The 144,179-nt window shown below is 45.8% G+C and overlaps 1 protein-coding gene and 1 non-coding gene across 2 annotated transcripts; both read left to right on the forward strand.

The window, feature by feature from the left end:
- The first annotated feature begins 6,506 nt into the window (after positions 1-6,506).
- LOC124605290 (vegetative cell wall protein gp1-like) lies at positions 6,507-113,692 on the forward strand. The gene is made up of 4 exons (XM_047136870.1): positions 6,507-6,514; positions 7,140-7,386; positions 72,777-73,172; positions 112,910-113,692. Exons 1-4 carry the CDS (start codon positions 6,507-6,509, stop codon positions 113,690-113,692), a joined length of 1,434 nt encoding a protein of 477 aa, XP_046992826.1.
- Positions 113,693-121,411: 7,719 nt separating this feature from the next.
- Trnas-aga lies at positions 121,412-121,486 on the forward strand. Its single transcript has one exon. It is a non-coding gene; the product is annotated as a tRNA-Ser (tRNA).
- Positions 121,487-144,179: the final 22,693 nt, after the last annotated feature.

A 144,179-nucleotide genomic window follows, 5' to 3' on the forward strand; every position in this document is an offset into this window, starting at 1 on the left:
AATGGGAAGATAAGTCAAGCGGCTCTTAACACAATTAAAAATGAGCTATCGGCCTGGGCCATAGCTCATGCAAGACTGGGAGGCCGCGTAATGGAGCTTACAAAGGAGAATGAAAGGTTAAGAAAACAACCCAGCAAGACTTGGGCGGCTGTGGCTGCACAGGCGCCAACAAAACAGAATTCAACAAAGGAGACTATAGAAAAGGTTGCCAAACGGTCAGACACAGCAGTCTTCTTGAGGACTCTGCCTGGCCAAGACACCAGCGTTAAGAGACTACAAGCGCTGCTAACAACAACAATAGACCCGGTGAAGGACAAAATTAAAATCAAAATGGTCAAACCCAGTAGAAACTCTGTCATAGTGGAAGTTGCTAGTGAGGAGGATAAAGAGAAACTTTTGAATAATCAAAATTTAAATGCAGTCGTTAAGTGTGAGCCACCTAGAAAAAGAAACCCTTTAGTAATATTATACGATGTACCTACGGTTATGACCAATGAGGAGCTACATGAGACAGTCAGATCACAAAATTTCGATGACATCAATGAGCAAGAATTTAAAAACTCCTTTAAGCTGAAATTTAAAACGGGACCTCGAGATCGCGATGTGGTACACCACGTGGCCGAGGTCTCTCCGCAATTATGGAAACGAATTAGAGCAATGGGCAGACTATATGTAGGCTTTCATGCCATTAACACCAGGGACTATATCGTGGTACCTCGATGCCATAACTGCGGCGACCTGGACCACATTCCGAGGCACTGCACCAGGGGGTCGGCTTGCTCCAGGTGCGGTGAGAAGGGCCACAACCGCAAGGAATGTAAAACAACGGGGGTCTGCATTCCGTGTAAAAATCGTGGGAAGAAATCCTGCGGTGCCACGGGACGGAACTGCCCCACTTACCGGATGCTTGAACAACGCCTGATCTCGAGAATTGACTATGGCTGAGCAGAGCGCAGCTAACAGGATGCTCAAACACAAGTCCCCGAGTAAAAGAAGGAGGGATGCTGTGAGGGCTAATAAATTTAAGGAATTTCTAAGGTCGCTTTCGGGCACCACAAACATCATGACAGTTGAGAGGGAAATTCAAACAGATCCCTTTATGGTGGATAGATGCATACAAACTGATTCTCCGGATAGAAACACAGCTCCCCCTTCCCCGAACCGGGGGAAAAGGCCGAACAACAACCTTCAACGGCAGAAGCTTCCTGTAGTGGTGGCGGCCTCCCTGGCCCCTACACACGAAGCTGTACAAACCAGACAACCACTCCAAGAAAGTACAGTTACTAGCACCAGTACCAACCCAACTGAGGCAGATACCCCAGTAATCAGACTACCGCCTGTAGATCCGATTAGGGTATATCCCAACATAGAATTTACAATGCAACTGGCAAGACTGGAGCAGCCGGCTATCCTGACCACTGCCTTACGACATGTGGTCCGGGTAGGACACGAGGACGGAAGAAAAGTCACCTTCTCAGTAATGGAGGCTGTTGACAGAATACAATTAAAGTCAGTGAACCTTCCCACCGACTTCGGGGCCCTGCGAGACTTACTTAAGAAAGTGTTTGACAGACGTGGGGAGAAATTCGACTTAAATGACATTTACACTCAAGCAGTCCTAGCTCACGGTCGAATCGCTTTTGATTGGAGCAAGACTTGGCCTGACGATAGAATGCACACTTACTTCCCATAATGACAAAATTAACTGTTGGACAGTTGAATACGCATAACAGCAGACTTGTGATGCAGGAGCTCCGAAGAGAGGTGGAGGAGAAGAGGCTTGACGTACTCTGCTTGCAGGAGCCGTACTCTCAAGCTGGAAAACTCTCATTCGCAGCCGCTACATGGCAGATAGCTAGCAGTGGGGAAGCTCCCAAAGCGGCAATTGTCATAACCAACCAGTCTCTAAGAGTAACAACACTTGCACAGTTTTCTACCACTCACTGCAACGTCGTGGAGGTACAGGCCCCCATGGGAATTATAACCTTTATAAACATGTACTTCCAATACGGGGACAACATTGAGCAACATCTGGATCACCTGACCAGAGTAGCCACGGCGTTGCGAGGTCGCAAACTGGTCATAACAGCAGATATAAATGCAAAATCCCCCCTGTGGTACAGTGGCACAAGAGATGAAAATGGTGAAAAAGTAGAGGAAATGATTATGGCTCTACAACTTGTGGTTGCAAATAGACCTGGCAACCCCCCCCACTTACGCAGCGGGAGGGGGGCGCGGTACTAATATAGATGTGACGCTAGTTACGCCAAATTCTGCCAACATCATTCAGAATTGGGAAGTCAAGGAGAACGCGACAACAAGCGACCATAATCTTATAATGTTCAGTTTAGGAAATGGAGGTTGTCACTGGGCTACAGGGTGGGAGTTGCAACTGAATTTCAAGAGAGCTGACTGGGAGAGACTAGCGAGAGAGTGCGACATTCCTCCATTGCCAGAAGGTGATGCACAACAGGACCTGGACATAGACAAGCGGGCCGAAGAACTGGTAGGTGCAGTGACCAGAGCGGTCAAGGCAGCTGTTCCAACCAGGAGGAGAGCCATGGCGGCCTCCCCGTCACCATGGTCAGCTGAACTTCAGGAAATGCGGCAGTCTGTCAGAAGGCTGAGGAGGCACTACCAGCGCAGTGTCGTGTGGTGGGAAAAACAACGATGGTTACAACTATACCGGGAGGCTAAAGATAGATTCCAGAAAGAACTAAAAGAAGTCAGACTACGTAGTTGGGAAAGATTTGTGCTAGACCAGCTGGCCCTGGATCCATGGGGAATACCCTACAAACCAGTGAGGGAAAAGATCCGGTCCCCAATGATGTTATCAACAGTCAGGTGCGGGGATGGGCTGACAGAGTCCTGGCAGGAGACTGCCGAGGTTCTTCTCCGGTCCCTGCTGCCTGACGACGATGAGGCCAGCGACACGGAGGGACAGTCCCAGTTACGAAATCAAGATCTGGATAGAGTTGCTAACAACAGGGCAGTCTACCCCTTCTCTGAAGAGGAAGTGGCTGGCCACATTAAAGCGTTGAAAACAGGTAAAGCCCCCGGCCCAGACGGCATTGTGGCGGAGGTGGTGCAGTTCCTGGCACCCCAACTGGTGGCACCGCTAACCCAGTTATACAACGAATGTCTAAGACAGGAAAAGTTCCCGAAAATCTGGAAAGAGGCAAACGTTGTTATAATCAAAAAGGGACCTAACAAGGACCAAGCGGATGTTAAGTCTTGTAGGCCAATTTGCCTACTGAACATCCTCGGGAAATTATTCGAAAAATTGCTAGCTGACAGACTGACTGCACACCGAGTGCTGTGTGGGATGAGTGGCAGGCAGTTCGGCTTCAGGCCGGGGCGATCGGCAACTGATGCGATCGCTCTAGCGGCTGAAGTCTGCGACTCTACCCCACACAAGTACGTTGTTGGCATCATGGTTGACATCAGTGGCGCCTTTGACAACCTGTGGTGGCCTTCGCTCTTCTCCTGCTTGCGGGAGAAGGAGTGTCCAGGGTCGCTATATGGTTGCCTGAGGAGCTATTGTGAAGGGCGGGAGGTCTGGCTATCATCCCCTAGCGGCAGAGTAGGAAAATCAATAACTAAGGGATGTCCCCAGGGCTCCGTACTAGGTCCCCTGTTCTGGGACATCCATATGGAACCGCTTTTAGACAGTTTGGAACAGAGTGAAGAAGTGCTAGAGGTGATAGCCTACGCGGATGACCTCCTCTTGCTGGTCGGCGGCCGAAGCCGCGAGGACATTGAACCAAAAATAGACAGAGCGATGACCAAATTACAACTGTGGTGCACAAATACTAAGATGACGATTTCACCGACCAAATCGACGTACTTATTACTGAAGGGACAGCTGGCGAGGAACCCTACAGTTAGAATCGGAGGCTCACCAGTAATAAGACGACAAGAGACTCGCTACCTGGGCGTCATCATCGATGAAAGGTGGAACTTTGGAAAGCACATTGAGTCCGTATCCCAAAAAGCATTGCAATTATTAAACAATCTTACCTCAATAGGTCATAAACGATTTCATCTACCACCACATCTAATCAAGTTGTATCACAATAGTATATTAACATCAGTAGTGGGTTACGGATCGGGAGTCTGGGCACATAGGCTCACAAGGGTGGTGCCTGCCATGGCAGTGAGAAGAGTACAAAGAAACATGCTTCTAAGATCCATAGGGGCGTATAGAACTTCTCCAGGAAGTGCACTCTTAGTAATAATGGGGCTCTGTCCTTTAGACATCAAAATTCGAGAACAAGCAGCTTGGTACTGGGTCAAGAAGGGGAACAACGCGAAAACAGAGAACATCATGGGAATACTGGTAATAGATAGGAGAGAAATACGTAGGAGGGGCGAGGACCTATGGCAACGGTCTTGGGAAACAGAAGAAACTGGCAGAAGAACATTTGGGTTCTTGCCAGATGTAAAACAAAGGCTAGGGATGAAGTACTTTGAGCCAACGCGGGGTCTAATACACTTTCTCACTGGTCATGGGCCCTACCCGACATACTTGTGTCGGTTTGGGAAAAAGGCTACACCCGAGTGTGACTGTGGAGCTTCGGAGGGCACTCCCGACCATGTGGTTTACGAGTGCCCCCTTTTCGATGATGTAGCAATGACACTAAGACAACAACTTCCACACAATAACACATACGACCTATTACGACACGAAGAAACTTTCGACACTTTAAACAAATTGGCAGACGAGGTGTCACGAAAGGTATTGACGGCATACCTTGCTGACTTTCATGATTAAGGCATACACCAAATGTGTCCCATTACGAGATACAAAAGGGTCGTTTACGATTAGAGACACTTACCGAATGTGACCAATTACCCTCATCCTATACCGCCTGTACGTGGACTGCTCGACTTCTTAGTTGCATTCCGCCACGTGCAGGACTAGGGGGATCAGGGTACACCAATAAAGACCAAAGCACCGGAATTGACGTAGGTTTAGTAGTAGTTGTAGCTCTAGATATAGATATTAAGCTAGGAACCTGCAGCGACAAACGGTCTTGGCCAGCCCAGTGTCAGGGGCACGCTCATCGGGATTAGCTCGATGAGCAGGGCCTAAAGCAGTAGGTTTATATCTATGCTGACACACCTGTAACGCTGCAGGCAGTTAGGAATTAACTAGTAGGAAGATATTAATAATTAGTATGTAGAATTTAGCTGTAGTCTGCTCATTATTCTCTAGTATTCTGTCTGTAGCTCACAATAATTAACATAGCATAATATAATAATAAGAATAAATAGCTGCTGAAACACCTAATATATGTAGATTAGTTATGACCCACTAATCACTAAGGTAGTGGGTTCGTTTGTATAAATATTATTAATGTTGAATAAAGAATTTAAAAAAAATAGATAAAAAAAAAGTTCTAGGGGACTGATGACCTTAGAAGTTAAGTCCCATAGTGCTCAGAGCCGTTTGAACCTTTTTTTTTTTTTTTTTTTTTTTTTTTTTTTTTTTTTTTTTTTTTTTTTTTTTTTGACAGTAAAGGTTAGTACAGATTCTGAGAAGCTGTCGAAGTCAATTGATTGTAAGAGGATACAAGATGAATAAGACAAAATTTCTAGCTAGTGTGATGGAAGGCAGCTGACTCTAAATGAGGAAAAATGTGAGTTAATGCGGGTGAAAGGAAAGTGAACATGCAGTGTTCGGATACAGCATTAGTAGTGTACTGCTTGACCCAATCACATTGTTTAAATATTCAGGAGTAAAGTTACAAAGCGACATGAAATGGAATGTGTTGTGGATTGGCCAGAGCGCCAACCCACAATGAGAGGAGACCGAAAGGCACGCGTTTAAGCTCACGTAGTCCGACGTGAGGTCTGGAACAGGGAAAGTAATTATACTATCAAGAAAGGTACGTAGCTTCTGGAATACTTAACTTTAATCTATAATTGGTGAACATCGCTCTTGACGGTACATGTATTACAATCAATAGTCGCTGGTAATGGCGCCTGGCTAGGTCGTAGCAAATGACGTAGCTGAAGGCTATGCTAACTATCGTCTCGGCAAATGAGAGCGTGATTTGTCAGTGAACCATCGCTAGCAAAGTCGGCTGTACAACTGGGGCGAGTGCTAGGAAGTCTCTCTAGACCTGCCGTATGGCGGAGCTCGGTCTGCAATCACTGATAGTGGCGACACGCGGGTCCGACGTATACTAGCGGACCGCGGCCGATTTAAAGGCTACCACCTAGCAAGTGTGGTGTCTGGCGGTGACACCACAGAATGATTATTTGAGGAGCGTGATAGGGAAGATGAATGAAGAACTTCGGTTAATTGGGAGAATTTTGGGAAGTGTGATTCATTTGTAAAGGAAACCGCATATAGGGCACTAGTGATTCGTATTTTTGAATACTGCTAGAGTGTTTTGGATACGTACCAGGTCACATTAAAGGAATACATCGAAACAATTAGGAGGCACGCTGCTAGATTTGTTATCGATAGGTACGAAAAACACCCAAGTATTACGGAGATGCTTCGGTAAATCAAATGGGAATTAATCATAACATGTAAGCTTTCACGGCCGGCGTCTGCATTAATTAAAGCTTCCGGGCTGAATTACCGTGGTCCATATATAAAACTTCATCTCCTTCCTGACGTTTCGTTGCCTAGTGCGGGCAACATCTTCCGAGGTGAGTCGGCGACTGGCTGCTGGGTGCTGGAGGTCCCGCTTGTATAGAGCGCTTAGATAGCACCACCACTCATCACGTGCTTTCGACTTAAAGCTATCTCTGGCTAGTGCCATCACTCTCGATTACAGGTAATCGATTGTCACTTCGTTGGTGCAAAGTCGACCACCATATCTTGTCTAGTTTTAATCCTTCTTCTTTTTTATTAAAATTATTATCGTGCTTGTAGATCTCTATAGCCTCTCTATTCATGCGGGTATAATAATGTAAGGTACTAGCTATCACGTTTGTCTCACGAAATTTTATTTCTTGAACACCGTCTTTGAAAACGTGTTCCGCTACGGCTCATTTGTCAGTTTGTCCCAATCTACAGTTCCTTTTGGGGTCCGTTAGGCGGGTATTAGGACGCAGCGACCCCATCGTTCGCCTGCTGCCTGCCGGCAGCCTGATGCGGACGGCTTTGTTGCCCCACCCAGGTGGCGCACCGCCACGGCATCTGCGCTGCAGCAAACGCAGCCGCTGCCGACCGCCAACACGTTTGCGGGCGCCAGCGTAGACGCGCCGGGGGACGGGGACGCACCTCTGGCGCCGCCCCAGAAGAACCCGCCGCCCCCGCCGCCCATCGTCGTCCAATGGGACGGCGTCTATAAGCATTTCCAGCAGAAACTTGAGAGGGTGGCAACGTCCACTACTGTCAAGGCTGTCGGCCGTGACCTGCACAAGGTGAGAGTGACGTCCAATGAAGAGTACCGCCCGGTGATGGACACCCCCTGGAAGGATGGCCTCCCGTACTACACGCGCCCTTCCGAGCCACTCAAACTTCTGAAGGTGGTTTTCCGCCACCTTCCTCTCAAGTTTGGCGCGGACGACCTCCGAGAGGATCTCGAGGACCACGGTTTAGCATCAGGTGCAGGCCCGATGAAGTCCCCTAGAACTCGCCGAGACATGCCGCTGTACCAGGTTATGCTCGTTGACAACCTGGAAAACCGGAAGTTTTTCCAGGTGCAGCGGGTCGGCCTTGTCGAGGTCGCTGTGGAATCGCTCGGGGCAAGGGCAAGAGGGCCCAGTGCTTCTCGTGCCAGAGGCTGGACCACGTCTCCCGCTACTGCTCCGTGCTGCCCCGCTGCGTAAAGTGCGCGGGACGGCACGAGAGCAAATCCTGTGGGCTCTCCCGAGCAGAAAAATCGACGTGCTGCAACTGCGGCGGGCCGCACGTTACAGTTACAGGGGCTGTTCGGCCTTCAAACGGGGCCGAAACCAGCACCGGGGCGTGGCTGCTCCTTCTCGTAAAGTGCACCCGTCCACCAGCTTTGCTGCCACCACCGAGGGGGGACCGTCTGCCTCCTCCACCCAGCGACTGCAGCAGGCCGCTGGTGACCGGCAGCAGCCGACTGCGCCGTCCACGGCTCCGCCCGCTCGGGTGGCAACCCCGGCAACCACGCCTGAGGCGCGGGATGCCGCCCCACGCAGGCGTCGCCGTCGCGGGGGCCGGGCCACCCCTGCCGGCAGCAGCCGGCAACTCGTGCTGCGCCGCCACTGGAACTGGATGCCGATGTTCCACGGCAGTCGCCTTCTACGAAGCGGTCGCAACGAGCCGCCCCCGTAGCGGAGACCGCCCCAGCGGCCCCCGCCGCCCCCTCGGCTCCCGACGCAGCTGAGCTCCGATCGCTTTTGCGGTCGTCGAGCCAGCTGCTCAAGCAACTCCCGGTGCTCGTCACCGCGGTCACGACGTTGCTGCTTCTCCCCGCCAAGGATAACCGTCACATCCACGACTTCACCGTTTGCGCCTTCAACGCGAACAGCTCGGTACCCCAGCAAGGGGAATTCAGGGCGTTCTTGAGCGACGAAGCAATTGACATTTGCCTCGTCTGCGAGACATTCCTGAATCCGACAGGCTGACCCACCGTGGCGGGACGGCCATCTACGTCGAGGCGTTCCTCAAACATGACGAAGTCCAGCTGCCGCCCCTTACCGTAGTGGAGGCCACTGGGGTGGCTGTCACCACTGCGGCGGGGGTTATCACCTTCGTTGCGGCCTATACGCCGCCGAGGGGACTGCTCCAGGAGGCTGACTTCGACGCCCTGCTGGCGTTCCGCGGCAAGATCTTCATTGCGGTCGACTTGAAAGCCAAGCACACGCATTGGAACTGCCGCATCACCAACGCCAGCGGCCACCGCCTCCTTTGCGCCACACAACGGCATGACGCGATAGTACTGGGGCCCTACGACCTCACCGTCCTCTCCCATCGCGGCCAGCCTGACGTGCTCCACGTCGCCGTACTGAAAGGTGTCGGGCATATCACGTCTGCCACTGTTAGATGCGCCATGTCGTCCAACCACCTTCCGGTGGTCTTCGACATGGACGTGATCGGTGCCTCTATGCCGACCGACCGCCGCAACTTCCGCGGCATAGATGGGGCCAGATGTCGAGATCTTGGATCGCCTCGAAGGCGCGCCCGACCCGGACGTACAAGGAGCCGACGCAGCGTTGGCCTTCTTCACCCGCCACACTCTCGGCGCAGCAGAGGCGGCCATTGACAGTCGGCCGGGACGGCCGTGAGAAATGTCGCGCCATCTCCCGCCGCACATCTTGGAGGCGGTCACACACACAAATCGCCTCTTTCGGGACTGGCAGCTGACGCGGTTGCCCGAGACGAAGCGCCGCCTCAACACGGCGCGGCGCGAGATTCAGGCTGCCATAGATGATCAACGGAATCGTGACTGCCCTTGTGGCCTTCCTAACGGCGACAGGTGGCAGTGTTTGGCGGACGGCCAGGTGCTTCCTTCGCCGTCACCAGCGATTCCCCCCCCCCCCGCCCCCCCAACCCACCACCCCTTTTCGTGGGTGCAAAAGTTGTCAGCGAGACGGATTTGAAAGCCAGCATCCTCGCGGACACGTTCGTGGAAAATTTCCACCCCGCCGATGACGTGTTCGATGCCGACCACGTCCGCCCAGTGCAGGACCGCCTCCCGGTTTTCCTCACTGCGTGTGAGAAGGACGACACGATAGAGGAAATCAAGGTTGCAGAAGCCTATCTGCAGCTCCGTCGCCTCAACCCCAAGAAGGCGGGTGGCACGGATGGTGTCACCAACTGCCTACATCTACATCTACATACATACTCCGCAATCCACCATATGGTGCGTGGCGGAGGGTACCTCGTACCACAACTAGCATCTTCTCTCCCTGCTCCACTCCCAAACAGAACGAGGGAAAAATGACTGCCTATATGCCTCTGTACGAGCCCTAATCTCTCTTATCCTATATTTGTGGTCTTTCCGCGAAATGTAAGTTGGCGGCAGTAAAATTGTACTGCAGTCAGCCTCAAATGCTGGTTCTCTAAATTTTCTGAGCAGCGATTCACGAAAAGAATGCCTCCTTTCCTCTAGAGACTCGCACCCGAGTTCCTCAAGCATTTCCGTAACACTCGCGTGATGATCAAACCTACCAGTAACAAGTCTAGCAGCCCGTCTCTGAATTGCTTCTATGTTCTCCCTCAATCCGACCTGATAGGGATCCCAAACGCTGGAGCAATACTCAACAATAGGTCGATTAGTGTTTTATAAGCGATCTCCTTTACAGATGAACCACATCTTCCCAAAATTCTACCAATGAACCGAAGGCGACTATCCGCCTTCCCCACGACTGCCATTACATGCTTGTCCCACTTCATATCGATCCGCAATGTTACGCCCAAATATTTAATGGAGGTGACTGTGTCAAGCGCTACACTACTAATGTAGTATTCAAACATTACGGGATTCTTTTTCATATTCATCTGCATTAATTTACATTTATCTATATTTAAAGTTAGCTGCCATTCTTTACACCAATCACAAATCCTGTCCAAGTCATCTTGTATCCTCCTACAGTCACTCAACGACGATACCTTCCTGTATACCACAGCATCATCAGCAAACAGCCGCACATTGCTATCCACCCTACCCAAAAGACCATTTATGTAAATAGAAAACAACAGCGGACCTACTACACTTCTCTGGGGCACTCCAGATGATACCCTCACCTCCGATGAACATTTACCATCGAGGACAACGTACTGGGTTCTATCGTATTACTTAAGAAGTCTTCGAGCCACTCACGTACTTGAGAACCCATATGCTCGTACCTTAGTTAGGAGTCTGCAGTGGGGCACCGAGTCAAACGCTTTCGGGAAGTCAAGGAATATGGCATCTGTCTGATACCCTTCATCCATGGTTCGCAAGATGTCATGTGAAAAAAGGGCGAGTTGCGTTTCCCAGGAGCGATGCTTTCTAAAGCCGTGCTGATGCATGGACAGTAACTTCTCTATCTCAAGGAAATTCATTATATTCGAACTGAAAATATGTTCGGGAATCCTGCAACAACCCGATGTTAACGATATTGCTCTGTAATTTTGAGGATCCGTCCTTCTACCCTTCTTATATACAGGCGTCACCTGCGCTTTTTTCCAGTCGCTCGGGACTTTACATTGGGCAAGAGATTCGCGATAAATGCAAGCTAAGTAAGGAGCCAATGCAGTAGAGTACTCTGCGTAAAACCGAATTGGAATCCCATCAGGACCTGGCGATTTACTTATTTACAACCCATTCAGCTGCTTCACAACCCCAGGGATGTCTATCACTATGTCCTCCATACGGAAATCTGTACGAGACTCAAACGGCAGTATGTTTGTACGATCCTCCTGCGTGAAAGATTTCTCAAACGCTAAATTTAAAATTTCAGCTTTCGTTTTGCTGTCTTCCGTTGTCAGGCCAGACTGATCAGTGAGTGACTGGATGGAAGCCTTCGACTCGCTTACCGATTTTACATAAGACCAGAATTTCCTTGGGTTTTCAGCAAGAAATTTTGTTAAGGTATGACGGTGGTAGTGGTTGAATGCTTCAGGCATCGCTCTTTTTACAGCAGCACGAATCTCTACTAACTTTTGCCTGTCCTCATTCTCCCGATCTTTCTTGTACCGCGAGTGCAACTGTCTTTGCTTCCTGAGCATTCTCCGAATTGCGCTGTTAAGCCACGGTGGGTCTTTTCCGTCCGTAATCCACTTTTTCGGCACATACTTGTCCAATGCGTGATTTACAATGTATTTAAAATTTGCCCATAATTCTTCCACGTCCATCGTACAGCAAGTAAATGAAGCCGATTCATTTACTAAGTGGGATGCTAACAACTGCTTATTTGCTCTTTGTAGTAAGAATACTCTCCTAGCCTTCTTGACTGAAATTTTAACTTTCGTAGCCATGGTCGTAATGACAACATCATGATCACTAATCCCTGTCTCAACACTGACACCGTCGATGAGGTCTGGTCTGTTCGTGTCTACCAGATCTAAAATACACTCCTGGAAATGGAAAAAAGAACACATTGACACCGGTGTGTCAGACCCACCATACTTGCTCCGGACACTGCGAGAGGGCTGTACAAGCAATGATCACACGCTCGGCACAGCGGACACACCAGGAACCGAGGTGTTGGCCGTCGAATGGCGCTAGCTGCGCAGCATTTGTGCACCGCCGCCGTCAGTGTCAGCCAGTTTGCCGTGGCATACGGAGCTCCATCGCAGTCTTTAACACTGGTAGCATGCCGCGACAGCGTGGACGTGAACCGTATGTGCAGTTGACGGACTTTGAGCGAGGGCGTATAGTGGGCATGCGGGAAGCCGGGTGGACGTACCGCCGAATTGCTCAACACGTGGGACGTGAGGTCTCCACAGTACATCGATGTTGTCGCCAGTGGTCGGCGGAAGGTGCACGTGCCCGTGACCTGGGACCGGACCGCAGCGACGCACGGATGCACGCGAAGACCGTAGGATCCTACGCAGTGCCGTAGGGGACCGCACCGCCACTTCCCAGCAAATTAGGGACACTGTTGCTCCTGGGGTATCGGCGAGGACCATTCGCAACCGTCTCCATGAAGCTGGGCTACGGTCCCGCACACCGTTAGGCCGTCTTCCGCTCACGCCCCAACATCGTGCTGCCCGCCTCCAGTGGTGTCGCGACAGGCATGAATGGAGGGACGAATGGAGACGTGTCGTCTTCAGCGATGAGAGTCGCTTCTGCCTTGGTGCCAATGATGGTCGTATGCGTGTTTGGCACCGTGCAGGTGAGCGCCACAATCAGGACTGCATACGACCGAGGCACACAGGGCCAACACCCGGCATCATGGTGTGGGGAGCGATCTCCTACACTGGCCGTACACCACTGGTGATCGTCGAGGGGACACTGAATAGTGCACGGTACATCCAAACCGTCATCGAACCCATCGTTCTACCATTCCTAGACCGGCAAGGGAACTTGCTGTTCCAACAGGACAATGCACGTCCGCATGTATCCCGTGCCACCCAACGTGCTCTAGAAGGTGTACGTCAACTACCCTGGCCAGCAAGATCTCCGGATCTGTCCCCCATTGAGCATGTTTGGGACTGGATGAAGCGTCGTCTCACGCGGTCTGCACGTCCAGCACGAACGCTGGTCCAACTGAGGCGCCAGGTGGAAATGGCATGGCAAGCCGTTCCACAGGACTACATCCAGCATCTCTACGATCGTCTCCATGGGAGAATAGCAGCCTGCATTGGTGCGAAAGGTGGATATACACTGTACTAGTGCCGACATTGTGCATGCTCTGTTGCCTGTGTCTATGTGCCTGTGGTTCTGTCAGTGTGATCATGTGATGTATCTGACCCCAGAATGTGTCAATAAAGTTTCCCCTTCCTGGGACAATGAATTCACGGTGTTCTTATTTCAATTTCCAGGAGTGTATTTCCATTACGCGTTGGCTTTCGATTTAGCTGTTCAAGAAAGTTTTCGGATAATGTGTTCAAAAGTAATTCACACCACAGCTTGTCTGTACCACCTGTAATGAATCCATAGAAATCCCAGTCTATACTGGGTAGGTTGAAGTCGCCTCCGACTAATATAGCATGATCCTGGTACTTCCATTATACAGAGTGTAGACTGCCTTTGAATTATTGTAGAACTGTCACGGTGGAACCTGGTGGCCGGTAATAACACCCAACAATTAACTTTATTTCTCCTAGCCCTGTTAAACATGTGCAGATAACTTCACAATCACACTCTACTTCGACCTCAGTAGACACAATATTTTTGTCAACTGCAATGAAGACACCACCTTCCACTGTGTCTAATCTGTCTTTCCGATACACGTTCCAACCCTCACTAAATATTTCAGAACTTCCTATCTCAGGGTTCAGCCAGGTCTCAGTCCCGAGAATAGTTTGCCCGCCACACGCTTCCTGGAGGGCAGTAAATTCAGAAACTTTATTCCGAACGCACTGAAAATTTACTGCTAATATCTTGATAGCTGAAGTGTCTTTACACTGAGCGCGTCCTGATTTCCCTGCCTGCACGTCGACTGGTGAGTGTTCATCAGGACACCTCGCAGTACTCCCTATCCTAAAAAAAACCCATGTGCACGCCACAAGTACTCTGCTACCCGAGTAGCCGCTTATGTGTAGTGCACCCCTGACCTATCTAGGGGCGTCCTACAATTCCCCACCCAATAGCGCAGGTCTAGAAATCTGCTGCCACGACCGTCACAGAGTCGGCGAAGCCTCTGGTTGAGACCCTCCACTCGGCTCCAAACTAAAGGACCCTGACCCACGCTGGGAACGATGCTACAAATAGAGAGCTCTGCTTGTGCTTGTACCCCGCGTGCGAGGCCAGCGGTCTTCACCAAATCCGCCAGCCGCCTGTACAAACTGAGGATCGCCTCAGAACCCAAGCGACAGGCATCATTGGTGCCGACGTGAGCAACTACTTGCGGACGACTGCAACCCGTATGCTCGATTGCCGCAGGCAAGGCCGCCTCCACACCTTAAATGAGGCCCCCCGGCAGACAAACTGAGTGCACGTTGGAATTCTTTCCACCCCTGTACGCTATTTCGCTAAGGGGCTCCATCACTCGCCTAACGTTGGAGCTCCCAAAAACCTGCAAGCCTTTGCCCCCGTATGGCTGCTCGGGCCCTGCTGAAGGAGCGGCCACTTGCGCACTGACAGGATGAACGGGCGAGGTCAGCCGGCCAGGGTCCACATTGCCCCCCCCCCCCCCCCCCCCCCCTCGAGCGACGCGAACGCGTTGCAGTCCGCCACTCACCCTGAGGTGAGGGCGGCAACAACACACCGGGTACACTAGAAGGTCTCTCGGCGGCTGAGTCAGCGGACGCAGCAAGCGACACCTGGGGTGTATCAAGCGACGCGCCAAACCCTCCACCGTCGCTGCACCTCGAGACAGCAGCCTGAAGGCGGCTGACCGTGGCCAACAGCACGCTCAGGTGCTCGCGAACCACGGCCAGTTCCTCCTGCACTCGCACACAGCCTGCACACACCCTATACATCCTACTGCTAATATCTAACGGCTACGCGACTTTATACTCTACGGCTATCAATAAGCAATATTACTCCTCTCAAATACGAGAATACGCAACAGGCTGCTCCGTGAGGAAGCAGGCACCCCTTTCCTGCGGGATCGCTTCCGGCAAGTCGCCAGGGTATTCTACAACAACGCAGAACACTGTGACAGCCGTCTAATTCGTGGGCTGGGCCAACAGGTCCACTACAGGCCGACAACACGCTGGCCCGACCTACTGCGGGAGTAGTCCTCTCCCGCAGTCTCGATGAAGATACAAAGAGCGTCTCTATAGCTAGCGACGCTCACTAAGGACAGTTCGTCAAGGTAGGTCCCACTGCCAACACCACAGGTCAGCGCAGGAACATCAGCTCCGCTGCTTACACTGCCTCTACACCTGACATATGTCGCCAGTGTTTCACAGCGAGCGAGCGAGCCTAGCTGCCAGATTCCGACTCACCACGGTAGATGTTGACCGCAGTAGGCAACGAAACGTGAGGAAGGAGAAGAAGTTTTATATATGGACCACGGCAATTCAGCCCAGAAGTTTTCATTAATCAAATGGGAATTCCTGGGGCAAGGCGACTTTTTTCTCAAGGGACACTCTGAATAAGCTTAGAGGACCGGCATTTGAAGCTGACTGCCTCCCACGTATATTTCGCGTAAGGACTATGAGGATAAGGTCAGAGAGAGCAGGGCTCGTGCGGATGCGTACAGTGAGCAGCCAGGACGTTTCGACCTCTGCCCACCGCTACGTACGACGCCGGCTGGTGTCGGTGCGGGCACGTGACGCGATAACAAAAGTATGTAAACGGAGCAGACACGGACGCGAGACCACCCTAGCCAAGATATGGGATGGAAATGGGATATCCGCTGAGTAAGCGACTTTGACAAACGGCAATTTATTATTACAAAGAGCCTGTGAACGTGTATCTCGAAAACGGCGAAGCTGATTGACTGCTCACTTGCGACCGTCGTGAGCGTCTACGGAATAGAGATAGGACAGCGAAACTACAACTAGGTGCTAAATGGTTGGACGTCCGCGACTCTTCAAAGAACGTGGGGTTCGGTGGGTTGTCTGTTCTGTAAAGTAGGATAGATGGTGATGCGTGGCATCTGCGCTGCAAGAGCGCAGTGCTGATGCACGCACAGGTGTTCGAAGCACACCGTTCATCGTATCCTTATCAAAATGGATATCCGCTGCAGACCACCCCTACGTGTTCACATGTTGACTCAACGGGGTCGTCGATTGCGCTTGCAGTGAGCACGGGGCCATCGGGATTCGATCTCCGATCAACAGAAACATGTCGGCTCTTAGAATGAATCACATTTTTGCTACACTAGGTCAATGGTTGTCTCCACAAACGCCGCAATCGTAATGAAGGGCGGCTCGAAATGTACAACGCGTCACGGACGCAGGCCGAGGGGAGCAGTATTAAGCTATTGGAGACATTCTCCTGGTCTTGCGTAGGACCTGTGGTAGTAACCGAAGACACGCTGCCAGCTGCGAGAGACTGCAGCCCTTCATGCTTGATGTCTTCCCCGACGGCGATGTCAGCTTTCAACAGTATGACTGCCCGTGACTCGGAGCGAGAACCGTGCTACGGTGGTTTGAGCAGCATTGTAGTGAACTCACGTTGATGTCTCTGCGAGTAGATTCGCCTGATATAAATCCTATGGAACCCGTATGGGTCACTATCCGGCGCCATCACCGAGTACATAAATCAGCCACCTGATATTTACGTGAATAACATGACCTGTGTGTAGACACGTAATGCGACGTACTTGCACAAAACTACCAACAAACTATCGGCTCCCTGATACGCAGAATCGGTTATGTATTTCGTTCCGAGACAGACAGAAAAGCTGTTAAGCAGGTGGTCATAACGTTTTGCCTCGTCATTGTGTAGATAATCGATTTTGCCTAGCTCCATTTGCGAGTAGAACAGGAAGGGAAATAATTAGTAGAAGTACAGAGTACCCTCCGATACTGACCGTACGGTGGGTTGCGGAATACTATGCAGATGCAGATGTAGATGTACATTTCTTTGGCCCGAATCATGTTACCTGCTAATATGTTTCACACAAAACGAGTAAGTTTTTCAGACGCAATCTTTGAGAAATGGTAAGCTGCTCTGCGGTCTCGCATTTCTTCCTGACTTCAATACCACCGAAATAAACGACAAATTTCACAGTTGTATTTGTTATGGTATGGCAATGCCATAGAATTTGTTTAATGGCATCACATTCACCATCCACTGTCCTATTTACTATGATTTCCACGATTGTAATTTCCACCTTCGGTCATTTTATAGTGGTTAAAGGCACTGACAACACAGCAATAATCAACGTTAATGAAATGAACGTAGGCTTAAATCCATTTTATCAATTTTATTTACAGTTGCTGTATTTCCAGCACATTTAACCACTTTAAAAAGAACGAAGGTCGAAATTACAATCGTGGTAATTGTAACAAATAATATCGTCATGGCGAAAACAATGAAATTAAATAAAAGGAGAGGGAGAAATTATTTCGTAACTCTTAAGACAATCTTCTCCCTACTATTGCATAGAATAACCTACACGACTAGGGAAGAGTTGCCTAAATTTTATCACTTTTGAGATTTTGTTTACTATAGTCTAAACAGCAACTTATAAAGATATTTAAACAATGCCATACTCAACTGTGGGACGTTGTTCTCGGTATCTGATTTAAGGAACTAAAAATCTTGGAAAACTAAACACACTACATATAATTTTCTAAACATCTGCAAATGATACAACTTAAGAATGTGGTATCGTAATATGTGTAAGTGTGTGCATAAACTTAACATCCTTATAAACTATATCCCAGACCTGAAAGGTACCTATTAGTCTAAGTTTAAGGAAATGTTCCATGTTTTAGTTCTTACAACACTATTAGCTGCCATCAGACAAAACCTCTTCCCTCCTTTCTCCATCCCCGTCCACTTCGCAGAAGTCAACATTTTTTTACTTCATGCATCTGGTCACTTCTCCCATTCGCTCTTTCTAAAAAACTCACTGCACTATTCCTGTATTTTAGGAATGATTTTCTGTGGGGGTTTCCGCACAGAGTCTCGAAAATACTTCCTTTTCACAGGTCAAGCTGTAGCTCCATCCTTATTCTCCTTTGCTTGGATGGACACCTTCAGCCCCCTTTTTGTCTGCCATTGCTTGTTCTGCACTGAAATTCCGGGGCAAACCGACTCTTTGTGCAAAGTCTAACGCAAGTTTTCATACGTCCGAAAAGCGTGAATCGAACATTATCTCTTGAAATGTAAGAACGTATAATTGCAATTCGTTTTCAGTTTCGCTGGCAAACATTACAGTATTCCCGTTAGCATTTTTATTTTCATTTTCAGCATGCCTCTCCATAGTTAGCTTAGGAACATTTTATATTCCTTCACATACATTCAATCTGTGATTGCCAGTTAAATATACTGTTACAACTAAATGCAATTCTTCTATGCCTCACTTGCCATAGCGCCTATGTGTTTCCGTAATACAATAATACACAATGATTGTTCGATTAATAACTTAGCATAAAGAACGCATGATAAGATTCAACACGTCATTTCTAAACATTATGTTGCATTAATAATGCTGAACACATTTTTAAAGCTCATTACACGAAAAAGTTCCATAAATTCTACCAGTGGAGTATAGGACGCTTCTAGCGGTAGATTATAAGCAACGTCGCTATTTTCCTTTTGTCAATTTCCTACTAACGAACCACAACGATTACAGAGTCATCAATGTCTCTAAATTAAAACTGTTTCATGTACGTTAACCAAAAATAAAACATTATGTTCCCATTATCTTTAACGTTAATTCTCTTCGACACGTGCACAAGAGAACGGTTACAGTCTATGAAAACCACAACAAAATGAACACTGCCGTCAGACGACATGTTCCTGCACACACAGCCAATAATATGGCACCAAGAAGCACGTATTTCACTGCGACATCACAAAATGTCGGACAGTGCTAGAGGTAGTATTCTGTAGTAGTGGTATGCATTGGGACCTCGCCCTATAAAGGCACCTCTCTCCTACATATGTCAATTGTAGACGACAAATTGCAGATTAGCACTTAATTTATTTTTTCCTTTTATTAGAATTTTTTACTTCAGATTTGTGGAGAAAACTGTCACGATATGTGCAAAACATTTCAGACATTTCTCTGCATTACACATGCTAGCGTAACAAATTCCATAGTGATATTTTTGTCGATAGATAGCTCTATGTATCTGAATAGGAAGCAAAATCACGAGCATATGTGTCCTCAATTAAATATCAAACTGCATTCCACCAGAGGTACATACTTAGCAACAGATGGTGGCGCAACAAGACATTCCTTAGGACATCAGTGGGATGGAATCAATACCACACCAGCGAGAAAAGCAAAAGGTATACAAGAGCTTCAGTTGACTTTCACAGTTGCAGTAAGAAACAAAATACTTAGGTACGTCAAAAAATGAGAGAATGGTAACATGTAGGACTGCAGCTCAGCACGACTGAAACATAAAATAAAATGGACTGCAATGTCGCAACATAGTATCAAAAAATAATATAGTACTAAAGATATACCAAGCAATTGGATATTAATCGATACGAGAATGATAGTACTCTACGCTCGCTGAAAAAGTGCAAGGTAATAGACATTATGTTACATCAAACTAAAGTCCAAAATGCGATTATGCTAGAAGCTTATTTACTAGTTTTTAGCTGCAACAGGTTACATGCCAGTGGCAATCTTCTTAAAAGTTATTTATTTCGTCCACTGGTTGTTTGTTTATATTCATTTTATTTTTGCTTTGTACACCACGATGTTTCCTCCTTGTAGCAATTTTCAGTATAATATTGGACGCGTTAAACATATATATTTTGCGATACAGCCATATAATTTCATGAACTGTCCGTAATTGGTCGGGCTTTAGAGCTGTTGCCATGACAATCGGTTTAGGACGGACAGCAGCACACAGCCAAGCCTTTTACTAGTGTGGCTCTGAACTGTATGCACCATGACAAACGAATTGTTTGGCACGAGGTGCCGATGTACACAGTTTAGCGCTCCCTAGGCTGTATACTGCTGTTAGTAGATATTTACAGCTTTGAAGCTCTGTCAACTATGTGTTATTCAAGAAATTATATGGCTGTAACCAAAAATTTATCTCAAGGAGATATTCAATATTTCAAACCTTGTCACATTTCCAAATCGTTTGCGCCTTTACTACTGAGCACTTAATGACATTACAATATGAAATCCGCCTCTTGTAGGCCACTAACTGAACACACGGCAATAATAATAATAACAGTAACAATAATGATAATAATAATTTTGCACATCAAGACTGTAAGAAAGAAAAAGGTTGTTAGATGTAGGAGTTGATATCTGAATGTTACTTCTTAGATCTACAACTTTGCTTGCGCTGTTTTTTCTCGAAGGTCGAGACTTTATTGTGAAAAACTTACAAAAAATCTACGATTCAAAGTATTGGCCACCGCGGATCGCTACTTTCTCACATCTTCCAGGTACATACGAGCCGCTTGGCAGAAGAACTGGGCGTCTTTAGAGGAGATCCATGAATCGATCTAATTTTGCACTTGGTAATAGGGCCGGAAGTGCTCGTCAGCCAGGTCTTGTGCCACTGTTCGAGAAACATGCTAGTCAGAGTTAGCAATGTCTGGCGATGAAGGTGAATGGGCAGGACTTCCCACTTCAACCTTTCCAGGTATGTATCGACGGGTTTTGCGACAGAAGATCGACAAAAGTTATGCTGAAAAATCACGGTTTCGTTTCTGTCGCTGTATTGTAGCCATTTGTCTTCCAGTGTTCGGCTCAAAGGCGTCAAGTGCTTTCGATAATTGTCCCCTGTCAGTCACCTAGAAAATATTCTCTCTTCCACCGCCATGTCGGGATCGACGTCAGACATTCTTAAAGCGCTGAAATCATTCTGTGCAAGTTCTCTCACTAACAGATACCTCAACATATATCTTGCCCAGTATTTAATGAAACTCAGCCGCAGATTCCTTTATGTTAATTCAGAAAATTCCATCTTTCTGCAAACGACGAGAAGTGAGCTCGTAATGTGACATATTCAATGGAGAATAATTTTATAATGCAATCACAAATTGACAAATATTTTGGCGGAGTTATGTTTACAAATGCTTAAGATTGCTTTATGACAGTTACGTCTTATCACCTGCACTAATGATTGTCGCCACTGCCATCTACTGCAAACGGCGAAAGCAAAGCTGTAGACCTAATGCAATTGTTTATGAACGACGAAGAGGGCCATAAGACATGAGTTTGAAACGGCACATACAAGAAACAGACACAAAAGTACTCACAGCTATACAGTTAGACTAGACCAATCTTATGCGCCGTGTTTGACCGATCTGTCTCAAATGTTCAGACGTGTGTGTGATCATCTTACACACTACTTAAACTAATTTATGCTAAGAACATCACACACACGCATGCCCGAGGGAAGGCTCGCACCTCCGGCAGGAGTGGCCGCGCAGCCCGTGGCAGGACGCCTCAAACCGCGCAGCCACTCCGTGCGACACCGATCTGTTTCAGTTACATGTCTTTATTCCAGGGATCGCTGAGTATTTCATTTTATGCCTGACTGATACGTTAACCACCAAACGACAAAAAAGTCACAATACAGGCAGGCGGAGATAATCTAACAGAATTTTAGTCAAGTTCGTTTGATAACAAAACACAATGGTGACGGAAAAGTAATTGATGGGGAACTGTTTCCAACTGTCAAGACAGGAAAGCACACCAAGTGACCAGGAATGTTAGCCATATGTCACAGAAACGAATCTTCATTCTTTTGTGCAACTAAATAATTATTTTGTCATTTTTTGCTTTCTGTACAGGTTTATACACCGCACTGAGCTTTTATTTTCACGTCTAAGAAAGTGCGTATTAGCCTTCAATAATTCGCACGTTGTAGCGTAAAAAGAACGATACACAGTTTACATAATTTATAACACAGAAGTAGTATGTCCTTTACCTCCATCAGTACGCATCCGGTGTCCAAAAGTTGACAAAAATACTACGATGTATAACAGCGAAGCTTCTGCTAAATGCGGCGAGACCACCTCGCTTTACCAGGTCAGAAGAACGTTGCCCAGCAACGGACGAGAGCTGCGTAACAATGACAGCAGCTGGCGTAGAAGACTGAAGTTTGGGACACAGACAACTAGTTGTGGGCTGTGAGTATTAACGAGGCACCGATTCAAGAATTATTGATTGCAGTAACATTTAGAGGGCCACTTTAAACTGCACGGGAAGATTTATTTATTCATTAGTTTCGGACGGAGTTTTCATCATTAAATCACCCAGGTCTTACGTTACAACCAGACGAGCATCTTAGTTACTGGCCACAAAACATATAAACGGGGCAATACACAACGTAGCGTCCATACATGAACGTCGGTGCGCACTTCCTGCAAACAGAGGACATTCCTTTGCGCCGGAGTTCCATTGCGAGGGAGGGAAAGAGCGGCGGACGACCACTGGGGCTGGAGGCGTTATGTGGCTTTGTTTCGCAAGCATCGCCGTGCGGAACTTACGATTAGTAACGTCTCCATTCTGAATGGCATATTACGTTCAGAAATACCGTCCTTGACTCTTGCTCATATCTGCACTGTAGGATACAACTAGGGGTGATACGGAGGTATTCGTACATCAATATGACCATGTTCGGTTAAAATATTGTCTGTTTTATAAGTGATGTACCCTGGTTTGTTCATTTTATCAATAAATGCAACTAGGGCCCCAATACATTCCTCTTTAAAGAAATTCCCTTTTCTGTTAACCAAGACGTCATTTCACTCCTCGTGGACTTTGATGTTGTAGCACGAGGCAGATGCTTACTGCGATAAAGGACGTTATATCTAACAAGGACATTATGAGGAAGTAGATTAGGTATCAGTTTCTCCCTGAACCACTTTTCATACGTTGGGGAATCTATGTCGCTGTGATAAGCCCTTGTTGCCTGGCCTGATTTTAACGTCCTGTACACATTCAGTACAAAACCGTCCCGCCCGCCAACATGAATGATGACAATTCTACTTCCTTTCGAAACACGTCTTAAAAGACCGTGTAGTGGATTGTCCCTCCCTCTTTACGATTATGTGTGACAGGTGTGAGCAATTGTCTCATCCATCTGAACAGTCAGCTTTGTATTCCACAACGGCCTGGTTCGTCTTCAGACAAGTCTCCGCTGGTCACCGAGACTCTTCACTGAAGACAATTCTTCACCAATCAATGCCATTTCAGGCAGAAGAAGTGTCTGGAGACGCCCATCACAGCAGTGGAATACCAACCTGAGTGTCGCTCGCCATTTGGTCCGACAAGCAGGAGTGATTGTCTCGAGTGTCATTTCTTTTCTAAGAGGACTGCTTTGCTTCTAATTCATGGCACCCTTACAGCATAGCCGTTGGTTGACGATACTCTACACCCCGTTTTGTTGCCCTTCATGGTAAGCCACCCTGGCCTTACATTTCAGCAAGATAACGCCCGCTGAACACTGTGAGAGTTTCTACTGCTTGCCTTCGTGCTTGTCAAATCCTGTCTTGGCCAACAAGGCCTCAGGGTCGCTCCCCAATTGAGAACGTCTGGAGCGATCGGGGCAGGACACTCTAGCCATCTGGTGATTCTTCTTACCCAGTGCGCCACTTCTACAGAATCTGGCACAATATCCACCAGGATGACATCCAACTACTCTGTCAGTCAGTGCCATGTAGAATAACTGCTTGCGTAAGGACCACAGGTGGACCAACGGGTTACTGCTCAATTTGTGATGCTCTACGTCCTGAATAAATCATTCAGTTTTTCTGAAATGGTGAACGTTTATTAGTCTGTACATGTGCAGCACATCTACTACTGTATTTACGTCACATTCAGATAATTCCTTCATAGTCATGTTTTTTTGGTTTTTTTCTGTTTTTCTTGTTTTTTTAAGCTTGTATATTTAAAACAAGAAACTAACTGGTTAGTAAATGCTCTTTTTAAGACATTTTACGTTGTCCAATACCTTTCAGCGGCTAGCTTTCATCTTCAAAGTGTGATTCTGTGTGTGCATAATATCGCATTTCATTCTAAAACAATTTCATTCACAGATTTTTTTATACGTAGGAACGGGTAAAATTCATAAGTTGTCGAAACGGCAGGGTGGAAGTTCCAACTATTCATAGTTAAAATGTTTCTTTTACCACTGACAAAGCATTTCCTCGTCCAGGTGCGCTATCGTGAGGGAGGTAGATTTTTTTCCAGTCCCGTCTCTTCTTCCGCAAAGCATGTGACAACTAAGGTTACTGCTTTTATTCAGGGTAGGGTGAGGTGGGGGTAAAGCGAGCAATGGTAGGTAGAGGATGGAAATGGTCACATTCGAAGCATTTGTTCGGAAAAATGCTTCATACAAAGACGTGACATAAACATGTTGTATATTTAATGAAAATAATCTTACCTCGGATTCATCTCTCAACACTGGTTTGACATGTGCCTTGTGGTCGGCAGGTGCTCCCAACACACTGTGAGCTCAGTCACAAACACTGGATTACAGGTTACTGGGCTATCCAAGCTCTGCTTATAGCAAGTAGCCAGTTGGGCTACGACAGTAACAACTTCATCATCCGTTTCTGTTTCCTCAAACATTATTTTCTCTGTTGACTTTCAGTAGTTCTACTCCCTCCTCATGATTTGCCATAATTGTTGTATGACTAGCTACTTGCTCCTTGACCTGACTCGCAAGAGTCTGTCTTGGAGCAGTTTCTAGCCTATCATGTAACTCAGATTGTTCCCTTCTACCATTGATTCTATCTTTCTGGTATTTCACTTCTTGTCTACTAGTCTATGACAGTTATAATTGCCTAAGATTGTCGTCCTCAAGTGCTATTAATCTGTTTGGATAAAACACTTCCTTTTATTCCTATGCAGTCTGTTGTAACATGGGAATGTCATCCCCTGTGGAGTGCAAAAATTTTGCAAACAAAGTTCTAATGAGAGGTAACTTCGGGACTGAAGTAACATAAAGTACATTGCGCTGAATCCAACCCAATGTCTCACAACAACATAGCATCAGTTTCACTGCCAGTGCGCACTAAAGCGCAGCGTAATAATTCAGAAAGGCGTTAGTATTAAACACAAGCAGTAGACAATTAATATTTGAAATCTGAAACAATTCAGATTTGCGGCTTTAAGTTCCTCATGCGGCAACATTTACAAGGTGCAGTATACACTTTATAGAAGCAAATGAATCCAGTAAAGTCATCAGATCTATGGATTGCAAAGTATTTAGTATTCATAAGAAATATGAAAATGATTATACACTCCACTCTGTCAAAATTACAGTTAACATAATCGTGAGGGGAGGGTGGTGGGAAGGCGAGAGGTTTCAAGGATGGGGATTGGTCCACTATTCTAACTACGACTTGTCATCACCGCAAAGTACAACGATGAAATTGTCAATCAAAGTTACTCATAGTATTCCATTCTAATTACACTGCCTATTACAACAGTCCACAGAAACGCAGAACAAGTTTCATTACAGATACTTAAGGCCACCAACCAGGAAAAACATATCTACAGTCAATAATCGTCCAAAGTTTTAGACTAAGATTCCGTACAATTACAAACATTTAATACACATTCCGTAGCTCGTGGTCTCGCGGTAGTGTCCTCGTTTCCCGAGCACGGGGTCCCGGGTTCGATTCCCGGCGGGGTCAGGGATTTTTCCTGCCTCGAGATGACTGGGTGATGTTGTGTCGTCTTCATCATCATCATTCATCCCAACACGGACGGAGGAAGGCTATGGCAAACCACCACCACTAGGACCTTGCCTAGTAAAGCGGTGCGGGTCTCCCCCATCGTCCCGTACGCTCTGTAAAGAAGCATTGGACTTCCTTTCCATTTCAATAGTTCATATAATTAGCAGAAGAAAAGATTTTTCACGCAGAACTTCAATATAGGTATCCGCACAGCAAACACCAACATTAAATGCAGTGTGCAGTTCCAAAAATTATTGTTCAGAAATGCTTTTTTAATGTATAAGTAAGTTAGTTCTGATTCCACAAGATCGAAATATCACACTCCTAATAACATTCAAAAGCATCTAAAATGCCATTAACCTGACGAAGGATTTCTCTACGGGAACTAGTGACCTAGCAACTCACAAATGACCACTCAATAGAACTACAAGTTCCTTTTACAGGGAAGCACACGAACATTTGCATCTCCCAATGAAACACAAATAGAAAGCATAAAAATATCCCAGTACCCACTTATCACTTCAGTACCATCCACAAACCTGTTTCATGAAATTAACCCAACGTGTTGATATGTCATCCCTGATAGATAGTAATTTATGTACTGATATACTGGTACGTATGGTACCACAAAAGAACAGAAAGACAGTAATAAGCGGCGTAATTGCACTTCGCCAAATTTGAATGTAACATTCCGATTAGAGTTTACTCAACAGACTCGACTAACAGCGGAGAACAGAAGTGCATACGCATGTTTATCAATTAATGTGTCAGTATTTAATGGGCAATAGAGAAAAAAGTCAGTAACATCAGAAGTTGTGTAAGGATAAAATCAAAAAACCACGAATTCAACAGTTATTCAATGTTGATTGAAAAAAAATTAGTTCCAATTTGGTCACCATGTGCAGATCTGGCACTGGGAATATGAGAATGACGTACAGAAATGATTACATATATAATGGCCTAGTGAACCCAACAATGTTTCACAACTGCTAAATGAAAGGACGGTCATAAGTTTGTTTTGCTACATTTTAGGGCGCAAAAACAACTAAGGTCATATGCGACCATGTCAGATCCTTAGAACACAAATACGAAAAAGGAGTTAAAAACGATTACACGTTAAGCCCATTCGATTGGAGATAAGAGCGTTAAGAAGAAGGACTTACTCTTGGAGAAAGTTCCATAAAATACGCAATACAATAGAGGTTCCGAACTAAAGATTCAATGTCCTTCGCCATACTGCTACGACGGATAGAAAGTAATAAACAGGCGCCAGCTCGCGCGTCGCTCGGTTGAACGGCCGGTAATTCAGACGGCATACAGACATCAGAACGTAAGTGTTTAAAAAAGGGGGCATTTGGTCAGGAAATGGCGAATTGACAAAGGCTGATGACAACAAGCACAAAGCATTGGGGGGGTCACCACTTAACCAATGGCGATGGCTAAAACGACAGAGTTCAATACGGAATCTGGCTAAAATGATCTCCTCACGGCGAGAGGGCCGAGAGAACATCGGACAAGCCCGTTGGGATATTTTTTGTTCCTCGGAGCTTGCTACCATGAAGGTGGTGATGCCAAAGTGACACCAACTGCTGACAGATGGCAACACGGATATCATCGGAAGGAATGGAACAGCTAGCGGCGCGGGGTAGGGGGACTGCAGGCTTGGCAGCAGCGTCAGCAGCCTTATTTTCCGTCAGACCGACGCCCCAGGTTCAAATGCTTCAAATGGCTCTGAGCGCTATGGGACTTAACATCTATGGTCATCAGTCCCCTAGAACTTAGAACTACTTAAACCTAATTAACCTAGGGACATCACACAACACCCAGTCACCACGAGGCAGAGTAAATCCCTGTCCCCGCCGGGAATCGAACCCGGGAACACGGGCGCGGGAAGCGAGAACGTTACCGCACGACCACGAGCTGCGGACGACGCACCAGGAACCCACATAAACATCACGGTGGTTCCCTCAAGAGGGAGCAAGTGGAAGCTTTCTTCGGCCCGTTGCACTAAAGGGTGGACTGTGGACAGCACGCAGAAGCTCTGAAGGGTACAAGGAGTCAGAGCAGATGAGACAACTAAAAAGTCTGTGTCGCCTGATGTACTGTGTGGCCTGATACAGGGTGAAGAGTGCTTCTGTAAATAGTGAGTAGTGTTCCGAAAATCGTCGGTGCCAATGACAAAGGGACGCCCGACACCATGGTCGGTACGAGAGCCATCAGTGTATACAAATGTACTATCTGTATGTTGTGTACAACTGTTGAGAAACTTACAGTGATACATCGAATCTGGAGCTGTTTTCTCATGAAGTGAATTAAGCCATGGAGAACACGGGCTGTCGTACGAAGGCAATGTGGTGAAGGGCTCACTCCAATCGGGAAAGTGGCAAGTAGTGTGATGTTAAGGTGCTTGAGAAATAGCCGAGAGCGAACTCCAGGAGGTAGCAGAGAGGAGGGACGTGCTACATACTGGCAGTCAAAGCAGTCATCGAAGGAGGAGGCACAGGATGGGTGGCCACGCACGGCACACAAACGGCATGCGCATCTGCAGAGGAGAAGTCAATGGCGGTAGGAGAGAGGTAGTTTAGCAGCTTCAGCATAGAGACTCTCAACCAAGGTAGTGTAAAAGGCCAAACGGATTCCACGATTGTGGAGTGTAATCAGACGGTGTAAGATGGAAAGACGTGCAGATGCATAGACGAAACACCTATAGTATAGTTTCTAACGGACAATGGATCGATGCAAATGGAGATTTGTGGTCCGATACGCTCCCTAGGAAGTACCGCTTACGACGTGTAGACAACTGCAGAGCGGGTGCAGCGGGCGGTCGGATCAGATACATGAGAGGGCCAAGAACGTTTTCTATCCCGAATGAGTCACAGGAATTTCGTAATTTCAGTGAACGTAAGGGCAATGGGCCCAAGGTGAAAACACCCTGGAAGAAACCCAATGAGCCGCCAGAAATTCATACAAACTGTTTTGTCAGTAGAAAAGCGAAAACCGTAGTCGATACTCCACGAGTAAAGACATCGCTAAAGACGACGCTCAATACGACAGGTCCGTGGAGAAATGCAACAGATAGCAAAATCGTCGACGGAAAAGGAGAAAGAGATGTCCATTGGGAGACAATTCAAAACAGCTTTAATGGCTACAGCAAAGGGGACGACGCTCAGGACGGAGCCTTGAAGCACCCAATTTTCCTGCATGGAGATGTCCAACAAGGCAGAATCCACCCAGACCTTGAAAATTCCGTCTTTTGAAAATTCCTGACGGAGACAGGACAGGCAACGTCGGAAGTCCCAAGTGTATAGAGCACGGAGGATACCAGTCGTCCGGCAGGTCTCGTAGGCTTTCTCCAAATCAAAAAACACAGCCACAGTCTGGTGTTTCAGCAGAGAAACGTTACTGAAATAGATGAACAGAGTGATGAGATTGTCGAATGCTGAACGACTCTCTCGGAACCCGCACTGGGCAGTGGTTAATAAATTGCGAGATACGAGAAACCATACCAGCTGGGCGTGAATCATACGTTCCACCACGTTGCAAAGACACCTGGTGAGGGAAACGGGGCGGTAAGTAGGAGGAAGGCGTTCGTCCTTACCGGGCTTAGGTGTGGGTATGTCAGTGGCCTCACGCCAGTGTCTGGGAAACGTGCAATCTGCTCAGATGCGATCTTATGTGTGAAGGAGAAAGTGCTTGCCCACAAGAGAAAGGTGCTGCAACGTCTGAATGAGAACATCGTCCAGTCCTGATGCAGAAGATTGCGATGGTTTAGCTTCTTCGTAGTAAAGGCAGCACTGTAGTGTTCACAATTCTGAGAGTAAAAGCGTATGGTGGCGTAAGGTTAAGAGGAAGTGGAACTGCCAAAAGATCTAGTAAATGAAATACAGCTAGCTTTTTTGCTGTCCCGAAGAACAGAATGACGCTCCGCACGTAACTATTTATAAAGGATGCAGTTCCTCATTGTAGGATGAGGATCAGAAAAGCAGAGAGCACGTCTCTGCTCGCAGACGGCGTCGTGACACTCCTCTGTCCACCAAGGGACCGGGACACGGTGAGGTAAAGATAAAGTGCAAGGAATAGAGCTTTCTGTGGCGGTAAGGATAACGTTTGTAAGGTATTGTACCTGTTCATGAGAACCGGGGAAATACCGTTCGGCGAAGATCGCCAGGGAGGAGTAATGCATCCATTTAGCCCTAGAAAGCTGCCAGTTGGGTTTACACATTGGTGGGGAAGGAGAAGTAAATGGGCAACACACGGGAAATGAGCGCTCGAGTACATGTCAGAGAGAACAGACCACTCGAGACGAGAGGCAAGCTGGTGCTGCAGAACGAGAGGTTCAAATGGGAATAAGTGTACGCGGAGTCTGAAGGAGCGTGGGTGCTTTAGTTTTAAGGCAGATGAGGTCGAGTTAACTGAGAAGGCCAGCCAAGAGGACTGCCCTCGGACAGGTTCTGGAAGAGCCCCAGAGAAGCTGGTGTGCACTGAAGTCACTGAGCAGCACAAGGGGTGAGGGAGCTGACCAATAAGCTGGAGGAAGTCTTCCCCAGTGACACCTGATACCGGTATTACCTCGGCGTATCACAAAACGCCCAAAGGGCTAAGTGGAAGGACTGAACCTTAGGGCAGGGGAGCATTCACCTTTTATTGATCACAGTATTTATTGAAGTCAATCAACAGAAATAACAACTGTCACAAACTATAAGTGGGAGAACATTTGTACATGAAGCCCCACAGCAGGCTATAAATACCAAAGAAAGTATAACAACTTTTCAAATGAGAAAAATAATACCCTTTTATAAAAAATAGAGTACACTGAACCCCTAAGGGGCTACCGTAAGTTCACTTACGGACAGTTTAAAACCTTTCCCAAATATATTCGTTTTTAAAAGAAAGGGTAAATATATTTTGTATTAACAGAGTAGTGAAGAAATAACATTTATAATAATAAATTCCAAGTGCTAGATCATTTATAATGAAGCCTATCAGCTGGATTTAGTTACCAATGAATGTATAACAATTTTTCAAATGAAGAAGGTTCAAAATGGTTCAAATGGCTCTGAGCACTATGGGACTCAACTGCTGAGGTCATTAGTCCCCTAGAACTTAGAACTAGTTAAACCGAACTAACCTAAGGACATTACAAACATCCATGCCCGAGGCAGGATTCGAACCTGCGACCGTAGCGGTCTTGCGGTTCCAAACTGCAGCGCCTTTAACCGCACGGCCACTTCGGCCGGCATGAGTAAAGTAATACCCTTTTTGTAGAAAACACTGCAGGCCAAAAAGGCTATCGTAAGTTCACTTGTAGACATACAGACATTTTTTTAAAGCCTTCCCGAAATATATTCGTTTAAAAGAAACACGGGCCCCCAACAAGACAGGAAATAATATACATCAGACACTTCTCTTACAAATAGTTCCCAGCTCACGGCATCGACCAAGTGCGGATATGAACGTCCGTCGGAGTGTCTAACGCGGCCCACACCTGGTTGTGCCGCTCGGGCCCGATTTATCGGACCGACGGAGGGCACGGAGCACAGTGGGTGCGTCCGACTTCACTTCCCGAGTGCCCCTTCCCCAAACGGTTAACTCAGAGAGATCTCGTTGTGTGCACCTTGGAGGTGTAGCCCAGACCCACCACCTAGGCACAGATGTAGAACAAATTGTCAACAATTATAGTGCAAGCAATCGCGTGTGCTGGTGCACCAACAACTCGCTACAACCAAATGTCTGAAACAGTGCTATGTTAATAAAACCAAAATCAATCACTTAAAACAACTTTAAATAAAAAGGCACGGTAGCAGTATCGCAACAATGAAAACAAATTGCGACTGCTAAATGTAGCTTACAAGCAACAATTAAGAAAGGCTCATGATTGAGATATTTTAAGTCACCGTTTGAGCTCACTTCTACACGTGATGCTCCCAAATAAACACCAAATGATATTCTATCCTTACGGTAATCGAGCCCTTGGTTGGTGCCGAAAATCAAACCTCCGCACAAGTATCTCACGGAGTTAGCGTACTTTGGTACATCATACAGTTCAAGACCTACAACACTCTCTGGAACAAACTAAACACTCAGTTTTAAAACATTATACACAATAAGCTCGTAGTGATAGATGGTAAATCATTGAATGGAACAGAAGTGATATCTGGCGTTCCGCAAGGTAGTGTGATACGCGCTCTGCTATTCCTGATTTATATAAATGATCTAGGTGATAATCTGAGCAGCCCCCTTAGATTGCTTGCAGGTGACGCTGCAATTTACCGTCTTGTAAAATCATCAGACGATCAGTTCCAATTACAAAATGATCTAGAGAGAATTTCTGTATGGTGCGAGAAGTGACAATTGGCACTATACAAAGAAAAATGCGAGGTCATCGACTTGGGTACTAAAAGAAATCCGATAAACTTTGGGTATACGATAAATCGAACAAATCTAAGGACTATCAGTTCGACTAAATACCTAGGAATTACAATTACGAACACCTTAAATAGGAAATTACCACATAGATAATATTGTGGGGAAGGCAAAACAAAGACTGCGCTTTGTTGCAGAACACTTAGAAGATGCGACAAACCCACTAAAGAGACAGTCTACATTACTCTTGTCCGTCCGCTGCTACAATATTGCTGCGCGGTATGGGATCATTACCAGGTGGGATCGACGGAGGACATGGAAAAAGTGCAAAGAAGGGCAGCTCTTTTTGTGTTATTGCGCGATAGGGGTGAAAGTGTCAGTGATATGATACGTGAGCTGGAGTGGCAGTCAGTGAAACAAAGGCGGTTTTCTTTGCGGCGAGATCTATTTACGAAATTTCATCACCAACTTTCTCTTCCGAATGCGAAAATATTTTGTTGAGACCCACCTACTTAGAGCGAAATGATCATTATAATAGAATAAGAGAAATCAGATCTCCAATGAAAAGATTTAGTTGTTCCATTTTCCCACGCGCCATTCGAGACTGGAATGGTAGAGAAGTAGTATGAAAATGGTTCCATCAACCCTCTGCCGGGCACTTATGTGTGAATTGCAGAGTAACCATGTAGATGTTGATATAGATGTAGGATCCCCACGGCTTCGGTGGTAAGGCAGAATGCCGACGTTGCTAGACACCAAGTAACAACAGTTCGACCAGAATGGTGCAACAAATTGCGTAGAGTCCGACCACAACATGGATTACCAACAGATTTTCATAACTGAGAACTTGCAATATGGAAGGCAGAAAGTGCATGGCCAGTGAAAGACTTAAATAGAATGGTGTCACCTTATCACGCTAGCCAAATAATCGTCAGAGAAGTAGGTCGCCAGTGCAGTCTTCCAATAGAATGTAATCAGTTAACGGCCACCAACTGCTTGGCTGTGCAGACCACCTCAAGACACAAGCGTTACAACTGTCACCTGTACAATGCCTTTTCGAAACACCTCTTCACCGACCGGGTTACCTCCCTTCCTCGGGCAATCGCACCGTCTTCTACCCACCTTCAAACAACCTCTCTCGCTCGCCCGTCGATCCTCTCACCGCAGAGCCACATCGCAACCGACACACAAGCGCCGAAAAGTTAACATCTCGAAACGGATATCGATAGCTGCAAAATCGGCCTGGATCAACACCTAATGATCGAGGGATATAGACATTACAAAGAGAAAAGTTGAAATGAGAAAGGAAAATGTGGACTGCAACAGCAGTTGAGACGGTTTGACTATAAATGTAATCCTGGATAAGCAATGCTGCTCATCCAGGATGAGACAGAATGCCGTCCTCGGGAGAAGGTGTAAGCCAGCTGGAAAGGAATGCGAGAGGTCAAAACAGTCGGGAGGACGCAATTTCGTTTTCCGGAGGCAGAAAAGAAGTGGACGCCGTGATTTCAAGAGCAGCCGTAATTTCTACTTGTTGGATCTAATGCTGTGAACATTCCATTGTGGAAGAGTCACGACAGGGAAAGCGGAGAAGGGAAAAAAGTGAACGGTTGTCTCCCCTGCAGTCGCCGAGTGCCAGCCTTCCAAGACTCACTGCTACGGGGTTCAGAGCCTGGAGGATCCTGTTCCATGAGATCTACGAAGACATCAGCATCCTAACTGGGTTGTCCTGTGGATTCCAGGGCGGGTAAACGGTAGGCGGTGCGCACCATCGACACCGTTGTAGAGGATCGTTGATTCGGCAAAAGAGACCATTTACCTCTGCATCATTTCTGGGAGCCTTTGCGGTTGGCGGAGGAAGACTCGCATGTTTGTTGGCCAGAGGGATGGAAAAAGTGTTCATGGGAGGTTTCCTTCTGTTCTTTCCAGCTTCCCGGTGTGTAGCAGTTGATTTCGCCCCAAAGGTGGAGATACAGTTACTTCTTGCACAGCTGCAGGAGATGGGGATGCTACCGTGACACTGGGCGTATTACAACTCTGGGCAGAATTTGAGGTCTCAAGCCTGCGTCGCTGTGTCTTTCGTGGAGCGAGATGTAGCAAGAACAGTAGTGTAAGTGCCAGATTGTAAAACGCAGGGCTTTCTAGTAACCAACAGCTTGGGAGAGACAATATAAGGACTTTTTCTTTACCCAGATCTCCCAGACGGTCCCCTCGTCGAGACACACGGGACATCCTTGGGATAATGCTGCGTGGTTGCCATTGCAGTTGATATAGTGGGAAGAAGGAGGTGGGCCATCGCCCTCATGAGCATCCCTAACACTAGTAACATATTTGATTCTGTTTCGACAGGACCTTCGAGTGTGGTTGTAAGGTTGACACTGGTAGTACTGCATCGAATTTGGAATGTACAGCTGGACTTTGATGACTTTATAGGCTGCTCTGATCACTGATGGAGCACTATGCTATCGAACGTGAGAAAAAGAGTGCATTTTGCCACTAAGGTTGCATCAACCTTTTACATTATCCGATGGACTTCATTCACGACGGTCAGATCGTCGAGCAACCATGTGTAAATAACGACACACGAAAAATTCAGCTTTCGATGGGCCTCAACATTAACAGGTTAGTCATGGAGGAGCGAAGCTGCCTGCAGTTGTTGGGCTTGAGTATCCCAATTAGTCTTCCTAAGCAAATTGCCATTACATAAAGGAGAGCAGGATTTCACAGGGCCGGTAACGGCATCAGCACCTCTCTGAAGGGATTAACTGTAGAAAAGGACTGACCTTCTTCGGTATATGAGACCACAAGGACGCGACGTGCAGCTGAGAGAGTCTGGGAATGTTTATCTTCATTCCATCTGCATTTAGTAGATGTAGACTGAGATGGTGACTGAATCATTGTGAGAAAATCCCCCGTGATTGCCAGCATCTCAAACGCAGTGGCGTGCTCCTTCCAACTTGGGCCCCCCTCAGAGGGCTGGCATACCCACTTTAGGTGATCGTTCACACCTCATGTCACACCTCCCCAGCTCCTGACAGAGTGGCCAGCTGGAAATTTGGGAAAGTAATAGCTCAGGCAATCAGTCACCTCTCCCTGTGGCTGTCCTGTGCCAGGGAGTGCATGCGGACCCTACCTGTCTACCCACGGCTGGGAATTACGTGTTACCCAGTCAGCTGTTATGTGGCGGATGCATGGGCTAGCTTTCAGGAGCACCCAGGGATGGAGGAGAATCAAATAAAGAGAAACCTCGAGCTTTGAAGCGGATGAATAATAGGAGATTGAGTACGAAGTGGAAAGAAAGAAAAAAAAATATTGTGGGGCCTCTTCTGATGTCAGGCTACTGAAAATTCAGAACACATTCCCAAAAATATCCCAGACGGGTCCTCCAAAGCAGCGCAAAAAGGATAGCAGGAGGAAAGACATGCAGCACAGAAGGCAAAAGATGCTGCAAAGGCTGAGGCCCCATGGTAGCCAAGCACGAACTGACCAAAGAGTGTTGTCTCCTGTGGGCGGGGAGGGGGGGGGGGGGCGGTCATAGGGACAGTTAGGTATACAAGGCTGTGGAGTGGGATGGTTAGCGCAGCAACGGCAATATCATTCACAGTTTGCTCGATAATTTATTTTTACGAGTTTAACCAGTGAGTGTGTGGACCAATGCAGCAAATATCTTCCTGCATGAAATACAACAAAGAAGTACTGATTACACAGTAAACAGTTTGTAGTTACTACACGTCAAAATACACCAAAATTTTGATGTTCATAAGAATATAAACGAATTTTAGACTTAAAAAAATATGCGCCTAACGCTAACTAAACGACCTGTAAATAACAATTTATCTTTTCAAAACAATTTGAATAATATTTGCAATTTCTGAAAAATACGCGCCTGGCACTTACTACACTATGATAATAACCCTCCCATTGTTGTTGTTGTTGTTGTTGTGGTCTTCAGTCCTGAGACTGGTTTGATGCAGCTCTCCATGCTACTCTATCCTGTGCAATCTTCTTCATCTCCCAGTACCTAGTGCAGCCTACAGCCTTCTGAATCTGCTTAGTGTATTCTTAGCACTTGGAATTAAGGAGCATGCACCACTGTGCAAACGCCCCAAGGCGCTCAACAAATGATTCATTACACACCAAGAGATCAGTGCGAAGTACAGTCCGAATTTAACTGTTCGCAGCCATCTGAATAAAGCCATATGTGTATGAGAGAGTAAGACACATACAGTAAACGTTTTACTGTTTCACAGTTCCTACCTCCAACTGCCAGCAGACCGACATGAGATGGCTCGGCCTTTTCTAACACCGGCACCTCAGTGCATCAGTCGCTAAGGGAGCAGCACCAGATCCGTGACCGGCCATGGCAGCGGAGATCTGCCCTAAACTGCCGCCTGTTAACTACCCACATCACACAGGCCCCCAGATGAACTGAACTACGGCACACTAAAACTCTAAATGAACATATTGTTGCATACAAGGATGAAAAATTACAAAGGGGGAACAAATCAATTCCACCTAAGGGAAGTGAAAGTAACGTTCCTACATTAGTCTATACAAACACTGCCTGTTCACATAAGCAACAGCTTTTAATTGAAGCTGCAAAAAACTGGGGACTCAACCAAAAGTCAGGCAATGAATATTATTACTGGAACATCAGTAACAGCCACCAAACTCATGGCAGAATATTAGGCTAATTAGAGCAAAGCGATCTTTCTAACAGTCACAAATATATAACACTTTCGTTAGCACACTGCTTCAGAACATTAGCTGTCTTAAGTGGAGCCTAATTACGCCTCAACAAATGCTGGAACTCTTGTCCATAAGTTTCACTATAGATTTAAAGCACCGCAGGACGTTGTCCTTTACATGTAAACATGCCATTATCATTCAGAAACTGGAATTGGTCACATGGGTCACCGAGAGGTGCTGGATGAAAATCAGCAGCTGAAGGTCTTCGCTCCTCCCAGTAGTGAGACCGCCGTCCAAACACCACACAGGCAGGCAACCTCACCGACCAGGGCACAACACAGTCCCTCTCCTTGACTCCACACACGCCACTCGCGGCACCATCTCTAAGTTCGCAACTGCTGCTGCGCTCCATAGCGCAGCTCCGCTTCCTCATTCTGTGGACTCACTCGATGCCGACATACCACTCGCGTCATCTGTGGGACTTGCTTCATACCATCAGCCACACAATTTGCTATGCAAGGATCGGGAGCCAGCCCACTATATATCGAATCAAGCGCCACAGCTCATTATTCCCCACCAAAATCTCCACAACTCCCGTCCACTAATTTATGTCAAACGAGGAACAGAGAATTTAGGTCCATCCCTTGACCTTGGAGATATGTACTCTAGAAAACTTCCCAGTATCAATGTTACGTACCATTTGGGTGACTGCCTTAAGAACCTGGATTACCTCACAAGGTGCTGCAAAGCACAGTGCCAATTTATGAGAAATTGGGGCCATATCTTCTCGCCCGGCAGAAAGGTTGTAGATGAAACCTTATCACCAACAGGCACTTTTTACTCATTTTGCCCCTGACTGTAACGGCGCACCTGCCTCTAGTGTGTGATACTAATATTTCGTCACACTTGTTTCCAGCTCTCTTAAATTAGCTCACGTGTCCATTTCTGAGGGAGCAGGGCATTAACTGACCACAGATTGGACAAGGGAAGTTGAGACCATGAGCAAACATCAAGGAAGTGGAGTGGTTTTAAGGACTTCATGGTAGATGTAATTAACAGCCAAATTAAACCATGGTACATAAGGAACCCACTTGTGGAATGAATGAGAATGGGAAATAATAATGGCTGCCTGCAGATTGTAGTTCACTCCATCAACAAATCATGGTTTCGGACAGTATGATATAGTCGTCGAATGAGATCGTGCGTTGTCAAAGCAGAATCTGTAACCAGTTGTAGAAAAGAAGACAGGAGCATTGCACGGTAATGGTACAGGGAGTGACATTTATGAAAAACATCGATGACAAGTGAAGAACAGTTCGCCCAACAGTCACCCTACTTCTTGGTACAAACCAGGCAAATCTGAGCAGGCATCAACACATGAACCGAATGTACCGGTTGCTGTCACTATTACATGGGAGAAGCGGACGTAATCAACAAAGAGCGTATTCATGAGAAAGTGATCACTTGACGATTTCAAAAATCCCCTGCAAGTATTGGGACTGGTGTTGATAATTCTTCCGGGTTATATGGCCATGGTCCATGGTATTCTTCTGTTCCTAACGTTTCGTCCAATACCACGTTGGACATCCTCAGAGGTATGGCTGGTCCTGCTGAGTCCTGCCGACTGACGAGTCGGGCGTCGGAAAGCGGCCCAAATACCGAGGAAAGTGGGCGTGGTCTATCTTGCACATAGTAGCAGAGAGAAAACTAGTCAAGGATAAAATATAACTATCGATTATAGTCTGTCATAGGTAAAAATCACTTATCGATTCTGTAACGCCACTGTCCATATCTCGCTTAATTTCAAGGCCTCTCCTTTTCTATTAAAATTGTCTTCATGTTTATAAATTTCAATAGCCTCCCTATACAGTCGTGGATAATAGTTCGTGGTAACACTTAAAACTGTAATTTCAGAAAACTTAACTACATGGTCACCTGACTGAAGTGCACGTTCCGCAACGGCCGATTTATCTGTTTTTCCCAGTCGGCAAAGACTTTTATGCTCCTTTACCCTCGTATTCACACTTCTTTTCGTAGTACCAATGTAGACCTTGCCACAAGTACACGGAATTTCATCCACACCGCTAGATGATAATGGTGGCCTTCTATCTTTAACAGAACGAAGTACTTGTCCTCTTTTGCTGGTAGGTTTGAATACCGGTTTCACTTTACGTTTCAGCAAAATTTTGCCGAATTGATCTGTAACCTTACTAATGAAAGGTAAAGACACCGTATTCTTCCATTGCTGTGTACCATGCTTGTCCTTTGGCCTGCTGTAAATAGATCTTAAAACTCTATTTATTTTTTTGTTTGAGTACCCATTCTTTTCGAAGGCCTGTTTCAGATGATTCAGTTCCGTATCCAGATGTTCCGGCGTACAAATCCGTTTTTCCCTGTCCACTAAACTTTTGATTACACCTCTTTTTTGTTGTGGGTGATGATTGAAGTTCTTATGTAAGTATCTATCAGTATGTGTGCTGTTCCGAAACACTTTATGTTTTAGACTGCCATCGGTCTGTCTCATGGCTAACACATCGAGAAACGAAATAGCCTGGTCTTTTTCCACTTCAACGGTAAACTGAATTTTAGGGTTTATGCTATTAAGATAATGAAAAAATTCGTCTAAGGCTTTTCCACCGTGTGTCCAAACCACGAATGTGTCGTCTACATAACGATACCAACAACATGGTTTCTTATTTGCTTTATTCAAAGCTAATTGTTCAAATTTCTCCATGTAAAAATTGGCAATCGCAGGGCTCAATGGGTTACCCATGGCAACACCATCCACTTGCTCATAAAACTCCTCATCCCACTGTAACTGGCTAGATGTGAGACAGTGTCTAAACAGAGCGGTCAAATCTTCAGGGAAAACTTCCGTTATGTAAACCATAATTTCATATACCGGAATCACAGTAAACAGAGATACAATATCAAAGCTGACCAGAATGTCTTCAGGAGCCAAGGCTAGAGCTTCAATTTCCCAATAAAATGACGTGAATCCCTCACATAAGAATCAGTCTTACCAACGTATGGTTGTAGAAGAGTACCTAGATACCTAGATATTTGATAAGTAGGGGAATCGATCGCACTAACAATGGGTCTCAGAGGGAGATGTATTTTGTGAACTTTAGGTAAACCATAAAGTCTGGGACTCATAGCTTCACTCCTTAGCAAAACGTTTTTATCCTTGTGTGCAATGGAAGCAGAAGACTTTATCAACGTATTAGTTTTCCTCAAAATAACAGCCGCCGGGGCTCTTCTAAGTTTACTGTAATGTCCCGCCACTAATGGATCCAAAATCTTACATCTGTAGTCCTCTTTGTTCATCACCACAGTGGCATTGCCTTTATCAGATGGAAGAACAACTATCCCTTCATCCGCATTTAAATCCCTGAGGGCCTTTCGCTCCTCCTTAGTTAAATTGCTCTCCAATGGCTTAATATGGAATATGACCCTTGTGATTTCAAAACGAATTGCATTACCAGTTGCCTTAGGGAGGGTTCGAATCCCTGCTTCCACATTCACAATAATGCTTCCACTGGTGCATGCGTAGGAGTGATCGCACTCAGCAGGACCAACCATACCTCTGAGGATGTACAACGTAGTACTGGACGAAACGTTAGGAATAGAAGAATTCCATGGACCACGGCCATATAACCCGGAAGAATTATCAACAACAGTACCATCTGGTCGTGAAAGCCTTCATTGTATATTGGAACTGGGTTTAGCAATTTTACATTCATGGCACTGTCCCACCAAATGCTATATATCTTGATACAAGCAAGGTCAACTAAGAAATTCCCTAACCCGGCCAAGGATCCAACAGATTGCTAAATGCCCTCCAATCACAGACTTATGAAAGCCATGGAAAATTGCGGCAACCAAGTCTGCCGTAACACAAATCTTGGTCTGCTTATCCCGCTTGCTCTAATAACAGAATATTCCCTTTGCACATTATATTCGGCTGTGATTTGCCGCTTAATAAATTTTGTTCAGTCTTAGACAGAGCAGGGTCTTGGTATTGATGGTGCTCCAAATTACAAAATAGCTTATGGACCATGGTTAGTACCTCAGCAATCAAGCTGCTTCCCTTATTCCCTGTTCCTTATTGTGGTGACCGCACCTCTGCTCGAACATTCGACTCAGTGCTTCTGCCATAGCGTTGTCAGTTCCCCTAATATGCCTGATGGTAAAGCGAAACGCAGAAATGCCCACGGCCCGCTGGACAATTCGTCCCGTGTTCCTGGGCCGGCGAGTACCCAACTTAAGGCTTGGTTGTCCGTTTCAAGACAAAGTTCCCGGTGATCGACGTCGAACAAACTTTTCGAGGGGGAACACTACCACCAGGGCCTCACACTCGTAAACATAATATTGAAGTCCTACTGGCGAAAGGGACTTTGAAGCGCACGCAATTGGTCTACGTTCTCCCTGATTTCCGGGAAGAGAGCCGCAGCGATACCCAATTTTGAACCGTCGGTCTGCACGACAAAACAGATATGCGTAGTCAGAAATGGCTAGCGCTGGACGGTTAATCAGGGAGACAGCTGTGACACCCTGCACTCAAATGTCTGATTCTTCTTATGCACCGGGTTCAAGGGGGGCCGCTATCTGGGCAAAATTAGGGATGAACTTTCGTCGATAGAAGTTCGCTGTCATAATGGACCGGGTGACACCCTTTTTGGTCTTAGGTAGGGGAAATATCTGTAAGTACGTGCTCCTTTCTTGATCTTCTCGGATCCGGCCAGTAGAAACCAAATGATCAGGGGAAGGAAACTCCTGCTCAGCTAAATTAGTTCTCGAAGGCTCTACAGTAAGACAAGTGGCAAGAAAGTGGCTCAAAACCTCCTCCAGGTATTGTAAATGTCGTTGGAAGGTAGTACTATAAATTGCATGTCACGTAAGTAATAACAACCTGATTTAAATTTTACAAAAATGGTTCAAATGGCTCTGAGCACTACGGGACTTAACTTCTGAGGTCATCAGTCCCCTATAACTTAGAACTACTTAAACCTAACTAACCTAAGGACATCAGACACATCCATGCCCGAGGCAGGATTCGAACCTGCGACCGTACCGGTCGCGCGGTTCCAGACTGTAGCGCCTAGAACCGCTCGGCCACTCCGGCCGGCATTTAAATTTTACATCCCCCAATATTATGTCCGAAGTCTGGAGAGAACAGCAGCCCCAATCCATAAGCCAAATGGTACACGGCTAAATTCGAACATAATACAATCCGGACGAAACGCTGTCAGTTGTCTAGAATTTTCAGTCAGTGGGATCTCGTGGTAAGCCTGATTAAGATCGAGAATAGAAAAAAAAACGAGAACCAGAAAACCAGGTGAAACAGTGGTGCAAGTCGGACAGCGGCACAGATTCAAAGACCAACTTCTTATTTAATAGCCTATAATCAACCACAGGTTGACACCGGAATCCCTGACCTCAGGATCACAAACATGACCTACCTTACACTTACATCATGCACAGTAACGCTGTTTTTCCCTGTGACCGGAATACACTGGCTCAATTCGTTGCTCTTTTTGGGGTAAAATTTAAAAGAAAACGTCCTGCCCTCATAATTCATGATAAAACTACTACGCTGAATCCAGTCGCAACACAGGACCATTAACGCAAAAATGCTTGACAATTTCGAATTGGACGGGCCAAGAAAAAAATGGTTCAAATGGCTCTGAGCACTATGGGACTCAACTGCTGAGGTCATTAGTCCCCTAGAACTTAGAACTAGTTAAACCTAACTAACCTAAGGACATCACAAACATCCATGCCCGAGGCAGGATTCGAACCTGCGACCGTAGCGGTCTTGCGGTTCCAGACTGCAGCGCCTTTAACCGCACGGCCACTTCGGCCGGCGGGCCAAGAAAACTCATAGCTACCAGTCAGAGGCAACACCTGCCCATTGGCAGTACGACCTCTCTGCAAGGCCGGCTTTAGGCTAGGAAACTCACAACTGCTGCGACTGAAAATATACAAGTAATAATCAAGCAGTTAAAGGATACTTTCTGAATCAATTACAGCACACACGAATTCATGGTTTACTGCACCACAAACGAGGGGCAAAAGTGAATTTACAGAACGTCGAATGCGGCTGCAGCATTAAATAGGAGATTTAGAATTCAACGCACCCGCACGCATTCGGTGTCAGCTGGTCAGACGCTGGATACGTGACGCAAGACACCGGCTCACCATAAGTCCAGGATCACCGCATCGGAAACACCACTTGGCCTTAACCAACGTGGCATCTCGACTACTCTCCGCGCCCTGTCCAACTCTCGGTTGTTGTGAAACGCACCTCGCACCTTCCGATTAGTATCGGCGAAACGAATCGAATCAATCTGAAACACTAATCTGTGTAATTCGGCAAAAGTCACGGGCTTATTACAAAATATCAAGCGCGATCGGTCTTCGAGCATAGCCCCTTGCAGAATACAGCAGTTTCGATCGCTTCCTCATCACTCAATCTCCAAAGCCATAACGGCGTTACGAACCCCTTCTATATATTCCTGAAAGGTGTAAGTGTGTGTTTTGTCATCTAATGGACGCCCAACAGCGAGGTTATCAGCGCCCTGACATTTATTGAAACAAACGAATGTGGATAAGAACTAAAACTGTCGTACAAACATGCCCTCGAAATGACCAGACAATCTCCCTATCGGACAGGCAATCTCACATGCTCTAAAACCAGTGAGGAGGGAAGATCAAGAAAGATATAGAAAGTAAAACAGAGTGAAAACAAAACACAGAAGAGCTAAAATAACAACACAGGGAAATGTAACCGGCTGACCGCTTACAAAAATCTTGGGTGAGCCAGCCACCTTGTTGATATATTAAAAACATCTCCGCAAATTCCTGAAGGGGGAGGTAGTATATGTTGGTCAATTCATTTTTCGTATGTGGAGACATTTATGCCTAACAATATTCTTCCTCAAATCCTGCACGGTTCCTTGTTGCTGTAACACTTCCACAAGGATAGAACTTGACCGCCCTTTCGCCAGAGGATATTATGATTGCAGAAAAACTGACGACTGACTACACGTTGCTGCACCCCCACATTTTGTTTTCAAGCAAGACGCCAATAAGGCAAGGTTTATTAGTTTCATTACAGAACCACCTCAAAATGAGTGCGTGCAGCAGCTTGCTAGTTGAAATAAACTTACTGTTTACATCCTAATCACAGCCAGCCACACGGTTCAAGATCGCAAACTGCCGTTAGTATACCGTCTGTAATCAACAAGGCTAGCTGTTGTCTTCTTTAGCTCATAAACGACGCCGTTTGCAATTTCTAACGCAATTGTTTTTACATGGTGACAACGACCTAGGCCTAGTCATAGCGCTACATTTCTTCATCATACATTAGTTTACGAAAGAGTATACACAAGGGTAAAATATTACACCGGCATAAAGCCTTGTAAGAAAATTTGCGTATGGAGCTCATTATACGAATGTAGAAAAAGTATATGACGGAATAACACCTGGAAGATTCTTGTACGACATACTATTGCACAGTGTAGTACGAGCAATAAACGGCAGTGCATTGATTATTTAGTCGCTGGAAGGCTAGCAAACGACAGTGGCCTTTATTCAGATGACTTTTTTCTATCACTGTAGTTTAATTCTTCACACATTCATAATGCACTTTTGTTTGTGCTTCCTTAACTACGCACAAAGCCACCTGCCCGCAGTCTCTCTGTGGCAATTTCTGCGATCTCAGCGGCCGAGTAGCGTATATTAAGAACTTACAACAGGAACTACAAACTCTCGGTAGAAAGATTAGTGCTTGCTGGGCCATATGATGTACAAAGACAAACGATGTCTGTGCGACATGAGATTTGGAACGGAAGAAATGAACGTATGTGTTTCTGCGCCTCTAAAAACTTGGGCGAGCGAAATGTAATTTTTTTTTTTTTTTAAGTTTTTGCATGCCACATATACGCAGTGTGGACCAGCACAACCAGTGTGGTAATGAAATAAGCCAATGGGCAGTACTGTTGACATTTTGCCAAAACACTCCGTACACATGAGGTTTGCGACAACAGTGACGGGTGAGGCACATAGAACCGCTAACACAGCGACAAAGTGTGGCTCGGCGTGAAGTAGCCAGCTCGGCTGTGCTTCATTCCCCAACATCTCTCCTGCCATTTACCAAGGAATCGGAGAAAAGTATTAAAACAAGACATCCTGTAAACAGAAAGTTAAAAACATACTCCCCTGCCCTCTCCCCTCCCAATCCACTGTATCTCCAACCGTTCACAGCATAGTACTCCTTACCTCAGTCACAATACTAAAATTCCAAGATGACGGAAACAGAACAATTCTCTCATCTTTCCAACCAGTGGGAGAGTAATATTTAAATGTCCGCCTGCTTCGCTGGGTGGAAACGTGCTTGCCTCACCCCCCCCCCCCCCCCCCCCCATCCTTCGTGCAAGCGGACCCTGGTCCGATTCCCGGCCGGATTGGAGATTTATCAGCGCTCGTGGACTGGCTTCATCCTCATCACCGGCGGGCAAGACACCCAGTGTGGCTTCTGCTGAAGTAAGACTTGCACTTGGCGGCCGAACTTCCCCAGAGGGGGCCTCTCGGCCAACGGTGCCATACGCTCATTCCCATTTTTTGTAATATTTAAATGACGTGTCAGAAATGCAGTAAAACATGCAGCCTACACTTGAAGGTCAAAAATATTCGTTATGTTTTTGAAAGTCAAATATATGCATTATTTCCAATATAAAAAGGCATTCAAGTTACATAACTTACTTAGAGAGCGAATGTATCCTCTATAATTTACCTCTATTTCTTCGGACCAGTCATAGACAAGTAACAAAATTCCAATATGGTGGAAATAGATGAGTTTTGTTCATCATGCCGCACATAACCTCCAGTGAATGCTAAAAGGTAAACATAAAACATATAATGGTAAATGGTAAATGTGGTACCATAAACACTAAACATTAAATACTACCATAAGTGATAAACGCTAAAGAGTAAATGCTGAAAACTAATCGTAAACAGTAAATGCTTGACTTTAAACACTGAACAGGTAACACTAAAAGCTAAATGGTAGACACTAAATGGTAAGTGCTATATGGCAGACAGTAAATGCTGAATAACTAACGGTAAACACCAAATAGTTAACGCTAAATGGTGAAAGCTAAATGATGAACGCTAAGCGCTATTGCTGTATGCAGTTATAATTACAGATCTCTACAAATTTACAACAGATGAAAATGGTATTTTTAGTTATTTCTGTGAAACACAGCGTTGACTGTATACATTAGAATACCTCCGTAATAATGTGAAAAGTGATTCTAGGATCAAAATTATGCATCATTTATGTACAGACGTATTTGTATATCTAAACCTCTAATCTCCAAAATACTTTACACCCTTGTATTGCCTCTTATCCAAAGTAATAATTTCTTCTCTTCCTCTCTCTCTCTCTCTCTCTCTCTCCCTCTCTCTCTCTCTCTCTCACACACACACACGAAAATACGCATACAGACACGGGCGCAATCTGTTTCATAATTACTTCATTATTTTATAATATATTAGTGAGGAATAAACAATAAATTGGAAAATTAACAATTTTACTATATAAAACTTGATCAGATAATTACTGCAATTACTGTGGAGACATACCAATCTTATGGACATTCTATATCGTTTTCCACATCTTTCTCAACACTGTCTGTTGTAAACAGTAGTTTCTTTTTTTTTCAATTTGAGATCATATTTAAAACAACCCCATTAGACAACCATGATTTCACTGCTGAATCTGCCTTAATAAAATTGAAACACAGCTGAACAGCATTTTACGGGCAAACTGTGCACATCACGAATAACGTATCTTAATGTAGCTATCAAACAGTTATTTATACTGGAACAGAAAGTGGTCTGCCAATCGTAACTACCGTATACTTCTAAAACAACGTAGTGTTCGGGATCGGTAAAGCACTGTCCCTGAAGTTATTGCCTTACGTGCTCACTGACTTCTCTAAGAGCTTTTAGCCTACCAATGACTTTATATCTGAGAAGTTGTTGCGAATATAGCAAGGAGTCACATAAATCTTGTTTTTAGAGATTTGATATTAACATCTTGCATTGTATGATACTTTGTGAAGGGAAACTGTCATTTTTTTCACAAAAAAATACCGAAGAACAGTTTCAAAATCGACTGTATCTGTGTTATTCCCTTTTACATGACATACTATGCACGCTTTACCACCGTTGAGGAAGTGTTGTTTAGCGGGACTGATGGTCGAAATTCTTCATGGGAGATATACCTTGCGGCCCTCAGATGAACCAGCACCATCTCTCTTGGTGTTCTGTCCTGAATGTCGGGTGCCACCACCCTTACTCCCCTGCTGACAGTGTTACTATGTGAACTACACTCCTCGGACTCTTAAAGCTCTCCTGTTTCGTAAAGGTTCCACACATGAGCAATATTCTAGAATTGGTTTTGATAGGAAGTGCAGATGTTGTACTGGGTCAAATACTTTTCGGAAATCAGGAAATATTGCATCTGTCAGACTGCTTTGGTCAAAACTCTGACTATATCACATGATTAATGTGTGAGCTGGGTCTCCCATGTTCGATGTATACAGAAACCATGCTGGCTGGCATGAAGTAGGTCATTTTGTCATTTTGTTCGAGATATCTCATTATATTTTGGCTCAGGATATGTTCTACATGCTACGAAAATTAAAGTGGGGTAATTCTTCTGGGTTTTTCCTTTGTTGAGGAATATATGAACTGGAGTTACACATTTTACCTGTTGCTTCGGTAGCCTAAATTTCAGTTCCTGTCACACTCACGTGTGACTGTACACAAAAGTTGGTGTACAAGAGTTCGTTTCCAATCTTTATGTTCTAAGTAGTTTTCGAAGTAGGGATTGCATAACATTTCCAAGGAAGAATTGTCATGATCGTTTCTACCAAAATTGTAATTTTACAATTGGGTTGTTGCATGACCAAAATCTCTATCAAAAATTACCGTATGATTGGGGAACTTACGTGCAAACAAATGAGGTTTCCTCTGAACTTTTCGCTTACAATAGGACGTGAATCTGCTGGTCGATCGAATGATACAATTGCCATTTTGCCTAATAAAGAATTGTGCGATCAGGACTTCTCTACATTTCAAAGTTGTGCCAAATCTGAATGGTCGCCTCCCTCTACTGTAGAAGTATTTCTACACAAAGTAATGTATAATGAACTCGGCAACACCTGTCTTTCTCTGTTTTTTTTTTTTTTTTTTTTTTTTTGTGTAAGGCCTTGGTCCTCTCTATCCACTCGGGTCCCGCCAGTAGAAACCAAATACCAAGAAGAGAAATCGTCTGCAGTGGCAAGAATTCGGCTCAAAAACTCCTCCAGGTGTTGTAAATCTTGTTGGAAGGTAATACCGTAAACTACAACGTCACCTAAGACTTAAATTTTACATCTCTGGAAACGTTGTCCAAAAGTCTAGAGAGAACAGCAGCCCAAGTTGATAAGCTAATTAGTACGCGGATAAATTCGAATAAATTCCAATCCATACAAAACGCTGTCACCTGTCTACAGTTTTGGCTAAGGTGGTCTGGTGGTAAGCCTGATTAAGATCGAGAATAGAAGAAAAACGTGTATCAGAGAACCAGGTGAAACAGTGATGCAAGTTGGATAGTGGCATAGATTCACGAACAAACTTCTTATTTAATAGTCTACTCAACCACCAGTCGATAACCGCTTTCTTCAACCATTGTAACTAGAAAGATAAGAGAGGGATAAGTTGATGTAGGAGACCTAATAACCCCGTCACGGAGCATCCGCTCCACCAGCTGACGCAATATTTTCATTTCGGGTGGTGTCAATCTATATGGGGGTTGACGCACTGAAAATCGTCAGCATGGCAGATCCTATATTGTGTCGTGTTGTTAACACCTGATTTGTCAGTTACGGCATCCGGGAACTCGGCCAGAAGGAGCAGCATCGCCTCAGCCTCACAATCACCAAAATGACCTGCCTTAAATTTACAATCCTGCACAGTAACGGCGTTGGTTCCTTTGACAGGAAAACACTGGTACAACTTGAAGTTTTAGTTGGGGTAAAATTTAAAAGAAACTTCCTTTCTACATAATAGAAGACAGAACCAATACGCTGAATTCAGTCGCCGCACAAAAGATCCTTAACCCTCAGCTCACAAGGTGTGGTCTCTCAATGGCGTGAAAATTTTCGAACTCTCTCTGTAAGTTCAGCTGTGATGGAATGCTTCTATACTGTTCCCAACCCTCCATAGATTGCCAACTTTACAATGTTTTACAGACGGTTGCGTCATTGCGTTCTTTAATTGTTTTTACACATGTTACTGACAGGTGTTAGGGTCTCCTAGATCTCGCCTCGTGAACTAAGTGCTTGTTTTCTTCAGTACAGTGTATTACAAAATTTGGTCGCAGGAACGTGACACTTGTAATTTCCTCGAATCTGATGAAATTGTTACTCGGTCGATAGAGAAATGTGTCATTGATACAGGTCAAGAAAAAGACGAAAAAGATGATTGTACAATAGCCACTGATCACAATTCTGCTGTGGAACAAGAGCATTATTCAGAGGAAGAACCTCAGGAAAACTATGGCGGGGATTTGTTTCTCCAATAAAATACTTAGTGTGTCAGTTAAAATCAAATGCAGTTCCGTAGAACCCAGCATTTAATATCCATCGTTGAGACTGCAAGAAGGAGGCGTAGGTTATCTTTGAACAGAAAGATTCCCAACATATAGTAATAAAATGGTATTTACTAAATATGAAGAAGTACTCGACTTAAATGATGCTTTTTCTTGTGAAATGTCCAGCACAATCATACGTTTGAAATTATTGCAAGTCCTGTAAAATATTAAAGTTCTGTCTCTGTGCCTCGGAGTGATGCCCATGTAGAGTCTAGAAGTGGCCTATGATGCCTTTGGAAATGACGGACGAACACTGCAGCTAGTAGACTCGCCAGTAACTGGAAGCTGCACACGACGCAGTGCACTGAAGAGAACTACCTGCTATGCCCGCTATAGCTTTTTCCCCCTCTTTCTGGCCTCCATTCCCTCGGTAGGTCCCTATCAGCGGTTTTTATTCTACATGTGTGCGCCATCGTTTCCTGTGTTTTTCTTTTTCTTTTGCTTTGTTTTGTTTTCTTAAGTGACTCGCTCTGTGTGATTTTTATACTTTTAACTTGTACAGGGGGCACAAGACGATAGGGGTATCGAGTCAGTGGACAATGTACAGGGTGTGGATGTGTTCAAGGAAAAGAAGAAGGTGGGGTAAGGGGATGAGGTCATAGACGATGCGTGTGGGTGACGGAAGGCAAGGCGTTGTGAAGTGCATGGTGTTCCAGGATTTGGAAGGCTTTATGGAATCTGGGGGGGGGGGGGGGGTGCGGAAATCCAAGCGACACTGGCATAACAAAGGATGGGGCGGATCGAGGACTTGTAGGTGTGAAGGATGATGGAAGGGTGCAGCCCCCACGTCCGGCCAGACAGGTATCTATTGTGGGCTTTGTGTTGGATCATAAGGATATAGGGAGTCCAGGTTAGGTGGCGGTCAAGACTGAGGCCAATGTATTTTTGGGTAGGAGTGAGGTGAATAGTACGATCATAAATAGTTAAGTAGAAATCATGGAGATGGAAAGAGGGGGTGGTGCAGCCAATGATGATTGCCTGTGCCTTGGAGGGGTTGATACGAAGGAACTATTGGTTGCACCAAGCAGTGAACTGGACAAGGTGAGTTTCGAGTGTACACTGAGATCTTTTCCTTTGAAGGTTAAGATAAATGGCGAGAAGGTGGTGTCATCAGCAAATTGGAGGAGATGGACAGGTAGGAAAGGACTGGGCATATTGGCAGTATACAGGAAATAGGGGAGAGCAGAAAGGATGGAGCCTTGGGGCACGCCAGTGGGCTAGAAAGTACAGGGGTGGGAATTGTGAATATTGACATAGGTGGGACGTAAGGAGAGGAAGCAAGCAACGAGACAGACGACATTTATAGGGAGAGCAGAGGTATGGAGTCTGAAGATGAGCTTGGTATTCCAGGCATGGTCGTAGGTGTTCTGGAGGTCGAGGGAAATGAAGATAGTGGAGCGATGAGAGTTAAGTTTGAGGGAAAGAAGATTGGTAAGGTTAAGGAGATGGTTGTTCGCTGAGAAGGAGGGCCAGAAGCCACACTGGGTAAGGGGAAGTAGGTGGTGCTAGTTTAGGTGGCGATGAATCTGGCAGGACAGGATGGACCCGAAGACCTTATTGAACACAGCAGTGAGGCATATGGAACGATAGGAAGAGCTGTTAGAGGGGGGGGGGGGGGTTGTTGGGCTTAGGGAACAACAGGAGATGGGAACTCTTCCACAGATCATGGTAAAAGCCAGTGGAGAGGAGAACGTTGTACAGGGTAGCAAGGGCAGCCAGGAAAATGGAGGGATTCCTTGAGATGGCAAGAGGTGTCAGCATCGTGACCAGGGATGGTGTTGCGTTTGGAGCAGAGGCAAAGTCTAACATCATATGCGGTGATGGGAGTGTCTATCTGAGAGGGTAACTGATCCAAGAACTGGAAACTAGGAGTGAGCTGTGGGACAGAGATATCAGTGCATTCAAGGACGGTGGGGAAGAGGGAGTAATCAAAATGTGAATCATCAGGAATGGAGAAGACCTCAGATAGGTGGGAAGCAAAATGGTTAGCCTTACTAAGGTGCAGCGATTGTCGTGGAGAATAGGGTAATGTGGGGTGGAATGGCTACCAGTAAGGCAATGGGAGACTGAGCGGCACTTGGAGGAGTTGAGAGGGAGGGTGGAGTCGAGGCGTGTACGTGTGTGGCGCCAGTCCCAACGTTTCTTTGCTGTAAGAAGGTTCCAGATGTGTCGCTGTAATTGCCACTGGCGGAGGAGTGTATCCTTGTCATAGGTGTGGAGGAAGGAGCGGTAAGCCCTGTGGATTCACAAAGAAGGGCTGCCTGTGGAGGACAAATAGGGAGGTGAGGTTGAACGAGTTTGATAGGAACTTGGGCCTCCACAGCGTCAGTGATGGCCTTCTGGAGGAAGGAAGAGGCATGTGTGATGTCAGTGGGGCGGTGAAAGGTAAGGGTGTAACTTTCGACCTGTGAGGCAAAGGAGTCCTGGCTGCCATAGCTCAGTGCCCCGGTGTTTAACGAGGCACCGACCAATCTCTGTCCACACATAGCATCTGCGGCCAATGGCAGTTCTCGGTGTAGTACCAACCCATACAGCTGGTGCACTAAGAGTGTTCCGAGAGAGAATTATCGATTGTGGTGGGCTACTCTCTGGAGTTGTAATTACCATCACCTCAACTATTTTGTAGACTTTGTTTTTGTACCTATCGAGAAGATATTTAACGTCCAAATTTAAGCATTGGAATTTAGTTTTGTATGGAAATTTACTTGCTACAGACTCGTATAACGTTTCAGAAAGAGTAAATCAGTTCTCTAACACTCCATTTGTGTGTATTATTTTAAAAATCGCAAAGAAGTATGTGATTTTGTGTGACAAATAGTGAAATTCTACAGGCTTTATTTAGAGGAATAAAATAAACAAGGAAAAGTGAAACACCATTTCAGTAATGCTTGACAATAACGAACTAAACGGGCCGAGAAAACCCTTGCACAGAAATACTCGCCTTACAGAGACCATTCGTAAGCAACACTTACCCATTGGCAGTAACACATCCCTGCAAGACCGGTTGTACGCTAGGAAACTTACAAATGCTGCTATTACAAATATTATACTCAAGCAGTGAGAGGCTGCTGCCTGAATCAGTTCCTGATTTACTACACTGTTAACACGGGGTAAAAACGAACTGACGGAAGGTCTAATCCCGCCGTAGCATCCAATAGGAGGTTTGAATTTCAAAGCGCCCGCACGCGTCTGGCGTCAGCTGGCCACACACGCGTTAAATGGTGTAGGACACCGATTCACCGATTGTCTGGGATCACCTCAACGGAATGCCTGCTTGGTCTTAACCAACCCAGCATACCGACTACACTCTGCTCCCTGCCCACCGGTCGGTTTTTCTGACAATCGATCCCTGCCCTCCTTCCCACTTCGTATCGACATAACGAAATAAAAAAAAGAAAATGTTAACCACTAATCTGTCTAATTGCGCAAAAGTCATCGGCTTATTTCAGAGCTTTCAAGCGCAATCGATATTCTGGCTTAGCCGCTTTCCAGATTGCAGTAGCTCCTATCGCCTCCTCCTCCTCACACAAATCAAGTACTAAATCCATAGTGGCGTTACAAACCACTTTTACACTGACGAGCCAAAGAAACTGGCACACCTACCTAATACCGTGTAGGGCCTCCTCAAGCACGCAGAAGTGCCGCAGCACAACGTGGCATGGACTTGACTAATGTCTGAAGGAATGCTGTGGGGAACTGACACCATGAATCTTAAAATTAAAGTTTACGACATTCTGGATTGCAAACGTGTAAAATATTTTTTTATTGGAGTGAGTGACCGGTTTCGACTCTATGAAAGAGTCATCTTCAGACTCTGCAAAGATATACTGACAAAGTAGTATAGACGCTATAATAAGCATATAAAATATATATAAAAATAAGATAAATAATAATAAATCTTACCAAGAGCGGTGGATGGACACTGCTCGATGAGTTCAGTCGGCCCTCGACGCTCGTGTAACTACTGAGTGTATAAATCACCACTCACCACACAGGAACTACAGAAAGAGAGACTAATATTGAAGCAGATTGCTAGTGTAAATGATTTCAATCCCAATGACATTGACTTCATGTTTAATAAGATACAGGGTACACATTGCTGTAACTGCGACCAGGAGGGTCGGGGTTGGCACTGACGAAAGGCGCGGCGGGACCCGCGGAGAGGCCCGCGAACAACAACACAACGGGAGAGGAGGGACACGACCAGCGTAGGACAGAACGAATACGACAAGACCGAAAAACAGAGTCACGAGGAAACAAACTCGTCCACTCGTACACGAACCAGGAAGTAAGCAGTCTAGCGCAAGCGAGGTGCAAACCGACGTAAGCACGATAAGACTGAATTAATGGTTTTTTTTTCCTTTATTGATTTTCAATTCCCCCCGAAGGGGGCGGGCTGGCAGCAGCTTACTACGCTGCTCTACAGCCTACAGACTTTTGTTTAAAATAGGAAGAAGAAAGAAACAAGGAAAAACAGGCTATAAAATGGTGATTTAAAGTGTAAAATGGCGTAAAAATGCGGAAAGTTGAAACAGAAAGCAAAAGGGGTTAGCAATGTTGATAAAATACACAGGAATCAGACAAGTAACATAGTAGACACACAATTAAAAAACATGGCGACAGTCTGGTTTCTGTTCGCAAGAGATAAAAAAAAAGCACACCCAGCGACAGTATGATGGCTGTTCGCTACACTTCCCAAAAGACACAACACGGAGCACTCACTGGAAAAACACACCGTAAAACACTGCACGAAAATGGCGGCACAAAGATGGCACTCCCGATCCAGGGCAGATGGGGGACCTGGAGTAGGGGGAAAAACAATGAGGGAGGAGAGGAGAAATCGAAATGGGGGGGGGGAACCAAGGAGGGAGAGGACTAATAAAGGGGGAGAAGGGCAGACACGAGAGGGAATGAGAGAAGGCAGAGGAGGGAAATGTAAAAGGACTCGGGGGTGAGAAGGGGGCAAAGAGAGGGGAGGTGGGGAAGAAAGAGGATGGAGGGGAGGGGAGAGGGAGCCTGGGAAAAGGACAGAGGAAAGGAGGGGGAGTGAGGATTAGAGTTGATAGTAGGGATAAATGGAGGGAGAGAGGGCATCATCCGGGAGGGGGAGTTGATGGAAGCCACTTTGGGAAAGGAGATGTAGGGTGTAGAGATGGAGGGTAGGAGTGACACAACGGTGAAGACGTGGCAGGGGGCGGGGATTGGAGAGGAGAGGACCAACCAGGGGGGGAGAGGGTTCAAGACGGCGGGAGGTGTAGAGGATGCGGATATGTTCGAGGAATAGGAGCAGATGGGGGAAAGGAATGAGATCATAGAGGATCTGCGTGGGGGACGAGAGGCATGTACGGAAGGCGAGGCGGAGTGCATGACGCTCAAGGATCTGGAGGGTGAATTGATGGGCGAGTGGCCGGCGCTTAAGTACGCTCTCTGGGGCGCCGCTATTGGCCGCTGTGACCACGTGTACCACTGTGGCGCCCTCACACTAAAAGCGGGCCAGGAGGCGCGCGCCGCAACAGCTTACGGCGCGATGGTGCAGAGACCTCTATGGGTCTTCGACGTCCATGACGTCTGGCGTGGATTCAAATTCCGCGGCGCGCGGTACCAGACACATAGTGCACCTGAGTCCGGTTATCGAAAATGCTCCAAAATTACATACATGGGGTATCTCTCCGATAAAATAAATGAATTATTTAACAATACCGAGCTCACAATAGCATTCGTCACCAATAACCATCTTCAGAATAGACTCAGACACAATATTAATCAAAAAACAACTCTAAATATCAAAATTCAAGAATGTGTAAAATACAATGTGATGGCTGCGAAAACAATGTAGCGGACAAACTGTCCGTAACTTTGCTATTCGTTTTAAAGAACATGTGGCTGGTACCAGTCGTAGTAAATCCTTGTTTGGCCAACATTTGAATAACTGCAACTATTCCGAAGGATTAATTCATATGAATTTAATAGTCCTTCACTTTGCCCCAAAAGGACCTTTACTTAATGCATTAGAGAAAATTGAAATCTATGCACATCGTAAAAGTGAACCCCTAGCTCTACTCAATGAACATCTAGACTTTAGGGAAAAACATTTTTATGATCTTTTTGAAGACCTGTTGTAAAGAACTGCTCTTTCGTTTTGGTATAATTACATTCTTATATATTTTTATATTATGCTGACGCTTGTTTTATCATTAGTATCTCACAACTACGTTTTTAACTATGTGTATCTCATTTTTATAATGGTTCTTATTTTAAAAACCACAACACAACAACATGTGAACTGTCACTTCACACTTTTCTTATTTTTTATTTTGTTATCCATATTTTTCCATCAAAGGGTGATAGTCGTCGCTTAATTTTGATTTCCACTTTGTACTTTGCCATAGCGGTATCAGGCACCTGGTTCCCACCAATCACCATACACTATCATTAGCATCAAGTTGCCAATATTAGAACCTATACTATGTCCAACCTGACATAGACAATTTCTTGCGAACAGATTTTTGGTGAAAACTTAATTTTAAGCTGATTATTGACCTATAATTTTATCCTTTCTGACGTATAATTTTGTCATTATGACGTATACTACGCTAATACTGGCAAAAGGCGTCAAATTCCGGCAATTATAACCTTGTTACAGCACCATAGATTGTCGCAGTGAGAATAAGACGCTATTTCCATGGCAACCGCCGACATATTTACGCAAACACTGTTCTCGTGGTCGAATTGTCAATCCTTGAGATATCTTTCGCAGTACCCAATAATCTCTGATAATCTGATGCCTGCCTCACCGGGCTAGGACGCCGTTTCCACGGCAACTATCGATGCACTTGAGTAACATCGTTCTCCTGTTATTACAGAAGTGTCGGTGTGGTTCCACCATAGTACATCAGAAGAGAGGAAAAATCCACTTAAACTCTGGGGAACGACAATCTTTGATGCAGATTATGTAGTTCTAGTTTACAAGGAAGGCAGCATACTCTAAGCCTTATTTCATACCAATGGACCATTTTAATAGCATAATTTATATTCACTGACGATTAATGATCAATAATTGACATTACGATGTACTCCAACTGCAACTGTTCCTTTGTAGTCATGTTTTGAGTTATGTAATCATGAACGTGTTTTCTGATTGGCTACTTATGATGTCCTACTCAGAACGGTGTGTGTGACCACCCCTATTAATACCCGTTCCCTCCATGCACAGTCAGCAGTTGCAGGAGCGTCGAGGGTCGACGGAACTCATCGAGCAGTGTCCATCCACCGCTCTGAGTATAATTTATTACTTTTTATCTTATTTTTATATATTTTTATATGATTATTATAAGGTCTATACTACTTTGGCGATATATCTTTACAGAGTCTGAAGATGACTCTTTCATAGAGTCGAAACCGGTCATTCACTCCAATTAAAAAGTATTTTAATAAGACTGCGATAAAGACTGTTGTAAATTTTAATGTTAACTACTTTCAAGATTGCTGACTATGTTTTCAAAAATCTTACCATGAATCTTGCATGGCTGTCCATAAATCCGTAAGAGTAAGAGGGGATGAAGACCTCCTCTGAACAGCACGTTGCAAGGATCCCAGATACGCTCATTAATGTTCTTGTCTGCGGAGTCTGGTGGCCAGTAGAAGTGTTTAAACTCGTGAGACTGTACCTGGAGCCACTCTGTAGCAGTTCTGGATATGTGGAATGTCGCGTTGTCCTGTTGGAATTGCCGAAGTCCGTCGGGATGGACGATGGACACGAATTGATGCAGGTGATCAGACAGAATGTTTACGTACGTTCCCCCAATCAGAGAGGTATCTTGACCTATCAGGTGTCCCACACCATTACAGATCCTCCAATAGCCTGAACAGTTCCTTGCTGACATACAGGGTCCATGGGTTCATTAGGCTGCATCCATTCCTGAACACGTCGATTTGCTCGGTGAAATTTGTAACGAGACTAGTCCGATTAGGCAACATTTTTCCAGTCATCAACATACATTGTTGATGTTGTGGGCCCAGGTGAGACGTCATCAAGGTAGACGAGTGGGCCTTCGGCTCCGAAAGCCCATATCGACGATGTTTCGTCGAGTGGTTCGCAGTTTGACACTTCGTGATGGCCTAGCACTGAAATCTGCAGCAACATGCGGAAGGGTTGCACTTCTGTCACGTAGAACGATTCTCTTCAGTCGTCATTCGTCCCATTCTTGCAAGATCTTTTTCCAGCCACAGCGATAATGGAGATTTCATATTTTACGGCATTCCTGATATTCACGGTAGCCTCGTGAAATGATCGTCCGGGAAAATCCACACTTCTTAGTTACCTCGGAGATGCTGTGTCCCGTCGCTCGTGCACCAACTATAACACCACGTTCAAATTCACTTAAGGGAGGTAGGACGTCAGACGGGCCGCCTTGGAGTAGGAGAGGCACCACAGGACATTATAATTCTACTGTCTATACTTTTACAAATAAATTCATAAAACTTTGCCAGCATGACCAGAAAGGATTCAGGATTCATACTCACAGCAGTGGAAGTTCAAAAAAGTAACGAAATAAATTTTTTTAACATGCGAAATTTCATAATTTTTTCGCTTACTATTTGCTGCATTTGTTAGTATAGGTACACTTTTCGTCATAAGTAAGAGAGGTTCTTCGACGAATTTTGCACAGCATACAAACCATCCTTACAGGTGTATGAAACTCTAGAATTTTCCAAATCTATTAAAAGCCGTGGAAAAACTGAGATAATTAACTATAAAATTAGAGTATTTTTCTAAACATGAAGTTTAAAATGTAACAGCTCATTCAGTTTTTCATAAATTAAATAAATTCTCGAGTTTCATACACCCTTAAGTATGGTTTGCATGCTGTGCAAAATCCATCGAAGAATCTCTCTTACTTATGAAGAAAAGTGTACCTATAGCAACAAATGCAATAAATAGTAAGTGAAAAAATGGTGAAATTTCACATGTTAAAAAAATTATTTTGTTACTTTTTTGAACTTCCACTGCTATGAGTATGAATCCTGAGTCCTTTCTGGTCATGGTGGCAAAGTTTTATGAATTTATTTGTAAAAGTATAGACAGTGGAAATTAAAATGTCCTGTGGTGCCTCTCCTGCTCCAGGTCGGCCCGTCTGACGTCTTCCCCCCCCCCCCCCCCCCCCTTAAATATTAATAACCTGCCATTGTAGCAGCAGTAACAGATCTAACAACTGCGCCGGACACTTGTTGTCATATATAGCGTTGCCGACCACAGCGCAGTATTCTGCCTGTTAACATATCTATGTAATTGAGTACGAGTTTCTTTGGCGCTTCACTGTACGACATTACTTGAGAGTGCCGCCACCAACAGGTCGTTATAATGCAACACAGCATCTCGCAATGGTGGATGGAACACTTTACGCTTGGTCGCCTGGGGCATAAAGACAAATCAGCAGCGGCTAAACACAGTCTCGACGAGGGACGTACGTTCGAATTTGAGAAATCAGATATGTTGTGTCGAGTTACAGGATTTTGGGAGAGTATCAATAAAGAATTTAGTGAAATATGACTTCAGAACCGTCTCGTCAATAGGCGAGTGCTATCAGCTATAAGAGGATACCATCGGCTTAAGGTGGCTGATCACCAAAAATGTTCATTGATGTCAGTTTTCGAGAAACCTTCTCTATAGGCTGCAAAACTTGTAATCACGTAATGAAATACCTACAACCAGTAGGCTTCCGTATTTACATTAGTTAATCCAGTTAGATTACAACTAAAAGTGTAGGATACTAACATAACCCATACTGTCGGAGAAATGACGCAAAACGGACTTAAGAACACAACCATTCTCTCTGGACGCATTCACATTTGCCAGATAGAAGGTAGTTACCGCGTATAACGCAAACTGGCGTGGCCCATTAAAAGGCAAAGACAGACGAAATGCAAGTAAATATTCTCAAGCAACTGCGTGGCTGCAGAAATTTTATACTGTAATATAAAAACTCCCCCCATGAACCATGGACCTTGCCGTTGGTGGGGAGGCTTGCGTGCCTCAGCGATACAGATAGCCGTACCGTAGGTGCAACCAGAACGGAGGGGTATCTGTTGAGAGGCAAGACAAACGTGTGGTTCCTGAAGAGGGGAAGCAGCCTTTTCAGTAGTTGCAAGGGCAACAGTTTGGATGATTGACTGATCTGGCCTTGTAATACTAACAAAATCGGCCTTGCTGTGCTGGTACTGCGAACGGCTGAAAGCAAGGGGAAACTACGGCCGTAATTTTTCCCGAGGGCATGCAGCTTTACTGTATGGTTAAATGATGATGGCGTCCTCTTGGGTAAAACATTCCGGAAGTGAAATGGTCCCCCATTCGGATCTCCGGGTGGGGACTACTCAAGAGGATGTCGTTATCAGGAGAAAGAAAACTGGCGTTCTACGGATCGGAGCGTGGAATGTCAGATCCCTTAATCGGGCAGGTAGATTAGAAAATTTAAAAAGGAAAATGGATAGGTTAAAGTTAGATATAGTGGGAATTAGTGAAGTTCGGTGGCAGTAGGAACAAGACTTTTGGTCAGGTGAATACAGGGTTATAAATATAAAATAAAATAGGGGTAATGCAGGAGTAGGTTTAATAATGAATATAAAAATAGGAATGCAGGTAAGCTACTACAAACAGCATAGTGAACGCATTATTGTGGCAAAGATAGATACGAAGCCCACGCCTACTACAGTAGTACAAGTTTGTATGCCAACTAGCTCTGCATATGACGAAGAAATTGAAGAAATGTATGATGAAATAAAAGTGAAGGCTGACGAAAATTTAATAGTCATGGGTGACTGGAATTCGGTAGTAGGGAAAGGGAGAGAAGGAAATTTAGTAGGTGAATATGGATTGCGGCTAAGAAATGAAAGAGGAAGCCGCCTGGTAGAATTTTGCACACAGCATAAGTTAATCATAGCTAACACTTGGTTCAAGAATCGTAAAAGAAGGTTGTATACATGGAAGATACTAAAAGGTATCAGATAGATTATATAATGGTAAGACAGAGATTTAGGAACCAGGTTTTAAATTGTAAGACATTTCCAGGAGCAGATGTGGACTCTGACCACAATCTATTGGTTATGATCTGTAGATTAAAACTGAAGAAACTGCAAAAAGGTGGGAATTTAAGGAGATGGGACCTGGATAAATTGACTAAACCAGAGTTTGTACAGAGTTTCAGGGATAGCATAAGGGAAAAATTGACAGAAATCGGGGAAAGAAATACAGTAGAAGAAGAATGGGTAGCTTTGAGGGATGAAGTAGTGAAGGCAGCAGAGGATCAAGTAGGTAAAAAGACGAGGGCTAGTAGAAATCCTTGGGTAACAGAAGATATAATGAATTTAATTTATGAAAGGAGAAAATATAAAAATGCAGTAAATGAAGCAGGCAAAAAGGAATACAAACGTCTCAAAAATGAGATCCACAGGAAGTGCAAAATTGATAAGCAGGGATGGCTAGAGGACAAATGTAAGGATGTAGAGGCTTATCTCACGAGGGGTAAGATAGATGCTGCCTACAGGAAAATTAAAGAGACCTTTGGAAATAAGAGAACCACTTGCATGAACATCAAGAGCTCAGATGGAAACCTAGTTCTAAGCAAAGAAGGGAAAGCAGAAAGGCGGAAGGAGTATATAGAGGGTCTATACAAGGGCGATGTACTTGAGGACAATATTATGGAAATGGAAGAGGATGTAGATGAAGATGAAATGGGAGATACGATACTGCGTGAAGAGTCTGACAGAGCACTGAAAGACCTGAGTCGAAACAAGGCCCCCGGAGTAGACAACATTCCATTAGAACTACTGACGGCCTTGGGAGAGCCAGTCCTGACAAATCTCTACCATCTAGTGAGCAAGATGTATGAAACTGGCGAAATACCCTCAGACTTCAAGAAGAATATAATAATTCCAATCCCAAAGAAAGCAGGTGTTGACAGATGTGAAAATTACCGAAAGCTGCAAAACACTAACGCGAATTCTTTACAGACGAATGGAAAAACTAGTAGAAGCCGACCTCGGGGAAGATCAGTTTGGATTCCGTAGAAATGTTGGAACACGTGTGGCAATACTGACCCTACGACTTATCTTAGAAGCTAGATTAAGGAAGGGCAAACCTACGTTTCTAGCATTTGTAGACATAGAGAAAGCTTTTGATAATGTTGACTGGAATAATCTCTTTCAAAGTCTGAAGGTGGCAGGGGTAAAATACAGGGAGCGAAAGGCTATTTACAATTTGTACAGAAACCAGATGGCAGTTATAAGAGTCGAGGGACATGAAAGGGAATCAGTGGTAGGGAAGGGAGTGAGACAGGGTTGCAGTCTCTCCTCGATGTTATTCAATCTGTATATTGAGCAAGCAGTGAAGGAAACTGTTATATCCTAGCCAGTAATGCCACCCGAGCCCGCTGCCAAAAGGTTGGCAGCATCAAAGTCCGGACGCCGTCCGCATAAGCAGCGCCAGCGAGACAGGAAATCGCCGCAAGTCTGCGCGCGCCACCGCTGGCTTCTGGCTTCTTAAGCGGTGGAGTCGCGAGCGCTAGGACAGTTCTGTATTCGCCGCTCAGTTGTATACTCGCCACCGAATTGTGTACTTGCTAGTCAGTTGTGTGTTCACCGCAGCAGAGTTGTTGTTTGTCGTCAGCCGACGCTGACCTAGCCGCTCCGACTCGAACTAGACAGATCTCTGTAGACACGGAGTTCACTACTGTGTTTCTGTATCTTCGTTAATAAAGATAAGTACCGACTTTTATTTAATCAGAGTGTTTGGGTTTTCATCTTTGTGTTCACTGTTCCAGCGGACCGGTCGGCCCGCTATTAAAAGTGTGGCGGTGACTTCTTAAGCCGTTTCTACAGCGAATTGCTTGTCGATACGAACGCCGCCACAAAACTGGCGACGAGGACTTCCGAACTCGTGTGCAGGGCTGGTTTAACTTGTTTCTGGTTATACTAATTATAGCGATAAAATTTTGGGGGCTGGTTTAATTTGTGTTCACTATGTCTGCCGAATTACAACAGTTGATCTTGTTACAGAGTCAGCAAATACAAAGTCTGGTGGAAGCAATCGCCAAACAAGCGGCTAATCCTCCAACACAAAAGGAACAAGCACAGGCAGCACCACCTTTCCGTGCTTTTGATGCATCGAGAGAAGAATGGCGAGAATATTTCGCGCTGTTGCAGGCGCACATGACAGTCTACAAAATCACGGGTACTGAGCGGCAGCTTTATTTAATTTCCACTGCAGGCGTGGAAGTCTATCGACTACTTTGTAAGTTGTTCCCGGAATCCAAGCCAGAAGCTTTAGACTATGACGTTGTTGTTAACAAGCTTGCTGAGTATTTCGAGTCGCGAGTTCATGTGGCAGCAGCCAGATTCAAGTTCTTCAGATTAAAGAAACTGCCACATCAATCTAATAAACAGTGGTTAACAGATTTACAGGGCCTCACCCGTCAGTGCCGATTTAATTGTGTGTGTGGAGCTTCCTACAGTGATGTCATGTTACGAGACGCTATTACTCAAAACATTGCAGATTCTCGTATTCGTGCTGCTATCTTAAAGTTGCCTGACCCGTCATTAGAGACTGTGATGAACATCATTGAAGCCCAAGATACTTTTGACTATGCTGAGTGTGAGTTAGATCAGCCATGTATTTCTCAAATTGCCTGTGCTAAGCAAGTTATGTCACGCCCGCGGCCCCACTGGCAGAGTCAGACTGTCAACACTAGCCGGCCGCGTCATGTTAAACACATTCGTCAGCCGCGTGTGCAAAATGATAGAGTTAAGTCTTGCCCTAAGTGTGTTCTTGCTCATCCTTGTGAACGTTGCCCGTTGAGAAACGCGGTTTGTCACTTTTGTCAAAGGAAAGTACACATCCATACTGTTTGTTTGCGTAAACGCAAGAACAATTCTAGTGCTGCCCAGCCCATGGATATTCATGTTCTTCAAAGCCAGCCCGCCCAGAAGGTCGCGTTTAAAGACTCTTCCACGGTTCGTGTGGGTAATAAACTTGTTCGCAATAAGCCACCAACCCAGCCCTCTGCTATGCGACCCAGGCGTAATTCAATCGCTGTAAAAAGTAATGTACAGACTGCAAGTGAAGCGGGAGTTGTTGTTCCACCCGCCCAACCCACGAGTTGTTGTAAGCAGCGAACACGCGCTAAACGCGCTGATTTTGTGTCTTCCGCCTCCACTGCACCGATCCAGAGACAGTGTAATAAACTATTTGTGAAGCTGCGCATCCAGGATAAGACCTTCAATTTTCAATTAGACACTGGTGCGTCTGTGACTCTCATAAATAGTGCTACGTATGCGGCTATCGCCCGCCCTAAACTTTCAGCGGCAAGACATTCTTTGGCTACTTATAGTGGAGAACAAATTCCTGTGTTAGGTGTATGTAGCGTGCCAGCCACATTCCGTGGCAATACAAAAACAGTTTCATTCACAGTGCTCCGCGCTACAGACAGTGTAAACATTTTCGGATTAGACTGTTTTGACTTGTTTGGCCTGTCTATCCAAGACAATGTGTTGCAAATTAATTCTGTTGTTGTTCCTCAAGACAGCATAACCGATTTGTGTAAACAATACAGTGACATATTTAAAGACGAAGTAGGTTGTGCTGCGAACTTTGCCGCTCATATTACGTTAAAATATAATGCTCAGCCTCGATTTTTTCGTGCTCGTCCAGTGCCTCACGCCCTCCGGGCACCTGTAGCAGATGAACTTCGTCGTTGGCAAAACAACGGTGTTATTCAACCCGTTTCAGCGAGCCAGTGGGCTTCTCCCTTAGTTATTATAAAGAAACCGTCTGGCAAGTTACGTATGTGTGCTGATTTTAAGTCGACAGTTAATCCTCAGACTGTCATTGATTCTTTTCCTTTGCCTAGACCGGACGAGCTGATGGATAAGTTAGGGGAAGCTCGTTTCTTTTCCAAAATTGATCTCCGTGAAGCATATTTGCAATTGCCCCTCGACGAGCAATCACAACAGTATTTTGTCATAAACACGTCGTTGGGGTTGTTCCGTTTTCTGCGTTTGCCTTTTGGTTGTGCGTCAGCTCCAGCTGTTTTTCAGCGTTTTTTATCACAACTTCTGGCTAATGTGCCATCGTGTTGCAACTATTTAGACGATATTGTTGTGCCCGGTCGGACGCCTGCTGAACATTTCCTAATTTGGAGTGTTTGTTTACAGTGTTGTCTCAGGCAGGCCTACGTTGCAACATCGATAAATGTTCATTTTTCCTTACGGAGATGGAGTATCTGGGACATGTTATTAATGCTCAAGACATTCATCCCTCCCAGTCACATTTAGCAGCTATTCGTGATTTGCCCGCCCCTCGCAATCTGCATGAATTGCAAGCAGTTCTTGGCAAATTGACATATTATATTAGGTTTATACCTAATGCATCACAGATTCCCCCCTGCGGGTTCGGGGGTTAGAATAGGCCCGCGGTATTCCTGCCTGTCGTAAGAGGCGACTAAAAGGAGTCCATCCCCCTCACGGGGGTAGTTAGCGCCTGCGTCCGGAGACGGACGGTTCCACGACCTATCATCGTGGTCTTTTTGGTTTTTCACTTCTCGTTTCTTCCTTCCTTTTGTTGGTTCCTTTCTTTGCTCTTCTCCACCTCACTGTCTTCCTTCCTCTTTCCCTTGACTTCTCCTTGCCTTCTCATTGCCTTCTTCTCCTTGCCTTCTCATTGCCTTCTTCTCCTTGCCTTCTCATTGCCTTCTTCTCCTTGCCTTCTCCTTGCTTTCTCATTGCCTTCTTCTCCTTGCCTTCTCTGGTCTCCGCCTCGGCGTTTGAGACAGTCTGTCCTCTTTCTCCCTCTCTCTCTTCTTCTTCCTCTTCTTCCTTCCTCCCTGTGCGTGCCTGAAGGCCGACCCACGCGTTCGCACGCGTAGCCGGTGACGGGGTAACGCGTAAGTCCCCGCAGTGGGTAGACATGTAAGGCACGCGCGTACCCCCTGGTAAAGGCCAGGCCCGGGGAGGGGTGATTGCCTGAGCTGATACCTTCTGACCATGCCGATTGGTCCCTCCGTCTGTTTCTCGGGAGGTGTGACCTGAGGTGTAAACATTCACCTAAGGCGGGAGTGCCCTCTGAGAGGGTCCCCACAAGGAAGGAGCGCGCCATCGGAGACGCTGGCAATCATGGGGGATTCCTCCGCAATGGATTCTACTCCATCTCTGTCGACTTCGACCCAAAAACGGAAACGTGACCAGCCAACAGTGACAAAAGTACTACCGCCTGCCCCACAGTTCCTCGTAGTTTCTCGATCTGAGGACGGAAAGGATTTTTCCTGTGTCAACCCTTTCGTTATTCAGAAGGGCGTAGATGCCATAGCCGGATCTGTCAAATCTTGTTCCAGGTTGCGTAAGGGCACCTTATTACTAGAAACTGAGAGTGCCTTTCAGGCACAAAAACTGCTTCGGGCCACCCTCCTGTACACGTTCCCTGTCCGGGTGGAGGCCCACCGAACTTTGAATTCGTCTCGTGGTGTAGTCTATACTAGCTCCCTCGACGGATTGACTGACGAGGAGCTTCAATCATTCCTCGCTGAGCAGGTCGTGACGGCTGTCCATAGGGTCATGTAAAAGGTCAACAACGACCTTGTACCGACCCGGACAATTTTCTTGACCTTCGATAGTGTTAAGCTGCCATCGCGCATCAAGGCGGGCTACGAGGTTATTTCTGTTCGCCCCTATGTCCCGACACCTACGCGCTGCTACCAGTGTCAGCGTTTCAATCACACTCGACAGTCTTGTTCCAATGCGGCTAAATGTGTCACTTGTGGCAGGGATGCCCATGAGGGTGACTGTCCACCTCCGTCTCCTCGTTGTGTGAACTGTCAGGGTGACCATGCCGCATCCTCCCGCGACTGTCCTGTCTATAAGGAAGAACGCTGTATCCAAGAAATTCGGGTTAAAGAGAAAGTGTCCACCTCGGCTGCTCGCAAGCTATTGGCTAGTAGGAAGCCCACGCTGCTCCCAGCGGGGAAATACAGTACTGTCCTCGCCTCTCCTCGGACTACCCGGGAGGTAGCAACCCAGACATGCGATCTGACCTTCAGCACCACGGTCGTCCGTTCGGCCAGTGCTAAGATCGCGCGGTCGACGTCTCCTCTTCCTCCCATCACCCCACAGACACGAGCACCTTCCTCAGCTTCTGCTAAGACGAAGACATTGAAGTCAGATGCACGGGCCTTCAAGAAGGAACCATCCCGTGCAGACTTCCTCCGTACCTCGACCTCCCAGCCTTCGACCAGTACTTCCACTACACGTCCTTCCAAAAAGGCGCATAGGAAGCACAGTTCTCCTTCTCCGCCACGGTGCATTTCTTCTCCTGCGCCACCCAGCGGTTGCCGCCCCAGGCCGTCATCCGTTTCGCCTGGCCGCACCGCTGGTAGCCGTACATCTGGCCGTTCACTGGCGGAGGAAGCTCCCCCTCCCGGCCATCCTCCCGAGATGGCCGATGACCCTATAGACCCAATGGACGATGACTGTCCGCCTACTGATAGCGGCGGCAGTGCTCGCTCGAAGCCAGGCCCTAAGCGGCCTTCGAGGTGACCACTTCTCTCATCTTCCTTTTCTTACGATGGCACTTATTCACTGGAATATTCGCAGCATTCGCTCCAACCGAGAGGACTTGAAGTTGCTGCTCCGCTTGCACCGTCCGCTCATCGTAGTCCTCCAGGAAACGAAGCTACGCCCATGCGATCAAATTGCCTTGGCACACTACACCTCTGTGCGTTTTGACCTACCCCCTGTGGTAGGTATCCCAGCTCATGGAGGGGTTATGTTGCTGGTCCGGGATGATATTTACTACGATCCCATCACGTTGCACACCGGCCTGCAGGCAGTTGCCATCCGCATTACTCTCCCCACTTTTACGTTTTCCTTTTGTACCGTTTACACTCCATCGTCATCTGCCGTTACCAGGGCAGACGTGATGCAACTTATTGCTCAGCTACCTGCACCATTTTTGTTAACTGGAGACTTCAATGCCCACCATCCCCTTTGGGGCTCTCCAGCATCCTGCCCGAGGGGCTCCTTGTTAGCAGACCTTTTCAACCAGCTCGATCTTGTCTGCCTCAATACTGGCGCCCCTACTTTTCTTTCGGACACATCTCACACCTATTCCCATTTAGACCTCTCTATATGTACTCCCCAACTTGCACGCCGGTTTGAGAGGTATGCACTTTCTGATACATATTCGAGCGACCACTTCCCATGTGTTATCCATCTCCTGCAGCATACCCCCTCTCCGTGCTTCTCTAATTGGACCATCTCCAAGGCAGACTGGGGGCTCTTCTCTTCCAGGGCGACCTTTCAGGATCAAACCTTTACAAGCTGCGATCGTCAGGTCGCACACCTCACGGCAGTCATTCTCGCTGCTGCTGAATATTCCATCCCTCACCCTCCTTCTCCACGTCGCGTACCGGTCCCCTGGTGGACCGCAGCATGTAGAGACGCTTTACGTGCTCGTCGACGTGCTTTACGCGCATTTAAACGCCACCCTACAGTGGCGAATTGTATCAATTATAAACGATTACGTGCTCAGTGTCGTCGTATTATCAAAGAAAGCAAGAAAGCCAGCTGGGCTGCTTTCACAAGCACCTTCAACAGTTTTACTCCTTCTTCTGTTGTCTGGGGTAGCCTGCGCCGGCTATCTGGCACTAAGGTCCACTCACCAGTTTCTGGCTTGAAGGTCGCGAATGACGTCCTTGTGGCCCCTGAGGCTGTCTCCAATGCCTTCGGCCGCTTTTTCGCAGAGGTTTCGAGCTCCGCTCATTACCACCCTGCCTTCCTCCCCCGCAAACAGGCAGAGGAGGCTAGGCCACCTAACTTCCGCTCCTCGAATTGTGAAAGTTATAATGCCCCATTCACCATGCGGGAACTCGAAAACGCACTTGGCCGATCACGGTCCTCTGCTCCAGGGCCAGATTCTATTCATATTCAGATGCTGAAGAACCTTTCTCCTGCGGGTAAAGGTTTTCTTCTTCGTACATACAATCGCATCTGGATTGAGGGACATGTTCCCGCATGCTGGCGCGAGTCTATTGTTGTCCCGATTCCTAAGCCGGGGAAGGACAAGCACTTGCCTTCCAGTTATCGACCCATCTCGCTTACCAGCTGTGTCCGTAAAGTGATGGAGCGAATGGTTAACTCTCGATTGGTTTGGCTGCTCGAGTCTCGACGCCTACTTACCAATGTACAATGTGGATTTCGTAGGCGCCGCTCTGCTGTTGACCATCTGGTTACCTTGTCGACCTTCATTATGAATAACTTCTTGCAGAAGCGCCCGACCGCGGCTGTGTTCTTTGATTTGGAGAAGGCTTACGACACCTGTTGGAGGGCGGGCATTCTCCGCACCATGCATACATGGGGCCTTCGCGGTCGTCTCCCTCTTTTTATTCGTTCCTTTTTAATGGATCGACAGTTCAGGGTACGTGTGGGTTCTGTCCTGTCCGACACCTTCCGCCAGGAGAATGGGGTGCCACAGGGCTCAGTTTTGAGCGTCGCTCTCTTCGCCATCGCGATCAATCCAATAATGGATTGCCTCCCAGCTGATGTATCAGGCTCCCTTTTCGTGGACGATTTTACCATCTATTGCAGCGCGCAGTGTACACGTGTCCTGGAGCGCTGTCTTCAGCGTTCTCTTGACCGTCTTTACTCCTGGAGTGTCGCCAATGGCTTCCGTTTTTCTGCCGAGAAGACGGTCTGTATTAACTTCTGGCGCTACAAAGAGTTTCTCCCACCGTCCTTACGACTCGGTCACGTTGCTCTCCCAATCGTGGAGACAACCAAATTTTTAGGCCTTACATTTGACAGGAAACTTAGCTGGTCTCCACATGTGTCATATTTGGCCGCCCGTTGTACCCGTTCTTTAAATGTCCTCCGTGTTCTCAGTGGTCTGTCGTGGGGAGCGGATCGAACCGTCCTACTTCGTCTATATCGGTCGATCGTCCGCTCCAAGCTGGATTATGGGAGCTTCGTATACTCCTCTGCACGGCCATCCATCTTACGCCGCCTCAACTCCATACAACATCGGGGTTTACGACTTGCGATCGGAGCATTTTATACCAGTCCCGTAGAGAGTCTTCATGCTGACGCTGGCGAATTGCCACTCACCTACCGGCGCGATATACTGCTTTGTCGGTATGCCTGTCGGCTACTGTCAATGCCCGACCATCCGTCTTATCGTTCCTTTTTTGACGACTCTCTTGACCGTCAATACGGGTTGTATGTCTCTGCCCTGCTACCCCCTGGAGTTCGCTTCCGTCGCCTCCTTCAACACCTTAATTTTTCACTCCCTGCAACCTTTCGAGTGGGCGAGAGCCGCACGCCACCTTGGCTCCACCCTCAGGTCCGCGTTCACCTTGACCTCAGCTCGCTCCCAAAAGAGGTCACCCCCGGTTCGGTTTACCACTCCCGTTTTTTGGAACTTCGTTCGAAGTTCATCGACATGACTTTCATTTATACAGATGGCTCTAAGACCAATGACGGGGTCGGGTGTTCCTTTATTGTCGAGGCACAAAGTTTCAAATACCGGCTCCATGGCCATTGTTCGGTCTTCACAGCTGAGCTCTTTGCCCTCTACCAGGCTGTTCTTTACATCTGCCGCCACCGACATTCTGCTTATGTCATCTGCTCAGATTCCCTGAGCGCCATCCAGAGCCTCAGTGATCCGTACCCGGTTCACCCTTTCGTAAACAGGATCCAACGCTCTCTTCAGCAGCTGGTGGACGTCGGTTCTCCAGTTAGCTTTATGTGGGTTCCTGGCCATGTCGGTATCCCTGGGGACGAAGCTGCAGATGCCGCGGCCAAGGCTGCCGTCCTCCAGCCTCGGACAGCTTCTTGTTGCGTCCCTTCGTCCGAATTTAGCAGGGTGATTTGTCGGCGCATCTTATCTCTGTGGCATGCCGATTGGGCTGCACTTACCGACAACAAGCTTCGGGCCTTAAAACCTCTTCCCGTGTCTTGGACGTCCTCCTCATGCCCTTCTCGGCGGGAGGAGGTCGTTTTGGCCCGGTTACGCATTGGACACTGCCGGTTCAGCCACTGCCATCTGCTGACGGCTGCGCCGGCGCCGTTCTGCCCATGTGGGCACTTGCTGACGGTTCGACACATTTTAATGTCCTGTCCAGATCTTAACACACTGCGCCTCGATCTTAACCTGCCAGATACCTTCGATGCCATTTTAGCGGATGACCCACGAGCAGCTGCTCGTGTTCTTCGTTTTATCAATTTGACAAACCTCGCTAAGGACATTTGATGATGCTGTTTTTTAATCCTATGCCTGTCAGTCTGTCTTTTATCGTGTTTTCCCTTTTAGTTGTTGTGGTCAACTTGTGCCTCGCGGTGCATTCTTAGAGTAGTCAGGGCGCTAATGACCATTGAAGTTGTGCGCCCTAAAACCACAAAAAAAAAAAAAGAAAGCATCACAGATTGCTGCACCGTTGCATCGTCTCCGCCGTAAGAATGATCCGTTTGTGTGGTCAGCTGATTGCCAATCAGCCTTTCAGCAGCTTAAAGAGGCTTTATTGAATGATCGTTGTCTGGTCCATTACGACCCTAACAAGCCTCTGGTGTTAGCTTGTGATGCCTCGTCTTTCGGCCTCGGTGCTGTGTTGTCTCACCGAGTCGGTAACACCGAACGTCCTATTGCGTTCGCATCTAAATTGCTAAACAAAGCTCAGAGTAATTATAGCCAATTGGACAAGGAAGCGTTGGCTATTGTGTTCGGTGTCACAAAATTCCATCACTACCTCTATGGTAGACCATTCTATTTAGTAACAGATCACAAGCCCCTGACGTCACTGTTTCATCCGTCTAAACCAGTTCCTCAGCGGACAGCTCAGAGACTACAACGTTGGGCTCTTTTGTTATCACAATACCAGTATGAGATACTGTATCGCCCTACAGCTCAGCATGCAAACGCTGACGCGCTTTCTAGATTGCCGGTTGCTGCGGATGATGTCTTCGATTCCTCTGACGACTCTTGCCATCAGATTGACGCCGATGAACATCAATCCCTCCGGGATTTTCCGATTGATTATCGTCAGGTGGCACGTGAGACAGCTACGGATCCTCATCTCAGTTTACTATTACGTTTTGTTCAACGTGGTTGGCCGTCCAAGGCAAAGGACATACCGGATCCTGTGGTTCGTCGCTATTATCCGCAACGTCATCTGTTGTCTGTTTCGCACGGAGTTTTGCTGTTACGCACCGAGAATGACCAGCTTCGTGTCGTGGTTCCCCAAGTGCTCCAATCCAAGGTCCTCGACTTGTTGCATCAAGGTCATTGGGGAGTGGTCCGCACCAAGCAGCTTGCCCGCCGTCATTGTACATGGATCGGCATTGATAAGCAGATTACGCAGATGTCTACAGATTGTTCGACGTGTGCCGAACACCAAGCTGCTCCGCCTCAACGCTATTTTGAGTGGGCACGCCCTGCCGGTCCCGGGCAGCGAGTACATATTGATTTCGCTGGTCCATATTGGCATTCTCGTTGGCTCATCGTGATAGATGCATTTAGTAATTTTCCGTTTGTTGTGCCCATGCAGTCTACAACGTCTGCACAAACTATACAGGCGTTGACTTCAATTTTTTGTATTGAGGGTCTTCCAGAAGTTTTAGTGTCTGACAATGGTCCACAATTTACCTCTGCTGAATTTGAAAGTTTTTGTTCTGCCAATGGCATTCGCCATGTTCTTACTCCGCCGTTCCACCCTCAATCGAATGGTGCAGCGGAACGTTTTGTACTCACATTCAAGGATCATATGGACCGCCTTCGTGCTGCGCGCTCTCGTCAGCAGGCCCTCATCACGTTCCTGTCGTCGTACCGGACCACGCCACGCGACGGCCCTTCGCCGGCGGAGCTTCTCCACGGCCGTCGTCATCGCACCCTACTACGGTTGTTGCACCCCCCGGATCGACCCGCCGCTTCTGAGCATCGCACGCGTTTTCAGCGCAACGACGCCGTTTTTTTCAGAGTTTATCACGGTCGCCGTCGTTGGGAACGTGGTACCGTGATAAGTGTCCAGGGTCGCGGTTTTTATACTGTTCAAGGTGCTACTGGGGTGCACAGGAGGCATCAGAACCAGTTGCGCCGCGCTGGCCGCCCGGATTCTGCCGCTCGTTCTTTGTCCACAGATTTGGTCCGCGGCGGGTTCCAGCCGCGCCTTCCGACTTCGCTGCCGCCCCCAGGGCAGCAGCAGCAGCAGCCGTCGCCGCTACCACGCCGACAGCCCGTCCCGTTGATGCCTCCCGCGCAGCTTCATCCGGGAGCGCCCCAGGTGGTCACTCCGGCGCCTGCGGTCCCTCTTCAGTCGCCACCGCCTTCGGAGCTGATGGACGTCGACCCCTCAGCCGGGCCGCCTTCCCAAGCGGTGGCTGTGCAGCCTGTCCTGCAGCCGCTTTCCTTGGGCACCCCCAAGGAGTCTGACACCGCAGCACCTTGTCCGGCGCCCACTCAGCAGCCGTCGACGCAGCGTCAGGAGACGCTGCCTCTCTTCGTGGATCCCGACGCCCCGTCGCGTCCAGTACCAGAAGCTGCGCCCGTGGTCACAGGCGTGCACCCTGACCTCGGTTTTCAGTCGGTGTTTCCCGAGGCCCCGCGCAGCCAATGCTGGGGTGCGGACCGGGGACTGCCACCGACAACAGTCTCCGCCCCGGTCTCTTCTGCTACGCCTGCGGCCAGACCCCACCCCCGCCGTCGACGCTCGCCACGTCATAATTCAACGACGGTGCGGCGATTTGGGGGGGACGAGTGTTATATCCTAGCCAGTAATGCCACCCGAGACCGCTGCCAAAAGGTTGGCAGCATCAATGTCCGGACGCCATCCGCATAAGCAGCTCCAGCGAGACAGGAAATCGCCGCAAGTCTGCGCACGCCACCGCTGGCTTCTGGGTTCTTAAGCGCTGGAGTCGCGAGCGCTCGGACAGTTCTGTATTCGCCGCTCAGTTGTATACTCGCCACCGAATTGTGTACTTGCTAGTCAGTTGTGTGTTCATCGCAGCAGAGTTGTTGTTTGTCGTCAGCCGACGCTGACCTAGCCGCTCCGACTCGAACTAGACAGATCTCTGTAGACACGGAGTTCACTACTGTGTTTCTGTATCTTCGTTAATAAAGATAAGTACCGACTTTTATTTAATCAGAGTGTTTGGGTTTTCATCTTTCTGTTCACTGTTCCAGCGGACCGGTCGGCCCGCTATTAAAAGTGTGGCGGTGACTTCGTAAGCCGTTTCTACAGCGAATTGCTTGTCGCTACGAACGCCGCCACAAAAGAAACAAAAGAAAAATTCGGAGTAGGTATTAAAATCCATGGAGAAGAAATAAAAACTTTGAGGTTCGCCGATGACATTGTAATTCTGTCAGAGACAGCAAAGGACTTGGAATAGCAGTTAAACGGAGTGGACAGTGTCTTGAAAGGAGGTTATAAGATGAACATCAACAAAAGCAAAATGAGGATAATGGAATGTAGTCGAATTAAGTCGGGCGATGCTGAGGGAATTAGATTAGTAAATGACACACTTAAAGTAGTAAAGGAATTTTGGTATTTTGGGATCAAAATAACTGATGATGGTCGGAGTAGAGAGGATATAAAATGTAGACTGGCAATGGCAAGGAAAGCGTTTCTGAAGAAGAGAAATTTGTTAACATCGAGTATAGATTTAAGTGTCAGGAAGTCATTTTTGAAAGTATTTGTTAGAGTGTAGCCATGTATGGAAGTGAAACGTGGACGATAAATAGTTTCGACAAGAGGAGAATAGAAGCTTTCGAAATGTGGTGCTACAGAAGAACGCTGAAGATTAGATGGGTAGATCACATAACTAATGAGGGAGTATTGATTAGAATTGGGGAGAAGAGGAGTTTGTGGAACAACTTGACCAGAAGAAGGGATCGGTTGGTAGGACATGTTCTGAGGCATCAAGGGATCACCAATGTAGTATTGGAGGGCAGCGTGGAGAGTAAAAATCGTAGAGGGAGACCAAGAGATGAATACACTAAGCAGATTCAGACGGATGTAGATTGCGGTAGGTACTGGGGGATGAAGAAGCTTGCATGGGATAGAGTAGCATGGAGAGCTGCATCGAACCAGTTACAGGAATGAAGACCACAACAACAACAATATAAAAACTTGTGACAAATACGTTGGAAAATAAAAATTGTAATGAAACTGTCAAACAACTATCTAAAATAGTAACGCACTAAATTTAGACTTAAAAATACGTCTGCTTCAGCCTGATACTACGCAGCTCGCTACAGCAGTCACCTTTAGTGTGACGTAGAATCGTAAACTTAAAAATCTTTGGCGCAGCAGAGTGGGAGGGCACTGCAGCATCCTAGCATGTGCTCTGCTTTCTAGATTCTTGACGCGCATGGTTTCTGCATGTCGAAGGGCAACCCATAATAAGTAAACTAATTAACTGTCATTACCAGTAGTAATCTTCATTCCCTTATTCTTAAACACTCTTCTCTTTCTTCTTTACTATTAAATAAATGGATAAATTTTAAACTTTTTATTAGTATATTAGTGTAATATGGGAATTTTAGTTTAAAGAAATAAATGAAAATTTAGAAGTGTTCTAGTAGAATGTTGTCGCTCTATGCATTAAAAGTGCAAACTCTCTACTGGGTACTTCGCTGGGCGGTTATATTTCCGGTAGTATGCTGCGGGGTTAAATACCTGACTGAAGGTAACGTCTTTGAGAAAAGATGATGTATGGAGTAAAGTACGCGATCAAATGAATTGAGTAGCAGAGAAAACGTATGGAAAGGCGTTTACCTCTTCGTATTGATTCCATAGTCCGTGCGAAGGCTGTTAAAGTGACAGTCGCCTGAAAAAAATGACCTCCGTTCTCCGCCATGTCAGTTTCTGACTATTTCCACTTTTTGTATAAATCATTCTCCTTCATTACGAATGTACAGTTGAGTGATAGCTCAAACGACCAGCGTCGTTGGCCAATCGAAACATAGATATCTATCTGCCGCCAGCTTTTATGCCTTATTTCTGCGATCACAGCTGCCGAGGAGCGTGGAGTAGGGACACAGAACCTTTAACTGTGGAGCAAAGGGCCTGCGTGCTCTCTGGAAACAGGTCAGTGCCTTTCGTAAGAAGTAATATTCAGCGATAATTACCACCCATGTTCCGTTTAATTGAATACTTTAGATCAAATGTTCGCCTCTGGCACTTTGAATTGATGCTTTTAAATGAAGTTGATTACCATTACAGTGCAAAAATACAATGTAAATAGCACAAACGCCACCTGCAGTCTGTGTACAAGGAATGGTAATGCAAACGGTTTCTTATCCAAATATCGAATGTTGGTTGCTGTACGTCGTATAACGAGGAGGACTGTCCACTAACACATCTGCAGCAGTATCATGACCTATCAGGTCTGCAGCTACGCAGTGTTGCTGCACGCATTGTTGGTATTCCTCGATTGACACGTAGATACTAAATTGGTACGCCTTACTCAACACCACGCAAGATCTCATTGGTAGCATGGGACTAGAGCGCGAGAGAATTTGCGCGACCCTACAGCATCGCACTGCAACATCACGTGCCCTGAGTCAAGAAATGGGCCTGCTTCCAGCAAGGCAAGAATGTATAGCATGCTGCGACGACATCTGGAGCATCATGGGACTGCAGCACTGTGACCATGGTTGGAGCAGCAGAGAGGGATACGCCAGTAGAGGTATGGCAGCAATAAACACAAGAGTGACATTACGGCATCTTTTGATACGAGTCTCTATTCTACGTGTAGTGGCGCCATGACGTTGTATCTAAACAAGATACTACAAAACTGCAGTCTGCCAGTTCCATCATGACCTACGATGATACTGTTCGAATGTAACAATTGTCCAGCACAGCATGGTTTGGGATGCGTCACTCAGTGATGAGTTACCGAGAGACTGGCTTGCTGTCGTCATTAACCAACCACAGTTGTAATGAACTCCAGGACAAAGTGGAAGCACGGTGGAATGACGTACATCTGTCATATAACTCCATTTCGACACGGTAACCTGAGAGTTTAAGGCCATTGTTGCCATTAGCGGTGGAAGCTCTGTGCTCTAAATGTCACTATTTTGTTGTGTCACGATTTCATTCACGTCTTGTGGCAGAGTTTTTGTCAGGTTAGCAGGAGAAAGAAGGCCGCCTATGCGTTCTTCGTCAACAAGTTCTGGATGGCCTGGTATCCCAGCAAAATTCACCATTCAGGCCTTGCCATATACAAATTTACCTCACATCTTGGGCTCACTGCCTCCATCAGAGCCGAACACTGCTGCAGCAAAGGAGACAGTCTGTAGCAATGCCGACCCGCGTTACCAAATGTCACGGCGCGACGCCTAGCTATTCCCTGTCCTAAATGACAAGATATGCTGCCTCAGAAGACCATTCGTAGGTAAAACCCCCAACAATGCTGCCCATTTTAGCCAGGCAGCATTAGCCACTGCCGGCAGATTTCGAGAAATCGTCCATGCCCCTCACCAGCCTGATAAGGTTCATCTGGCTGCCGCTACTGGACGTGGCCGCCACTGGCTGCTACAGGCCGGGTCTAGGTCCGATGCTGCAGAGCGTCGACCTGGCATCTTCAGCCAGGGGATCACCCACTGGCTGACTGCTGGCGACTTTACGACGCCCAGCCGAGAGATCAGGGTTCTCACCGCAGACTGACCGGCTGATGAGTCACTGCGTCCCTACTGCCTGCACACTCGGCTGCTCTCTTTTGCAGGCACGCTTGTTCTGCAGGCCACTGTGTTGCTGCCCACGCTGGGTATCTCAGCGCACTCACTGTATCGCGTCTACGTCACCTTGCTTCCTTAGGAGAGTGACCCTGGGCCAGGAGCCTGACTCTGCACTTCTCCACCTGCCGAAGTACTGACACCACGACTCCTCACCTGGGTCTAACGACATTGTAAACTGGCCTGTTTGCGAAGGCTGCTTGCCGAGTTCAGCACTTTACTAACACTCGGGGGCCGACGTCGGACACTCGTTGCTGAGAGCAACAACACATCCGCTATAACTAATGGAATAAATAAATGAATGTTTCTGCCACGCTTCCCTGACTTACCAACTGGCATCCCTTGCCTCTAATTCTGCTGTCCAAACAAAAAATACTCACCATCACCATAATCGGTAGCAGGGTACAAGAATACTAGCCCCATCCTGCCGCCACTCTGTACCTTGTGTGTCCTCAAATAATGAACAAATTGGATCGAATATTCTTCTGCCATACTGTATTCGTTCTGTCTCACTACAAACAGAATTAAATGATTTGCTATACTTCCTGTTCCTCTGTTTTTAATGCCCAGCAGCATGTTAAAAATGGCTATGAGCACTATGGGACTCAACTGCTGTGGTCATAAGTCCCCTAGAACTTAGAACTACTTAAACCTAACTAACCTAAGGACATCACATACATCCATGCCCGAGGCAGGATTCGAACCTGTGACCGTAGCGGTCGTGCGGTTCCAGACTGAAGCGGCTAGAACCCCGCGGCCACTCCGGCCGGCAGCAGCATATTAGTAGTACTTGGAATATAGCCAACCGACCGAGTTAGTGCAGTGGTTAGCACACTGGGCTTGCATTCGGGAGGACGACGGTTCATTCTTAATTTACGTTTTCTGTAATTTTCTTAAATCGCTTCAGGCAAGTGCCTGGATGGTTCCTCCCCTAATCCGATGAGATCGATGACCTCACTGTTTTCTCTCTTCCCCGAAAGCAACTCAACCAGTATAGGTATGATACAACGAGTTCCTAACATGTAATAAGAAACGACCATACTTCCTTCGCCGCCTCACTGTATTATTGTGGCTTGTATGTTTCTCTGATACTTTCATTGAGAAACAGTCATTACTAAGACTCTTAGCAGGCTTTAACGTATGGAAACAGTTACCAGTTCATATCCAATTGGCTTCAAATCCTTCATCTGGGTAAACAACGCTAATGGTCACTATAACTGGTAGTGAGGTACTTGATCCAAGCCCCATCCTCATGTTCCACTGCAACTCTTGTGAGAAGTGCTGGAGCCACCGCCACAAATGATGACAGAATTATTTGGAACATGTCTACAGTCGCATCACACGTCGTCATCACGACTGTAGTGCCAGTCCAGAGACTGTTCTTTCGCCTTCTCGGGTTGCTGGCAAGTGTGATGGTTAAACTTTAGTTGGCATTGGAATTTAAGGGTAGCGTATAGTATGCCAGAGTCACACATATCTAGAAACCTGGTATCATGAAGTCAGCCCAACGTGTTAATATGTCAGCTCTGGTAGATAGTAATTTATCTGCTGATATACGTATGTTACCACAAAAGAACAGAAATACAATAGTTTAGCAATAAGCGGCGTAATTGCACTTCGCCAAATGTGAATGTAACATTCCACTTACAGTTTCCTCGACAGACTCGACTAACAGCGGAGAACAGAAGTGCATACGCATGTTTGTCAATTAATGAGTCACTACTTAATGAGCAATAGAGTCAGTAACATCAGAAGTTGTGTAAGGATTAAATCGAAAAATCACGAATTTAACAGTTATTCAATGTTGGTTGAAAAAAATTTGTTCCAATTTTGGTCTCCGTGTGCTGATCCAGCACTGTGAATACGAGAATGACGTACAGAAATGATTACATATATAATGCCCTAGTGAACCCGGCAATGCTTCACAATTGCTAAATGAAAAGACGGTCATAGGTTTCTTTTGCATTATTTTAGGGCGATAAAACAACTAAGGTCATACGCGACCATGTCAGAACCTTAGTACACATATACGAAAAAGGACTTGAAAATGACTACACGTTAAGCTCAATCGATTGGAGGAAAGAACGTTAAGAAGAAGGAGAAAGGTCCATAAGATGCTCAGTAGAGACAGTGGAGGTTCCGAACTAAAGATTAAATGTGCTTCGCCATACTGCTGCGACGGATAGAAAGTAATACGCATGTGGCAGCTCGCGCGTCGCTCGGTTGAACGGCCGGTAATTCAGGCGGCATACGTACATTAGAACGTAAGTGTTTAAAAAAGGGGGCATTTGGTCAGGAAATGGCGAATTGACAAAGGCTGATGACAACAAGCACAAAGCATTGGGGGGTCACCACTTAACCAATGGCGATGGGTAAAACGACAGAGTTCAATACGGAATCTGGCTAAAATGATCTCCTCACGGCGAGAGGGCCGAGAGAACATCGGACAAGCCCGTTGAGATATTTTTTGTTCCTCGGAGCTTGCTACCATGAAGGTGGTGATGCCAAAGTGACACCAACTGCTGACAGATGGCAACACGGATATCATCGGAAGAAATGGAACAGCTAGCGGCGCGGGGTAGGGGGACTGCAGGCTTGGCAGCAGCGTCAGCGGCCTTATTTCCCGTCAGACCAACGCACCAGGTTCAAATTGTTCAAATGGCTCTGAGCACTATGGGACTTAACATCTACGGTCATCAGTCCCCTAGAACTTAGAACTACTTAAACCTAATTAACCTAGGGACATCACACAACACCCAGTCACCACGAGGCAGAGTAAATCCCTGTCCCCGCCGGGAATCGAACCCGGGATCACGGGCGCGGGAAGCGAGAACGTTACCGCACGACCACGAGCTGCGGACGACGCACCAGGAACCCACATAAACATCACGGTGGTTCCCTCAAGAGGGAGCAAGTGGAAGCTTTCTTCGGCCCGTTGCACTAAAGGGTGGACTGTGGGCAGCACCCAGAAGCTCTGAAGGGTACAAGGAGTCAGATCAGATGAGACAACTGAAAAGTCTGTGTCACCTGATGTACTGTGTGGCCTGATACAGGGTGAAGAGTTCTTCTGTAAATAGTGAGTAGTGTTCCGAAAATCGTCGGTGCCAATGACAAAGGCACGCCCGACACCACGGTCGGTACGAGAGCCATCAGTGTATACAAATGTACTATCTGTATGTTGTGTACAACTGTTGAGAAACTTACAGCGATACATCGAATCTGGAGCTGTTTCCTCATGAAGTGAATTAAGCCATGGAGAACACGGGCTGTCGTGCGAAGGCAATGTGGTGAAGGGTTCACTCCAATCGGGAAAGTGGCAAGTAGTGTGATGTTAAGGTGCTTGAGCAATAGCCGAGAGCGAACTCCAGGAGGTAGCAGAGAGGAGGGACGTGCTACATACTGGCAGTCAAAGCAGTCATCGAAGGAGGTGGCACAGGATAGGTGGCTACGCACGGCACACAAACGGCATGCGTATCTGCAGAGGAGAAGTCAATGGCGGTAGGAGAGAGGTAGTTTAGCAGCTTCAGCATAGAGACTCTCAACCAAGGTAGTGTAAAATTGTGGAGTGTAATCAGACGGTGTAAGATGGAAAGACGTACAGATGCATAGACGAAACACCTATAGTCTAGTTTCGAACGGACAATGGATCGATACAAATGGAGTTTAGTGGTCCCATACGCTACCTAGGAAGTACCGCTTACGACATGTAGGACACTGCAGAGCGGGTGCAGTGGGCGGTCGGATCAGATACATGGGAGGACTAAGGACGTTTTATATCACGAATGAGTCACAGGAATTTCGTAATTTCATCGAACGTAAGGATAATGGGCCCAAGGTGAAAAGAACCTGGAAGAAACCCATTTCGCCGCCAGAAATTCATACAAACTGTTTTGTCAGTAGAAAAGCGAAAACCGTAGTCGATACTCCACGAGTAAAGACATCGCTAAAGACGACGCTCAATACGACAGGTCCGTGGAGAAATGCAACAGATAGCAAAATCGTCGACGGAAAAGGAGAAAGAGATGTCCATTGGGAGACAATTCAAAACAGCTTTAATGGCTACAGCAAAGGGGACGACGCTCAGGACAGAGCCTTGAAGCACCCAATTTTCCTGCATGGAGATGTCCAACAAGGCAGAATCCACCCAGACCTTGAAAATTCCGTCTTTTAAAAATTCCTGACGGAGATAGGACAGGCAACGTCGGAAACCCCAAGTGTATAGAGTACAGAGGATACCAGTCGTCCAGCAGGTCTCGTAGGCTTTCTCCACATCAAAAAACACAGCCACAGTCTGGTGTTTCAGCAGAAAACCGTAAATGAGATAGACTGACAGAGTGACGAGATTGTCGTATGCAGAATGACTCGCTCGGAATCCACACTGGGCAGTGGTTAATAAATTGCGAGATACGAGAAACCATAACAGCTGGGCATGAATCATATGTTCCGTCACCTTGCAAACACACCTAGTGAGAGAAATGGGGCGGTAAGTATGAGGAAGGTGTTTGTCCTTACAGGAATTAGCTATTGGTAAGAGTGTCTCGGAAACGTGCGATCTGCTCGAATGCGACTTTATGTATGAAGGAGAAAGTGCTTGCCCACAAGAGAAAGGTGCTGCAACATCTGAATGATAACATCGTCCATCCCCGAGGCAGAAGATTGCGGTGGTTTAGCATGGTAGTGTTCACGATTCTGAGAAGAAATGGGTATCACCCGGGCCTTCTCCACTCGTTTCCGATGGAGAAAGGCAGGGCGGTAATGGGTAGAGCTCGAAATCTCCGAAAAATAGAGGTGTAAGGTGTTACAGAGAGCAATGCGGTCCACAGTGAGATCCGTTACGGTCAGGCCGGAAATTGGGGAATGGGCCTTGGTCCCAGAGAGCCGCCGGAGGTTGGCCCACACGACAGAAGAGGGAGTGGAACTGCCAAAAGATCTAGTAAATTAAATACGACTATCTTCTTTGCTGTCCCTAAGTATAGAATGACACTGCGCACGCAACTGCTTATAATGGATGCATTTCTCCATTGTAGGATGAGGGTTAGAAAAGCAGAGAGCATGTCTTCGCGCGCAAATGGCGTCGTGACACTCCTCAGTCCACCAAGGGACCGGGACACGGAGAGGTAAAGATAAAGTGCGAGAAACAGAGCATTCTGTGGCGGTCAGGATGACGTTTGTAAGGTATTGTACCTGTTCATGAGAATTGGGAAAATATTGCTTGGCGAAGATCGGCAGGGAGGAGTAAAGCCCCTATTTAGCCTTAGAAAGCTGCCAGTTGGGTTTACACATTGGTGGGGTAGGAGGAGTAAATGGATAACACACGGGAAATGATCGCTTGAGTACATGTCAAAGAGAACAGACCACTCGAGACGACAGGCACAAGGGGTGAGGCAGCTGACCAATAAGCTGGAGGAAGTCTTCCCCGGTTTCACCTTATACCGGTATTACCTCGGCGTATCATAAAACACCCAAAGGACTAAGTGGAAGGAGTGGACCTTAGGGCAGGGGAGCATTCACCTTTTATTGATCACAGCATTTATAGAAGTCAATCTACACAAATAACAGTTGTCATAAACTTCAAGTGGGAGAACGTTTGTACATGAAGCTTCTCAGTTGGCTTTAAATACCAAAGAAAGTGTAACAAATTTTCAAATCAGAAAGATAGTATCCTTTTACAAAAAATAGGATACACTGAACGCCCAAAGGGCTACCGTAAGTTCACTTAGAGACAGATTTAAAAGCTTTCCCAGACATATTCGTTTATAAAAGAAAGGGTAACTATGTTTTGTATTAAAAATAGTGAAGAAATAACATTTATAATAATAAACTCCCAGTGAGAGATCATTTATACATGAAGCCTATCACTTGGCTTTAGTTACCAATGAATGTATAACAACTTTTCAAATGAGAAATGTAATACCCTTTTTATAGAAAATTGAAAATACTGCACTCCCAAAGGGCTATCGTAAATTCACTTACAGACATTTTTGAATCCTTCCAGAAATATATTCGTTTAAAACAAACAGAAACTTTACATACGGGCTCCCAACTAGACAGGAAATAATATACATCAGACACTTCTCTTACAAATATTTCCCAGCTCTCGGCATCGACCAAGTGCGGATATGAACGTCCGTCGGAGCGGCTAACGCGGGTCACACCTGGTTGTGCCGCTCGGGCCCGATTTGACGGCCCGACGGAGGGCGCGAAGCACAGTGGGTGCGGATCTCATTGTGTGCACCTGGGAGGGGTGGCTCAGACCAACCACCTAGGCACAGGTGTAGAACACATTGTCAACAATTATAGTCCAAGCAATCGCGTGTGCTGATGCAGCAACTACATGCTACAACCAAATGTCTGATACAGTGCTATGTTTATAACACCAAAATCAGTCACTTAAAACAACTTTAAATAAAAGGGCATGGTAGCAGTATCGCAAGAATTAAAACAAATTGCGACTGCTAAATATAGCTTACAAGTAATAATTAAAGAGGACTCCGGATGAGATATTTCAAGTAACCGATTGAGATCACTTGCACACGTGATGCCCCAAAAAAACACCAAATGATATTATATCCTTACGTAAATCGAGCCCTTGGTTGGTGCCGACATTCAAACCTCCGCACAAGTATCTCACGGAGTTAGCGTACTTTGGTACATCCTACAGTTCAAGATCTACAATAGTGTCTGGAACAAACTAAACACTCAGTTTTAAAACATTATACACAATAAGCCCCACGGACCGGGTGGTAAGGCAGAATACCGACGACACTAGACACCGAGCAACAACAGTTCGATTAGAATTGTCCAACAAATTGCGTAGTGTCCGACCACAACATGGATTACTAACAGAATTTCATAACTGAGCACTTGCAATACGGAAGGTGAAAAGTGAGTGGCCAGTGAAAGACATAAACAGAATGATGTCACCTTATCACGCCAGCGAAATAATCGTCAGAGAAGTAGGTCGCCAGTACAGTCTTCCAATAAAATGTAATCGCTTAACGGCCACCAACTGCTTGGCTGTGTAGACCGTCGCAAGACACAACCGTTACAACTGTCGCCTATACAATGACTTTTCAAAACACCACTTCACCGATCGGGTTACCTCCCTTCCACGGGCAGTCGCACCGCCTTCTCTCCACCTCCAAAGAACCTCTCCCGGTCGGCCGCCGATCCAGTCACCGCCGCGCCACCTCGCGGCCGAGACACAAGCGCCGAAAAGTCAGCATCTCTGAACGGATATCGATAGATGCAAGACCGGCATGGCTCAACACCTGACGATGGAGGGATGTAGACATTACAAAGAGAAAAGTTTAAATGAGGAAGGAAAATGTGGGCTGCCACAGCATGCAGCTGGGTGTTCATTGAGATGGTTTGACTATAAATGTAATCCTGGATGAGCAGCATGACTTCCCTATGAGACAGAATGCCGTCCTTGGGGGAAGGTGTAAGCCGACTGGAAAAGAATGCGTGAGGTCAAAGGAGTTGCAAGGACGCAATTTAGTTTTCTGGAGGCAGAAAGGAAGTGGACCCCGTGATTTCAAGAGCAGCCGTAATTCCTTCCTGTTGGATCTAATGCTGTGAACATTCCATTGGGGATGAGTCGCGACAGGGAAAGCGGAGGAGGGAAACAAATGAAGGGTTGTCACCTCGGCAGTCACCGAGTGCCAGCCTTCCAAGACTCACTGCTACATGGTTCAGGGGCTGGAGGAACCTGTTCCATGAGATCTACAAAGACATCAGCATCCTAAATGGGTTGGCCTGCGGGTTTCAGGGCGGAAAAGCGGTTGGCGGTGCGCACCATCGACACCGTTGTAGAGGATAGTCGATTAGGCAAAAGAGACCATTTGCCTTTGTAAGATTTCTGGGAGCCTTTGCGGTTGGCGGAGGAATACTAGCATGTTTGTTGGCCAGAGGGATGTAAAAAGTGTTCATGGGAGAGTTCCTTCTGTCCTTTCCAGGCTCTCGATTGTGTAGCAGTGAATTCGCCCCAAAAGGTGAAGGTATAGTTGCTTGTTGCACAGCTGGAGGAGAAGGAGATGGGGATGCTACCGTTACACTGGGCGATTTTACAACTCTGGTGCAGAATTTGAGGTCTCAAGCCAGCGTGGATGTGTCTTTCGTGGAGCGAGGTGTAGCAAGAACAGTAGTGTAAGTGCCAGATGGTAAAACGCAGGGTTTTCTAGTAAGCAACAGCTTGGGAGAGACAGCATAAGGACTTTTTCTTTATCCAGATCTCCCAGGCGGTCCCCTCATCGAGACACATGTGACATTCTCGGGATAATGCTGCATGGTTGCCATTGCAGTTGATATAGTGGGAAGAAGGAGATGGGCGATCGCCCTCATGAGCATCCCTAACACAAGTAACACATTTTGTTCTGTTTCGACAGGATCTTCGAGTGTGGTTGTAAGGTTGACACTGGTAGTACCGCATCGGAATTGGAATGTGCAGTTGGTCTTTGATGACTTCATAGCCTGCTCTGATCATTGATGGGAGCACTATCCTGTTAAACGTGAGAAAAAGAGTGCATTTAGTCACTAAGGTTGCATCAACATTTTACATTACCTAATGGACTTCATTGACGATGGTCATATCATCGAGCAAATGATTGCAAACAACAACACGCGAAAAATTCAGCTTTCGATGGGCCTCAACATGAACAGGTGAGTCATGGAGGAGCGAAGCTGCCACCAGTCGTTGGGCTTGAGTAACACAATTAGTCTTCCTAAGCAAATTGCCGTTACATAAACGAGAGCAGGATTTCACAGGGCCACTAACTGCATCAGCACCTCTCTGACTATTAAATGGATTAACTGTAGAAAAGAACTGACCTTCTTCGGTATGTGACACCACAAGGACCTGAAGTGAAGCTGAGAGAGTCTGGGAATGTTTATCTTCATTCCATCTGCATTTAGTAGATATAGACTGAGATGATGACTGTCTCATTGTGAGCAAATCCTCCGTGCTTGCCAGCGTCTCAAATGCAATGGCGTCCTGCTTCCAACTGCCCCCCCCCCCCCCAGAGGGGTGGCATGCCCACTTTAGGTGATCGTTCACACCTCATGTCACACCTCCCAAGCTCCTGACAGAGGGGCCAGTTGGAAATTTGTGAAGGTACGAGGGTCACTCCAAAAGAAATGCACACTATTTTTCTAAGAATACAGTTTTCATTTTGCATGTGTGAATGTCTTACAGTGTGTAGATACATCCTTCCTGGTTGTTTTCAAACTTAGTTCAACCTGTTCCCGTGAGTGGTGTCGTCACAGCATGTCTTCAAGATGGCCGCTACACTTGATGTTAGTCAGAAGCAACATGGTGTCATAGAATTCTTGTGCTGTGAAAACGAGACAGTGGGAAACATCCACAAGAGGTTGAAAAAGGTGTATAGAGATGCTGCTGTCGATCGCAGTACAGTTAGTCATTGGGCAAACAGGTTATGCCATGAAAGAGGGCACGGCAATATTAAGGATTGTCCTTGCAGCGGCACGTCTCGTACTGCACACACTCCAGACAATGTGCAGAGAGTTTACGGAATGGTGACTGCTGACAGACGCATCACAGTGCCTGAAGGATGTATCTACACACTGTAAAACTGTCACACATGTAGAATAAAAGATGGATTTATAAAAAAATAGAGTGGCCCTCGTAATAGCTCAGGCAGTCAGTCACCTCTCTCTGGGACTGCCCTGTACCAGGGAGTACATGCGGACCCTAAGTGTCTACCAAGGGCTGGGAATTACGCGTTACCCAGTCACCTGTCACGTGGCAGAAGCATGGACTAGCTTTCAGGAGCACCCAGGGAGGGAGGAGAAACAAATAAAGAGGAACCTCAGGCTTTGAAGCGGATGAATAATAGGAGATTGAGTACGAAGTGGAAAGAAAGAAAAAAAATTGTGGGGCCTGTTCCGATGTCAGGCTACTGAAAATTCAGAACACGTTCCAAAAAATATCGCGGACAGGTTCTCCAAAGATGCGAAAAAAGGATAGCAGGAGCATGGACATGCAACACAGAAGGCAAAAGTTTCTGCAAAGGCTGAGGCCCCATGGTAGCCAAACAAGAACTGTCCAAAGAGTGGTGTGCCCTGTGTGTGGTGACGAAGGGGGGGGGGGGGGGGGCGGTCATAGGGACAGTTCAGAATACAAGGCTATGGAGTGGGATGGTTAGCGCAGAAACGGCAATATCATTCACAGTTTGGACGATAATTCATTTGTACAAGTTTAACCAGTGAATGTGTGGACCAATGCAGCAAATTTCTTCCTGCATGAAATACACCAATGATGTATTTAGTACACAGTAAACCGTTTGTAGTTAATATTCTTCACAGTACTCCAAAATGCTGATGTTCGTAAGAATATAAATGAATTTTAGGCTTAAGAAAATATCCGCCTAGCGCTCACTAAACCACCTGTCTGAAACAACTTATCTTTTAAAAACAATTTGAACAATATTTGCAATTTTTGAAAAATACGCGCCTGGCTCTTACTAGACTATGTTAATAACCTTCCCATTAACAATTGTAATTAAGGATCATGCGCCACTGTGTTCACGAAGTGTAAGATATTGAAGACGCTCAACAAATGATTCATTAAACACCAAGAGATCAGTGCGAAATAAGGTCCGAATTTAAACGTTGGCGGTCGTCTGAATAAAGCCATATGTGTATAAGAGTGTAAGGTACATACAGTAAACTTTTTACTGTTTCACACTTCTTACCTCCAACTGCCATCAGGCCGACATGAGATGGCTCGGTCTTTTCTAACACCAGCACCTCACTGTCACTAAGGGAGCAGCACCAGACCCGTGACCGGCCATGGCAGCGGAGATCTGCCCTAAACTGCCGCCTGTTAACTACCCACATCACACAGGACCCCAGATGGACTCAACTACGGCACACTAAAACTCTAAATGAACATATTGTTGCATACAAGGATGAAAAATTACAAAGGGGGAACAAACCAAATCCCCCTAACGGAAGTGATAGTAACGTTCCTACATTAGTCTATACAAAAACTGCCTGTTCACATTAGCAATTGCTTTGAATTGAAGGTACAACAAACTGGGGACTCCACCAAAAGCGAGGCAATGAATATTATTGCTGGAACATTAATAATAGCCACCAAACTCAAGGTAAAATATTGGGCTAATAAGAGCAAAGCGATCCGTCTAACAGCCACAACTATATAACATTTTGACTACCACATATTACACTCCTTCAGAACATTAGCTGTCTTAAGTGGAGCCTAATTACGCCTCAACCAATGCTGGAACTCTTGCCCATAAGTTTCACTAGAACTTTCAAGCAGAGCACGGCGTTGTCCTTTACATGTAAACATGCCGTTATCAGGCGAAGTGTCTTACCACATTCAGAAACTGGAATTGGTCACATAGGTCACCGAGAGGTTCTGGATGAAAATCAGCAGCTGAAGGTCTTCGCTCTTCCCAGTAGTGAGGCCGGCGTCCAAACACCACACAGGCAGGCAACCTCACCGACCAGGACACAGTCCCTCTCCTTGACTCCACACACGCCACTCGCGGCATCATCTCCAAGTTCGTAACAGCTGCTGCTCTCCATAGCGCAGCTCCCCGTCTATATTCTGTGGACTCACTCGATGCCGACATACCACTCGCGCCATCTCTGGGACTTGCTTCATACCACCAGCCACACAATTTTCCATGCAAGGATCGGGAGCCAGCCCACTAGTGATATATCGAATCAAGCGCCACAGCTCATTATTCCCCATCAAAATCTCCACAACTCCCGTCCGCTAATTTATGTCAAACGAGGAACGGAGAATTTACGTCCATCCCTTGACCTTGGAGATATGTACTCTAGAAAACTTCCCAGTAGCAATGTTACGTACTATTTAGGTGACTGGCTTAAGAACCTGGATTACCTCACAAAGTGCTGCAAAGCACAGTGCCAATTTATGAGAAATTGGGGCCATATCTTCGCGCTCGGCAGAAAGGTTTTGGATGAAACCTTATCACCAACAGGCACCTTTAACTCGCTTTGCCCCTGACTGTAGCGGCGCACCTGCCTCTAGTGTGTGATACTAATATTTCGTCACACTTGTTTCCAGTTCTCTTAAATTAGGTGACGTGTCCATTTCTGAGGGAGCAGGGCATTAACTGACCACAGATTGGCCAAGGAAAGTTGAGACCATGCGCAAACATCAAGGAGGTGGTTGGTTTTAAGGACTTCATGGTAGACCGCCAAATTAAACCATGGTACATAAGGAACCCACTTGTGGAGTGAATGAGAATGGAAAATAATAATGGCTGCCTGCAGATTGTAGTTCACTCCTTCAACAAATCATGGTTTCGGTCAGTATGGTATAGTCGTCGAATGAGATCGTGCGTTGTCGAAGCAGAATCTGTAACCAGTTGTAGAAAAGAAGACAGGATCATTGCACGGCAATGGTACAGGGAGTGACATTTATGAAAAACATCGATGACAAGTGAAGAACAGTTCACCCAACAGTCACCCTACTTCTTGGTACCAACCAGACTAATTTGAGCAGGCATCAACACATGAACAGAATGTACCGGTTGCTGTCACTATTACATGGGAGGAGCGTACGTAATCAACAAAGAGCGTATTCATGAGAAAGTGATCACTTGACGATTTCAAAAATCCCCTGCAAGTATTGGGACTGGTGTTGATAATTCTTCCGGGTTATATGGCCATGGTCCATGGTATTCTTCTGTTCCTAACGTTTCGTCCAATACCACGTTGGACATCCTCAGAGGTATGGCTGGTCCTGCTGAGTCCTGCCGACTGACGAGTCGGGCGTCGGAAAGCGGCCCAAATACCGAGGAAAGTGGGCGTGGTCTGTCTTGCACATAGTAGCAGAGAGAAAACTAGTCAAGGATAAAATATAACTATCGATTATAGTCTGTCATAGGTAAAAATCACTTATCGATTCTGTAACGCCACTGTCCATATCCCGCTTAATTTCAAGGCCTCTTCTATTCTATTAAAATTATCTTCATGTTTATAAATTCCAATAGCCTCCCTATACAGTCGTGGATAATAGTTCGAGGTAGCACTTAAAACTGTAGTTTCAGAAAACTTAAGTACATGGTCACCTGACTGAAGTGCATGTTCCGCAACGGCCGATTTATCTATTTTTCTCAGTCGGCAAAGACTTTTATGCTCCTTTACCCTCGTATTCACACTTCTTTTCGTAGTACCAATGTAGACCTTGCACAAGTACACGGAATTTCATCCACACCGCTAGATGATAATGGTGGCCTTCTATCTTTAACAGAACGAAGTACTTGTCCTCTTTTGCTGGTAGGTTTGAATATCGGTTTCACTTTATGTTTCGGAAAAATTTTGCCGAATTGATCTGTAACCTTACTAATGAAAGGTAAAGACACCGTATTCTTCCATTGCTGTGTACCATGCTTGTCCTTTGGCCTGCTGTAATTACACTCCTGGAAATTGTAATAAGAACACCGTGAATTCATTGTCCCAGGAAGGGGAAACTTTATTGACACATTCCTGGGGTCAGATACATCACATGATCACACTGACAGAACCACAGGCACATAGACAGAGGCAACAGAGCATGCACAATGTCGGCACTAGTACAGTGTATATCCACCTTTCGCAGCAATGCAGGCTGCTGTTCTCCCATGGAGACGATCGTAGAGATGCTGGATGTAGTCCTGTGGAACGGCTTGCCATGCCATTTCCACCTGGCGCCTCAGTTGGACCAGCGCTCGTGCTGGACGTGCAGACCGCGTGAGACGACGCTTCATCCAGTCCCAAACATGCTCAATGGGGGACAGATCCGGAGATCTTGCTGGCCAGGGTAGTTGACTTACACCTTCTAGAGCACGTTGGGTGGCACGGGATACATGCGGACGTGCATTGTCCTGTTGGAACAGCAAGTTCCCTTGCCGGTCTAGGAATGGTAGAACATAATACAATCCGGACGAAACGCTGTCAGTTGTCTAGAATTTTCAGTCAGTGGGATCTCGTGATAAGCCTGATTAAGATCGAGAATATATAAAAGAACGAGTACCAGAAAACCAGGTGAAACAGTGGTGCAAGTCCGACAGCGGCACAGATTCAATGACCAACTTCTTATTTAATAGCCTATAATCAACCACAGGTTGACACCGGAATCACTGACCTCAGGATCACAAACATGACCTACCTTACACTTACATCATGCACAGTAACGCTGTTTTTCCCTGTGACCGGAATACACTGGCACAATTCGTAGCTCTTTTTGGTGTAAAATTTAAAAGAAAACGTCCTACCCACATAATTCATGATAAAACTACTACGCCGAATCCAGTCGCAACACAAGACCATTAACGCAAAAAATTCTTGACAATTTCGAATTGGACGGGCCAAGAAAACTCATAGCTACCAGTCAGAGGCAACACCTGCCCATTGGCAGTACGAGCTCCCTGCAAGACCGGCTTTAGGCTAGGAAACTCACAACTGCTGCGACTGAAAATATACAAGTAATAATCAAGCAGTTAAAGGATACTTTCTGAATCAATTACAGCACACACGAATTCATGGTTTACTGCAGCACAAACAAGGGGCAAAAGTGAATTTACAGAACGTCGAATGCGGCTGCAGCATTAAATAGGAGATTTAAAATTCAACGCACCCGCACGCATTCGGTGTCAGCTGGTCAGACGCTGGTTCCGTGGCGCAAGACACCAACTCACCATTAGTCCAGGATCACCGCATCGGAAACACCACTTGGCTTTAACCAACGTGGCATCTCGACTACTCTCCGCGCCCTGTCCAACTCTCGGTTTTTGTGAAACGCACCTCGCACCTTCCCGATTAGTATCGGTGAAACGAATCGAATCAGCCTGATGCACTAATCTGTGTAATTCGGCAAAAGTCACGGGCTTATTACAAAATATCAAGCGCGGTCGGTCTTCGAGCTTAGCCGCTTGCAGAACACAGCAGTTTCGATCGCTTCCTCATCACTCAATCTCCAAAGCCATAACGGCGTTACGAACCCCTTCTATATATTCCTGAAAGGTGTATGTGTGTGTTTTGGCATCTAATGGGCGCCCGACAGCGAGGTTATCAGCGCCGTGACATTTATTGAAACAAACGAATGTGGATAAGAACTAAAACTGTCGTACAAACGTGCCCTCGAAATGACCAGACAATCTCCCTATCGCACAGGCAATCTCACATGCACTAAAACCAGTGAGGAGGGAAGATCAAGAAAGACATAGAAAGTAGAACAGAGTGAAAACAAAACACAGAAGAGCTAAAATAACAACACAGGGAAATGTAACCGGCTGACCGCTTACAAAAATCGTGGGTGAGCCAGCCACTCTGTTGATACATTAAAAACATCTCCGCAAAATCCTGAACGGGGAGGTAGTATATGTTGGTCAATTCATTTTTCGTATGTGGAGACATTTATGCCTAACAATATTCTTCCTCAAATCCTGCACGGTTCCTTGATGCTGTAACACTTCCGCAAGGATAGAACTTGACCGCCCTTTCGCCAGAGGATATTATGATTGCAGAAAAACTGACGACTGACTACACGTTGCTGCACCCCCACATTTTGTTTTCAAGCAAGACGCCAATAAGGCAAGGTTTATTAGTTTCATTACAGAACCACCTCAAAATGAGTGCGTGCAGCAGCTTGCTAGTTGAAATAAACTTATTGTTTACATCCTAATCACAGCCAGCCACACGGTTCAAGATCGCAAACTGCCGTTAGTATACCGTCTGTAATCAACAAGGCTAGCTGTTGTCTTCTTTAGCTCATAAACGACGCCGTTTGCAATTTCTAACGCAATTGTTTTTACATGGTGACAACGACCTAGGCCTAGTCATAGCGCTACATTTCTTCATCATACATTAGTTTACGAAAGAGTATACACAAGGGTAAAATATTACACCGGCATAAAGCCTTGTAAGAAAATTTGCGTATGGAACTCATTATGCGAATGTAGAAAAAGTATATGACGGAATAACACCTGGAAGATTCTTGTACGTCATACTATTGCACAGTGTAGTACGAGCAATAAACGGCAGTGCATTGATTATTTAGTCGCTGGAAGGCTAGCAAACGACAGTGGCCTTTATTCAGAATACTTTTTTCTATCACTGTAGTTTAATTCTTCACACATTCATAATGCACTTTTGTTTGTGCTTCCTTAACTACGCACAAAGCCACCTGCCCGCAGTCTCTCTGTGGCAGTTTCTGCGATCTCAGCGGCCGAGTAATTTTTTTTTAAAGTTTTTGCAATGCACATATTCGCTGTGGGGACCAGCACAACCAGTGTGGTAATGAAATAAGCCAATGGGCAGTACTGTTGACATTTTGCCAAAACACTCCGTACACATGAGGTTTGCGACAACAGCGACGGGTGAGGCACATAGAACCGCTAACACAGCGACAAAGTGTGACTCGGCGTGAAGTAGCTAGCTCAACTGTGCTTCATTCCCCAACATCTCTCCTGCCATTTACCAAGGAATCGGAGAAAAGTATTAAAACAAGACGTCCTGTAAACAGAAAGTTAAAAACATACTCCCCTGCCCTCTCCCCTCCCAATCCACTGTATCTCCAACCGTTCACAGCATAGTACTCCTTACCTCAGTCACAATACTAAAATTCCAAGATGACGGAAACAGAACAATTCTCTCATCTTTCCAACCAGTGGGAGAGTAATATTTAAATGTCCGCCTGCTTCGCTGGGTGGAAACGTGCTTGCCTCACCCCCCCCCCCCCCCTTCCTTCGTGCAAGCGGACCCTGGTCCGATTCCCGGCCGGATTGGAGATTTATCAGCGCTCGTGGACTGGCTGTTGTGTTGTCCTCATCATCATTTCATCCTCATCACCGGCGGGCAAGACACCCAGTGTGGCTTCTGCTGAAGTAAGACTTGCACTTGGCGGCCGAACTTCCCCAGATGGGGCCTCTCGGCCAACGGTGCCATACGCTCATTCCCATTTTTTGTAATATTTAAATGACGTGTCAGAAATGCAGTAAAACATGCAGCCTACGCTTGAAAGTAAAAAAAAATATTCGTTATGTATTTGAAAGCCAATTATATGCATTATTTCTAATATAAAATGGCATTCAAGTTACGTAACTTACTTAGAGAGCGAATGTATCCTCTATAATTTACCTCTATTTCTTCGGACCAGTCATAGAGGAGTAACAAAATTCCAATATGGTGGAAATAGATGAGTTTTGTTCTTTATGCCCCACATAACCTCCAGTGAATGCTAAAAGGTAAACAAAAAGCATATAATGGTAAATGGAAAATGTGGTACCATAAACACTAAACATTAAATACTACCATAAGTGATAAACGCTAATGAGTAAATGCTGAAAGCTATTCATAAACACTAAATGCTTGACTTTAAACACTGAACAGGTAACACTAAAAGCTAAATGGTAGACACTAAATGGTAAGTGCTATATGGTAGACAGTAAATGCTGAATAACTAACGGTAAACACCAAATAGTTAACGCTAAATGGTGAAAGCTAAATGATGAACGCTAAGCGCTATTGCTATATGCAGTTATAATTACAGATCTCTAGAATTTTACGACAGATGAAAATGGTATTTTAATTATTTCTGTGAAACACAGTGTTGACTGTATACATTACCATACCTCCGTAATAATGTGAAAAGTGATTCTAGGATCAAAATTATGCATCATTTATGTACAGACGTATTTGTATATCTAAACCTCTAATCTCCAAAATACTGTACACCCTTGTATTGCCTCTTATCCAAAGTAATAATTTCTTCTCTTCCTCTCTCTCTCTCTCTCTCTCTCTCTCTCTCTCTCCCTCTCTCTCTCGCACACACACACACACACGAAAATACGCATACAGACACGGGCGCAATCTGTTTCATAATTACTTCATTATTTTATAATTTATTAGTGAGGAATAAACAATAAATTGGAAAATTAACAATTTTACAATATAAAACTTGATCAGATAATTACTGCAATTACTGTGGAGACATACCAATCTTATGGACATTCTATATCGTTTTCCACATCTTTCTCAACACTGTCTGTTGTAAACAGTAGTTTCTTTTTTTTTCAATTTGAGATCATATTTAAAACAACCCCATTAGATAACCATGATTTCACTGCTGAATCTGCCTTAATAAAATTGAAACACAGCTGAACAGCATTTTACGGGCAAACTGTGCAAATGGTTCAAATGGCTGTGAGCACTATGGGACTTAACATCTTAGGTCATCAGTCCCCTAGAACTTAGAACTACTTAAACCTAACTAACCTAAGGACGTCACACACATCCATGCCCGAGGCAGGATTCGAACCTGCGACCGTAGCGGTCCCGTGGTTCCGGACTGCAGCGCCTAGAACCGCACGGCCACCGCGGCCGGCTGGCAAACTGTGCACATCACGAATAACGTATCTTAATGATGCTATCAGGCAGTTATTTATGCTGGAACAGAAAGTGGTCTGCCATTCGCAACTACCGTATACTTCTAAAACAACGTAGTGTTCGGGATCGGTAAAGCACTGTCCCTGAATTTATTGCCTTACGTGCTCACTGACTTCTCTAAGAGCTTTTAGCCTACCAATGATTTTATATCTGAGAAGTTGTTGCGAATATAGCAAGGGGTTACATAAATCTTGTTTTTAGAGATTTGATATTAACATCTCTTATCCTTGCATTGTATGATACTTTGTGAAGGGAAACTGTCATTTTTTTCACAAAAAAATAACGAAGAACAGTTTCAAAATCGACTGTATCTGTGTTATTCCCTCTTACATGACATACTATGCACACCTTACCACCGTTGAGGAAGTGTTATTTAGCGGGACTGATGGTCGGAATTCTTCATGGGAGGTATACCTTGCGGCCCTTCAGATGAACCAGCACCATCTCCGTCCTGAATGTCGGGTGCCGCCACCCTTACTCAGCTGGCTGGCATTAAGTAGGTCATTTTTGCATTTTGTTCGAAATATCTCATTATATTTTGGCTCAGGATATGTTCTACATGCTACGAAAATTAAAGTGGGGTAATTCTTCTGGGTTTTTCCTTTGTTGAGGAATATATGAACTGGAGTCAAACATTTTAGCATTTGCTTTGGTAGCCTAAATTTCAGTTCCTGTCTCACTCACGTGTGACTGTACACAAAAGTTGGTGTACAAGAGTTCGTTTCCAATCTTTATGTTCTAAGTAGTTTTCGAAGAAGGGATTGCATAACATTTTACAAGGATGAGTTGTCATGATCGTTTCTACCAAAATTGTAATTTTACAATTGGGTTGTTGCATGACCAAAATCTCCATCAAAAATTACCGTATGATTGGGGAACTTACGTGCAAACAAATGAGGTTTCCTCTGAACTTTTCGCTTACAATAGGAGTGTAGGAAAAGGGAGAGAAGGAAACATAGTAGGTGAATATGGATTGGTGCTAAGAAATGAAAGAGGAAGCCGCCTGGTACAATTTTGCACAGAGCACAACATAATCATAACTAACACTTGGTTTAAGAATCATGAAAGAAGGTTGTATACATGGAAGAACCCTGGAGATACTAAAAGGTATCAGATAGATTATCTAATGGTAAGACAGAGATTTAGGACCAGGTTTTAAATTGTAAGGCATTTCCAGGGGCAGATGTGGACTCTGACCACAATCTATTGGTTATGAACTGTAGATTAAAACTGAAGAAACTGCAAAAAGGTGGGAATTTAAGGAGATGGGACCTGGATAATCTAAAAGAACCAGAGGTTGTACAGAGATTCAGGGAGAGCATAAGGGAGCAATTGACAGGAATGGGGGAAATAAATACAGTAGAAGAAGAATGGGTAGCTTTGAAGGATGAAGTGGTGAAGGCAGCAGAGGATCAAGTAGGTAAAAAGACGAGGGCTAGTAGAAATCCTTGGATAACAGAAGAAATTTTGAATTTAATTCATGAAAGGAGAAAATATAAAAATGCAGTAAGTGAAGCAGGCAAAAAGGAATACAAACGTCTCAAAAATGTGATCGACAGGAAGTGCAAAATGGCTAAGCAGGGATGGCTAGAGGGCAAATGTAAGGATGTAGAGGCCTACCTCACTAGGGGTAAGATAGATACCGCCTGCAGAAAAATTAAAGAGACCTTTGGAGATAAGAGAACGACTTGTATCAATATCAAGAGCTCAGATGGAAACCCAGTTCTAAGCAAAGAATGGAAAGCAGAAAGGTGGAAGGAGTATATAGAGGGTCTATACAAGGGCGATGTACTTGAGGACAATATTATGGAAATGGAAGAGGATGTAGATGAAGATGAAATGGGAGATATGATACTGCGTGAAGAGTTTGACAGAACACTGAAAGACCTGAGTCGAAACAAGGCCCCCAGAGTAGACAATATTCCATTGGAACTACTGACGGCCCTGGGAGAGCCAGTCCTGACAAAACTCTACCATCTGGTGAGCAAGATGTATGAAACAGGCGAAATAACCTCAGACTTCAAGAAGAATATAATAATTCCAATCACAAAGAAAGCAGGTGTTGACAGATGTGAAAATTACCGAACTATCAGTTTAATAAGTCACAGCTGCAAAATACTAACACGAATTCTTTACAGATGAATGGCAAAACTAGTAGAAGCCAACCTCGGGGAAGATCAGTTTGTATTCCGTAGAAACACTGGAACACGTGAGGCAATACTGACCTTACGACTTACCTTAGAAGAAAGATTAAGGAAAGGCAAACCTACGTTTCTAGCATTTGTAGACTTAGAGAAAGCTTTTGACAATGTTGACTGGAATACTCTCTTTCAAATTCTAACGGTGGCAGGGGTAAAATACAAGGAGCAAAAGGCTATTTACAATTTGTACAGAAACCAGATGGCAGTTATAAGAGTCGAGGGACATGAAAGGGAATCAGTGGTTGGGAAGGGAGTAAGACTGGGTTGTAGCCTCTCCCCGATGTTGTTCAATCTGTATATTGAGCAAACAGTAAAGGAAACAAAAGAAAAATTCGGAGTAGGTATTAAAATTCATGGAGAAGAAATAAAAACTTTGAGGTTCGCCGATGACACTGTAATTCTGTCAGAGACAGCAAAGGACTTGGAAGAGCAGTTGAATGGAATGGACAGTGTCTTGAAAGGAGGATATAAGATGAACATCAACAAAAGCAAAACAAGGATAATGGAATGTAGTCTAATTAAGTCGGGTGATGCTGAGGGAATTAGATTAGGAAATGAGGCACTTAAAGTAGTAAAGGAGTTTTGCTATTTCGTGAGCAAAATAACTGATGATGATCGAAGTAGAGAGGATATAAAATGTAGGCTGGCAATGGCAAGGAAAGCGTTTCTGAAGAAGAGAAATTTGTTAACATCCAGTATTGATTTAAGTGTCAGGAAGTCATTTCTGAAAGTATTCGTATGGAGTGTAGCCATGTATGGAAGTGAAACATGGACGATAAATAGTTTGGACAAGAAGAGAATAGAAGCTTTCGAAATGTGGTGCTACAGAAGAATGCTGAAGATTAGATGGGTAGATCACATAACTAATGAGGAAGTATTGAATAGGATTGAGGAGAAGAGAAGTTTGTGGCACAACTTGACCAGAAGAAGGGATCGGTTGGTAGGACATGTTCTGAGGCATCAAGGGATCACCAATTTAGTATTCGAGGGCAGCGTGGAGGGTAAAAATTGTAGAGGGAGACCAAGAGATGAATACACTAAGCAGATTCAGAAGGATGTATGTTGCAGTAGGTACTGGGAGATGAAAAAGCTTGCACAGGATAGAGTAGCATGGAGAGCTGCATCAAACCAGTCTCAGGACTGAAGACCACAACAACAACAGGACGTGAATCTGCTGGTCGATCGAATGATACAATTGCCATTTTGCCCAAAGAGTCTTGCCCAAAGAATCTCTCATTCAGCTTCAAATTCTGACTCTGCGGGTCTGAGTTCCTTGTTTACTAAGACAAATACAACAACCGCATTTCCCACTACCCAATCTTTTTTACAGTAAGTTAAATTTTCCCGAAAACGTTATAACTACCAATGTCAGGCGCAACCATGTTTCTGTACCTCAGATTCCGTAGGCTTCATTGCTTTCCAGATGCACATCGAACTCTGGCGCTTCGCTGCAAATGCTTTGGCAGTTAACTACAGCCGCGCGGGATTAGATGAGCGGTCGGACATGGGTGTGTGTCTTTGTCCTTAGTATAATTTAGGATGAGTACACTACTGGCCATTAAAATTGCTACACCAAGAAGAAATGCAGATGATAAACGGGTATTCATTGGACAAATATATTAAACTAAAACTGACACGTGAGTACATTTTCACGCAATTTGCGTGCATAGATCCAGAGAAATCTGTGCCCAGAACAACCACCTCTGGCCGTAATAACGGCCTTGATAGCCTGAGCATTGAGTCAAACAGAGCTTGGATGGCGTGTACAGGTACAGCTGCCCATGCAGCTTCAACACGATACCACAGTTCATCAAGAAGAGTGACTGGCGTATTGTGACGAGCCAGTTGCTCGGTACCCATTGACCAGACGTTTTCAATTGGTGAGAGATCTGGAGAATGTGCTGGACAGGACCTGCAACATGCGGTCGTCCATTATCCTGCTGAAATGTAGGGTTTCGCAAGGATCGAATGATGGGCAGAGCCACGGGTCGTAACACATCTGAAATGTAACGTCCACTGTTCAAAGCGCCGTCAGTGCGAACAAGAGGTGACCGAGACGTGTAACCAATGGCACCCCATACCATCACGCCGGGTGATACGCCAGTATGGCGATGGCGAATACACGCTTCCAATGTGCGTTCACCGCGATGTCGCCAAACACGGATGCGACCATCATGATGCTGTAATTAGAACCTGGATTCATCCGAAAAAATGACGTTTTGCCATTCATGCATCCAGGTTCGCCGTTGAGTACACCATCGCAGGCGCTCCTGTCTGTGATGCAGCGTCAAGGGTAACCGCAGCCATGGTCTCCGAGCTGATAGTCCATGCTGCTGCAAACGTCGTAGAACTGTTCGTGCATGTGGTTGTTGTGTTGCAAACGTCCCCATCTGTTGTCTCAGGGATGGACACGTGGCTGCACGATCCGTTACACTGATTCCATATTATGCTAACAGTCATTGGATCTCGACCAACGCGAGCAGCAATGTCCCGATACGATAAACCGCAATTGCGATAGGCTAGAATCCGACCCTTATCAAAGTCGGAAACGTGATGGTACGCATTTCTCCTACTTACACGAGGCATCACAACAACGTTTCACCAGGCAACGCCGGTGAACTGCTGTTTGTGTGTGAGTAATCGGTTGGAAACTTTCCTCATGTCAGCAAATTGTAGGTGCCGCCACCGGCGCCAACCTTGTGTGAGTGCACAATGTGGCAAGCTAATCATTTGCATATCACAGCATCTTCTTCCTGTCGGTTAAACTTCATGTCTGTAGCACCTCATCTTCGTTGTGTAGCAATTTTAATGGTCAGTAGTGTACGATGCGCTAGTGGACTGACGAAGTAGCGTCGAAAGCTGGAGTGTGATTCTCTCGAAAAATATTGACTGTAAGTCGAAGTACGTGTCCGTTTATTTTCGCTCCTCTTTCAACCTACCAAGTTTCCACTGTGTCAGAGAGCCGCCTACGGCGTGTTCCCCTTGTGCCTGCAGCCGGACGAGTTGTCTTGCGTAGCGGTAGTATCAGTGAGAACCGTATCAAAATACCTACAGTGTTTCTCGAAGTTATCCTTCAGATACAGATTGAAAAACGCGACGGGGGACACTACATGTGTGAGACCAAATCAGCAAGTCCTAGCCCCTACTTTTTGTAGCCAAATTAGGTTATAAATGCGAAGTCGACATATCCATTCCCAGCGTTGGACCCATCTTGGTTCGTTCCGACCTTATCTTCCGGTAGCTCCGCCGCACGGCGGTTGTGGTTCACACGTCCGTGGCGTTAGAGCAACGAAGCTTGATTTGTTTTCTATGGAGCAAGGGACGAACACCCATCGAGATCTACAGGGAAATGCAGCCCACATGTGGGGAAAACTGACTCGCTTTGAAAACTGTGAGGTCGTGGTGGTGTTGTTAGTTCGACAAAGGCCATGAGGTCTTGCATCTCAATGAGCGATCGTGGTGGCCGCGTTTGTTGCTGACTGATGACCATAATCTCGCACCGATGCTATGTTGGAAGCAGATCGGTGCGTGCAAATCACGACCATTTCCCGACATCTTGGCGTATTGTATGGGAGTGCTTACGACATCGTTCCAGGAGCGCTATGGTACCGGAAGGTTTCATGTCAGTGGGTGCCTAAGCAGTTGGACGACATGATGGAAGGCAAGCGAATGATGTCACTGGGCAACAACCAAGAAAACGTCATGGGTTTCTCAGCTGATTTAGACTAATTTTGGTGTTCTGAGTCCGAATATCACATTGATTTTGCTCTATCAGGTCAACTTTTTGAGATACACCCATAGGCCTACATGACCATTTTCCCCTGAAATGTAAGCCTTTTTATAGGCTTCAATATGCTAATATTAGGGGTTTTAAGGGGATTATTCAGGACATATGAAAACAAAAGAAGCCTTTAAGATTGTAACAGTTAATCATTCCAATAGATGCCTTTTTTTCTTACTATAGTATAAAATTTATTCTAATTTTTATTGTCTGACAGTCAACTGCATATTTCTATTACTATTTCAGATTGATATGGCTTCTGCGCGACGTTCACGCATGAATAATCCAGACGTTTTCTGCTACATCTGCGGAGAATACACGCTTTCAGTGGACAGGAAGAACATCACGGGATTTGTGAAGAACGCCTACCTGGCTTACTTTCAAGTCAAGCTGGGTGACCAAGATAAGCCCTGGGCACCGCACACGGTCTGCAAGAAGTGCGTGGAATACCTCCGGCGGTGGACGAAGGGCACGAAAACTTCACTGAAGTTTGGGATTCCGATGGTTTGGAGGGAGCCCTTGGACCATGCATCGGATTGTTACTTCTTCGCCATCAATACTACTGGCATCAACCGGAAGAATCGGCACAGCCTCCAGTACCCCGACCTTCCATCTGCCCGCCGTCCAGTTGCTCACTGCGAAGAAATTCCTGTACCAGCGTTCACAGAGCTTCCTAACATCGACGACGAGGCCACCACTGCAGACGAGGGAGGATATATAGCAGACGAGGAGTATGAAGCACAAGATGGTCGGCAGCTCTATTCACAATGTGAGCTTAATGATCTTGTTCGGGATCTCAGCTTGTCGAAGACTTCATCCGAGCTGTTGGCCTCCAGACTCAAAGAGAAAAATCTACTTGGCGAAGACGCGCGTATCACTTTCTTTCGTAGAAGGCATGAGGACTACTCGGGGCTCCTACATACGATCCGAGAGATTGGCGAGTCTTTATTGACAGCTGCAAGCGCTATTTGAAGTGTGTGCTCCTCCACAACGGGAACGAGTTCGCCTCAATCCCTCTTGCTCACTGCACAACTCCCGTAGAGAAATATGAAGCAGTGAAGTACGTGCTCGACAAAATCCAATATGAGCAGCACCAATGGATCATCTGCGTCGACTTCAAGATGGTGAACTTTCTACTTGGTCAGCAGTCCGGGTTCACGAAATACCCATGCTTTATATCTATGTGGGACAGTCGAGACAGAGCCCAGCACTATGTAAAGAAAGTGTGGCCGCCACGAGAGCAGTTAGTACCTGGTGCGAGAAACATCATAAACGAACCTCTTGTTGACCGGGAGAAGATATTGATCCCACCGCTACACATGAAGCTTGGGTTAATGAAACAGTTCACGCGTGCTCTGGACAAGGATGGGAGGTACTTCCACTACCTTTCCGCGACTGACCATTGAGAAGCTGAAGGCCGGCATTTTCGATGGGCCACAGATACGGCAGCTCATAAAGGACACAGAGTTCGAAAACTCCATGAACACGTTAGAGTGCGCCGCGTGGAAATCGTTTGTGCAGGTGGTGAACAACTTCCTGGGGAACACGAAGGCAGCAAACCACGCCAGACTCATCAGCAGCATGATAGAGGCCTTTCAAAAGCTCGGCTGTTTTATGAGTATAAAGATGCACTTCCTGTACTCACACATGGAGAAGTTTACTGAAAACCTTGGGGCGATGAGCGACGAGCAGGGAGAAAGGTTCCATCAGGACATGCGCCAAATGGAGGATAGGTACCAGGGGAGGTGGGACGCAGTCATGATGGCGGACTACTGCTGGATGCTGAAGAGAGACAACCCAGCAGCTGCTCACAAACGGGAATCGAAGAAACGCCGATTCATGCCGTGAACTCTGAACTTTTGTGTCACGTAACGCTCATTGTTATACTAGTATTATGATAAATATGCTTATTTAATTTGATGGAGTAAATAAAAACTTAATGAATTTGCATACGTTGACTTTTATTTCTTGAAAACGGAAAAAATCTTCCGGGGTTTCCCAGCATATGATACAAAGAAATTTGCTTTTTACGAAAAATCGATTTTTAAAAATTTCTGTAGCAAAAAATCCTGACCTGATAGAACAAAACCAAGGTCATTTTCGGACTCAGGGCATCAAAATTAGTCTAATTCAGCGGGAAAACCCTAGACTTTTTTAAAAAAATCTTTTTTTGTTGCCCAGTGTGTCTTCCCTGAATCATCTGCAATGGTATTCCAAGGGGGGTCAAAGTTTCCTGGACCCCAATATTACTGGCGATAAAACGTGGATATTGCATTTCATAACGGAATTCAAGCACCAGAGCATGGTGTGGAAACATCTAGGTTCGCCTCTGACAAAATAAATAAATAAATAAAATAAATAAATAAATAAATAAATAACATAAAAAAATCTGTTCAGCGCCATCTGCTGGGAAAGTGATGTTAACGACCTTTTGCCGGCCGGAGTGGCCGTGCGGTTCTAGGCGCTACAGTCTGGAGCCGAGCAACCGCTACGGTCGCAGGTTCGAATCTTGCCTCTGGCATGGATGTGTGTGATGTCCTTAGGTTAGTTAGGTTTAATTAGTTCTAAGTTCTAGGCGACTGATAACCTCAGAAGTTAAGTCGCATAGAGCTCAGAGCCTTTTTAACGACCTTTTGAGATAGACGTGGACTGCTCCTGATGGATTTCACGCCACAAGGTTCAACCGTCAATGTCGACAGTATTTGTTCCACACTGTCACATCCAAGAGCTGCAGTCAGGTGAAGGCCGAGGGATTCTCGATGTGGCCAACGTGATTCTCCTGCACGACAATGCGAGACTACATGTGGCACTCAGAACTGCCAAAAAGCTCCAGCCATTCTGGACCACTTACCATACAGTCCAGACCTCGCCCCTACTGATTTGCACGTTTTAGCGCCACTGAAGAAGTTCCTGGTAGAACAGCCATTCACAAGTAATAATGAACGAAGACAGCAGTCCGAAGGTGGTTCCATAATCGGCCAGACAAATTCTTTTCCAGGGGCACATCAAATTTAGTGTTGCAATGGGACAAATGTATGAATCGGTGTGGGAACTACGTAGCTTATAGAAAATAGGGGCAAAGACTTTCTGATATGCCTTCGCACACGAGTGACCCAGCCCGACTACGCACAGGTAGCATTAAGTATGTACAGTCAGACAGCTTGTGTGGCGTAGCGTATTTTGCTAGCAGGCTACTGCGTGGGGTTATGAATAAATTTCAGAGAACAACGTTAACTAATTAAATATCGTCACTTCCATATAACTTATGCAATGTAAGTGGTACGCGACAGGAAAGTTGACTGGAGGCATGAATGCTATGTGTTCCATATTGGACTGGAGAGGGAGTGATATCTCATGGCAATAATGGGATCACAACGTGATGTTAGAAATATGTTTACAACGAATGCAAAAACTGTATGCGAATCATGGGTGTATGTGTGTGTGAATGATTCAATTTGTGTCAGAGGCTGGCAGAGGTGACGCAAATAAATAATAATAATAAACCACGCATGACAATACAAGTTTAGCTCGTTTATGGAATGAATTTTCACCCTGAGGTGGAGTGTGCGCTGATATGAAACTTCCTGGCAGGTTAAAACTGTGTGCTGGTGTGAGACTGGAACCTGAGGCCTTTACCTTCGACAGGCAAGTGCTCTACCAACTGAGACAATTGGTCATGAATCGTACTTGGGTAGCTCAGTTGGTAGAGTGCTTGTGCGTGAAGGGCGAAGATCCCAGGTTCAAGCCTCGTTCAGGCACACAGATTTAGCCTACCAGGAAGTTACATATCGGCGCACACTCCGCTGCAAGTGAAAATTCATTCTCTAAACATCCTCCAAGTTATTGGAAATTTTTGTAACTCTGCTCAAAAATCGTGTTGTAATAGTGGTTCATACCACTTCTTGGGCATTGCTATAGGGTAAAAACTGAGGTTGAAGAACTCTATTTTTCGTTTTAATTTGTCCGTTTTCATTTGTTAAAAGCAGATAAAGGCATGTTGTGTATACAGGCAGTAGATGAGTTGGTTTGTGGTTTTATTTTAAACTGAGAGTGAATTGTTAAGTTCCAAGTTTTCCCCTTATATGATGTCGCAATTTTGTTGTGACTTCTCCCATTTTTAATCTTTTAAAGTAATGGACTAGCGTAATTCACTGATACCACACTTCAATACCTCAGATGAGGAATGGTTCCATTTTGTAATAGGAGTGATGTTCGACTATGACAGTGAGAAACTGCCGTATAGACCTGATAGCCCAAGTCCTGCACACTGCTTCTACTCGCATACCATCTCATAGCCCACGCCACATGGTAACTGGTACATTATAGACCCAGTAAAGCTATACCGATTCTTATACTATTCGTTTGATGTCCGTTTCTGTCGGTATTGTTATTAACATAGAACTGACCGTTCTTCTCGTTTTCTATTATAACACAATATTTCAAAGCAATGCAAACACTCGTTGTTTTAACAAAAGCCGGCCGCTATGACCGAGCGGTTCTAGGCGCTTCAGTTCGGAACCGTGCTGCTGCTACGGTCGCCGGTTCGAATCCTGCCTCGGGCATGGATGTGTGTAATGTCCTTAGGTTAGTTAAGTTTAAGTAGTTCTAAGTTAAGGGGACTGTTGACCTCAGATGTTAAGTTCCATAGTGCTCAGAGCCATTTCAACCATTTGAACCTTAAAAGACGTTTTATTTAAAAATGGACGGGTTTAGCATTGTTGCAATGGGTAATTGATATTGCGACTATTTTATCCGGCTATTAATAAAAAATAAAAGCACCTGATATGACAAAGGCCAAACAAATACCGAAAAATATCCGTACCGGTTTTAGCCAGTCAACGAAGCAAAGTTGCTTTTTGGAAAAAATTTTACTCCTAGAAAAAAAAATAAAACATCACATATTTTGGATTCGCGTGTTTTCTTCGCAATGCAATTGTTCTCAAATGATTGGAGGGGATTTATTGGTTCATTATTTTAAACTGTGTCTCATCACAGCCTGATAATGAAGTGGTTACCTTTCCGTCATTGCCCATATTTACTACGATACTTTAGTGTAGAGTAACTGACTGCCCATTGTTCAAGGAATTTGCAGTGAATTGAGCGTGCGAATCTGAGGGAAGCAGCAATTGGCAGATTGAAATTGTAGCCATATTTCGAAATGCGTATCGCCAGATCTTTCAGAGGTGATACTAGGTTAAGACACAGAGTGGAGAAAGGGAACTCTTCCGGGATATGATCCCACAACCTTTCTTCTTCCAGCCAAACGTTCTACTGCCCGCTACACCACCACATGAGATATTACGAATTAGGTCCTGCTTGCTGCATTCACGAGACACTGCAGCTGTGTCTGGTTAAAGTGGCTGTTTGCTAGGTGACAATGGTATCGTTTTCACAATTCCATTTCAATTCGTCATAATTCAGACAGTATGTATCAAATGTATATAAACTACATGCTTAACCCTTCCTCACGAATCAGCGTATCTGTTAGTAAAAATCGGGTAAAAAGCGCCAAAGAATTTCGTGAGACTAGCCTACCTACGCAGACGGACGCAAGCAAGCGACTTAAGACATGGCGTACCTCCTAATGTCTGGTCGCAGCTCTTTTTCTTCGGCGTAGTGCAGCAACTCAACGTAGCATCGACTCAACTGCGAAAGTGTTGCCGACGCAGGGATTTGTGCACGAACTGACCTCTCGATTCTATACCATAAGTGTTCGACGGAGTTCATGTCGGGCTATCTGGGTGGCCAAATCGTTTGCTTGAATTGCCCAGAATATTCTTCAAACCAATCGCAAACAACTGTCACCCGCTGACATGGCGTATTGTCTACCATAAAAATTACGTAGCTGTTTGGGATCATGAAGTTCATGGAAGGCTGCTAATGTTTTCCAAGTAGCCGAACATAGCCGAGTAGCCAGTCGATTCCATATAAACACAAACCACTCTATTATGGAGCCACCAACAGCTAACACTTGTTGACACCTTGGGTCCACGGATTCGTAGCGTCTGCACCACACTCGAACTCTACTACGAGCTCTTATCAACTGAAATCGGTATTCGTCTGAGCAGGCCACAGTTTTCCAGTTATCCAGGGTGCAACTGATACGGTCAAGAGCACAGGAGAGGCGCTGCAGGCGACGTCGTGTTGTTAACAAAGGCACTCACGTCGGTCGTCTGCTGCACATAGCCCATTAAGGCCAAATTTCGCCGTATTGTCCTAGCGGGTACGCTCGTCGTGCGTCCCACATTGATTTATGCGGTTATTTCACGCAGTGTTGTGTGTCTGTCAGCATTGACAACTCTACGGAAACGCCGCTGCTGTCGGTCGTTCAGTGAAGCCTATCGGCCACAGCGTTGTCTGTGGTGAAAGGTAATGACTGATTATATATATATATATATATATATATATATATATATATATATATATATATATATAACGAACCTATCTTTTGTATGCAAGTGTAGCTGTATCAATGTATTATAAGAAAATATTAATTTACGTGCTTCTTATGTTCCGAATCTTAGATCCTTGTCACAAAGACATCTTTTATTCTCAAGTCCGTAAGTCCCGATATTTTCAAACTGGATTTGACAACATCTTGCATGGCTAGTAAAACCTCACATATTAGTAACCGGAATAATGCCAGAGCAATGTTCTATTGACATATTGCTTCGCTGCAAATTACTTTAAGAGTGCAATTTGACACTAATGTTTCGTAATGTTGTCACGTCGAAACCATAGTCAAGTCCAAATCCGTAGGTAGGGTCATCAGCTTAATAGACCACTTAGAACTAAAGCAATTTTTATTACTGACGTCAACGTGGAGCTACAACAGAAGTGAACTCCTGCACGGAGAGTGTAGCTATTTATACAGACATCAAATATTGCAGAATGCTGGTGTTGATATAAACAGCGAATACTTCAGAATGCTGGTATTCATACTTACATCGAATATTCCATAATACACAAACATCACAAACATTACACATTTCAAGAACCTTCCTTAAGTTATAAATACTTAATAGCAAATTAATGCTAGTGGCTGTGTTTGAACTTGTGATCTGCAGCACGAAATGCTATTAGCTACGATGCAGTATTGTGCCACTTGCGTGTAAAATGATTTGAAAAAGAGATTGAAGAGGGCAGGTCCTGACAACCTAGCAACGTAGCACTCACTAACAAGTGGGGAGACGACCAGAATTAGTTAGTAGTCGTCTAAAGGATAGTCACAGTCAATACAGTCATGGCCGAAATAGATAGATTTCGAGGAAATAAATGCAGCGATAATGTCCGTGTATAACATTGGTGCAACTAGTGCAGCCGTTATGTTACTGCAGCAGTTAAACTTTCCACTCTGTCTAATGGGATAAATACGTCACAACAGAAATAGCTTCCAAACGTGAGGTAACAACTGTTCCACTACACATAAACATCATAACAATGTGGGCCCAAGAAAACCACGACGTCAATAAATTTGCCATTCGAGCCTAGAATGTGTACTGTTTCACAATGTTTAGTAATTTCATTGTATTACAATTACACAAAATGAAATTTCTTGACTTATTTGCGGGTCCCAGAACCTTCCTCGTGGTGTCAATGGAATACGATTAATGTACTGTGAACGACAAATTATTGTTCATTCGGCACTGTGATTCAGGCCAGCCCTGACTTCAGTTGTAGGTGTTCGGAACCAGAATCGATGCGATACCTCGATAATATCGGAGCCGCCGAAACGTATTGATTGCTTATTTATTTCTAAGCTTTTCTTATTAAGAACGAAACGCTGCATGTATGGAAATAGTCTATGTTTTAAAGATCCAACATTAACTTCATACTGAAAGCATATGCAAGAAGCAAATGATAACTTTTCTAAGCGCAAGCAAACTTGACCAACATTGTAAGCTATCAACCTATATTATTAGTATAGCGCACCATAACAACTTTCTCTTTAAGACAAAAGCTCTCCATTTCAATACAAGGTCAAGTGCAGTTTAGTAATTATGTTACGTTTGTATGGAACAAATGGAGGACTGGTTTTCAGGTGTTTCTACCAAAATACCGTGCTCTGCTGATCGAATTGGTTCTGGATGTTTCAATTACTTCTATACGACTATAAGTCCTGAGTTAATTAATGAAAATCATATTACAGTCATTTAAGAATATTCTCACCTCAGACTTGTTTACACTGAGGTGACAAAACTGGAGTAGCGATTACATATATACAGATGGCCGTTATATCAAGCACACAGGGTATAAAATGGCAATGCTTTGACGGAGCTGTCAGTTTTAGTCACGTGATTCATCTGAAAAGGCTTCCGCCGTGATTATGGCCGCACGACAAGAATTAACAGACTTTGAACGCTGGAGCTAGAAACACGGGACATTCCATTTCGGAAACTGTCAGGGAATTTAATATTCCGTGACCCTCAGTGTCAAGAGTGTGCCTAGAATACCACACCTCAGACTATTGAACATGTTTTCTGAAAACTATCTTGAGCACCTACCTCGGCAGACCACACGTGATGGAGATCTCTCAGACCCTGTGGGTACAAACAGGCCGGACCTTGCCGATGGCGTTAGTATAGAACCGGGGATAATGATGACATCATAACGACTATGGTTACGAAAGTTATTTAATCAGTCAAGAAGGCTAGGAGAGTATTTCTGCTACAAACAGCAGATAAACAATCGTAAGCATCTCACTTAGTCAGTGATCTGACATCATGTAGTTCCAGTAAGATCGATGTAAAGTTTTTATGGACAAAGTGTAAGCGGACTGTAAATCGTGGTCTGGAGAACTATGAACGTAGTAGGTGGATTAAGGACGGGAAAGACTAATCATTTTTTAACAACAAACTTCTGAAAGTGATGTAGAGGCAGAGGCTGTTGCACTCTGGGTTCAAAATGGAATGCGCAATGACGACAGTAAAGGTTAGTACAGATTCGGAGAAGCTGTCGAAGTCGATTGATTGTAAGAGGATACGAGATGAATAAGACAAAATTTCTAGCTGGTGTGATGGAAGGCAGCTGGCTCTAAATGAGGAAAAATGTGAGTTAATGTGGATGAAAAGGAAAAATGAACATGTAGTGTTCGGATACAGCATTAGTAGTGTACTGCTTGACACAATCACATTGTTTAAATATATAGGAGTAAAGTCGCAAAGCGACATGAAATGGAACGATTATGTGAGGAGTGTGATAGGGAAGGTGAATGGTAAACTTCGGTTAATTGGGAGAATTTTGGGACAGTGTGATTCACTTGTAAAGGAAATCGCATATAGGACACTAGTGCTTCGTACTTTTGAATACTGCTATAGTGGTTTGGATACGTACCAGGTCAGATTAAAGGAATACATCGAAGCAATTAGGAGGCACGCTGCTAGATTTGTTATCGATAGGTACGAAATACACGGAAGTATTACGGAGATGCTTATGTAACTCAAATGGGAATTAATCATAACATGTAAGCTTTCACGGCCGGCGTCGTCATTAATTAAAACTTCCGGGCTGAATTGCCGTGGTCCATATATAAAACTTCATCTCCCTTCTGACGTTTCGTTGCCTACTGCGGGCAATACCTTCCGAGGTGAATCGGTGACCGGTTGCTGGGCGCTGGAGGTCCCGCTTGTATAGAGCGCTTAGATAGCGCCACCACTCATCACGTGCTTTCGACTTTAAAGCTATCTCTGGCTAGTGCTATCTCTCTCGCTTACAGGTAATCGATTGTCAATTCGTTGGTGCAAAGTCGACCACCGTATCTTGTTTAGTTTTAATTCTTCTTCTTTTTTATTAAAACTATTTTCGTGTTTGTAGATGTCTATAGCTTCTCTACACATGCAGGTATAATACTGTGTGGTCCTAGCTATCACGTTTGTCTCAGTAAATTTTATTTCGTGATCACTGTCTTTGAAAACGCGTTCCGCTACAGCTGATTTGTCAATTTGTCCCAATCTACAGTTCCTTTTGTGTCCGTTAGGTGGGTATCAACACTCCTTTCAGTTGTTCCAATATAAACCATGCCACAGCTGCACGGAATGATCATCCTAGGCAGAAGAGAGGAGTCATAAAAACTTTTGTGGACAGGGCTAATAAAATCTGTGAGCCTATTTATTTGCAATATGAATTAAGGCATTTGCGAACGGCTTTCATGAGAAATGAGTACACTGACAACGAGATAGATCGAGCTCTCCACCCTAGAAGAAAAGTGTCCGAAAATACACGACAACAACAAACGTCGGTTGGAAAAGTTTTACTTCCATTTATTCATAACACGACGGATCGTATTGGGAAAGTGGAGACAATCTTTCGACCCACCAAGAAAATTAGAGAAAGTTTAAGATCGGTGAAAGACGCACGACACCCGTTAGCTACCCCAAGTGTGTATAAAATTCCGTGTAGCTGTTGCATGGTTTATATTGGAACAACTAGAAGGAGTGTTAATATCCGCCTAACGGAACACAAAAGGGACTGTAGATTGGTACAAATTGCCAAATCAGCTGTAGCGGAACACGTTTTCAAAGACGGTGATGATAGCTACGACCTCACATTATTATACACGCATGTATAGAGAAGCTATAGAGATATACAAACACGAAAATAATTTTAATAAAAAATAAGAAGGATTAAAACTAGACAAGATATGGCGGTCGACTTTGCACCAACGAAGTGACAATCGATTACCTGTAATCGAGAGAGATGGCACTAGCCAGAGATAGTTTTAAAGGCGAAAGCACGTGATGAGAGGTGGCGCCATCTAAGCTCTCTGTATAAGCGGGACCTCCAGCGCCTAGCAGCCACACGACGCACGCACGACACACGCGCTTACGCACGCACTCGAGTGCTGCTCGAGATGTCGATGAGAGAGGTGTCTCGCCATGCGAAGGGTTGGCGGATCGTCGTCCGTGGGGCCGGCTCAGGCGACTGAGCTGATCCTGAAGGTAGACCCGTCCGGCCCCCCACCTATGACGATCCGGCAGTCGACTCCTGACTACGCTAAGGATGACTCTTTTACTTATGACGTGCACTCTCGTGACCGAGCGTTCATTCTTATGAACAAGCTCGCTCACGGGGGGGTCCTATCTTTGCCGAGAAGATGACGAAGCTCCCATACTCGCCTTCTGTACCATTCTGAAGGCAGCTACACTACCGCACACGAGGCAGCAAGAGTCGGGTGTGCCACCGAGAGCCTCGCCGGCCGCACTGCAAGAGTTTGCGGGCCCGGCGGCTGTGGCCTCGGTGGGTGTTGCGCCGCTGGATTCGACCATTCGAGAGGTCGATGTGCCCCCGTTTGCCCCTCTGGCCCCAGAGACACAGGAAGAGCCCGTGCCTGCGCCAGTTGAAGCCCCGTCCTGCGCTAGGGGAAACCCCGCGGTCTGGACGGGGGCACAGTCTGCTGCAGATACCACCGAGGTGGACGCCATCGAACTGCCGGGCGCAAAGCTTGCTGAGCAGATTGCAGAGGCAGAGCGCCGCGACATCGACCCTGACGATGCCCGCGCGCCCAGAAAGCGCCGGGTTGTGACGCACGACGATTCCGACAACGCCTCCCTGACCTCTGACACCGCGAGGCCGCGGAAGAAGGCGTCTAGGGCCTCCCGCGCCTCCACCACAGAGGCTGTGAAGACGGTCGCGAGCTCCTCCCGGAGCACCGCCAATCCGAGGCCGGCAACGATGACGCAGCGACCCAGTAGTTCGCCTGCTGCCTCCCGGCAGCCTGATGCGGACGCGGCGGAGGACGGCGACGCGCCTCTGGCGCCGCCCCAGAAGCAGCCGCCACCCCCGCCGCCCATCGTCGTCGAATGGGACGGCGCCTACATGGATTTCCAGCAGAAACTTGACAGGGTGGCCACGTCCACTACTGTCAAGGCCGCCGGCCGTGACCTCTACAAGGTCACAGTGACGTCCAATGAAGAGTAACGCGTGGTGATGGACACCATCTTCACGGATGGCCTCCCGTGCTACACACACCCTTCCGCGCCGCTCAAACTTCTGAAGGTGGTTTTCCGCCATCTTCCCCTCAAGTTCGGCACTGACTACCACCGAGAGGAGCTCGAGCACATGGGCTATGGCATCCGGTCCACCAGCCTGATGAAGTCCCCTAGAACTCACCGAGACATGCCGCTGTACCAGGTTATGCTCGTTGACAACCAGGAAAACCGGAAGATTTTCCAGGTGCAGCGGGTCGGCCGTGTCGAGGTCGCGGTGGAGCCGCTTCGGGCCAAAGGCGAGAGGGTCCAGTGCTTCTCGTGCCAGAGGCTGGACCACATCTCCCGCTACTGCTCCGTGCTGCCGGTGCTGCCGCGCTACGTAAAGTGCGCGGGCGGCACGAGAGCAAATCCTGTGGGCTCACCCGAGAAGAAAAACCGACGTGCTGCAACTGCGGCGGGCAGCACATTGCCAGTTACAGAGGCTGTTCGGCCTCCAAACTGGGCCTAAACCAGCAACGTCGCGTCGGCTTCTCCTTCTCGTAAAGTGCACCCGTCCACCAACTTTGCTGCCGCCACCGAGGGCGGACCGTCTGCCTCCTCCACCCAGCGAACGAAGCAGGCCGTTGGCGAGCGGCAACAGCCGACTGCGCCGTCCGCGGCTTCCCCCGGTCGAGTGGCAACCGTGGCAACCACGCCTGGCATACGGGATGCCGCCCCACGCAGGAGTCGCCGGCGCGCGGGCCGGGCCAGCCCTGCCACTGCGCAACGGACTGCCGCCGACACACTGCCGCGGCAGCACCCCCCAACTCGTGCTGCGCCGCCTCTGCAGCTAGCTGCCGGTGTTCCACGGCAGTCTCCTTCTACGGAGCGGTCGCAACGAGCCGCCCCCGTAGCGGAGGTCGCCCCAGCGGCACCCTCGGCTCCCGATCGCTTTTGCGGTCGTTGAGCCAGCTGCTCGAGCAACTCCCGGTGCTCGTCACCGCGGTTACGACGGCCCTTCAGGCCGGCCTTGCTGCTTCTGCCCGCCATGGATAATCGCCACATCCGTGAACTCGCCGTTTGCACCTCCAACGCGAACAGCTCGGTCTCCCAGCAAGGGGAATTCAGGGCGTTCTTGCGCGACGAGGCAATTGACATTTACCTCGTGTGCGAGACATTCCTGCTGCCGGGAATTCGTGTGAAGGCGGCCAACTATCGGTGCTACCGCACCGACAGGCTGACCCTTGGTGGCGGGACGGCCTTCTACGTCAAAGCGTCCCTCAAACATCACGAAGGCCAGCTAATAGAAAGCACAGAAGCTGAAATCGTTATAAGTGCAGAAAGCTGGCAAAAGCCTGAAATAAGTTCTGCAGAAATCTTTACGAAGTCTCAGACGGTGTTCAGGAAAGATAGATTAGACAGAATTGGTGGTGGAGTGTTTGTGTCTGTCAGTAGTGGTTTATCTTGTAGTGAAGTCGAAGTAGATACTCCGTGCGAATTGGTATGGGTGGAGGTTATACGAGGGCTATCCACAAAGTACGTTACGTTTCGGAATTAAAAAGAAATAAAGTATTGGAAATTTTTTTTATTATATGCATATGAACGCCACACTTAAATACTACTTTCCTACATAGTTGCCATTTAAATTAAGGCACTTATCGTAGCGATGGACGGGCTTGGAAATTCCTTCGTCGTAAAATTCGGCCGCCTACGCCTTCAACCACCTGGTTAATCAGTAACCCTGCAGAAATACAATTTTTGTGAATTTCCTGGAAAGAGGCACTACAATAAACTCTCAAAGGTTTTACCAAACTCTGCACAACCTCAGAAGAGCTATACAAAACAAGCGCAAGGGAAAGTTAGGCTCAAAGATCTTGCTGATTCACGGCAACGCCCGGGCCCACACGGCAAATGCCACTCGTGAAGTTCGCGAATCTTTTAAGTGGGAGTTGTTTCCTCATCCGCCGTACAGTCCCGACCTGGCACCAAGCGACTTCCACTTATTCCCAGCAATTAAGAAGTAATTGGCTATGCAGCGTTTTTATGACGACGCACAGCTTCAAGAAGAAGTAACCACGTGGTTGAAGGCGCAGGCGGACAAATTTTAAGACGAAGGAATTTCCATGCTCTCCCATCGCTACGATAAGTGCCTTAATTTAAATGGCAACTATGTAGAAAAGTAGTATAGAAGTGTGGCTTTCATCTGTATATAATAAAAAAAATTTCCAATACTTTATTTATTTTTAATTCCAAAACGTTATGTACTTTGTGGATAGCCCTCGTACTTAACAGCCGAACTAAGTTAACAACTGGCTCTTTCTACCGACCTCCAGACTCCGATAATATAGTTGCTAAACAGTTCAGAGAACATTTGAGTCTTTTAACAAATAAATACCCCACTCATACGGTTATAGTTGGTGGGGGCTTCAACCTTCCCTTGATATGTTGGCTAAAATACTTGTTCAAAACCGGTGGTAGGCAGAAAACATCTTCAGAGATTGTCCTAAATGCTTTCTCCGAAAATTATTTCGAGCAGTTAGTCCACGAACCCACGCGAATTGTAAATGGTTGCGAATACACACTTGACCTCTTAGCCACAAACAATCCAGAGCTAATAGAGAGCATCATGACTGATACAGGGATTAGTGATCACAACGTCGTTCTAGCTAGGCTCAATACCGTTTCTTCGAAATCCACCAGAAACAAAAGCAAAATAATTTTATTTAAAAAAGCGGATAAAGTGTCACTAGAAGCCTTCCTAAGAGACAGTCTCCATTTTTCCGAACTGACTATGCAAATGTAGACGAGATGTGGCTCAAATTCAAAGATATAGTAGCAACAGCACTTGAGAGTTTCATACCTCATAAATTGGTAAGAGATGGAACTGATACCCCATGGTACACAAAACAGGTCCGAACGCTGTTGCAGAGGCAACGGAAAAAGCATGCGAAGTTCAGAAGAACGCGAAATCCCGAAGATTGGCTAAAATTTACAGACGCGCGAAATTTGGCACGGACTTCAATGCGAGATGCCTTTAATAGGTTCCACAACGAAACATTGTCTCGAAATTTGGTACAAAATCCGAAGAAATTCTGCGACCAGACGCAGTCAATACCTTCGCTGCACAGTGCCGATGGTACTGTTACCGACGATTGTGCCGATAAAGCGGAGTTATTGAACGCAGTTTTCCGAAATTCCTTCACCACGGAAGACGAATGGAATATTCCAGAATTTGAAACACGAACATCTGCTACCATGAGTTTCTTACAAGTAGATACCTCAGGCCTTGCGAAGCAACTCAAATCGCTTGATACGGGCAAGTCTTCAGGTCCAGATTGTATACCGATTAGGTTCCTTTCAGATTACGCTGATACAATAGCTCCCTACTTAGCAACCATATACAACCGCTCGCTCACCGATAGATCTGTACCTACAGATTGGAAAATTGCGGAGGTCGCACCAGTGTGTAAGAAGGGTAGTAGGAGTAATCCATCGAACTACAGACCTATATCATTGACGTCGGTTTGCAGTAGGGTTTTGGAACATATACTATATTCAAACATTATGAATTACCTCTAAGGGAACGATCTGTTGATACGTAATCTGCATGGTTTCAGAAAACATCGTTCTTGTGCAACGCAGCTAGCTCTTTATTCGCACGAAGTAATGGCCGCTATCGACAGGGGATCTCAAGTTGATTCCGTATTTCTAGATTTCCGGAAAGCTTTTGACACCGTTCCTCACAAGCGACTTCTAAACAAGCTGCGGACCTACGGGGTATCGTCTCAGTTGTGCGACTGGATTCGTGATTTCCTGTCAAGAAGGTCGCAGTTCGTAGTAATAGACGGCAAATCATCGAGTAAAACTGAAGTGATATCAGGTGTTCCCCAGGGAAGCGTCTTGGGAGCTCTGCTGTTCCTGATCTATATAAATGACCTGGATGACAATCTGAGCAGTTCTCTTAGGTTGTTCGCGGATGATGCTGTAATTTGCCGTCTAGTAAGGTCATCCGAAGACTAGTATCAGTTGCAAAGCGATTTAGAAAAGATTGCTGTATGGTGTAGCAGGTGGCAGTTGACGCTAAATAACGAAAAGTGTGAGGTGATCGACATGAGTTCCAAAAGAAATCCGTTGGAATTCGATTACTCGGTAAATAGTACAATTCTCAAGGCTGTCAGTTCGACCAAGTACCTGGGTGTAAAAATTACGAACAACTTCAGTTGGAAAGACCACATAGATAATATTGTGGGAAAGGCGAGCCAAAGGTTGCGTTTCATTGGCAGGACACTTAGAAGATGCAACAAGTCCACTAAAGAGACAGCTTACACTACACTCGTTCGTCCTCTGTTAGAATACTGCTGCGCGGTGTGGGATCCTTACCAGGTAGGGTTGACGGAGGACATCGAAAAGGTACAAAAAAGGGCAGCTCGTTTTGTATTATCACGTAATAGGGGAGAGAGTGTGGCAGATACTATACGCGAGCTGGGATGGAAGTCATTAAAGCAAAGACGTATATCCTCGCGGCGAGATCTATTTACGAAATTTCAGTCACCAACTTTCTCTTTCGAATGCGAAAATATTTTGTTGAGCCCAACCTACATCGGTAGGAATGATCATCAAAATAATATAAGAGAAATCAGAGCTCGAACATAAAGGTTTAGGTGTTCTTTTTCCCGCGCACTGTTCAGGAGTGGAATGGTAGGGAGATGAACCCTCTGCCTTGGGCCTCACCGCCTTCTCCCATCGCGGCCAGCCTGACGTGCTCGACGACGCCGTACTGAAAGGTGTCGGGCACTTCACGTCTGTCACCGTTAGATTTGTTTTTATTTATTTCATTTATTTATTTATTGCCAAAGTATAGACCTGTTACCGGATGTTTATAACAGGTCGTACATCTTACAATTTTCGTTTTTCATCTTTTTACAGTTTTCTTTCCTTTTGTTTTATCTACAACATTTACACAGAATGATACTTTTCAAAATAACAATAATTTAAGGTTGAAATATAAATAAAATTTTGTTGTTTCTTAAGAAGAATATAAAAGGAAGATAGGATAGATGAGAGATTTGTTAGTACCATCACCGAATGTGACTGACGGTGAATACCTCGGAATGGTTTGTTCGAACCGTTAACCGCCAGTCACTCACACACACACAAACACACACACAAACACACACACACACACGTACACATACACTCACAAATGGTTATTAGTAGAGAAATTATGTTGCTTATCCTATTTATTACTAATCCTACGTATTAACTACTTTGGGTGCCCATCCATGTACACCATTTGGTGTTTTCTTGGCTAGATTGCCAGAACTTTTGCTTATTTACTGTCACATCTCACCTTCCTCCTCCTGTTCCTCCTCATTGTCACTATTTTCGTTGTCACTGTGGATATCGCCGTCCAACCTCTGGAGATTACTGTTACGCTGCACATAGGCATGTCCGTAATCTCGTGTCCGCATATACTCTTCACGTTTTGTTTTTGAAATACTGTTTGTCAGTGCGGTTCATTGTGCCCATTGTTCTTCGTCTCTTATTGCTGTGTATAGATCTATGTCTGTATCTGTGTAATCTAAGTGTAGTGTATGTCTATTGTCTGCGTATTGCCCGCAGAAACAGACAGTGTGTTCTGGGGAACCTTCTTCCCCGCATGTGCATGTAGGTGTCTGCCTCAGACTCACGCGGTTTAAGTGCGTGGGACAAGGTCCGTGTCAAGTTAAGAAATGTACCATACCGCGGCTGGGATCCATATGTTTCATTCTCAACCTCTCCCTTACGTCAGGGAGGAAGTCGTGCAGTCTACGTCCCTTATCACTTACATCCCACTCACCTTGCCATGTATAGCCTAAGTAGGACCCTTCTCTGCCCTCGTCTGACGGATGCTTTGTTGGTGACCACGTTCAGTCTATGTGCCCATGTGTTAGCTGCGAAGCTGAGTACTAATTCGAAGAGCGCACAGTGGTATGTACGTATGACTGGTAGAGGTAGTCTGTACTGTTTTGAATTTAGCCTCACCAGTTTGTGCAGTATTTTTTCTGCTTTGTCTGTTGTTAGCCTTATGTGTTCGTGGAAATTCAATTTTTCATTTATGTGTACCCCAAGATAGCGCGAAATGCGTGCTCGTTTGATGTTTGTGTCCCTAATTTTAACCGAAGGATTCCTTTGGAGTGATCCTTTCAGTAAAGTGTATGTTGTTTTGTTTTCGGGTATCCTGAGTTTGTTGTTGTGACACCACTGAGTAGTTGTTTGTTGTATTCCACTGGCTTTCTTTTCTAACTGGGCTCTGTCGTTTGCAGTTACTACAACTAATACGTCATCTGCGTAGGCGACAATTCCATCTGACCTGTCATCCCCATCCAGAAGTTGTAGGAGGGGTTCGAGAAATGTCGCGCAAACTCCCGCTGCACATCTTAGAGAAAATCACGCACAAAAATCGCCTCTATCGAGAGGGGCAGCTCACGCGGCTGGCCGAGACGAAGCGCCGCCTCAACAGGGCGCGGCGTGAGATTCCGGCCGCCATAGATGATCACCGGATAGTGACTGGGCGGGCCTTGTGGCCACCCTAACGACGACAGATGGCAGTTCTTGGCGGCGGCCAGGCGCTTCCTTCGCCGTCACCAGCGAGTCCCGCCCCTCCACGTGGGTGCGAACGTTGTCTGCGAGCCGGATGCGAAAGCCAGCATCTTCGCGGACACGTTCGCGGAAAATTTCCACCCCGCCGATGACGTGTTCGATGCCGACCACGTCCGCCAGTGGAGGACCGCCTCCCTGTTTTTCTCACTGCGCGTGAAGAGGACGACACGATAGATGAAATCACGGTTGCAGAAGCCGATCTGCAGCTCCGTCGCTTCAACCCCAAGTAGGCGGGCGGCACAGATGGTGTAACCAACTGCCTGTTGAGATTGCTACCGCCAGAGGTACACCAGTCTCTGGCGGACATCTTCAACATCATCCTTCGCTCTGGGACTTTCCCTTCCTCGTGGTTGCCATCCGCAAGAGCAGCAAGGACCCACGTCAGGCAGCCAACTACCGGCCGATCAGCGAGCTCCAGTCCCTCTCAAAAGTCTTCGAGAGGTTGTACGTGGAGCGGCTTTTACGCCAGGTGACGGAACAGCAACTCATCCCCCAGGAACAGTTCGGGTTCCGGAGCGGCCGCTCGACCACCCAGTAGCTGTTGCGCCTCCTGGAGCAGGCGATGCGAGCGCAGGACACGCGGGAGTACCCAGGGGCGGAGCTTCTCGACGTCTCCGAGGCCTAAGAATGTGTGTGGCACGACGGCCTCGTGTACAAACTTTTTGTACACGTGGTACCGACGTCGCACGCGGTCCTACAGCGCTCGTATCTATCGGGCCGCACATTCCACGTCCGAGCAGATGGTGGCACATCCGGCAGATTCGAGCGGGAGTGCCGTAGGGGTCGGTTCTCGGACCCCTGCTATACTCTCTGTACACCGCCGACCAACTTCACACAAGCTCTCATGTGAATCCTGCAGAACTAGCACTCCTGAAAGAAAGGGTACTGCGCAGACATGGCTTAGCCACAGTCTGGGGATGTTTCCATAATGAGATTTTCACTCTGCAGCAGAGTGTGCGCTGATATGAAACTTCCTTCTTTCAGGAGTGCTAGTTCTGCAGGGTTCGCAGGAGAGCTTCTGTAAAGTATGGAAGGTAGGAGACGAGATACTGGCTGAAGTAAAGCTGTGAGGACGGGGCGTGAGTAATGCTTGGGTAGCTCAGTTGGTAGAGCACTTGCCCGAGAAAGGCAAAGGTCCCGAGTTCGAGTCTCGGTCCGGCACACAATTTTAATCCGCCAGGAAGTTTCATATCAGCGCACACTATGATGCAGAATGAAAATCTCATTCTGGAAACCTCGGTGTCACATTGGACAGGTTTCTGACGTGCCTGCCCATCGTCCGCGACGTCAGAGGGAAAGCAGTGGGGAGACTACATGCGCTGTACCCGCTGCTCAACCCCTCGTCTGCACTACTTCCACTCCACGGCCTCTCCATGCTCCTGGCCTCGGTACGGCCGGTTCTGGAATATGCGGCCGTGGAGTGGGGTAACACAGCAGCGACACACATTGCGACGCTCCAACGCATCCAGAATAGGGCGCTGCGACTTGCGCTCCACAAGCCGCCTCGCTACCCCACGAGGCTGCTCCACGAGGAAGCAGGCACCCCTTTCCTGCGGGATCACCTCCGGCAAATCACCAGGGTGTTCTACAACAACGCAGAACACTCTGACAGCGGTCTAATTCGTGGGCTGGGCCAACAGGTCCACTACAGGCCTACAAGACGCTGGCCCGACCCACTGCGGGAGTAGTCCTCTCCCACAGTCCCGATGAAGATACAAAGAGCGTCTCTATAGCCAGCGACGCTCACTGAGGACAGCTCGTCAAGGTAGGTCCCACTGCCAACACCACAGGTAAGCGCAGGAACACCAGCTCCGCTGCTTACACTGCCTCTACACCTGAAATATGTCGCCAGTGTTTTACAGCGAGCGAGCGAGCCTAGCAGCCAGTCGCCGACTGACCACGGTAGATGTTGACCGCAGTAGGCATCGAAACGTGAGGAAGGAGAAGAAGTTTTATATATGGACCACGGCAATTCAGCCCAGAAGTTTTTATTAATCAAATGGGAATTCCTGGGGCAAGGCGACTTTTTTCTCAAGGCACACTCTGAGTAAGCTTAGAGGACCGGCATTTGAAGCTGACTGCCACCCACTTACATTTCGCGTAAGGACTATGAGGATAAGGTCAGAGAGAGCAGGGCTCGCGCGGATGCGTACAGTGAGCAGCCAGGACGTTTCGACCTCTGCCCACCGCTACGTACGACGCCGGCTGGTGTCGGTGCGGGCACGTGACGCGATAACAAAAGTATGTAAACGGAGCAGACACGGACGCGAGACCACCCTAGCCAAGATATGGGATGGAAATGGGAAATCCGCTGAGTAAGCGACTTTGACAAACGGCAATTTATTATTACGAAGAGACTGTGAACGTGTATCTCGAAAACGGCGAAGCTGATTGACTGTTTACTTGCGGCTACGGAAAAGAGGTAGGACAGCGAAACTACAACTAGGTGCTAAATGGTTGGACGTCCGCGACTCTTCAAAGAACGTGTGGTTCGGTGGGTTGTCTGTTCTGTAAAGTAGGATAGATGGTGATCCGTGGCATCTCCGCCGAAATAGCACAGTGCTGGTGCACGCACAGGTGTTTCGGAGCACACCGTGCATCGCACACTGATGAACGTGGATCTCCACTGCAGTCCACCCCTACGTGTTCACATGTTGACCCAAAGGGGTCGTCGATTACGCTTCCAGTGAGCACGGGGCCATCGGGATTCGATGGCCGATCAGCAGAAACATGTAGTCTCTTCGGGTGAATCACATTTTTGCTACGCTAGGTCGGTGGTCACCTCCACAAACGCAGTCATCGTGGTGAAGGGTGGCTCGAAATGTGCAGTGCGCCACGGGCGCAGGCCGAGGGGAGCAGTATTAAGCTATGGGAGACATTCTCTTGGTCTTGCGTAGGACCTGTGGTAGTAACCGAAGACACGCTGCCAGCTGCAAACCACCTGCAGCCCTTCATGCTTGATGTCTTCCCCGATGACAATGCCACCTTTAAACAGTATGACTGCCCGTGACACGGAGCCAGAACCGCGCTGCGGTGGTTTGGGCAGCATTGTAGTGAACTCACGTTGATGTCTCTGCGAGTAGATTCGCCTGATATAAATCCTATGCAACCCGTATGAGTCGCTATCGGGCGTCATCACCGCATACATACATCAGCAACCTGTTATTTACGAGAATAACATGACCTGTGCGTAGACACATAATGCGACGTACTTGCACAAACCTGCCAAAAAACTATTGGCTCCCTGATACGCAGAATAGGTTATGTATTTCGTTCCGAGACAGACAGAAAGCTATTAAGCAGGTGGTCATAACGTTTTGGCTCGTCATTGTGTAGATAATTGATTTTGCCTAGCTCTATTTGCGAGTGGAACAGGAAGGGAAATGATTAGTAGTGGTACAGAGTACCCTCCGCTACTGACCGTACGGTGGATTTGCGGAATACTATGTAGATGCAGATGTAGATGTACATTTCTTTGGTCCGCTTCATGTTACCTGCTAATATGTTTGACAAAAACGAATAAATTTTCCAGACGTAATCTTTGAGAAGTCTTAAGCTGCTCTGCGGTCTCGCATTTCTTCCTGACTTCCATACCACCGAAATAAACTTCAAATTTCGCAGTTGTATTTGTTGTGGGATGGCAGTGCCATAGAATTTGTTTAATGGCATCACATTCACCATCCACTGTACTATTTACTATGATCTCCACGGTTGTAATTTCCACCTTCGGTCATTTTATAGTCGTTAAAGGTACTGACAACAGCAATAATCAACGTTAATGAAATGAACGTAGGCTTAAATCCATTTTATCTATTTTATTGACAGTTGTTGTATTTTCAGCACATTTAACCACTTTAAAAAGACCGAAGGTCGAAATTACAATCGTGGTAATTGTAACAAATAGTATCGTCCATAGCTAAAACAATGAAATTAAATAAAGGTAGAGAGAGAAATTATTTCGTAACTATTAAGACATTCTTTTCCTTACTATTGCATACAATAACCTACACGACTAGGGAAAAGTTGCCTAAATTTAATCACTTTTGAGATTTTGTTTACTATAGTCTAAACAGCCAGTTATAAAGATATTTAAACAATGCCATGCTCAACTGTGGGACGCTGTTCTCGGTATCTGATTTAAGGAACTAAAAATCTTGGAAAACTAAAACACACTACATCTAATTTTCTAAACATCTGCAAATGACACAACTTAAGTATCTGGTTTCTTAATGTGTGTAAGTGTGTGCATGAACTTTAACATCCTTATAATCTATATCCCTGACCTGAAAGATACCTATCAGTCTAAGTTTAAGGAAATGTCCCATGTTTTAGTACTCACAACACCATTTGCTGCCATCACGACACAACTTCCTCCCTCCTTTCCCCATCCCTGTCCACTTCGTAGGAGTGCAGGAGTCCACATTTCTTTACTTCATGCGTCTGGTCACTTCTTCCTTTCGCTGTTTCTAAAAGACTCAATGCACCATTCCTGTATTTTAGGAATGATTTTCTTGGGGGTTTCCGCACAGAGTCTCGAAAATACTTCCTTTTCACAGGTCGATCTGTAGCTCCATTCGTATTCTCCTTTGCTTGGACGCAAATCTTCAGCCCACTTTTTGTCTGCCATTCCTTCTTCTGCACTGAAATTCTGGGGCAAACCGACTCATTGTGCAAAGTCTAACGCAAGTTTTCTTACGTCCGAAAAGCGTGAATCCAACATTATCTTTTGAAATGTAAGAACATACCATTGCGATTCGTTTTCAGTTTCGCTGGAAAACATTTTAGTATCCCCGTTAGCATTTTTCTTTTCATTTTCAGCATGCCTCTCCATAGTTAGCTTAGGAACATTTTATATTCGTTCACATACATTCAATCCATGATTGCCAGTTAAATATACTGTTACAACTACATGCAATTCTTCTACGCCTCACTTGCCATAGCGCCTACCTGTTTCCGTACTATAATACACCATGATTATTCGATTAATAACTTAGCATAAAGAACGGATGATAAGACTCACCACGTGGTTTCTAAACATTATGTTGCACTAATAAAGCGGAACACATTTTTAAAGCTCATTATACGCAAAAGTTTCATCAATTGTACCAGCGGAATATAGGAAGCTTCTAGCGGTAGATTATAAGCAACGTCGCTATTGTCAGTTTCCTACAAACGAACCGCAACGAATACAGAGTCATCAATGTCTCTAAATTAAAGCTGTTTCATGTACGTTAACCAAAAATAAAACATTATGTTCCCATTATCTTTAACGTTAATTCTCTTCGGCACGTGCACAAGAGAACGGTTACAGTCGATGAAAACCACAACAAAATGAACACTGCCGTCAGAAGACATGTTCCTCAACACGTAGCCGATAATATGGCACCAAGAAGCACGTATTTCACTGCGACATCACAAGATGTCGGACAGTGCTAGAGGTAGTATTCTGTAGTAGTGGTATGCATTGGGACCTCGTAAAATAAAGGCAGCTCTCTCCTACATATGTCAATTGTAGACGACAAACTGCAGATTAGCACTTAATTTATTTTTTCCTTTTATTAGAATTGATTACTTCAAATTTGTGGAGAAAACTGTCGCAATATGTGCAAAACGTTTCAGAGATTTCGCTGCATTACACATGGTAGCGTAGCAGATTCCACAGTGATATTTTTGTCGATAGATAGCTCTATTCATCTGAATAGAAAACAAAATCACGAGCATATGTGTCTTCAGTTAAATATCAACTGCATTCCACCAGAGGTACATACTTAGCAACACATGGTGGCGCAACAAGACATTCCTTAGGACATCAGTGGGATGGAATCAATACCACACCAGTGAGAAAGCAAGACCTTCAGTTGACTTTTACAGTTGCGGTAAGAAACAAAATACTTAGATACGTCAAAAAATGAGAGAATGGTAACATGTAGGACTGCAGCTCAGCACGACTGAAACATAAAATAAAATGGACTGCAATGTCGCAACATAGTTTCAAAAAATAATATAGTACTAAAGATATACCAAGCAATTGGATATTAATCGATACGAGATAGATAGTACTCTACTCTCGCTGAAGAGCTGTAAGGTAACAGACATAATGTTACATCAAAATAAAGTCCAAAATGCAATTATGGTAGAAGCTTATTTAATAGCTTTTAGTTGCAACAGGCTCCATGCCAATGATAATCTTCTTAAAAGCTATTTATTTCGTCCACTGGTTGTTGGTTTATATCCATTTTATTTTTGCTTTGTACACCACGACGTTTCCTCCTTGTAGCATTTTTCAGTATAATGTTGAACGCGTTAAACATATATATTTTGCGATACAGCCTTAAAATTTCATGAACTGTCCGTAACTGTTCGGGCTTGAGAGCTGTTGCAATGGCAATCGGTTTAGCACGAACAGCAGCTCACAGCCAAGCCGTTTACTAGTGTGGGCTGGCTCTGACCTGTATGCAACATTACAAACAAACTGTTTGGCACGAGGAGCCGATGTACACAGTTCAGCGCTCCCCTGGCTGTATACTGCTGTTAGAACATATTTACAGCTTTCAAGCTCTGTCAACTATGTGTTGTTCAAGAAATTATGTGCCTGTAACCAAAAATTTATCTCAACAAGATATTTAATATTTCAAACCTCGTTACATTTCCAAATCGTTTGCGCCTTTACTACTGAACACTTAATGACATTAAAATATAAAATCCGCCTCTTACAGGCCACTAACTGAACATACGGCGATAATAATAATAATAATAACAATAATTTTGCACATCAAGACTGTAAGAAAGAAAAAGGATGTTAGATGTTACTTCTTAGATCTACAACTTTGCCAGCGCTGTTTTTTCTCGAAGGTAGAGACTTTATTGCGAAAAACTTACAAAAAATTTACGATTGGAAGTATTGGCCACCGCGGATCACTACTTTCTCCCATCTTCCGGGTACATACAAGTCCCGCGCCGGAAGAACTGGGCATCTTTGGGGAGATCCATGAATCGATCTAATTTTGCACTTGTTAATAAGGCCGGAAGTGCTGGTCAGCCAGGCCTTGTGCCACCGATCCAGAAACGTGTTAGAGGGAGCAATGTCCAGTGAGTAAGGTGAATGGAGCAGGACTTCGCATTTCAACATTCCCAGGTATATTTCGACGTATGTTGCGACAGTAGGTCGAGAACGGTCATGCTGAAAAATCACGGTTTCGTTTCTGTCGCTGTATTGTAGCCATTCGTCTTCCAGTGTTCGGCTCAAAGGCGTCAAGTGCTTCCGATAACTGTCTCCTGTGATTGTTTGCGTCGGTTTCACTCACCTCGAAAATATTCTCTCTTCCACCGCCATGTGAGGCTTCGATGTCAAACGTTCTTAAAGCACTGAAATCATTCTGTGCAAGTTCTGTCACTAACAGATACTTCAACAGAGATCTTGCCCAATATTTAATGAATCTCAACCGCAGATTCCTTTATGTTAATGCAGAAAATTGCAACATTTAGTAAACGACGAGAAGTGAGCTCGCAATTTGACATATTTAATGGAGAAGAATTTTATAATGCAATCACAAATTGACAAATATTTTGGCGGAGTTATGTTTACAAATGCTTAAGATTGCTTTATGACAGTTACGACTTATCACCCGCACTAATGATTGTCGCCACTGCCATCTACTGCAAACGGCGAAAGCAAAGCTATAGACCTAATGGAATTGTTTATGAACGACGAAGAGGGCCATAAGACATCAGTTTGAAACGGCACAGACAAGAAACAGACACAAAAGTACTCACAGCTATACAGTTAGACTAGACCAATCTTATGCGCCGTGTTTGACCTATCTGTCTCAAATGTTCAGATGTGTGTGAGATCATCTTACACACTACTTAAACTAACTTATGCTAAGAACATCACACACGCGCATGCCCGAGGGAGGGTTCGCACCTCCGGCAGGAATGGCCACGCAGCCCGTGGCAGGACGCCTCAAACCTCGCGGTCAGTCCGCACGGCACCGATCTGTTTCACTTAAGTCTTTATTCGAGGGATCGATGAGTTTTTCATTCTATGTCTGACTGTTACGTTAACCACCAAACGACAAAAAAGTCACAATACAGGCATGCGGAGCTAATGCAACTGAATTTTAGTCAAGTTCGTTTGATAACGAAACACAATGGTGACGAAAAAGTAATTGATGCTGAACTGCTTCCAACTGTCAAAACAGGAAATCTTCATTCTTTAGTGCAACCAAACAATTATTTTGTCATTTTTTGCTTTCTGTACAGGTTTATACACCGAATCGAGCTTTTATTTTCATGTCTAAGGAAGTACGTATTAGCCTTCCGTAATCCGTACGTTTTAGCGTAAAAAGTACTATACACAGTTTACATACCTTCATCAGCAGGCACCCGGTGTCCACCAGATTGCTAAAACACGCCGGTGTACAGCAGCAAGGCTCCTTCTAAACGCGGCGAGAACAGCTCGGTTGACCAGTTCAGAAGAACGTTGCCCAGCAACGGACGAGAGCTGCGGAACAATGACAGCAGCTGGCTTGGAACACTGCAGCGTGGTGGGACGAAGTCAGAAAGAATAGTTGTAGGAAGGTGAGTACGAACGAGGCACCATTTCAAGAGTTATTGATTGCAATAACATTTAGGGGGCCACTTTAAACTGCACGGGAAGATTTATTTATTGATTAGTTTCGGACGGCCTTTTCATTATTAAATCACCCAGGTACATAAGTCTTGTGTTACAACCAGACGAGCATCTTAGTTACTGGCCACAAAAAATATAAACGTGGCAATACACAACATAGCGTCCATACATGAACGTCGGTGCGCACTTCCTGCAAACAGTGGACATTCCTTTGCGCCGGAGTTCCATTGCAAGGGAGGGCAAGAGCGGCGGACGACCACTGGGGCTGGAGGCGTTAAGTGGCTTTGTTTCGCAAGCATCGCCGTGCGGAACTTACGATTTGGGCATATGTGGTAGCTGCACTGTTGAGAACATGTCCACAGATTCTTAGACTAATTGCAGACGCAATTCTGCATTATAAATAATAAGTTCGTCAGTTGACATAATGCTATGGATATTTCACTGTCACTGTTTCCACACACAAAACACATTTAGGAAACGCTCCACCCCACGTTTCTTCATTTTCAGTAGCCACGTCTGTTTCACTTCCACTGGCAGTGTCAGCTGATTCACTTTCATCTTCAATTGCGGAATCAGTACTGCTTGCATCACTATGATCATCACTGTTAGAATCTGTTCCACTTTCCACATTTCCGATTGTCTCCAGCGCTCGGTCCAGCAAGCCTCCACCTGAAATATACTGCTCTCCAATTTTACTTGCGTGCTCACAGCGTCTCTTCCAGTCTTCTTCTGCTACGGGAGCAATTTGTTCATCTATAAGTGTTAATAAAGTGTTCATTCTGAATGGCATATTACTTTCAGAAACACCGTCCATGACTCTTGCCCATATCTGGACTGTAGGATACAATTAGGGGTGGTATGGAGGAATTCATACGTCAGTATGACCATGTTCGGTTAAAATGTTGTCTGTTTTATAAGTGATGTACCATGGTTTGTTCATTTTATCAATAAATGCAACTAGGGCCCCAATACATTCTTCTTTAAAGAAATTTCCTTTTCTGTTAACCAAGACGTCATTTCACTCCTAGTGGAGTTTGATGTTGTAGCACGAGGCAGATGCTTAGTGCGATAAAGGGCGTTATATCTAACAAGGACAGTATGAGGAAGTAGATTAGGTATCAGTTTCTCCCTGAACCACTTTTCATACGTTGGGAAATCTATGTCGCTGTGATCAGCCCTTGTTGTCTGGCCTGATTTCAACCTCATGTACACATTCAGTACAAAACCGTCCCGCCCGCCAACATGAATGATGACAATTCTACTTTCTTTCGAAACACGTCTTAAAAGACCATGTAGTGGATTGTCCCTCCCTCTTTACGATTATGTGTGACAGGTGTGAGCAATTGTCTCATCCATCTGAACAGTCAGCTTTGTATCCCACAACGGCCTGGTTCGTCTACAGACAAGTCTCCGCTGGTCACCGAGACTCTTCACTGAAGACAATTCTTCACCAATCAATGCCATTTCAGGCAGAAGAAGTGTCTGGAGACGCCCATGACAGCAGTGGAATACCAACCTGAGTGTCGCTCGCCATTCGGTCCGACAAGCAGGAGTGATTGTCTCGAGTGTCATTTCTTTTCTAAGAGGACTGCTTTGCTTCTAATTCATGGCACCCTTACAGCATAGCCGTTGGTTGTCGATACTCTACACCCCGTTTTGTTGCCCTTCATGGCAAGCCACCCTGGCCTTACATTTCAGCAAGATAATGCCCGCTGAACACGCCGAGAGTTTCTACAGCTTGCCTTCGTGCTTGTCAAATTCTGTCTTGGCCAACAAGGCCTCAGGATCTCTCCCCAATTGAGAACGTCTGGAGCGTTGTGGGCAGGACACTCCAACCATCTGGGGATTCTGGTTACCCACCGAGCCATTTGTACAGAATCTGGCACAATATCCACCAGGATGACATCCAACTACTCTGTCAGTTAATACCAAGTAGAATAAGTGTTTGCATAAGGACCACAAGTCGACCAACGGGTTACTGATATGCTCAATTTTTCTGAAATGGTGAAAGTTTATTTGTCTGTACATGTACAGCACGTCTACTACTGTATTTACGTTCCATTTACATAATTCCTTCACAGTCGTCGTTTTTTTTGTATTAGAGTGTATAATTAACGCAAGAAACTTGTTAGTAAATGCTCTTCTTAAGACATTTTACATTGTCCAATACCTTTCAGTTGGTAGCTTTGATCTTCGAAGTCTGATTCTGTGTGTGCACAATATCGCATTTAATTCTAAAAAAATTTATTCACAGATTTTTCTATACGTAGGAACGGGTAAAAGTCAAGGCGTCAAAACGGCAGGATGGAGGTTGCAACCATTCATAGTTCAAATGTCTGTTTTTCCACTGCCAAAGCACGTTTTGTCCAGGTGCGCTATCGCGATCAAGGTAGATTTTTTCCAATCCTGCCTCTTCTTCCGCAAAGGATGTGGCATCGAAGGTTACTGCTTTTATTCAGGGTGGGGTGAGATGGGGTGAAGCGAGCAATGGTAGGCAGAGGATGGGAATGGTCTCATTGAAAGGAGTTGTTCGGAAAGTTTGCTTATCAGTAGGAACAATGCATTCGCTGAAGGAGCAACGCGCCGTTGTCGTAGAGGCTCGCTTTTCTAACGGCTGACGGATCATGGCAGAGCAGCGTACATCATGTATGCACTTCAGAATTTTCGACCCAACTTCTGATTTTTTGTTTATTGTTATTTCGTCGTTCGCGCCCCATATGTGCTGGAGGTGGTCTCCCTCCGCTACAATATATCGCTCTTGAGCCAAATGCCTTTACAAAATGTAAGTACGGACATTACAGCAAGGTTTATAGGTGGAGAATTTAAAAATGTTTTTAAAGATTATATAATGCTGATTATTCAATGATACGTACAAAATATAATGTTGTTTCCTTCCTTTCAAATAAAAATAGAAATAAACAGTTCAACAGACAAGAATAAAAAGACAAAATAGATATTTAAAGTAAGTTGAAAAAATGGTGATGTTGATTAAAAAGGAACAACATCTACCGTTTAAAAAGGTGAAGGACCGGCGCTGGTTAAAAAAGTTGTGGGAAGATTAAACTTTGGTTGTTCTGTAGTGGGTTGGAGTGCGCGAGTTAGTACACTCCTGGAAATTGAAATAAGAACACCGTGAATTCATTGTCCCAGGAAGGGGAAACTTTATTGACACATTCCTGGGGTCAGATACATCACATGATCACACTGACAGAACTACAGGCACATAGACACAGGCAACAGAGCATGCACAATGTCGGCACTAGTACAGTGTATATCCACCTTTCGCAGCAATGCAGGCTGCTATTCTCCCATGGAGACGATCGTAGAGATGCTGGATGTAGTCCTGTGGAACGGCTTGCCATGCCATTTCCACCTGGCGCCTCAGTTGGACCAGCGTTCGTGCTGGACGTGCAGACCGCGTGAGACGACGCTTCATCCAGTCCCAAACATGCTCAATGGGGGACAGATCCGGAGATCTTGCTGGCCAGGGTAGTTGACTTACACCTTCTAGAGCACGTTGGGTGGCACGGGATACATGCGGACGTGCATTGTCCTGTTGGAACAGCAAGTTCCCTTGCCGGTCTAGGAATGGTAGAACGATGGGTTCGATGACGGTTTGGATGTACCGTGCACTATTCAGTGTCCCCTCGACGATCACCAGTGGTGTACGGCCAGTGTAGGAGATCGCTCCCCACACCATGATGCCGGGTGTTGGCCCTGTGTGCCTCGGTCGTATGCAGTCCTGATTGTGGCGCTCACCTGCACGGCGCCAAACTCGCATACGACCATCATTGGCACCAAGGCAGAAGCGACTCTCATCGCTGAAGACGACACGTCTCCATTCGTCCCTCCATTCACGCCTGTCGCGACACCACTGGAGGCGGGCTGCACGATGTTGGGGCGTGAGCGGAAGACGGCCTAACGGTGTGCGGGACCGTAGCCCAGCTTCATGGAGACGGTTGCGAATGGTCCTCGCCGATACCCCAGGAGCAACAGTGTCCCTAATTTGCTGGGAAATGGCGGTGCGGTCCCCTACGGCACTGCGTAGGATCCTACGGTCTTGGCGTGCATCCGTGCGTCGCTGCGGTCCGGTCCCAGGTCGACGGGCACGTGCACCTTCTGCCGACCACTGGCGACAACATCGATGTACTGTGGAGACCTCACGCCCCACGTGTTGAGCAATTCGGCGGTACGTCCACCCGGCCTCCTGCATGCCCACTATACGCCCTCGCTCAAAGTCCGTCAACTGCACATGCGGTTCACGTCCACGCTGTCGCGGCATGCTACCAGTGTTAAAGACTGCGATGGAGCTCCGTATGCCACGGCAAACTGGCTGACACTGACGGCGGCGGTGCACAAATGCTGCGCAGCTAGTGCCATTCGACGGCCAACACCGCGGTTCCTGGTGTGTCCGCTGTGCCGTGCGTATGATCATTGCTTGTACAGCCCTCTCGCAGTGTCCGGAGCAAGTAAGGTGGGTCTGACACACCGGTGTCAATGTGTTCTTTTTTCCATTTCCAGGAGTGTATATAAGCCGTTGGATGATATTGAAAATGAAGGTGGTAGGATGAATAGTGGGAACACGGAAATGAAGGATAGATTTGGTGGGTGTGTAGAGCCCTCACATCAGGAGCTGAAGTGGTGGGGAGAAATGGAGAGGCAGAAGGGAAGGGGCAGCCCTGACATAGAAAGGAAGTTATAGTAAGTACCCACGTCCTGTTGCTGGCCGACAATCAGTTGCATCGTGGAGCAAAACTCGCCGAGGAACTGGAAATGTGCAAAGAAGAGGAGTGGGAGTAACGGGGTACTAATCGCCGTAATACGCGTTGTAATGGTTGTGAGCATATTCGGGAAAAAACTGTAGCAGAAGTACGGACCGATTTCGATGTGACGAAACAGGCCGAGAAATATATTGTAAAACATTTTCATACACAGCAACGAAACCCTTTAGTATTGCCATTTCACGCACAGTTCTTGTTTTGGAAATGATATCTCCTAGATGGCCAACATTGTCACAATGACGGAGAATCTGTGATGCAAATCGTTTAGGGCACGAACGAGCATATTTATAGGAATGTTTCTGATTTCCGCCTGAATGGTGTCTTTCAGTACCGCAATCGTGTGTAGTCTTGTAGCACGCACCCTTTGTTTAAGGGACCTACAAAATAAATAGTTACAGATCAATAAGTGTGGAGGTCTTTAAGGCCACGAAATATCGCCATTCCTTGAAACGATGTGGTTAACAAACCCTCTGCCCACTGCACGTAAATGTTAATCCTCAAAAAAGAAAGCGTCGTTTATGTCCACTGAGGAGGCGGCGCCCATTGCTGTGACTTTCTGGCTGTGTGAGGGGGGTTGATGGAGTTACTGAGGAATATCGTCGCTCCAGTAACGGCAGTTTTGTTTGGTGACACAACCGCTGCGATGAGAATGTGCCTCGCCATTCAGCCATAGCAAATTTAAGAACTTCGTTATCCCTACTTTTAGTAAACAGTTCAACAGACGTATGTATTTGCTTTTCGTAACCATTTTCATTTAACTGATACACAACCTCTATCTTGTATATTTGTAACGTTAAATTGTTCCGTAAAATTCTGTGCACACTACGGTTGAACAATCCCACTAGAACCACAATGTGTCTCACAGAATGCATAGGACTGTTATTTGGTTGGTTGGGGAGTGGTCCAAATAGCAAGGTCATCGGTCCTATCGGGTTAGGGAAGGATGGGGAAGGAAGTCGGCCGTGACTGTTCAAAGGAACCATCCTGGCACTTGTCTGAAGCGATTTAGGGAAATCACAGAAAATCTAAATCAGGATGGGCGAGTGCTAGTACAGTGTGCTAACCACTGCGCCGCCTCGCTCGGTGACAACATTTTGCACTTCCTCTACCCGTTCCTCTGACTGACAACTTCTAGTTCTTCCAGGCGATTTCAGCTTAAGGGCACTTCCCGTTGCTTCATAATTTCTCACCTATAACGTGGTACAGGATCATTCCGTCTAAGGTCGAACTGACAACGGTATTCCTGTGTAGCAGCAGCAAGCGCTCAACGTTCCTGTGAAATGTGAAAGGCCTCCACAGCCATAGCAATTTCAGGCCCACTCCAGCACTCCATGCCGGCAAATAGCGGACCAATCCGAAACACATGACAGACATTCAGTGTGACCAATAATACCGTTCGACTTTTAGAGACTAATTAAAACAGCCCGTTTTCTGCCATTACCTGTAATTTATGTGGCTACGAGAGTTTTGAGTAACACTGCAGCTATCGTTTAAATCTACTAGATGGAACTACTGGTATTTTATATCGTAACTCGATTAAAACAGGACCCAAAGACATTTATATACAAGTATTTCTTTTATATTATTTAGTTGGAATGCATTGTAATCGTTACTGAACCTATGTAAATATGTGCTTTTGCACCGTAAACCGTTCTTCGTAAACAAAAAAAAAAAAAGAAAGAGAGGATCATTTGAAATATGTTTGAATTTATATAAGGTGCTGAAACAGAATCTGACGCAACACAGTTAAGGTTGTGAGTAATGGTACCACATATATCAAGAAAGATACTTGCGAAGTTTTGGCGCGTACTGGAGACATGGGTGTGTGGAAACATGATGTGAAGAACGTTTGTTTTATCGGCTCAGTGGTTTGGTTGGTGAATGAAAAGATAGACCTGAAGTGAACTTAGTGGTCCTGACTTAATGAACTGACTTTAGAGAAGAATAATCCTGCCAAAGAAATGTGATCAGAACAGTTCCAAGCAAATGAACCACAGAAGAAATGGTTCGCCTACGGCGCTAACGGTATGCGTGGTGCAGTTAATAACCCATCACTCGCGTGGTGACTTATTAAAAGGACTCAGTATTCTTGTATGTTTCTTTACCGACTGTGATATCTCCTTAAAACTAAGCCATAATGTTAAATAATAATAACTATTTGTCTATTAATCCAAACTTAATATTCTTGTATCCCCACATATTACTTTTGGCTGTGTCCAGCTTTCCTGACTAACGGTTCAAATGGCTCTCAGCACTATGGGACTTACCTTCTGTGGTCATCAGTCCCCTATAACCGAGAACTACTTAAACCTAACTAACCTAAGGACATCACACACATCCACGCCCGAGGCAGGATTCTAACCTGCGACCGTAGCGGTCGCGCGGTTCAAGACTCTAGCGCTTAGAACCGCTCGGCCACTACGGCTGGCCTCTCCGGACAACTGAAATGTATAACATCGTACGGAATGTTATCAAAGTACGTTAATTATTCCATCAGAAAGTGTGAGAAATAACCAAGGCAAGAAAGAGAGAGCGAGCAACGTGCCCAGCATAAACAGGAAGTGTGCAGCCTTCATATAAATACAATGAATCTGATACTGCGGTGTTTAACGTTACAAGCTTTTGAGCTGAAGTGAGTAGTGCGTCATAGGTGTGAATGCGGGATATTCGATGACGCTGTACCTGCTGAATATTGATGTTTATGATCAAACTGATTATATTTTATTTTGAATCAGTGGAGACCCAGGTGTTACCTAATCTCGGCACTGTACAATGCCTTGGTAATTGCGTCCACTGCGTGTCATTAACTTCATTACTACACTGATTTTCAAAAAGAATACATGTTATTGTAAACTTAATTACCATTCTGTTCCTGAAAATTTCCATTTTACGGGAAAACGTAGAAGCAAATGATGTCGTCGTTGCGCGGCAGGCACACACACCGCTGTCCTTACACTTTACTATCATTCTGTGAGACGATTTTCTCACCACGCCTTCAATTTTAACCCATATACACTGGGTGTGGTGCAAAATGCGATTTTATTGCTGCGAAAAATTGCATGTGGAGAGTTGTTTGAACAGTTGCCACACAGTGCGCTGCTGTTCTTTAGTGATGAGGGACACTTTGACCTATCTGAGTGCGCTAATAAACAAGACACGCCGTGCTAGTGGGCTAACAAACCCGAACAACTTCACGAGAGGACCACACAGCTCTTAGGCATTCATTACGTGTAGCACTTTGGTGTGCAGTGTTGAGAATACACTAAATGTGAATTCTCAGAGAGTATTCAGCATGAATGAGGAATGTTTTTTGCCTCTTCTTGGACAAATTAATATGGTGGTTGCGTAGTTGCATGTAGCTTGGACGACGGCGCATACAGTGCGAACTGATTTGCGTGTTTTGCAGGGAAGTTCTCCGGGCAGCTCATCTGGTCTTCCGTGACAGTCGCCTCATCGATTCAGGCCCCTGGGACGTTTCTTAGGGGCTTTCCAGAATCCACTCTGTGCACCGATCGTCCGAAGACTCTTGCACACTGGTAGGACAATATATTCTCAGCAATAGCCCGCACATGTTTGGTTACAACAGGCGTGCATACGTACGGAAATTCAAAACTCGAATAACTCAGTGTATTGGTAATGAAGACATCATTTTCAAACACCTGTAATATTAATACTCTCATTACCAACGTTTTTCAAGGAGGACTTTTGCGCACCGTAAAAAACTAAGAAAAAACAAAATTTTTAAATTGTTGTTGACATATATCAACATCATACTTTTTAAATAGGTACTAATGTTTAAGTAGGGTCTAGAACTTCTAAGTATCTTTTAACACACACACACGCAAAAGTAAATACAAATTTAGTTATTTTCTCACAGCATACTTTTTAAAGAGATCTTTATGTCTAACAATGGTCCCTAAACTGGAAGCTCCTCCTTGAAGCTCTCATGAAATATTTCATTACAAACACAAATATTTATTTCAAAATTTGAAATACACTGACGGAAAAAAGTAAACACCAAAAAATAATTTACGCAGAGTAATGAAATTTCTGGAATATATCTCGTCTGATGATGTTCCATGTATGCTCAAGTGGAGATCTGGTGATCGAGGAGACCAAGACAACATGTCGACACTCTGCAGAGCATGTTAGGTTACAACAGCAGTATGCAGGCGAGCGTTATCTTGTTGAAAGACACCCCCTGGAGTGCAGTTCATGAATGACAGCATAACAGGTCGAATCACCAGACTGACGTAGAATTTCGCAGTCAGTGTGCGTGGGGTAACCAGGACAGCGCTCCTGTTGTCATATGAAATCGCACCCCATATCATAGGCTCAGCTGTCTTCAAGAACAACGGTGGGCTGGCAGCGCTCAAGTTTCCATTCCCTGCTGTATCAACTCTGCCACAACAGCCAGCCACATCCGCGACAGAGTCTCTGTGCTATTCCACCGTCCCGAACTTTCAGTGAACAACAAGAGCAATGGAACGAGCACTACGTTCATTTCGACGCCCAGTCTGCTACACGTCAAGTGCTGTGTACTGTGAAACTTTCTCATTTCTTGTCAATGGGTGGCACAGGTGTTTATCAACTCCCTCAGAAGTTATTCTCGCTAGTAGGCTACAGTTGCTGGTTTTTGAAGAATTAGTTTCTGCCCTCACTAAGTAATACGAGGATCAGGTGCAGGTTGCTGCAGCTCGTTACAAATAATTTCGATTGTGGGGAAGGTCAGAACAGACATGCCATCCATAGGTCACTGACCTTCAGTCTTTGACATGACGGTGTCGTTTGCAATGTAGCTGTGGACGGCAATATAGTGGCACAATGGCTCGTGATGCAGCTATGTACAGTGTGACAGATCCTACTTTGAAACAAGTGTTACAAAATATTGAATATCAGGACTCATGTGATAATGGCGTGGAAAACTTTGAGGTAGCGCCCATTTGCAGTGTAACACAAAGTGACAAACAAATACGGTGCCACCAACCACCACACGCAAATGGGCCAGCGCGTCATGGATAGAGTAAACAAGCGTTAAGCATGTTTCTGCAGTCAAACCATGTCAAGACAATATTTCCTCTCTTGGAACGTGACCTGCTTTGCTTCTGGAATGCCAGCTCATGTGCAGTCTGCACGCTTGCATCAGAAAAAGAACTCTACCCACGTTCCCTTTCATAAGTGTGAAGCACCTTCACATTCAGAGAATCTAGTTTTCTTCATCCGCCTACCGGTACTAGTAATGATTAAATACAGGATGTGCCTTCACCCCGACAAAATGCTGTGCAACGACAGTGAGATAAACTGTTTCAGAACTTAGTCAATGTCAGACGCTTTGTGCGACTTCAGTTAGACACTTGACACTTCCGTTTCGTTGCTTAATCGTGCCACTTATGGACAGCTGGGCTCGGCACAGTTCAGAAAATCTTGCACGCGACTTACTGCGGGTAGCGGTCAGGACATTCCGCTACTTGGTACGTGTAGTTTACCTGCCACATTCCAGTCTCACACCAAAACGAGGACATTTACAATTCTGTGTTCACGTCCCTGTGAAAATATTTTTGGATTTGATTCATTTCATTAGGTTGGTCTTCCGATTCACGACAATGTACTTTCTGTTTCTGTCTTCAACCCAAAAGGCAGTACTACTCAATTGACTGAAGGGTTACCTGGTTTATTTTCTGAAGGACATTCTGTTCAGTCGTCGTTGGTCCCGTTCTTACAGGATCTTTTTCTGGTCGCAGCAATGTCGGAGATTTGATGTTTTATAGGATTCCTGATATTCACGGTATACTCGTGAAATCGTCGTACAGGGAAATCCTCCATTTCATCGCTGCCTCGGAGACGCTGTGTCCTATCGCTAATCCGCTGACTGTAACACCACATTCAAACTCATTTAAATCTTGATAACCTTGCTACTGTAGCAGCAGTAACCAATCTAGCAAATGTGCGAAATACTTGTCGTATACAGGGATTGCCGACCGCAGCGCCGTATTCTGCCTGTTTACATATCTCTGAATTTGAGTATGCGTGCCTATACCAGTTTCTTCGGCGCTTCAGTTGTGAGCGTGTGGGGTTGCTATTCCGTCATTCTGTGCAACGGATTAATCTGAAATGTACCCTTTACCCAGTGGCTCCTGCAAGATGCAATTTCCATCCCCACACAACTACAGAGTCAGACAGTCGCTCCTAACGTTGTAAGGAGAAATGCCTGAAAAACTTTCAGCAATAAATATCTTCTGGAGCCGTCCGCTGTAAGGAAATGACACAAAAATTCACAAAATTTCTTACGTAACTAGTGGGATATTGGGTACTGGAGTAGTGCTAGTTAGTGTAAGAAAAACATGAAACTAACGAAAATTATTATTTATTTTGCAAAAATTCTGAGAAATCACAATGGCACCTCTAGTTATGAACTGAAGTTATTTCCGGGTTCATTTCGGAATGAAATTTCTATACAAAGTTTAAGATTCGTATTGACTTGGCAGAATGGCTGAGAGCCGTGCCTACTCAACTTGAATAATTATCCGTTAGAATGTTGCTAGGTACGGTCGAGGCTGTCGCATGTGAAATGCAGTGAAGTGTACTGTTGTGGAGGAAATATGGGGCTCGCAAGAGCTGTAGCGCACAATACCGTAAGCTGCGATGACTGCTGTCTGCCCCGCTCGCTGCTGACAAATGAGATAACTCTATCTGGATTGACCTTCGCCAATCAAACTCTCCCTATGCCTTGATGAAGTCGAGGACTCCTATTAGCCCCTAGTCCAACTATTGGCGTGGTACACCGGTCAGATAACCAGTCCACCGCGATGCCACTCAAAAATTCGCTCGCAGGCGTTTACCTATTACTCTGTCCGTTCACACCGCACAATAAGTGTGGCGGCCAACACAGGACTCAATACAGAGTCACACTCCGATTCGCTCTCGACAGAGGTGCTCTCCCAGTGAAGTACTGAGGAGAGACTTGTTCCTCACTCTTTGAGTACACGTACGAGCGCACACGCTCTCATTATGTGTTCTCGCTCCAAGAGTGACAACGGAACGGCCCCTCTCCACGCCAGACGTGAAGGGGTATATCTTTCGGTCCCTTCCATTACTCCTTCAGCTCAAGGCGTTAGAAATATCGTCTGCCAATCAACACTGCTCTTCTAAAACGGGAGAACGACGTTTCGTTTAAGGCGACCAATCTGGAAATCTGTAACATCGGCGTTTGGCGTTTGCTGTCTCCCTGTGAAAATCTCTTAAACTGCGTGCTATATTTGTAAAGAATGCGTAGGATGGGCGCTCCCACACAATGTAGCGGAATTTGCTTTTAAGCCGAACATGGGTTTGTTCCCCCTTTCACTAACGCACATGCTGTCTGCTCTACGGGCGGCGGCCTAGCGACGTAGATAGCTCCCTATGAATACCTCTAAAGGGACCGGCGTCCTGGCGTGCGGTTTTTGCCTCTCCCGAACTAGAAGCTTCTCTGACCGTCGTGTCTTGAATGTGTGTGTGTATGCCAGCCTAGAGTATTTCAACCACGGTGCGCACTTGCGATTTGTTAGTTATTTGCATATCGTTTACATGAATTCATACAACACTGACTTCATCTTATCGAGTTTGGGTTCGAATGAAGCATCTTGATGTGCAGAATATGATTGTGGGGGCGGAATACGTAAGCAATGAAGGTCAGGAGACCACGACGTCTTACACAGTGTATATAAAGTGTTACATGAGGATTTTCACAAGTAATGTATGTTGTATTTTAGAGCTAAAATAACTCACTAAATATAGTCAAAAAATAACTAATAAAAACTGTCGTAATAATCGTCAGTCTAGAGGCTGCATGTATTCAAAGTACTAACTGCTTACTTGTTAGTTCGCAGCACGAGTGCGTTTCTCTCATAAGATGAAGATGAACCTACGCGGTGCTACATAATGGTTAGATAATTAATTCCGATAGTATGAAGCACGATAAAATATAAAATGGACACCAAAGGGTTTGAGAATATACGAAATGTTGAAGTAGACAAACAAATAAATTATGGAGCAGAAAAAAGAATGTGGCTATTAGTGTTCTGTATTGATTCGACGGTTCCTGCAGTAGCTATTGAAATGACAGCCACCTTAAAAAATATTACTTACTCAAAATATTACTTCCTTCCTACGCTACATCAATGTCATACCATTCATTTTTCATGTTTTAATCAATGTGTTTCTCGTTTATTACTGTTGAGAGATAGCCCAGACATTCTGCATCGCTTCACACAGGCATGTGTACAGATCTGTCACCTCCCAGATGTTATTTCAGCGACCACAAATGCCGAGGAAGGCGCAGTAGGAACTCTCAGCTGCAGCTGCCAAGGCAAGTGAACTCCGTGCTCTTGGGAAACAGGTTAGTGCTTTCATAAGTAATAATATTCAATGACGAATGACTGCCACCTGAGTAGTTCGTAATTTAGCACAGAAGAATCACATATACACCAATGGTCATTAAAGCTGTGGGACTTTGACCTTGAAGACGACATGCAATAAGCGGCAAATTAGCTGAAGTGCACTTTATGCTTTTACATGCGAACGGTTTGAATATCAGCGACAGCACAACGTGGATAGGAATAACGCTACATGCATATTGAATAAACTGAAGAACAAGCATGGTGTCTCTCATTCACAAACAGTATTTCCACGTTATTTGTTTCTGAGATGACAAAGATATGCCTCGTGTAAGAAGTAGATATACCAGTACCTACCGAATGTCGACGATCTCAAGGGTTCAGCATTTCTTTGTTGAGTACGGGCTTGGCGCCCCCGGGGTTCCTCAGCTACGAACTGGTAAGCGCCGCCAGCCCCTGCCACCGCAAGCTCTGGGCACGCTTCAGCGACCATCATGCGGCGCGGTGGTGGATCGTAGTGTGTCTCAGGGAATGGGGATCTTGGCTTCACTGACCGGATCGCTAGGATGGAATACACCGCTATAAGAAACCCTCAATCTCAAGGTGTGCGGCTCGCTGATGAGATCCATGGCTGTTGAGGTGGAACAGTCGTTAGCGGGCAACCTCTGGGGAACCTGTCGCACCTCAGTTGTATAAAGGCTTACTCAGGAAGGCAGGGCTCTGTCTGAGTGGACCCTTATTTCCCTAGCTGCTCGTGGGACCGAAATGGAACCCTCGAAATCTTCTTTTCCTCTTCCCAGCAGGCAGGGTCTACCGCCTGGGAGTTTTCTCACCCATTCATCAGAAAGAATGAGGGAGGCTAGTCCTCCTGATAATCAACTTTTTATTAGTAATGGGGCTCAAGGAGTCATGAATCCCAACGTCTTTGTAGTGATCAAGAGGAAGGAGCGGGCGCTTGAAAAAGTGTCCCCCTCCTATATCCATAAAGGCTTAGAAGGGTTGGTTGGCTGGCTATTAAACAGTTGCAAAATGGTTCCTTGCTTGTCGAGACTAACCAGGCAAAGCAGTTGGAACTTCTTATGAAGTCACAGATATTGGGCGAATAAGACATCATTGTTGAGTTGCATAACTCCCTTAAGTCCAGCCAAGGTGTGGTAACCTATGGTGATATTATGGGCAAAGATGTTGCTGAACTGAAACATGAATGGGCACCACAGGGGATCATGAATGTGGAAAAAAAGCCACACAAGACCAATGGAGAGACTGAGGAGACTGCCACTTTTACTGTGACCTTAAATTCTCCAATCTGGACACATCATGGCAGTTTTACTCCGACTTAGGGTTTGATCCTATGCACCTAACCCAATGCGAGGCTTCAAATTCCACCGTTTTGGCCATACAACGCTAAGTTGCAGAGGTGAAGCGACTTGTGGGAAGTGTAGAAAGGCAGCACGTGAAGCTCGGACTGACTATCCATCTCCAGAAGTCTGCATTAACTGCTCTGGGAGCCACCCAATCTGGATCCGAGCCCACCCTGTTTTTTGCAGAGGAACACAAAATTCAGGAAATCTAAGTGACCAAACGGATCCCCTACGCAGAAGCCAAGAAGGAGTATCAGGCAATGAAACCCCCTGTCTTTGCCACTTCTTATACTGAAGAAACCTGTCATTAAGGTCGACACTTCGACTCAAATGACGTACAGTGTGCCTTTATCCACCACCAGCACCTGTAAATCCGAGTGAAGACATAGTGATCCAGGCAGCTACAATAGAAGAAACCAGTAATGATTCCGCAGGGCGCAGCCCAAAGGAACCCCAAAAGCAGAGTGCCCCTCAACGCCAACTTTCTTCAAAGAAAGGTGACTCTCACCACCCCCTTCCCCCTTATTCTTACTGGGAAAGGGAGTGGAGAAAGGAACTCAACATTAGGGTCAAAAGCTGACCCAGGCACCATCAGATGTCATTCTGACATGTCTGACTGATGATGAGGACATCATGGATTTTGATGCCTCATCATCAGACAAAGTCAGCCCCATCACCCTGCCTCGCTCTACAAGCGCCTCACCACCTC

The sequence above is a fragment of the Schistocerca americana genome, chromosome 3, assembly GCF_021461395.2.
Source record: "Schistocerca americana isolate TAMUIC-IGC-003095 chromosome 3, iqSchAmer2.1, whole genome shotgun sequence".
Classification (NCBI taxonomy): Eukaryota; Metazoa; Arthropoda; class Insecta; order Orthoptera; family Acrididae; genus Schistocerca; species Schistocerca americana.

Coding starts and splice junctions, on each gene's coding strand:
- LOC124605290 (XM_047136870.1), top strand. Junction 7,387..72,776: donor TCGGCCGTGACCTGCACAAG/GTGAGAGTGACG, acceptor GGCGGGTTCCAG/CCGCGCCTTCCGACTTCGCT. Junction 73,173..112,909: donor CTGCGCCCGTGGTCACAGGC/GTGCACCCTGAC, acceptor ACCATTCTGAAG/GCAGCTACACTACCGCACAC.